This window comes from Meriones unguiculatus, chromosome 19 (genome assembly GCF_030254825.1).
Source record: "Meriones unguiculatus strain TT.TT164.6M chromosome 19, Bangor_MerUng_6.1, whole genome shotgun sequence".
In the NCBI taxonomy this organism is placed as follows: Eukaryota; Metazoa; Chordata; class Mammalia; order Rodentia; family Muridae; genus Meriones; species Meriones unguiculatus.
In genome coordinates this window covers 25,590,416-25,734,594 of record NC_083366.1, presented here as the reverse complement: position 1 = coordinate 25,734,594, position 144,179 = coordinate 25,590,416, and the positions used below count along the sequence as shown (strand labels likewise).

Below are 144,179 nucleotides of genomic sequence, written 5' to 3'. Positions count from 1 at the left end.
TCAGAGACACAGCGTGTTTTTAAGGAGCTGCTTGAAGCATCATGCCTGTTTCACATTCAGCAGGCGTCTGGGGCCATCGTGTGGTGGTATGGAAGAATGCTAGTGCCAGATGCTTCTGAGCCTATTAGGAAAAAGACAGTCACCGAGTGCACTTACCTAAAGACAAAGCACCAGTCCTACAGAAAGTGCTTCTCAAGTGTTACTACACATAAGAATTGCTCATGGAAGCGTGTTTGAAGAAGGCCTGGAGTTACGTTCTGCTCAACACCAACCTGGGACCGCTGACTGCAGACCACAGAACATGCTCTAAGTTGCAGTAAAAGAAGGCAGTAAAGAGGAAGCAAAATTCAAAAGGGTGGGTTTTAATATTTTTTGGACTAAATCTAAACAATAACTTAATGCTGTATAGTGTGCATAGACACAGTGAAAAACTCTAGCCTTGTCACCTCTGAGGCACCCTGGGAGACATCCAGCGGTGAAAAATTCAGGGGCTCTGAAATGTCCCAAAGGCTTACAGCTTATCAGAGAGATGCTGCAAAACTTAATAAAGCCCAAATTAGTTAGGCCAGGGTTTTGCCTTCTCAGCACAGCAGGCACAATGACACTCGTGCAAGACATGTGTTTGAAATTGCCGTGTTCATGTTTTCCAAATCCTAACTCATCTGGCTAGGGAGTAAAGCAAAGAGAAGGCGACTAGAGTTACAGTAGTTTCCATAATATCAAAATGGAGAGAGATGAAAGAATGACTGTAGATAAAGTACCTCACAAACACGAAGACCTGAGTTTGAGTCCCAGGTCCCTCCCAACACCAAGTGCCCTGGTCCTAACCTCAGTGCACGGCACTGCAGGAATCCGCTTTCCCAGACTCTGATATTTCCCCCACCCAGCTCTTAGCCAGGCATAAGAGTAACTCCAGTATCACCTGATCCAACAATGTCTACCTCTCAATATGAGCCAGTCTCTGATATTAGTGTCAGTGTCTGTGAGGCAGTGTATAAGGCCCATGATCTCCACAGTGGCCACTTTGTGACCCTCCAGAGTGTCAAAGTCCACAGTGGAAGAAAAGAAGGGGCCTTTCCATCAGCACTGTTAGTAAAGCATCCTTACTGGGGAGATGGGAATCCTTTGAGTATACCAAAGTTGTTGGGCTAGTGATGAGTGTTTGTGCTACTTCCTAAAAGGACCAAGAGATTGAGCTGACCCTAGTACTTGAGCCTAGACACCAGGACCTAAAGACTTATCTGGATAAGGCATTCCCACAAGCTTACCAGTTGAGGCCATCCATGATCTGATGCATCAGTTTCTAAGAGGCCTGAATTTTCTTCATAGTAATTGAATTGCTTACCAAGACCTTAAAGCTGGAGAACATTCTGGTGACTGGTGACAAGCAGTGGGACAGTTAAGCTGTCTGACTTAGACCTAGTCAGAATCTATAACTACCAGATGTCCCACACTGTGATACCATGCTCCTGAAATTCTTCCGTGAGACTCCGATGGACATGCGCAGTGTTTAGCATCTCTTTGTGAAATGACTAAGGTAACGTCATCTTGTCCTGAGTTTGTTTTGTGCCTGGCTGGTCACTTCTCAGCTTTCCACCCCCAACTTTTAACTTGGTGCTGCTTCTGGGACTGTCCATGACCTTGAACATGTTTCAAACCTATTTTGTAGTATCTGGAAGATATCAAAAGAAAGTAGATATTGCCAGGCACAGTTGTGCACGCCTGTAGTCCCAGGATGGGGGTGGCAAGGGAGACAGAGGCATGCAGATCTATGTGAGTTCGAGGCCATATACAAAACGAGTCTAAGACAGCCAAGGCTACAGACAGAAACCCTGGTCTCTAAAAAAAAACTTAAAAAGAGAAACAAACAAACAAAGAAGCAAGGACAGTATATGTTAGTAGGCAATTCTAAATCCCTCATTAATGTAGCCAACAAACACATACCTCAAGCACTAATATAATTCTGGTTTTGTCTTTTAAAACTCTGTACTCCTGAGGTTGACTTTCCATAGGCGCAAGCCCTGTTCTGGTCACTAATAAAGGACTCAACATTTTTAATTGGCTTAATCATCATGGTTGTCAGTAACTATCTAGCATAGAATCATTTCATCTGGAGGCCCAGCAAGATCATTGCCATCCATGGGACTAACTTCTGGTTTTCCTGTTAGGTACTCCCTAACAAATGTTCTGGGCACTCTTCATTTCAGTGAGCCCAGAGAGGTCTAGAAGTTCAGTCATTTTTCCAAACAAGAAAATAGAACTGAGCATCTCTTTGTGACATGATTAAGGTAATGTCATCCTGTCCTGAGTTTATTTTGTACCTGGCTGGTCACTTCTCAGCTTTCCACCCCCAACTTTGACACACCTAGAAGGTAAGTCTCTATAGCAATTCAGTTCTGATTCTGGTTAGGCCCAAAAGGGAGAGGCCCAAGGAAGTCTCCTTGAGATTAGAGAGATCCTTTTGGGGGTGAGCCCACTTCCTGGTTGAGAAGAAAAAAAGTTTTGATGGGAAATTCTTCCCCAGTCCTCCACACTAAGTTAGGACCCTAATAGTGAAGGATACAGTATCCTGATTCTGCCACTCATAACAGATACGGTTTCAGTTTTGTTTGAATGAATGATTAAATGCATAAAGAAAAAGTTTGGCTCGGGGAGTTATTTTATTTTATTTTAGCTTATGTACATTGGTGTAAGGGTATCAGATGCCTTGTAACTAGAGTAACAGACAGTTGTAAGCTGCCATGTGGGTGCTGGGAATTGAACCCAGGTCTTCTAGAAGAGCAGCCAGTGCTCTTAGCCACTGAACTATCTCTTCAGCCCTTTATTTGATTTTATGATTTTGTCCCTGGTGTTCGTTTTGTTTCATTTAGGCCAAACCAGAGTTGACTTTTATTGGCTAACTGACTGAGATTTCTCTCCACCCCCCCTTTTTTTTTCTACAAGATGGAACACTCTGTATGCCATTGTTTACTCTGAAGTGTTGTCTTTGTTTTGTCTGATTACTGAGTGGCATCCTCTGTTGTTAGATTCATCTTTTTTTTTTATTTTTTTATTTTTTACATTTTATTAACTCTGTATCCCAGCCGTGTCCCGATCCCTCATTCCCTCCCAGTCCCTCCCTCCCTCCCTCATCTCCACCGTGCCCCTTTCCAAGTCCACTGATAGGGGGGACCTCCTCCCCATTCATCTGATCCTGTTTTATCAGGTATCTTCAGGACTGGCTGCAAAGCCCTCCTCTGTGGCCTAACAGGACTGCTCCTCCCAATCTTTTTGTCTGCAAAAAACATCTCCTTTCCTATACAAGATGGGAAATTTCCAGTCATCCCAACAGGAGTCATTCCTCTAACCCCCACCCCACCCCCAGCCTTGGATTCTCACTAACTCCCACAACAGGGGGCATGTGGCATTTCTTTCATGGAGTCCATCTTCTCTTTTCTCTTCATTACCAGCGCTGCTGGTTTGGTAATGTTAATCTTCTACGTCTCTGAGACATCTAAATGTTCTCTTAATGTGGGAATCACCAACTCTGACTTATTTAGTGTATGCTCAAAAATTTCTCCTGAGAGTGTGTTTGGAGAGTATTATGGGAGTATGCACTCAAGCGAAGGCAGTGCACTTTCTGTGAGAGATGGGCTGGCCCTTTTATGAAGTGGGATCGCCATCAACTGGTTCCCTAGACCCAGCTATTGTAAAGGCGGTTTGGCTCAAGGTCACAGGGATCCCAAGGCGTTCTGATCAGTTCCTTTATAGTGATCAACGGTTGACCCTCGTTCAAAACAAATCCCTTTGGCTTAAGTGTTGTACTTCTAGAGATTACTCTCTAAAAAGCTCCCTGTCACTGGCCTCCCACTGTCTGTCTTGATCCCTTCAGAGGCTGAGGACCCTCTACTGAGCTCCCTTCCCCTGCCTACAACTTACCTACTGCAGATTCATCCTCTTCCTCCCAATCTCAGGACCCTCCATTCGATCCAACCCGCTCTGTCCACCCCCCCGCACCCTATTCACCTCACTACTTCTCCTTCTGGACCTGAACACTCTGTGACGCCCCCTCCTCCCATGGCTATCAATTAACTATGTTTCCTGATGGACATATCTGGTCTCCCCAACCTCCTGCACTTCCTTTGCTGCCCTTGACTTCCCACTGGAGAGCCCACCAAGTTCTGACCGACTCGGGCCCAACCCTCAGTCTTTCCATTGACAGAGGTATCACTCCCTCCCGGGACAAAGGGCAGTGACATAATGAAGGCCCACCATTTTCTGATATGTTCTGCTTTATACTTCAAATCTGTATAATTGGAAGACCTGGACACCCCCCCTTTATTTCCTGATAAGCCCCAAGCTGTAGCTGCCCTGAGTGAAATCTGTCTCCTTCTCACCCTTCACCCGACTGGGGATGACTGACAGCAATTCCTTCTGACCTGCTTATTTCAGAGCAAAGCAAATGTCTTGGGGCAGTGTAAGGGCTAAAATTAATCTGTAAGCCCCATCTGCCCAAGGATAAATTAATAAATTCCTGGAATTCTGGGAGTTGTAGTTCTTGGAAAATAACAAAGACACATGGGAAATATGGTGACCTTATGAATTTATCCTTAGAAAGCTGCTATAATACTTCTCTCATCACCACTCTCTGGGAACCCAGAGGTAGACATGACCAGAGTCTATTTTTCTGGTTAGTACTTAGTTAAGGCTTGCCTAAATTTGACTCAAAATTGTGGAACTGGTTTGTCTCTTGTGGATCTCCAACTCCAGTGTCAAGCCCTACAGCTACTTACTGTGGTAGCTCAGCAGTAGCAGCTGCCAAGGCACCCCCACCCCTAAAATTTCAGCACTGGAAAAGGCAAGGAAAGTTTTGTTTGTCTGCTTTGAATACTTGAATGTGGCCACTGCATGTTTGTTTCTTCAATGTGTGAGTTTTATTGTGTTGTTTCTGCTGCTACCAGACTCAGAATCTATCTCTGGGCTTTCAGGCGGCTGAAAGGTAATAGGGGTTCTAACATCATTTGGGTATAAGTAATACTACAATTGTTTAATGCTGTTCTACTTTATTGAAAAACTGGCTCTGAAATTAGGTTATGGTTCTCCTTTTCCCAGTCTCAGGCATGCTTTTAAAGTCTCTATGTCTGGAGTCAAGAGATGAGACAGGGAGAGAAGAGAACAAAGCAAAACAGCTAAAGGGATTATTGGCTTGTAAATTCATTAGGTATGGTTAAAAACCCGTAATATCTGTAACAGAAAAGTTTACTTACAACACAGGGTTGATAGTTAAAATTCTATGCGTAGATAATCTTAAAGGAACCTTGTGGCATAATCCCAATAGGGGATATGAGCAACACATGGCCTGCCGCCATCCATGTGGCTGACAGCCATTTTTTTCAGGGTATCAGAGGAAAGATGTCCTATGGCTTCACCATCTTGATTAAGGGCAACTACATGGTGTGGCCAACCAAGGAGACAATAACAGGACTCCAAGATACTTTGAATTGGGGTTGATTCTTGTATGACAATTCCTGTCCTGTCTTGAACACAAGGTTTATGAAAGATGGGATTTGAGAACAATGCTTGTTTAATGAGCTATTAAAGTTGCACCTCTATGTATTCACGAATGTATGCTACTGGTTGCCAAACTTTGTAACATAAGAATCATCCAGGTGATATTAGCTGTAGAAATACTGAACTGCTTGCCCTGTTGGAGCTTTGAGCAGATTGTTTGCCCTGTGGAGATTATGGTTGTACCCTATATCTTCTTGAAATTTAAAATGAAAAGCCAGGCATGGTGGAGCATACCTTTAATCCCAGCACTCTGGAAACAGAGGCCAGCCTGGTCTACAAATTAAGTTCAGGACAGTCAGAGAGCTCTGTTACACAGAGAAAGCCATTCTCCAAAAAAAAAAGTACTCTATTTTGATATTTCAGGAGCACACAGTTGAGAGATTTTAAACTTTTTTACAGGAAAATTTTGGAGTTTTACAGAAAATGAGAAAAAATCATTTTAAAGAAACAAGTTTTAAAAATATTTAAGTTTATAAGGCTATGGGACATTTTAAATTTGTAAGATATTTTATTATAATGTTTTTATTAATATTTGATCTTGACAAATAGATATATAAAATGCTCAAAACTAGGGCCATAGCTATGAGCACAAAACATTAAATACCAAAGAATGATTTAAGAATGTCTGTCTAACCTCCTTGTCTTTGCTAATGTTGTTAAGCTGTAGCTATTTTGGTGAACTGTCATACAAGAAAGTGTTATATTCTATAATGGTGCACTATGTGTGGACCAGGAGAATAAAGTTGCCAATCTCCCAAAGGACTGTATTCTTGAAAAGAGCTTCAATTTGGAAATTGTTAATTTTTTATTATAAACTATTAAAGGTGATAAAGCTTTAAAATGTTCAGAACTATTCTTGTAGTTATGGTAAATACTGATGTAATTAATGGAAAAAGCTTTATTTGGCCTCCTGTTTTCAAGGTATAGCCTAAAGCAAGTAACTAAAAAAAAAATCAAGAGTTGTTTAGCTCAGATGCTTAATATATCTTGTCAGAGATCTGCTGAACATGGCATTTAAGAGTTTTAAGCTTACTAAGACAAAGCTTACTATGACAACGCTTACTATGACAGGCAGACCAGCTCTTAGTAATGACTCCACCTGGACTGTAGTAATGCTAACCACTGGGCAGGACTGTCCCACTGCCTTGCCTGCTGCCAGAACTCAGCTCAAACTGGATAATCAGGACAGTGAATAGTTGATTGTCCCACTTTGCCTGGATAAAATAAAGTTTCCCCCATGTTCCTCCTCCATGGGAAAGCCTCTCTCCTTCTGGGCCTAGGAGAGGCTGCCTGATGTTGCCCTGATTGATATCTCTGCCCCCAAAATGAAGCCATGGAGACTACAGAAGCTTGGGATGATCATCGAAGTAAAGGACTGTCTCTATCATGTTAATTGAGTCATAGGTCATTTGCATTATACTTCCTGCTGTAATTAACCTTTTCAGATTTCTGATGGCATTGACTAGGCTAAATAGTTTGCCAGGTTGGTAGCAGCAGGTAAGAAGCTCCCTCCCCTAACCTGCAGATACCTTGTTAGTTCTTCTAAAACTACTAGGTCTCTTGTTAAGAAAAGGCAGACAGATTTGCCTTGCTACCAAGACTCATACTAAAGGAAAAGCAGGGGTTTGGTGTAATTTTTCACACACACACACAAAAAAAAAAAACCAAAACAAAAAACAAAAAACAGGCTTTGCAATGACTTTTCTCAATAATAACTACTATAATTAAATGGAAAGAAAAAGGTTCTAAATCCATGAAAACTCTGAGGATCCAAGAAAATGCTCTAAGATATATAAAGGTCTGAAGATATGAAAACTTAAGTAAGTTCTGATGGTAGAATAAAATAATGTAAGATATATAAAAATGAAAAATGTTTAGAGTTCTCCCCCCTTCTACACAAAGATTTCAAAGGTTCTGAGTTTTAACATTGATCAATGAAGTTCTTAGTAGTCAGTCACAAACTCAAAAATTTTTATTTCCTTTGGTTGTCTTCTAAATATAGACTTAAAGATACATCTCACTGAGCTAAGAACATGTATCTGGCTCTCAGAACAGAGGAAAATACAGTCATGCTTTTAACCCAAAACTATAGCTTTTTTCCTAGGATTCAAGCTATTTTTACAAGGTGGATTTCAGTACAGATTAATGTTAATACACTTAATACTTTTACTTCTTTTTGTAAGTTAAAAATGCATGTAATCTTCAGCGAGTCAAAGACATCATAGGACTTGGATCCACTTGTCAAAGGTCAAATGGACTCCAGATAAGTACAGCCTAAGGTTCTCCACCTATCTATTCCTAAGAATGGCATCACTGATACCCTAGTCTTGAGACTCCTCTGGTTCCCCAGTTATTAGGAACATGAGCCTGAAAGTTCCAAGTGTAAGATTTGTCTTTAAGTTCCTGATGAACTTCTGTCCCTAGTCTATATTGTCTCAGCAGACAATATGGCTGACAGACACCATTGAGGAAATCACTGCTGAGCCATCGATGTACACCAGTCCAGCCTATGTGATTTCTCCCACTCTCTTCAGCTGCATCAGCTAATCAGGTGCTTCTAACAAATGTCCCACTGCCCAACCTTTGACTTGCCTTTCAGCCTTCCTGGGCCCTGACAATAATGTCCTAGTTTCAGCTGGAAGTAGTTACAGAAGAGACTATGACATCCCTTGTCCCCTAACACGCTGAAATGCTACGTCAAAAGGAAAAGTTTTGTTATAGGAGACAAAATGGCTACCTATATTGCCTAATTGGATACCAGGAAAATGGGTCCAGATTTATCAACATGTTCATTCATTAACTGAAATTGTTCTATGTAGGATAGGGTACTTGGCCTATCTTATACAGAATAAAAAGGTATTATATGGCTTTAAGAAAAAAGCCATGGCATGGTGGATGAGAGATGTCTGCCAGACATCTCTGTATTTCTAAGTTTGATGAAGTAGCCCAGCCCACTGTGCAAGACCAGTGGACTGAAAAAAAAAAAAAAAGGTTTATGATAACTAGAGCAGACTCTAACCCAAGATTCAGATTTAGCTACTAGATGGGGACTGGGGACCATATCAAGAAACTGTTTTGTTTTGTTTTGTTTTGTTTTTTAATAAAAAAGCCATATAATACAATTGTTTTCCTATACAAACAATTTGGGATTATAATCTATCTATACTCAAAACAACAACACAAAAAGAGGACCTGAGATGAAATGACTATAAGTGGTATCCATCCATTTCCAGGCTCCTCCTAGATAGTAACTCTGATGTCAGCCATCACAGGGCCTTTGGCCCTTCTGATTCTGCTAATTACTGTTGGCTCTTGCATCACTGATGCCTCAACTAGATGATAATTCCTATCTGGGTACTGAAGCTGATGGTTATTAGATCCCAATATATATATAGGTCACAGAGTCAAAGATTTAACTCAGGATACAACTCAAGAGGGAAATGTAAGAGCCAAAATTAATCTGTGAGCCCCACCTACCCAAGGGCAAGGGAACTTTCTGGAATGCTGGGAATTGTACTTCTTGAAAAATAACAAGGCCACAAAGGAAATATGGCGGCCATAGAGTTTTGTCCTTAAAATGCCCCCATAACATATGTCTCATTGTCACTCTCTGAGAACCCAGGGATGGACCTGGGTTCATTTTTCTGGTTAAAACTTAATTAAACCTTGCTTCAAATTTGGCTCAAAATTGCAGAACTAGTTTTTCTCATGAGAATTTCAGGATTAACAGCAGAGGCAAGGAAGACTTTTTGGCCTCAGCCACTGGTATGGATGCTGAGAAGCTACTGTCTTTTAAGACAGCCTTTGTATCGAAGTACCCCTATTGGGACCCCAGTATCTTTACAAGTCCCAGGCACTTTTCACCAGTACTTTCTGACTAGAATCAGGTGTACCTTGAAAACCCACTAATTTGTCTAAAGTTATTGAAGTTCTTCAGAGCCCAGAAGAGTGTCATGAGGCAGTCTTAGCATGGTTTCTACATGCTTTCAGAATTTATACCCCTTTTGATGCACTGTGTCTGGAAAATGCTAGGGCATTAAAACTGGCTTTTGTCACTCAATAAGATCCAGAAATATACAAAAAAAGAAAAAAAGAAAGCTAGAGGGCTTTGCAGGAAAATACTCCTCAGCACATCAAAATGGTCCCCAAAGTTTATAACCAAGATACTGAAAGGCAGAGAGGCAAGCTGCCTTGGCTGCTGATTGACTGATTAAGCCATCTGCAGACAGGCAAGGATTATGTTGCCTGCTTTCCAGTCAACTCAGTCTAAGTCCCCTACTCTACTGTCCAAGGAAGAGAGTCACAAAAAAATAAAAATAAAAATAAAAAAATAAAAGATGGGGAGGAAGTGGAGATAGCTCCACTACCTTGTGGTATTTCCAGATTGCCTTTACTTCTTCTAGGTAGAAATCTTCTTCAAAAATTAGGCACCACCATTCTTTTTATTCCAAAAAAAAAAAACCTAAATTTTTTTCTGCACCTACCTACCAACTTTGCTTGACTACCCTCTGTCAGAAGACTATCTTCTAGCTCTTCCAGACCCAACAGAAACAATTCCAGACCCAGGAACCCTGCTCGAGAATTGAAATGACAGTTTACTAAGGTATGGGCTGAGGAAAGCCCTCTGTGCTTGGCAGCACACCACTCACCAGTTATGGTAAGTCTCTTGTATTGTTAAAGATGCCCATCCAGACCATTCAATCCAACCTGGGAACCAAGCACATATTAAGAAGTTTCATACAGAAAAACTGGCACATGTCAGGAATGAGGCTAACACCATCATCCTGATGATGTCACCTGTAGTCAAGGCTGACAGGATCTGAACCTGGGTCCATCATTCCCATGTCAAGCCTTTTCCAAACCAGAACAGGAAATGGACCATGTCATCTGGACTAGGTGTTAGGACCAATTAATGAATGATGATCAGGTGCACAACAGATTTTATATGAAAGAGGTTTATTAGATGGAGATGAAGAGAGAGAGAGAAAAAGGAGAGCAGGACATGATGGGGGAAAAAGAGAGCAGGTGCCCTGACCGAAGAAGGGGAGGAGAGAGACACAATGTGGTGAGTCGCTTTAAGGAGCAAGGTAACCATGCCTTCCAGGTGTGGCCACCTGGCCGGTGACACATGATGACATCATGGGTTCCTAGGCAACCCAGAAGCAGGTGCCTAAATACTAACACTAGGTCCCTTCAAGTTAAGACTCTCACCCACATAGGACTCTTGTTTGGTTATATATCCTCACTTAATATGGCCAGAATGTCTATTTATTTTACTCTCACCTCCTTCCACACTGGAAAAAATCCTAGCAAAGACTAACTGGATTAAAGGACAAAATGAACCCATGTTTAAAACTGATCTCATAAAACGTAAACCTTCCCACTATCTGTAAGACCCAGAGTTAACCTGTAAGCCCCTGGAATGTTCGGAGTAACTTCCTGGAATGTTGGGAGTTGAAGTTCTTAAAAAATAATATAGTCACATGGGAAAATACTGTGGCCTTATGATTTTATCCTAAAAGGCCCCTGCAATATGTGTCTTGTCACTGTTAGGATTTTGGAACTAAACCTGCTCCTGGTTTGCCTAGCAATTTATGATGTCATCATGTCGCTGGCCAGGTGGCCACACCTGGAAGCCATGGTTACCTTCCCCCTTAAAGGGACCAGCAGGCCATGTGGTCCCTCTCTTGGTTTCTCTTGCTCTCTCTTGGTCTCTCCTCTCTTGGTCCCTTCTCTTTTGCTCCCCTTCTCTTGGACTCTCTTGGCCCTCTCCCCTTTCTCTATCGGGGTGCCCTCTCTCTCTCTTCCCCCCTCCCTCTTTCTCTCCATCATATCCTGCTCTCCCCCTCTCTCTCTCTCTCCATATCCACCTAATAAACCTCTTTCACATAAAAGATCTGTTGTAATCGTCATATGATTTAAATCTTACCCCAACAGTCACCACGCACTGGGAATTCCAGAGAGTGATCCTAACCAAAGTCCATTCTGGTCAGTATTTAATTAAAACTTGCTTCAAATTTGGCTCAAAACTGTGGAACTTTTGAATCCTGATAGTATTTGGAGACCCCAGTGAGATAAGAAAGATCATTACACCCCAAATTCTGAAGCTAGGCTCAATTCTCAGGCTCCAGTGACCCCACCCCTGCAGTGCTCAAAAATGGAGATTCCAAGCATTTTTTTATAGAGGCATCCTTTTGGTAAGTCACAGTCCATCCAGGAAGGTGATAAAAAGATCCCCGGTAAAAGGTCATGATGCAACAAAGAGGAGAAATACTTCTGTCCATAATGGATAGGTGTAAACATGACCTCCAATCAGGGGGACTAAATGGCACCACCTTTCTGTTTGTGTTGAGGGGAACTATGAGGGATTGCTCCAAGCCTGTGACTAGTAATCCTGGGTACCCACAAATAAACAGGCCTCCTGCATTTATCTTGGGTTGTTGGATCTGCCTGGGGAATAAGATTCTGTTTAACTGGACAGGCTGTGTATGATAGGTCTGTTTACCATACAAAGCAGGCTGTGTTGACCCCTCCACTGTATTAGTCCTGTAGGTCAACTAGAGAAAAACCTCTGATTTCCACACCTGCTCTCCCTCCCCACCCTCAGGCTCCTGAGGCTGCTGGCAGGTATTTCCCAACCCCTCAGGCTATTTAATTTACTCCACTCTTAAGGAGGTCCCTGCCTCACTTTGTTTGGTTTTGTTTTAGTTTTCTGAAACAGGGTTTTTCTGTGTAGCCTTGGCTGTCCTCTAGGAGTTCTGGGATTATAGGTGTGCACCACTGTGCCCAGTTTTCACCTGACCTTTTTATTATGCTTCCTCCTTCTAGTTTGCCCCCAACCTGAGCTGGCACAAAACTGCTAAATTTCTTTAAAAGTCAGGGTTTCATAATACATTGGTTTAAGAGCAGAATTTCCAAGGGCTAAGACTTCCAGCCTATCTGCTTGTTTGTTTCCAGAAACTGCTGTTACTTGGGAGACGGTGACTGAAAATGCCTCATGTCTTCTCACTGTAAATTACCACATTTCTGGTGCGCAGCCCCACCCCCACCCCCTTCTGCCTCTCGTCACTCTTAACTCAGCTTCTTTCGTTCCTAATGAAACCTGGCTTGTCAGTACCACCACTCTCATCTCATATATGACGTCAGAACATCCACATGATGATCCAGTGTGCTGTACAGTTGTGCCTATACTTCCCCAAGTGTATTCGTCTTCAGGATAGGAAGAGACCCACCTCTTAGACCCCTCTGGGCTGCTGTACCTGTGGTACAGGCAGGCTGCCCTTCTCCTCATTCCAATTATAGAAGGAATGGAGGTGGCAGGTGTCAATCCCAAAGACAGGAGGAGAAAGACCAACAACACAAATCATTATGGTCAATTAAAGAAAGCAATTAATTAAAACAAGTTTTTAAAAAAATTGTGTACACAGGATGGCTCTCCCTTAAGGGGTGGGGAAAGAGTAGGAGAGGTCAGCATTAAAGGTAAAGAAAACAAAGCCGTTCTAGCTCTCGGGTAAAGGGTTTCCAAATGGGGTGCTTGGGGCCAATGTAGGGGGCTTATAGGAGCAGATAGTCCCTCCTGAAACAAAGATATGGTTGCAAGGTGGGTGTAACAAGGGCATCATAGCAGTGTAACGAGGTAGTCAGTCGTGGTGGTCATGTCACCCTTTGAAGCAAAGGGAGTGTTACAAGATGGGTATGAGCAAGGTTTTGAAATGACGTGATTGCCATTCCTGGAATAGGCTATACAGAGTCATTTGTAGTTTTAAATGTTTAAACCTCATTTTAAAGTTACAGGTGGAGCATAGCCCAATCCTCGAGAAAGAAAAGGTTTCATCATAAACAGGAATGAACCTAGTTTCTCTTTACTGTAAGATGGCTTTTAAGGCTAAGATGGAGGCGGGTTGTTTCTTCACTGCTGCCTTGTTTACTATGGCCCTAAACAGAGGAGAAATTGGCCTATAATAGATAAGTCATCACACAGATGCACATATTGGACACTTCAGTTCTCAAGTAGTCCTCTAAAACCAGTGAGGCTTGGAGGACTTTGGGACACTGGGAGAAGCTTGTTACATTAACCCTTTTAATTGTCTTTATCATCATGCTTATCAGTAATCATTTGCAGAGCTTTTTTTTTTTTTTTTTTCCTGAAAGCTTTTCTACTATGGAAACAGACCTACCAGCTGGGCAAAACCTTTGATCCTACCTATTGAACTGCCTCCGGAAGATGACTGGCATCGTATCTCTGCCCCACAGTGTTTCCTCAGAGGAACTCAACAGTGCACTTGGCGGTGCCAGAGACAGAGGAGCCTGGAACACAAATGCAGCTCGAAATGCTGACTTTTAACCCACAAAAGTGAATCTGCTTTCCAACCCCTGCAGCACTCTGATCTGCACAATAAGAAGGAGTGAGTAGGTAAGTGGCTACCACCCCCACCCTACTGGAAACACAGCTCTGCCATCTTGCACAGCTGTGGAGACACCTCTGGCTTTTTATAGAGACAGTTTTAAGCCTTAAATGATATCCCATCCCTCCTATTGAGGCTCAGCCTCTCGCCCTCCCATTTCTCTGCAGTGTGTATTTGGATATGGTGGCACACGTCTTTAATCCCAGCAATGTCTGAGGCAGAGGCAGGCAGATCTCTGAGTCCAAGGCCAGCCTGCTCTGCTTAGAAAGTTGCAGTACAACTGAGAAACCCTGTCTCAACAAACAAAAGAAAACAAAAACAAAACAGGGCTGGAGAGATGGCTCACTGGTTAAGAGTACTCACTGCTCTTCCAAAGGTCCTACTTAAATTCCCAGCACCCACACGGAAGCTCACACCTGTCTGATGCCATCTTCTGATGTGCAGATGTACATGCAAAGTATATATATGTATATATATATATATGTACTATATATAGTATATGTCTGTTTGTAGTATATATATATCTTTATATATATATATATATATGCAAAGGCAAACAAAAAAGTAATATGCCTTGTCTTCTCGTCCCAATCTATATTAAGGTCCTTTTTAATACAGGAAAACAAAATGAGACACAGAAAAAAAGAAAAATCCAGGTGTCTGTAATCTTAGTGCTGGATGGGCTGTAACAGGTGAATCCTCCAGGCTGGTTGGCCAGGCAGCCTCACTGATTGCTGAGTTCTGAGCAGTGAGAGACACTGTTGCAAGGAGCAAGGTGAATGAACAGCTCCTGCAGAGCAAAACCTGAGGATGTCCTCTGGCCTCTGCACAAGCATTCACACATATATATGTTCACCTGCAGACATATGAACACACACACATGAATCATTAACCCATGAGAGGCCCTGGGTTCAATCTCCAAATCTTTAATAATAATACATAGGAATGATTTTATTTGATGCACACAGAAGTAAAATGTGTTTCACCTGGCAATAATTACTAAATGTGCTATATTCAAACATGTAGTGTTCTACTGTTTTTTCCTCAAGCAATAACTACTGCTCATAGGCTGTGAAACAGAATGTGTGCACAGCATACTAACTAGGATGTGCTACCAGGCAGGCTAACTCCTCCAAGGCCACATGGAGCTTCTAGCTCTAGCTCATTTTTTTAAAGGAAAGGAAAGCAGCCTGGGGCTATTTTAAGAGCCTTTCTCCCTTCCTCCCCAGCCTGTCTGCTCTTTGGAATCTGCCCAAAGCAACGCAGACAGATACTGAGGGAGCCCCAGGGTCAGGTCATCTAGCACCACCCTCCAGCTCTACTTGTCTGACCATACAAGGAAGTCCAGGGCCTCACCAGGATGACTAAGCTACAGGTCCAGGCAAAGGGAAGTCCAGCTGCAGAAACTAGCCTATTCCTGCCAGCCATCATACCAAGATGGCTTTGATAGTGTCCTGTTAAGAACCAAGGTCTCCACTGATGAACACTTATTGTCTGAACTCTCTGAAAAGAGTGATGTTAGCTTTGAGGTTGGAAGAGCAGAAGTGGACAGGTATGATAATAGCATCTAAACTCTCCTTCCTGAAGAATTAGAGTTGGGGTCTGCACTAGCTATCCAGAGGTTGCCAACTCTAGCTTGTCTTTGCAAGTCATTCCTGACCTAGAGAAGCCCTGTCTCCCCAGTACCAGAACATCTTCATCTTTGATTTCAAACTTGAGCCTCTGGGCCGTCCTAGCTGGAAATTCACTGGTGCTTGCTGGTGGGGAACCAGCCAGAGTGTCACTTTCTCTCTGCCTGCTCTCTCCTCCTGTTCTCTCCATCTGCTGAGCTCTCTCTCTCCTCTGTGTGTGTGTGTGTGTGTGTGTGTGTGTGTGTGTCTTTCTTTCTTTCTTCTTCTCCCTCTCTCCCTCCCTTACCTTCTCCCTCCTTCTCCATAAACCTTACCTGGTTGATTCCTGGTACAATATGTTCTTCACATACATATCATCCTTTCTTAAAGCTCCCAAGAATAAGGCCCTTATTTTGAACTCTTATCCATCTCTTAGTTCACCATTTCCAGGAAACCAGCTGTAGTCCCCAGGGTCTCATTTGAACCCCTCCAAAAACACTCACATGTTACCGGGTCACCTCTGCTGTTACTGCTCCTTCATGGCAGGGACATTTAGCCTTGAGCTGACTCTAATGACTGGTACATAGAAACACACTATATCAAAGATACAAGAGGTGATCCCAAGAGGGTCAAGACCTTGGCAGCAGTTTGAAATCTTAAAATCATCCCTGTTTCCTAGGAAAATATAGACTAGAGCATGGCTGGAAGGCTGAAGTGACCAGTGGAAAATGCAAGCTACGAATGAAAACAGCTCACACTCCATGTTGATGGCCAGTTCCGGAGGGCAAGGGATACAACTAAGTTTGCCCGAGCTCTTCCTGGTATTCCTTGTGACTAGAATTAAAGGAGGGCACAGGTTCCAAAGTGGATAAATTCGAAGAGCTAAGGAGACTAGCTAGAAATAAGCAAGTAAAACCGGTGACGATTAATTGCTTTTGATTGAGAATCTCAGGAATTCATAAACATTATCTGGAACTAGGATCCTAAGGAAGAGTTCCAGAAGCAGGTTTCATAGAATGAGATTTGAGGGCCCAGCACTCAGAAAATTGAAATCATTCCCAGAATGACACCAGCATTTGGCTACAGAGGCAGGAAAACAAGCTCTCCTGTAAATGTAACTTTCCAAAATGTAACTTTCCAAATGTAAGGAGCAGACCAGGCAGATGAGTTTCCCCGTCTATAAAAGGAGCAGCCCAGGCTCTATGAGCATCTAAGGAATGGCTTCAGCCCTCAGGACCATCATCCCTGTTTCCTCAGGTGATTCCTCTCTATATTTCTTCCTCCCTTCCCCCTTCCCTTCTCTCTCTCTTCTTCTGCATGACCCTACCTGACCTCTTTCTCTCCTTCCTTCTTCTACTTTTCCTACTCTGTTCCCATTGCATCCCTGGACACTTTGGCAGGAAAAATCTCCTATGTTAAGTCCACACATCACAGTCTGGCTCTGACATGTACACACTGGTCTTGGGTTTTCAGGCTCATGCGCTGAGCCCCATTGCTGGGAAGATATGCTGTTTCATTGCTTAGTTCAAAGTTCAATCCTCAGAAGAAAAAAAAAGCTATAAATCCATTAACCAAAAAGTGGGGCATTAACAGCTTTATTATCTTATTTACACCCTTTCCTCTGTTCCTTCCTACTTCTTTCTTTCTTTCTTTCCTTTCTTCCTTCTTTCTTTCTTTCTTTCTTTCTTTCTTTCTGGTCAGGGTTTCTGGAAGCTCAAACACATGCAGAATGGCTACAGACACTCTTTTGTGAGCAAACATCCACATTCTATTTCCTCCTCTAACTTTCCCACTTGCTTCTGATTCATTTTATATATCTCCCTTATTCTTTTCAGGTTTTCTGACTTTAAAAAAAAATAAAATCTGAGAATAACATTTAAAAAAATGTTCTCCAAATTGAGTCAACATATTGAAGCCAAAGCAGAAGCAGCCTCAGCCAGGAAAGCCAAGCCCAGCAGCCCCTAGCCAGAAATGACAGGCTAACGGGGAAAGAATAAGGCCTTCTCAGAGCAGCTCTCCAGCAAGAGCACTTGAAGAATGAATGTGTCTGAGCCGGATTCCGGGGTCATGTGAGGAATTGATACAAAGGGAGAGGAGGTTCTTGCCTGGGTCAGAAACGAGTTTGAGACCCTGGGAAAGGAATGAGGGCCTGAGCCTCAGAGATGCCTGTTACAGGAGAATGTGACAGCCAGGTACCAGCAGAAGGACATCTGTGCGAGAGTGATCCACAGACGTCATTGCCAAGACCACTGTGCAGGCCACCACCTTGTTCTTGTTCCTTCTGGTTGTTGCTGGCATATGAAAATTGTCGATTGCTCTGAATATTGGCACTTACTGGATTTCATTAATTGTAACAGTGTTCATAAATCTAGTGGTGCTTCAAATTACCTTAGTGTTTCCAGGCAACTAATCAAATTTTGTCTAAAATTGTTATCTCATCAGTACTAATTGTTGCATTTCCTCAATCCTGTTTCTTGTCCACCTTATTCGGTATCAGCGAACCGGTGAAGGTTGGGTGTGAGAAAAGAGGCAGGTGATGATGCACACATCCTCACACATCATCTCAAGCCCTCTACACACAAACTCCATCATATGCACACATATGTGTGTATGTACTCACATATATGCATGTGTACACATATATACAAACGTGAGCAAATATGCATGCCTACTAGCACAAAGCGCAGAATAAAGCATATTTGTGGCCACATGAGCACACATAAAGCTTGTACACATAAAAGTAAAGGAACATACATGTAAAGACACACAGATCTACAGTATATGTACATGCCTGTGCAGAAACATGTGAATGCACAAATTCACACACACAAAGGCACACACATTAACACAAACACATCCACGTGAGTACACACACACACAGCACACACCAACATACACATAGACATACACACCAATACACGTATAGACACACACACAAGCACATGCATAATCACCGGCTCAAATACACTCACAGTCTCATTCATGCAGTCAGACAAACATATTAATGAACACACTCATATAAGGAGACAAACACACACACATATATAAATGTGCTCAATTGCACACCAAAGCCTACTCATACTTACAAATGAGCACACACATGGACCCCAATCACCTGGACAAAAACATACCTACAATTACACACATGTACACACTTATAAATGCATATAGATTCATGTATCCGAAACTGCATATATGTTCAAATGTATGTGATAAAATGCATTTGTACACATATACATGCAAAGTTATGCATGCAAATTCATATGCACACACTACATACACATTTGAGAAACAAAACAAAGCGTATGAACAGTTGCACATATGCACATTCAAATAGTCTCACAGAAATACAGTGACACTTAGATGCACACATGCATGTGCAAATTCAATCATTTGCACAAAATGCACATGCATGCGTATGTACACAATCATATACATGCACACATGAACTCAGAAAATACTCATCTATACATCAACACATTCACTTAAAGGCAGACATGTGCGCAATCACGTGAGAATAGGTGTATACAAACAGTAGTCAGTGACACATAATTATGTACATGCACACATAAGCACACAGAATTATATGGAAACTTATATGCAAAGAGTTACACATACCTGCCTATTTGTTCACACTCCCATCTCACAAGCAGACACTCATGGACAAACATGTGCATAAACATACATGCATGCACACACAAACATGAAAACGTGTGAATACACAGTCTGTCACACTATGTCCATATTCATATGTATGTACACACATATACACAAAATGTACACACATGTGCACGCATGCCCAAATACATACATGCACACATATGAGCATACTCACATTTGTTCATAGTCTCTCACACATGTACACACACTTGCACACCTGCCAAGTGGACAGTTAACACTAACCATCACGGCACCAAAACTAAACTGCAGCACAGGGTCTCATTTCTAGAACCAACCCTTACATCAGCCTTCTGCTGCACATGAGATCAGCCTTCTAAAGTTCCCTTTTCAGCTCTATCATGCAGGAAGCTTGGTTCAATGCCCAGAACCCCCAAAAGAGCTTAATGATATATACATACATAATATATATGTGTGGAAATCTATTTCTCTATATATTTATATTTATGTATTACACAAATAAAATATATACTTCACAACACACACCCACATATATGAAAATGGCATAATGAAACACACATTTTCTATGCCCTAAGTCAAATGTCTCAAAGACCTTAATGTTAGTCCTGACCTTAGGAACGACTAGAGGAGAGCAGAGAAGGTACTTGAGGACATGGTGTTAGGCAAGGGCCCCGGGAAACGACCTCATAAATACGGAAACAAAGCCAGAGACCGGCAACTGGGATTGCAGGGTACTTAAAAAGCTTCTGCACAGCAAAGATACAGTCAAGGGAAAACACAAGCTAGAGAAAGAGAAAACCCTGCCAGCTCTTTACCTGACAGAGGATCAATACATGGAACATATGAAGAATGCACAAAACTGAACACTGAAGAGGAGGCAGCCCATTGGTAAACGGGCAAATGAAATGAATGGACTGCCATCAGAAGATAATTATATTCATGTTGTCTGTGCGCATGTGGTTTCAGTGCTGACTACTCTGATTTGGACAACCCATGAAGGGTCTCATTTCTGGGAGAGTCCAATTCTCCTTCTCCCAAAGAAGAAAAAAACAAACACACAAACAAACAAGAAGCCATGGACTAAGGATGCATCGCAGCTGCTAGGGTGCTTATCTGGTATGTGTGAAGCACCACACAAACTAGTGGTGGCAAATGCCTGTAAGCCCAGCACCTAGGAGGTAGAGATGGAAAGATCTGGTGTTCAAGACTATTCTCCACCGCTCAGGATTCTTTGTCTCAAAGAAGCATGAGCGTTTTCTTCAGCTGCAAGGTTGCCTTATCTTCTGTCTCACTTAACAAGATGGTAATTATAATGATGATGACAGTGATGATGGTGATGATGAAGAACTAAGCAAAAATTAATGACATCCAAACTTTGTAAAAGAAAAGGCTCTGAAATACTACATTTTGGTGATAAAAGTAAATATAGGTCCCATCAAGATTCAGTTATTGAAAACCACTGGCACAAGATAAATACTGGTAACACAGGGAACTCTCATGTTCTAATATATGACTTAATGTATGTGTATGTGGGGGGGGGGGGCACCAGGACTCAGAATCTTTCAATTCTGTTGCTTGGTTACTAAAGAATCATCCATCAGTTAGTCCTTCAAGCTGGCTATGTGAAGTTTGGCAACCTTACCAAAGTCTAAGAGGACACTGGGCCTTGAACAGCAGCTTCAGCAGGCCTGAATGTAAGCACATGAGTTAGAAACAGAAAGACAGCAGGTGTCAAGGAGGTTGCAGAAGGGAGAAACTACCTCATCAGGAAAAGAATTCCGGAAGACTTTGGTTGAAGAAAAAAAAAAAGTCTCATTTGAGACTAGCTCGAGATGGTTTCTGTGTGTTCCGGGAGTTGACCTACAAGCACAGGCAAGAGTGTTCGAATCCCTTTCTGCAGACATTGTCAGCAGCACTTGGAAGTGGACAAGTGATGGGTTTCTGTTGTAGCCTTCTGTGAGCAATTCCAAATGACAACAGGCATCTTTTTTGATAAGTCTGTTTTCGGGGGGATCATGCAGAACTGAGTGACTTATTAAGGACTGGAAAGAACCATACAAATAGAAGAAGAGCAAGTGTTGAGGAGCTCACGCTATAGGACTGGGAGGAATTAAACTGCAATAATCAAGCACTCTGTGTTGTGTTTTGTTTTGGGATCTCCTGTAGCTCAGCTGGCCTTGAACTTACGTAGCTAAGGATGATCTTAGCTTGTAATCTTCCTGCCTGAGTGTTGGGTTACAGTTGTGCACACTACTCCCAGTTTTATTCAGTGCTGGAGAGCAAACCCAGAAATTCCTGCATGAGAGCCAGACTTTCTACCCTGACTAAGCTGTACCCACAGCTCTCATTCTGGGCTCTTTCAGCCAACCTCTTACCCATTATGAGGCTGACCAGCTGCTATACTTTCAGCGAGTGTTCACACTCTAAATGCTTTCCCAGGACACTTACTGAGCTTTGAGCTGGACTGCATCTCCAGTGGGCAGGCTATGGGCAAGAGCCTGCTTAGGAGGCTCACTGAGCACAGAAATGAAGGCTGTGCCCTGTGTGTCTCCTAAATGGAGTTCCTTCCAGAAATCTCTGAAAGCTGGAAGGTGGGAATCATAATCCCAGAGTAATAAAAATAGAATGTATCAAATAATTGTTTCATTTGAGAGAGAGAAAATGAAAGAGAGAGAGGGTGGAGGGAGAGAGAGAAAGAGAGGGAGAGATAGGGAGAGGAGAGTGAGAGGGAGAGGGAAGCTTTTAAGAGGAGGGTATTAAGAAAGCATCATGCAGCTGGGTGTGGTGGTATATGCCTTTGATCCTAGCAATCAGGGAGACAGAGGCTGATCACTGTGAGTTTGAGGCTAGTCTGGTCTACAAATCAAGTCCAGGACAGCCAAGGCTACATAGAGAAACCCTGTCTCAAAAAACAAACAAACAACAAAAAAGAAAAAGAAAAAAAAGAAGCATCACGCAATGCTGAAAAGCTGAGAAGGCAGTAGAATTTGTTAGATTGTCAAGCTTTTTTGTTTTTAGTTGTTTATAAAGTCTGTCAGGGAGACATTCCAGAGAAGTGGAAGTTGAGAAGATAGATTTTGGGACAGTTGAGTGAGACTATATGGAATAAAAATTAATGACTTCAAAATATTTCTATAATTAGGAACACAAAAATAGTATGGGAACTTGAGTAGTAAGAAAATTCAAGGAATGCTGTATATTGACTTGGTCTTCCTTTGTATATTATCTATTTTTCCCCCTCTTTCTCTTCTTTCTTCCCTCCCTTTCTCCCTCATCTTTCTGGTAACAGGATGCAAATTTTCTCTGGTATGCAAATAAGCCCAGAAACAGTCTTCCCTCTCAGCTCTGAGTGTGATTGGCAGGAAAGCAGTACACAGTGCTATATGCAGTCCCCATCCATGGCCAGGAAAGAGGGGATGATTTACCTCCCAAATTGGCCAGGTTGGCGTGGCCATCTCCTCATGACCTTAGCCTATGAGAGAGAAGTAGTTCCCAGAGAGATTATGGGTGCTACAGCAGGTAGACAGATGAAAGACAAATCAGAGGGACCTCAGAATATGTTAGTTGACAAAAGTGATACGCATTTGATTCATTGTAGCAGCAAACCAGCACTGAGGGCGAATAGCACTGAAGGAACGGCATTTGTTGTAGTAGAAAGCTTGAGAGAGAAGGCAGTGGGAAAGTTTGAGGTTGGGGATCAAGATTATCTGTACCCAAAGAGCATTCAACTGATAACTGCTAAAGCCATTCGAAACAACTAGAGCTAAAAAGGGGCCATTTTCCAAATAATGCAACTCAAGGGAAGACAGGGGCATGAAACAGAGCAAACCTTCACCCCGACTCAGGACCAAGAACCTGGGTTCTTAAACTGTTGGACAGCCTGCTTTGTCTCTGAGCCAAAAACTCACCACCACTTGTCTCATAGTCCACCAGCTCTGATGCTACAAGAGCATCCTGGCCCTCACAGAGAACTGAGATGTCCTCCCTGACGTAGGACCTCAGTTCTGTCCTAACCAGTGGCTGGGCCTTGGCTCCTTCCAGTCTTAATTTCTCCTTTCTTATCTGCCAGCCTCTGCAACAACAGTGGGCAAATGAATAGGGGCTTTCGGGTAGAGGGAGAGGTTTGTGGTTTCTCAAAGAGTCTCTGAAAGCTTACACTCAAACATGCTAAAAACACCAACTGAACCCAGGTCCACCGACACGTAACACCAACAGGTACTTACATTCCTGTAGATTGAGAGGTCTTGTAGTACAGCTTCTGTTTCGAATATTTCTATTAGCTCCCCATGAACAATGCTATTTCTATTAATAAACTAAGAAAATTTATGTGATTTTTTAAAAAAAAATTTTCACAGGGCAGTGGTGGCAAACCACTTTATTATTATTATTAAATATTTATGTATTTAGTATTTATACAGTATTCTGCCTGCATGTGAGCCAGCAGGGCACCAGATCCCATTGTAGATGGTTATGAGCCATCATGTGGTTGCTGGGAATTGAACTCGGGACCGTAAGAGCCAGTGCCTCTGAGTCATCTCTCCAGCCTGGCTTACCTGTTTTTGAAAATACTTTCTAAAATAAAAGCTTCATTAAAAAGTTTGCTCATGGATACATACATAAAACACATTTTATACAGAAAGTAAAAAAATGTAATGTGAGGTTTCCTAGTTTCTGTTTTGATAGCCAATTCTCATAGTATATGAATTCATTAAATTGAATAGACTTTGAGTCTGGTTAATTTCTCTCCTTTAATTTTTTGAGACAGAGTTTCTCTGTCTAGCTGTGGCTGTCCTGGACTGGCTTTGTAGACCAGGCTGGCCTCCAACTCACAGCTATCTGCCTGTCTCTGCCTCCCTGAGTGCTGGGAATAAAGGCTTCTGTTACCATGCCGACTGAATCTGGTTAATTTTGGTGTATAATGTTTTTATTTACTAGAAACTTTAATAATAAAGATTATGAATAAAATACAATAACTACTTTCAAGGAGAATCTGAAAGGGGAAGAGAACCAGCCAAAACAAACCATGCATGAAAGTGCCATAAGGAAACAAACTATTTTGTAAGCTAATTTAAAACATAGGAAGAAATTTAATGGATAAATCAGGATGAGTTTTGTGATGTCCTGTGCAAGGCTTGTAAAGTGATTGAATCAAGTGATTTGCAGATCCATCCTCTCCCCTGAGTACTGCTCTGCAGTGAGAACAGCTGGCACTTTTCCCAGTGATTGACAGGCATATGATACATCAGTGGCTTAGTCACCTTTTCATTGCTGTCACAAAATATCAGACAGTAGCAACTTAGGAGAGGGAAGGAGTGCTTTGGTTCAGAGTTTCATGCTTCAGTCCACCCTGTCTGTTAGAGCAGCTTCAGGGTGGTAGATGCCCATGGTGTATCAGATTGCAGAGAAAGAGACCAGAAACTGGGTTGAGCTGTTATCTTTAAAAGTCTCCCCTAAGGATCTGCTTCTGCCAGCCAAATGCCATACCCTGAAAGCTCCACAACCTTCAAAACAGAGCTACAAGCCGCAGGCTGGGTGTTCAAAACACGAGCGTATAGGGGACACTTCAGATTCAGCCGTAACAATAATCACTGTATTCTGCAAGGCGGCAGATAATGCCTCTAAAACGTATTCCTGTTACTTAAATGAATCTTGTAAGCCTCCACATCTCCCCAGTTCCCGCCAATCTCCAATACCACCATTCTATTCTCTACTTCTATTAGTTTACCATGCCAGTAATTACATTGTGGGTTTTTTGTTTGTTTTGTTTTAGTTTCTTGTATAAATGTGATCACCTAATGTTTCTTCTTATTTCACTTAGCAGATTCACAATGTTGCCACAATTGACAGAATTTCCTTCATTTTTAGGGCTGACTAGCATTCCACTGTGTGTGTGTATGAGTGTGTGTATATGTATTAGTGTGTGTCTGTGTTAGTTTTTGTGACATTTTCTCCATCCGTGAATCTTTTGAAGGATACCTGGGCTGCCGTCTGTTTTGGCTGTTGTGACTATTGCTGATACGAGCAAGAGATGAAGATGTCTCTTTAACGTGCTGATCTCATTTCCTTCTGAAGTGAACCCAGTAATGAGATCGCTGGATCACATGGGAGTTCTATTTTATTATTTGGGGAACCTCCAGACTATTTTCCATAATGACTGTACTAATTTCCATTCACATCAGCCCTGTACAACAGTTCTGTGTACAAAGGGAAAGAGCTAGTAGTTACAAGCTCATACTCGCAAGCAAAGCATTGCCACCAGACACGCTCATTTGCAGCATTTCACAACTAAGGAGAGGACACATTTAATCCTACTACAACACAAACATCACATTTTTCTTGCCTCTTAAGTGTTTATTGTATAAAATAGTGGGTTTAATTGTGACATTCTTGGGCACACATTCATAAAATTAAAACACATGGTTTTATGAATGTCCTTACTTAAATACTATTTGTGTGTATGTATGGATGTACCTTCTTAAGTGATATGTGTGTGTGTGTATGCTCCCTCTCACATATCATATTTCCCCTTGTTAAAACAGGTTATCTCTTGTTTCTGCCACTGTGCTGTGTACTCCAGGCTTGCCTGACCCTCAAGCTTTAGGTGTCTTCTCCCTTCTTAGTGCCTGAGTGCCAGAATTACAGACACATGCTGCATCGTTGAGCTTTTTGTGTGGGCCCCACGAATCATAGTTAGCTCGTCAAGCATGCACAGCTAACACTTTTACCCATGGATCCACCTTCCTAGCTCAGTCATTCTCGTATGTCCCTAGGCAGGTCTCACAGCTCAACTGGCCTCAAACTCACTATGTAGCTGAGGTTGGCCTGCATCTTCTGATCCTCCTGTCTCCACCTCCTGAGTGCACCACCATAACCTTGTTTTCACATAGGGAATGTAACTCAAGGCTTGCTGCATGCTAGACAGGCACTCCCCAGCAATTCCTTCTCCTGTCCCATCCTGCCCATCTTCCTCTTCCCAAATATTTTCCCCTCTGTTTTCAAGCCTTAAGTTAATTAAGGTCTGAAATGATCTCTTTTGTTACCAGGGAAATAGATGTAACTTACTAATAAAGCCCCCACTCTCCATTTTCTAAGTAACAACAGGAACTACAGAAATGCCCAGTAGATACTCCTGAGAGAGCAAATCCATTATATCCATTTTAACGCTGTAGTTATTGCTGCTTTCTCGTTTCACTGGGTGCCGGAAGAAAAGGTGGTCTCTGTTAATCAACCTAAGTACTATGAGTAAGGAAAGGCTCTTCTAGTGGGAACTTGACTCTGTTGTCTGCCTTTGGGACCCTTTCCCTTTGTGGGGCCTGGGAGCTGTGAGACCAGGGAGCCAGACAGGAGAAAGACTAGGATCGGGGTGTGTCCAAAACCCGTAAATATTGTCCTGAGATCCTGAGATCGCAGGGGTAGGATTGCTTTCCCCCTGCTCCAGGCCTTTCTGTCCCAGTGCACATAGCCCTGCACCACCTTGTAGATAAAGTTTGTCTCCCTATAAGGTCATATCCAGCAGCACCTGGAATTCTTCCTCATGCAAATGAGGCATCCCAGCACCCTGGCTCAGACCAATTATGTACAGTCATCCCAAATGCCCCCGTGCAACCCCCAAAGGTTTATGTAGCCTTTGTTCCCCCCTCCCCATTAAATAAGCTGTCTTACTGAAGCTGTCTCCCAAGACTGTTTTGCATCACACTCACAGTCTCCTGAGGTCTCTTTCACCACAGCAGTGTTTTCCCCTTCCCTTGCACCAGTTGTGGTTGGAGGTATCCCCTAACTGGGCTTTCTTGTCCAACCTCAGTAAGAGAAGATTGACCTAGTCTTACTGCAACTTGATATGTCAAGGCTGTTTGATATCCATGGGAGGCCTCCCCTTTTCTAAAGAGAGGAGGAAGAGGCAAGGGAGGAAGAGGAAGAAGAGGGAGAGGAGGAGTAGATGCTGGAGGGTGGCTGGGAGGAGAGGAGGGAGGGGAAACTGGTCAGGATTTAAAGTAAAGAAATTAATTAATTAAAAAAGAGAAAGGAAACGCTATTCTTCAAAAGAGCCTTTTGTACATATCACTGATTCAATGCCTTAGAGAAATTAAAATTAACAATGACAGAGTGTTTTGCAGAAATAATATATCTTGCTTTCCTTTCATTCCAGCTTCTAGATATTGTTTCAGTGCATCATCGTGGTTCTGCTTCAAATTCTTGAGAAATATCCAAACACATACCTTAAAGTTTAACAACCAAATTAAAGATACAGGAATCTGAAAAGAAATGGGATGGGAAGGCGTGGGTTGAAGAAAAAATTTTCTAGACTAGCTCATGGCTTCTTTCTTCCTAAACTTCCCCAAATCTGAAGGAAGAGGACAAGGACATGAGGAGGAAAGGCATGATGACAGGGAGTATGCCTGTGTGACTTCAGCTACAGAGGAGTCCAAAGTCTCCAGATGGATGGAAGAAAAGGAACCAGGCCAGAGAGGGAGGAGGCACAGTCTAGTTCCTAGGAAGTCTGGTCCACTGGTGGCGGGGGTAGAGCTGATTGCAAGGTGGCTGTTCTTAGCAACCATAGCGTCTTAAAACGCCTGTGTTGTTTCTCCATGTTTGATGTATTTGAACCGACTCACACCAGGTAACTCAAATGAGGTGGTGAAGAGGCGGCGGCTTTGGTCTTCTGCTGGACCCAGCCCTTTTTGTCTTCCTTCCATCCTACTTCAATTCTTTGAACCTGAAGGGATTCCCAAGTAAGGGAATATGGTGGCGTGGAAATAAAGTGGAAGATTCCAAGGATGGAAAGCAGTGTAAAAGGAAAGCCAGAAGCAACCCTGACTGTGCGGAATATCTCTGATAATTCGTAAAGAGCCACACTGCCTGTTAAATGTGGTTGTCTGAGGCACAGATAGAGCCAACTGTACATGCATCAGCCATATGTGCTCGTATCTTTCCTCAGCCATGACCACTGCAGCACTTATAGGTGGGGCACTGTTTCTCCTTCCTTCTGTAAGAGATGAATGTGCTCATTTGTTCATTCATTCATTCTATCATTCATTCAAATGTGCTCGTGGGCTGTCTGGATCCTGTAGGAGAGTCCTGGGCAGCAGTACGGAATAACAAAGTCCTTTCTGTTTACACCATGTGTAGCCCAGTGGAGAAAACCTGCCAAAATCCAAAGTAAACAGGTGCAATGAACAAGTGACTTGCTAAATGGTTCTTTGAAGGAAACAGACAGGCATCTGTGTGGAAGCCACAGTTTCTGAAAGGGCTATCTTGGGAGATTTCACAATGAAGGTGACCTTGATTAAGACCCTGAGGCAAGGAGGCAGTGTGTGGGAGGAGGGCTTTTGAGACGGGAAAGAGCAGATACAAAGCCAGGTAAGCTATTGTCTGGATGGACCTCAGGAAAGAACAGCGGTTGATGGTCCTAGAAAAGAGTAACCAGGCCAGCTAAGGTTCATTTGTGTGAAGGCTATCTCTGTTGTGTCATCCCTTAGGATGACATTTTGATTGTTTTGAGACGGCCTCTGGCTTAAAACTCACCCATTTAATTAGGCTGGCTGACCATAAAGCTGGTCTATCTCAGTCTCCCAGAGGTGGTATTACGTACAAACTTGTGTCACTATGCCCAGCTTTTTTACATGGGTGCTGGAGATAGAATTCAGGTCCTGAAGTTTGCAAAGCAAATGCCTTACACTGAGCTATTGCTTTTAACTCTAAATTACGTTTTTAATAGATGCATGTGGACATCTGTGTCGAAGATAGACAGCAGGAAGGCAGACGAAGGGTGGAACACAGGGACCAGAAAGAAAGCTGCTGCATGGGCTGGGGCAGTAACCGTTAGATAGCTCCAGGTGGTATAGTAAGGTGATGAGCAGCCCAGAAGAACGCTCCAGGAGGGTGTCCTTTTGGTCTCAGAGGCCATGACTTCACAGTGACCCCCAAGGCTTTGGCCTGCACACCTGGAATGGTGGGTACACCAGCAGGGAGATGAGGAAGCTTGAGGAGAGCTGTGTGCACAGGGTAGGGAGAGATGAGCTTAGGCATGGCTTCTGCAGGTGTGAGGAAACAGTACTTCAAAAATATGGAGAGGACTAGAGCAAGAGAAGACAGCTGTCCCAGGAGGTGTAGTCAGGAGTCAGGGGCAGCCCAGCTGGTCCTTCATAGCGTGAGAGAAGGTTTCCTTCCATTTTTGTCCAACCTTCCAAGTGAACTGTTTTTCATCTCAGCATCTCAGAATTTAGGATGCATCTGTGACTTCTGTGATCATTATCAACCTACTTGCTGAGGACCTTCTGCACCACACAGGTAGAGATAATGAATAAGTGCCACGTTTGTTCCAGCTGTCAATTTACCATAAACCTAGAGCAGCTGTTTTAACCTGTGGGTTTAAAAAAAAATGTTTTTCCTAACTATAGCAGCATTTTTTTTATTCCAGTGTATATTTTGCCATAATTCACCTAACACATTGTATTAGAACTATTAGCATATAAACAACAATTTCCAGGTTATAGATTTGTAACATCTTATGGGACTAGTGCTCTGGCTCTGAATTACAAAAAAAAAAAAAAAAAAAAAAAAAAAAAAAAGGATCAGTTTGTTCAGAACATAAAAGACATTTGGCTCTGAGGATAGTCATTGTGTTTCTTCTTTTAGATGATGGTCTGCCCCAGAAAGGCATGATTTAAGATTTCTGGAGCTTCATCGTGGGCCTTGAGCTATAGAAACCTCTGCAGACAGAGGTGCTTGGAGTTTGACATCCCCTGCCTCCAGCACATCCACACTGCGTTTGGAAGGGCAAGGGCATCTCACACACCATTTTCAAGGCACCCAGTGGTATCCTCCTCTTCCCTTTTTGGAATGATGCTCAGGAATAATCCATTATCAAGCCATTAGACCAGTTGTTCTCCAATTGAGTGCTCACCAGAATAATCTAGAGAACCTGTTAAAAATATCTATTTCCTGGCTGCTTTCCCAGAAGTTGAAAGATGGAAGAAGGGCCCTGAAGATGGTCAACGTCTTCTGTTGGTCATGGGAGTTTAGGAATTCCTCGGTATGGAAGGCAGAAATCAGACTTCATCCCTCCTTCTCTGTGCCAGAATTTTCCCCCCTCTAACTGCCTGCTGCTTAGAGAGAGTTGAAAGATACGAATCTGTGTGTCTCCATCTTTTCCAGGGCAGTCCTAATTTACATTGCTTTTACTGTCTTTGCTAAGTTTGTTACCTATTTGTCTACGTATTCAAAATGCGTCATTGGCACAGGAAGGAGGCTCAGCGCTGCCACCCCTTCTGCGAGGCTTCCAGTTTGGCCGCTTATGAGGTCTTTATTCTTGGATGACTGCTGAAGGGACCTGCGTGCCTTTGAAGATTAAGCTTCACGACAGCCCAGGTGTATCTCCAAAACAACTAAAAATCAAGCACAGATTGATATCCATATTTCAGCATTGGTAGTTTCTATTAGAACCTTCAGGGTTCTGGCGAACAAAACAAGCGCAGGGCTTCCATTGGGTGGAAGCTGGAACCTGTCGAGCCTTTCTTTTGGATTATCCAGAACTCAGGTCTGCTTGCCGGGGTTGTGTTGTCTTGCGACATCCGTCCACACCTGATCCCTTCTCTATAACTTGATCTACCTACACATCTTTCCTCCTTGACTTAGGTAGGAGTGGAGGTGAAACTAGGGGGATCCTGTGGATCCTGGACCTTGAAGAAAACCGCTGACGCGCCCTACTGTTCCGACTGTCAGGCCAGGAAAGAATCTGGCCGGAAGCCCTGCACGTGCCTCTGCTACTGCACAGACCTCTGGGCTCCCTCAACCGCCACCCTAACTGCTAGAGCAGGTGGGGTGATGGGCGCACCACGAGACATGGAGCCCACGTGGTGGGCCCGCTGGCTCTGCTCCCACTTGCGGAACCATCCCCACAGCTGCACTGCCATGCACTTATGGGCTTCCCTACCCGGCGATGATCCCTTCATCCCCAAGCTGAGATGGCACCACACACCCGACTCCATCTCAGAGTGCCCATGGTGCTGCATCACTAACGCACCGCGCGATCCCTCCCTGTCGTCCGGGCTCATCCAGCAGCAGGTTGGAGTCCTAAAGCCACAGGCCCCGCCCTTGCGTGAGCCCCGCCCACCGCCACATCCCATTGGCGCTGGGGCGCGGTGTGGGCGGCTTCTGCGGGTACAGGCGGGGCAGCGGTTCTAAGGCTAGCGCGCGTGGGCCACGTCTTTACTGTTTGCTGAGCACAGGAGCCGTCCGGCACCTCTACATCTCCTCACCATGACCGACGAGGAAGACTCCTCCTCCTCCATACCGAAGTTCCTGGAGAACATTTCTGGGGAGGGCAAATCCATCGGTGTCCTGACCAGCGGCGGGGATGCCCAAGGTGCGCGCTTACCGGCTCTCTCGCCAGTCTTCCAGGCCTGGGCGGCAAGGGAGGGCGGAGGGCGGGGGGGCGGGCTGCAGTGGAGAGTAACCGGGGTGAGAACAGAGGGAGAGATGGGGAGGAATGTTGGGTGAGATGGATCTGTGAGAAAGGATGAGGAAATGGCATGGTGAAAGTGACGAATGAGCGGCAAGGCGACCCGGTGGCCCAGGGGCAGGAAGAGCCCTAAGCTAGGAACGTTAAGGTGCGTGAGGAGGGATCACAGAGGGTGCAGCCCCATTGCGGGGTCAGGTGCTCTGGATGAGGGGCTTGGTTGTAATATCCTTCATTCGTAAGATGTATCAGTTTTCCCATTCCCAGGTTTATTCACTGAGCTAACCAATGGGGTCCTCTAGTGTCTGGGTCATATGATAGAGCCAGGCGGTCTTCCCTGAAATTAGGTACGGGGCGACTATTCGGATGCGACAGCATCCGCCCCACCCTAATCCCTGGGCAGCGTAGGAGAGCGGGGTCCCCGCAGCGCCGCCCGCCCAGTCCAGCTTCCCACGCGGCACAGGCGGCGTCCCCGCTGCTGCATTGCGGGGATGCGCAGCTGGGGGCGCGCAGGGGTTCCTCCGGGTGTGGTGTGGGCTGCCAGGCAGCGCCTTGTGTTTTCACTAGGGAGATCTTTAAGAAGGTCTCCTGTCCTCTTCTTGTGACAAAACTGAAAACTAAAATGGGTCACTAGGCCCTCCCTGCCAGCCTCCTCAGGACGGGAAAGACCAGGAAGCGGAGACTCCGGGACGTCACCAGCACTCACTCGAGCACCAGCTCCAGGCTTCCCTTTTCTCCCAATGACGGGACTGATTTCAGAGCTGAAGGGACTCGATTCCAGGACGCGTGGATTTGATAAACTAAGAGAATATCTAAAATGTAAAAACGATGGGGGTGACTGTGTCACCTCCCCCGCCTCTGGCCCTGGGTACACGTGGAGCGCTGGAGTTCGAGTTCCCAAACAGTAGGTTTTCCAAGTTCACAATTCTAGATCTACATTTCCAGACCGTTTATGCCCTCCAAGTCTTGAGGTTCCGCCAACTTCAGACAATTGCCTGAGCTGGATTTTGCTTTTGCTTTTCAGTTCTTCCCTCTGCCCTAGATGTGTCCAAATGTCATGTTTTATTTCCCCTCGTTCAAAGCCTGCACAAGAGGGGAGGCCTAGGGTAGGCGCCCGTGTCCTTGCCTTCCGCCCACCGTACGGATGACCTTCCCTTCGCCCTTGAGCGGGGCAGGGCGGGCGCCAGCGCCGCAGGTTGGGGAGCTGCTTAGGGCACCGCCCCGCCCGGCGAGGGAGCCTACGTGATGCCGGGCCCGTCGCCTCCGGTGTGCTCCACGTTTCCCTCACCGGCTCACATTAGAGCAGCATCTGAAGCGCCAAGCATCAGGCTCACAAACACCGGAAGCTTGGGCCGCCCAGTGAGGGGTCTCCAGTGCTCTCCGTCCTATTATCTTAAAGGCGCCAATGGCAACATCGCTGGCACTAGGCCCGCCTTCCTCCCGAGAAAGCAGGGTTGCAGCACTAGTATTTTAGTAAGGAGATCCTCTGTACAAATGTTCCCTCCTGGAGGGCTGGTTTCCCAGAGAGAAAGCAGTGCTACCCCGGAGGCTGGAAAAACAGCCGAGTGAAAAGTGAGATAACAGCACCGGAGTTAAATAAATGCCTGAAAATATCTATCTATTGGTGTTCAGGCAGCCAGGAATCTGCACCTCAACACCCGTGGTTTCGCAATGGAAGGGCTTCAAAAGTACTTGCATCCTTACACAGAACCCGCTAAAGCAAAGTAGGAAGCACTCTGAGTCTTATCCTGGGCAGCCAGAAAAGAAACCAGCACTACAGGAAGAGGCTTACGGCCACTAGAGCTGCAAGCTTAGGCGATAATGATTTAATTTTAGAATTAACATCCTGGGTCAGTTAAGATTACCAATATTGATGGCTTATTATTTTAATATCCCCGCCCAAAAAATGATTACTGAAATTTTTAGCCTATGTGCAACCATGTGAAATTCTAGCGGTTTTGGGAGAAACTTCCGTTTCTTTTCTGCTTATCTTGGACCTACCACAGGTGGGAACTGTGATTTTAAATCCACTTGGCCTCCCTTCAGTGGAAAAAGATACTTTGAGAACCAAGATTACATTTGAACATCGTTGGGTTAGTATATATCAGGTCCATGGAAAAAGCAGCTGTCCACCATGCCTTGTCACACCTGAGCTCTCCCTTGGGAAGCAAGACAGAGCCGAATGTGTGGGTGATCTGCCTGTTGCTTCTTACAAGTTGTGTGAAAGGTCATGTTTTGTTACGAAACTATATTGGGCCTGTTTGAGGGGTGCATTCCATTTTTTTTTTTTTAATTCTCTCGATATATGCGCAGAGGGCCTGGACTTAGCCATGCTATTCCTGAGATGGATGGTGTTTTATTTATCCTGGGATGGATAGATGGATGGATGGTTATTCTTTCACCATTTTATCTTGGCTTCATCAGTACCTGATTTTTCCTTAGAAAGGGCTTTGTTTATATTATAGACAGAGGTCCGGGTGGGTGGCAAATTCCAATCTTAAACTGACAGAATGATAGCATAATTTTATGCTGAAATGGCCATAGCTGGTACAGTACATATTTTACGCATCTTACATGCTAAAACCTTACAGTTCTTATCTCTATGCTTAATTGCATGACACAGTTCTTCATTTTGGAGATAAGTAACTTAGCAAGGCCATGGGGCTCAAACCTCGTGGTAGCATGCTTTAAATTATTCTTTATGAAATCTCATCCCCAAATTCTCTTAACTGAGCTATGTTTTTCATGGGATTTCTCTCTGTAAGACTGCGTCTGAGTTAAGTTATTGCTCAAAGTGAGTGGAGCCCAGGTTTCCTAAAATTATACATTCAGAGGATCTTTGGGCAGCTTTGTTGGCAGAGTGTATGTATATATATACATATATATATATATATATATATATATATATATACATGTGTGTGTATATACATACATACATACATACATACATATATATATTTTAAAGTAATAGCAACAGTGCAGTGGCTAAAACCGTGATGTAGCCTAACTAAATACAAAAGCAACAGAAAGCTTTCTTTTTCCAAAGGAATATATGTTGTATCATTATAAAATAAAACTGAAAATTCAGCAGTAATTTCACAGTAGTCTAGAATAAAACTCCACATTACTAGATAGGCAGGTTCACTATGACTAAGTACCCTCCTTGGGGCAATATTCCATCCCACGAAAAAATGATAGACTGTGGTTGCTGAGATGGCTCACAGGGGAAATGTGTTTGTTACCAAGCCTGGTCACCTGAGTTCACCCTGAGTCTCACATGGTGGAAGGAGAAAACTGACTCCTCCAAACTGTGCTCTGACTTCTACACATGCACTTGGTGTGTTCATAATGCACCCCCAACACGGATAAACAAACAAACAAACAAACAAACAAACTAATGTAATAACTAAGCAAATTAGATTGTGTCCTGTAGGTCTGGTGGATGGTGGCATTCAGATTAATCAGAATCCATGGCACATGCTTTGGCTAAGCTCGGTTGTCTTATTGTTCATGGAGACATTAATACAGTATTTACAAAACACCTGCTTAGATTCTGTATGAACTTTTCCAGGCTCGTGGAAATAACTACCCACTAAAGATTGCTTATAGGCTGAAATAGTCTAGGTGCCAAATTACCCCATGAGCCAGTGAAGCTTAAGATGAACTGGTTTCCAAAGTTCACTAAGTGTCAGGGCCAGAACTTATGGCTGTAGACTGGATACAGATACAATGTGCTGTCGACAGCAGAGCTCCCAGCACAGCTATGGTCACAACATCCGGCATGGCAGGCAGCAAGCACTGGGGTGTTTGTTGACTGTCTCAGACCTGTCATCACCAGTGAGAAGTGTCAGGGAGTAAATTTGTATTGTCTTATGTGAACCAAACTCTAACTCTTCAAAATTACTCCTTCAGCCTTTGAGCAATAGGTACCAACCACTAATAAATCTAAAGAAATTAGAAGTTAGAATCGGGAGGTGCCTACAGACTTGACCCAGGTGCCGAGCTGGTCTCTCTTATACATGCACTCTGTCCTCCATGTGTGTAGATTTCACATTTTCAAATGCTGTCAGATGTGGGTTGAGTATATATTTTTGAATGTAGCATGTACTAAAATATCCATGATCTTGTTTCACTATCATTACCCCTTAACCAATACAGCATAGTAACCATTTGCATGCCATTTGCACTGCACTAGCTGTGATGAATAATTCAGAGATGCTTTAAAGCGTATGGGAGGATGTGCAAGGTTGTATAAAAACTTTGTCATTTTTGCTCATTTGTTTTTTAAAGACAGGGTTTCTTTGTGTATCCCTGGCTGTCTTGGTACTTGCTGTGTAAACCAGTGTGGCCTTGAACTCACAGAGAACTATCTGCCTGCCTCTGCCTCTGTCTCCCAGTGCTGGGATTAAAAGTGTGCACCACCATTAACACGTAGCAACTTCTGTCATTTTAATAGATGGACTTCAGACTTCAGACTTGAATTGGTTTCTGACAGGGTCCTGAAAACCTTTCCCAGAGAATATCAAAGCAAATCTGCATTCATTGAACACCCAGCGGAGAGCCCTGGTTAGGCCCCTTCATTACTCATCACCGTGCTGGTAGGAGACACTAGTATATGTGAAAGGACTTTCTGATCAATAGACATGTGACTGCACACAGCTCTGTGTGTGTGTGTGTCTGTGTGTGTGTGTGTGTGTGTGTGTGCAAAGCACACAAGCACATGTTCTGACTATCCTAAAATTTTGCCTGTCTGCTCTCTGAGTGGATCTTTTCATGTTAAAATATAATTATTTGAGCAAAAGTATAGGGCAAGTCCATTATAGAGTAGGGACTTTGACAGCATTCTGCCAGGCAAGTAGTCTAAGGTTGGGTTGCTCCCCAAGGCTTGGGAGCATTCTTTTCTATAAGGGTAGGTATTTTTATGTGACATATGTATTCCTATGATTCTTGGAAGTTAGATTTTATTTTATTATTATTTTTTTCAGAATAAGTAAGTAAATAAAAACCCAGGCATGTTTTCCTCTGGTTACAGTGAACTCAAAAGCTTTTGCTCAAGAGAACTTGGACTGTTTAAGTTTTATCTATTGATTGCTGTCAAAAGCCACCAGAATTAGAGATATGAAGAATATAAGGTTGTCACGTGTTGAAGACAGACGTCAAGATACAAAACGGCATTCGCTACCACAGTCACTACATGATTGTGTTAAGCAGTGCTCAGGGATGAAGAGCAGACGGCTGTATCCTGCAAATAGCTGAGTCACTATATGAGTTACACTCTTCAACCAATTTTGACGGGTCTTTTATCTATTTGTTTCCAAGTCTGGATTCCTCCTCCCAACCTCTAGATTTGTTGTACTCTGCCACCTTGTATTTTGTTTGGAATTACAGTAATTGTACTTGTCTAGATGAATGAAACTTTAGAGCAGAGCAGTCTCCCTTGACTCAGACTTATTTATAGGCCTTGTCTTCAGTACCAGCATGTCATCAGGTTTTTTCTCATTTGCAAGGTGAAGCGGTTAGAATGTCCCATCTCTGCCTTTCTCTGTTTTCTTTCCCACCTCCATCCTCTAGCCCCTTATTATCTAACATCTTTAGGGAAAAGCAGGATACAGTCAAAGAGGAAAGACTGGATTTTCTGCCTCAAGAGGACCCATTTGCTACCTCGTCCATCCTCAGGGTGTTTATAGCATCTGAAAAATGCTGTGAAGATGCATATGCTGATAATGTGGCTGTATGAAAAGCTGGAAATGTGGAAAGGCAGACTTGGGAGTTCCCCAATATTGCCTCCATCCTCAGGTGGGTTACAGACCGGACAAGACTCAGGAATCAGTAGGGTGATTACAAACTCAGACTCCTAGGAGGCTTCCCTTATACATCAACCCAGTTGCCCTATGTTACGATTTTCTAAGCTTGACCAGCATCTTGACTGGGGGGATTCCATAACACAGTGTCCTTTATCTAAAGATGTGATCCTGTTAGAAGTTTCTGGTTAGAAACCATTGAAAAGGGTGGGTATATAATTGCCCCAAGCAGACCTTCTGTCTCACATTTTTTTTTTTTCAAATCTAGATTACTGTCATTTAGATTGTTTATGCTCTTTATCACCATTCCACCCAGGTATAGTTTATGGAATGTGTGAAATCTTAGGGAGAACCATGGAATCCTCTTAATATTACTGCTGACATCGATCAAAAGGGTAAGAAGGTTTCTGTATCAGGAGGTGGGGGGTTAAGGTACTTTTTTACAGAGGCCATTAGAACCTTCAGTGCCTGGAATGGGCCAGCAGGAAGTAACCCACAGCTGGGAACCAGAGCCCTCTGTGGGGGATGGGAGGAAGTGGTCTTGGGTGAGGTCCTAGCTAGCACAGGCCATGGGTAGACTTTGGATTTACTTTGTGTGAACTGGGAAGCCTGCGGAGGTTACTGGCTGCCTCTGACAAAGGTCATTTTGTAGAATGGAGAGGCCGAGAACTGGAATTTAGTGACTCAGAAGACGCAGGTCACAGGTGGAGGCTTACAGAGGTGGGGTGGGGCATGGGACTGACAAGATGCTACTGTGGACACTGGGCCTAGGAAGGAAAAGAAGGATTGTTGCGTAGGTGGGGGGCACAAGATAGACCAGAGCTCATCTGATGAAGTAGTAAAGACAGTATATAGAAAAGATAGGTATAAGAAGGCTGATGAGAAGATGCTCTTTTCAGTGGTGCCTAAGAGAGCAACAGATAAGTAGGGAGAAAAAAGAGAAACAAGAAGTCAGTGAAAAGTTATCCATAGGGAGTAGGTCCTATCAGCTGCTGGTATAGAACATTCTCCAGTGTTTGATAAGGACCAGTTAACGTGGCAAGCTATGTACAGTGCCTCACCTAATGACGAGTAGATTCAGGAGCATCTCTGTCCATTAAAATAATTGGTAGCCTGTATTTTATATATATAAAAGCCACATTAATGTAAGTAACAGAAAGAGGTAAAGTGAAATTGTGTGTGTGTGTGTGTTTATGTCTGTAATTCAGTATTCTACAATATTATTGCATTGGTTATTGGTGTTTTCTTTTCTACATTAAGACTGGAATCTGTATGTAGTACCATTATAGCACATTTAAATTTGGGTAAGACACCTGCGGCAGGCTACCCTGATAGACAGTATGGCCAGAGAGCCACAGTGGTGTGTTATCACCTGCATTTAAAGGATTCTACCTAAAAAACCTGGAGGCTGAGAAGGAGTGCTGTAAACTGCTCTCTGACAGTCACGATATGGATGTTGTCCATGAACTCACAGCATCAGAGCCTAACTGAACAAGACCCACACAAGGGTAGGCCCATCGGTATCCCATCACAGATGGAGATGTTGCTCATAAGACCCCAACTCCCTCAGAGGAGTTATAGGTAATAAGTGTTACAGGAGAGGAGGCCATCAGATTCCACTGACACTTCTTCAAACAAATACCCACCCGCCCATGTTTGTGCAGAGAGCTCTGACTACATTTATCAGATCACATCTATAAATATAGAAAGACTTGGGAAGACTTGGTGAGAAGGGAAGAGGATAAGACAGTATAATTGGGAGGATCTTTTATCTATATCTATATCTATCTATATATATATATATGAAATTGAAAAATAATTAACCTTTTAAAAAGAACTCTACACGCTTGTTTGGGAGCTCTGAGTATAAGCGGAGATCCAGTGACAGTGGTCTCAGTGTTTGCTGTGGATACTGGGACATCTCACACTCTGAACTCTCTGGCCTCGGGGCCTGTAGTATTTTCCAGCTGTGTGCTTGGCTTCTTCCACTCAGTTTCTCTCTCAAATGCCATTCTTAAGGGAATCTCTTGGTTAACCACTATAGTACTTCCTGAATCTTCCATGATCCCAGTCTCCTGTACCATTCTACTTGTCATTTTTCTCCTTAGCAGTTACACCTTTTCAGTGGTAGTTCTAAATGTGTTTACTCCTAATTTATTTATTCATTAAGTAATTGTGTGTTTGTGTATGTGTCTATGCATGCATGCGTGGGTTCTCTTGATTGTATAGAAACTTATGGAGGACAGGAGTGGACATAAGAGATCTTTCCCAATAACTTCTTCACTCTATTAATTATAAGATACTCTTACTTTACATGAACCTGGAGCTTACTGTTTCAGCTAGACTGGCTCACAAGCTCCCGTGCTCTGCCTTTTTTTCATGGGTTCCTCCTCCCATGAGAAAAGGGTTTGCAATTGCAAGCTGTTGTATCAACAGACCATCCTCTCAGCCCCTCATTGATATATTTACTCCCGTTGCTGGCCAAATCCAGAGTCTCTAGATAGCCCCGTACCAACTGAGCTGAATTCCCAGATCCTGTTGGTGCACATAACTGATGTGCTTATGCTACTGCTCTTTGTTCTCTCCCGGCTATACTAAGCTCCAAAGGGTCAGGCTCTCCCCCTGTTACGTCAGTGAAGTCTCCCAGCAAGCCCTGGTGAAGAGTAGACTCTCAGTCCACATATATGAGGGCTGTGTGTGATAGCTGGACAGATGAAGACATCCTTATAGACTTATCTGAACTGATGTTGACCCTTGGACCTGGGGCCAGGGTGGCTCCCAGCTTGATAACTATGAGGGAGCCAGGCTTTTCCTGGGTTCTGTCCCTCTATACACACCCTTTCCATATCAATGCCATTTAGGGACGGAGCTTAATGAGTAAACTATAGTAGCAATAGTAATATAGGGCATGTTTTATGCTCGTCTTTTAAAAAGACCTTTCTGTTTTAAGTATGTGTATGTGTGTCTGTGTGGATGAATGCCACATGGATGTGGGTTGGCAGAGACCAGAAGAGGGTGTATGATCCCTAGAGCTGGAGGTAGTTGTGGGCCATACATGGGTGCTGGGAACCATACTCGGGTCTTCTAGAAAAGTAGTGCTTGTTCTCAACCACTGTGCCATCTCTCCAGGTCCTCAGATTCATTCATTTGACACACTAGTAGCCTCCCTGAGCTACCTGACTTTTCTTTTTCCAAAAGGAATTTTTAAATAGTGAAGTCACTGTAAGTACTGCAGGGGAGAGAGAAATGTGCTGTTCAAAGAGTCAAGTAAGTAGATCAGATCACAAATACAGCGAAAGTGTGAACCCAAATTATAAAAGGATTTTATTAGACAGAGTGTTTTTTGTCGTTAATTAACCTAATTAGTTGTCATTTAATATTTGTACTACTTTACGGGACACAGAACTGTAACTAGGTACCTGGAGATCATGTATAGTGGACAAATGAGGGTAATTAGCCCTTTCATCTCAAACTGTACCTCTCCTATGACTCACACTTTAAAGTGTTATCAGAGCAGGATTTCAAAGCAAGACTTCGCCGTGGGGGAAGCTTACCTCACTGTAGCCTGTAAGTAAAGATTTACCTGAGGTTTCTTTGTGTGGCCTCTGAATGAAAGAAGCTGGCCTCAAGAGAGGAGTGAGTTTGCCTCTATTTTACCTCCGCTATCCATTAGGGAGAAGCTGTTTTGAGACTGTCTGCCCTTTCCAGCGCACCTCTGTTCCATCACACACTTCCCGCTAACTGCACCATTGTTGTCTCCATGTTTATTTAGTTGTAGTTCTATAAGAGGTTTGTACCCGTTCCTGGAGTTGTTAGAGTAGGCTGTCACCAGTCCTCAATATGTCACGTAAGCATACTAATAGAGAAAAGCTGAAAAATTAGAATTATTTAGATTGGTCACACCTGAGAAGAGAAACAAAGGCGTTCACAGACCTCCCCATTCTGCTCCAAGTCAATTTTCCAGGTCCTGAAACCTTCCAGACTTAGGTTTAAGTATGCATGATTAAGCCGTCCTGGTCTAGTGTGGTCATCCAGTCATACCTGTCGGTGACTTACCACTGTCTGTCCTGCAAGGAATTCTCTTTTTCCAGAGAGGAAATTCTCTGTATAACTGCCCTGGCTGTCCTGGAACTTGTTTTATAAACCAGGATGGTCTTGAACTCACAGAGATCTACCTGTCTCTGCTTCCCAAGTGCTGGGATAAAAGACGTGTGCCACCACCACCCAGCTACCTGCAAGGTGTTCTGACAATTTAGCAAAACTGTGTGCATTCCTTTTCTGAGAGAAAGCTCCACTGTGGCTGGCACTGAGCTCCAGCCTTTTTCCTTCTGCATGAGATTGCAGGGGAAATTCCAACTCAGGGAGGGGGAGTGGGGGGTAGAGACGTTGTTTCAACAGTCTGATAGACAAAGGCAGGGACACCAATGTCTCTAGATTATTTTCATTCCTTCCAAGATGGTTTGAAGCCTCCTGGGAGGACTGGGCTGAGATTTAGATTTCTTTCCAAACACTAAGATTCTTGCTTAGTAGGAAGATGGCGTTTCTCCCCCCCCCCCCCCCCTGCTCAAAAGCCACTCAAGAAGGTTGTTTTGATTCCCCGGACAGACTATAAAACCTAAACAAATGAGTGAATGAACACTATACTGTCACTGTTCTGAGAAAAAACAGTAGGTTGAGTGTGAGTGGAAACTCTTGAATCTGCTCTTTGTCCCAAATGATCAGGTGGCCAAAGACAAGGACAGACCTAAGCCGAATGACTAAGCACAAGATGTTCACCCAAGTGACTATAAAACCCAAATTGTAAGGATTCATGTCTACACATTGGTTTCTTTCTTTGCTCTTTGATCCCTGCCCACCTTTCCAGAGCCTTCCTGGGGTTCATCTCACTCTGCTTTTCACCTAAGAGAAACACACCTTGATGCAGCCTTCTGCTCTACTGACTGCATTCCTTCAGAATCTAAATCTCAAAAATCCCTAAAATCTCTTAACAGTTGGATAGAAATCGGGCCCTGGTAGGCCTTTTGTGACTGAAGTACAGAAACAAAGCCTTTTATGTTAAAGCACAAAGAAAGCGTAAATCGCAGCTTCCCATTTGATTCATTTTGTCAGCCCCAGCTTTCTAGGACTTTAGCCGGCTTCCATTGTAGTTTTCAGTCCTGGCTGGAGCTGCCTTTTAAGGTGGTTGAGGGAATCCCTCCCAGACTAATTTGCAAGTGAAATGAAACTGGCCAGGATTTAGGGCTGTGCCTCTAAAGGGTTCTGGAAAGACAGCTGAAAACCTGGGAGAAACGTTCTAACAGAGAAGCCCCTGAGGACTAGCCCCACTCTCAGGAGCCTGCCTGGGGCTTGGAGCAGCTGCTGGAGTGCAACCACCCTTTTTTCTGGTGAGTTAGAGGCCATCATGAAGCGGCTGTTTCTGTTCCTCCCAGAAGTGTAGCAGGATTTGGGTCCCCTTCCCTATCAGCTCTCATTTTCTTCTCCCTCTCAGTTTTCAGCAATCTCATTCCCTTCTGGCCCCTTTTTTGAACACATTTTTCAAGGCCCCAAGGTTGTCCATGCAATCATGTTTCTCTGAAAAATCTAGTTCGAATGAGATCTTAAGAGGAGCAAAGGGGTCCAGGATGTCATTTCCTAGGGCACTGTATCACCTATTTTCCAGGGATTGTACAGTTCAGGAACCTAGTGGTCGATTAGGCAATTACAGCTGTAGCAGAAAGCCCCAGAAGGACAGCCATTCTGCAGGAACTATTAAGTACTAGTTTTATCCGTGCAGCTAGAATATAAGAACCAACACTCAGCCCTCCCTTCCTTCCCATGGTGATGCCTGCATCATTGGCCATCATTGTGAATACAGAGGGGCAGGCAGTTTTGTGTGCCAGGGAGCAGGGAGCCTGGAGAAGCTGAAGGGGTGCAGGGTGTGTGGGTGTGTGTGTGGGTGGGGATGATGCTGACGGTCCCGCAGATGTCACAGGGTTTTCTCACCATCATCAAATAGCAGGAGAGTCCTCAGGGTGTGGCCAGGAGACTCTCCTCCTCCATGCCAGCTTGGGTTTCCCATGTACCTTTGCAGAGGAGGAGCTTGGCACATGTATGCATGCCTTAGCCAAAACAAATTTCTCTTGGCAGAAGACTCTTCAGACATATTGTCGAGTCCAAGAACAAGGATGAGACTGCAGGACTCGGCAGCCGAGCGCCAAGGGTTCTAAGGAAGGGGTGGGAGCTTTCATGGCTGTTGCCTTCTGTGTAATTGCGAGCTAAAAACCAACCACACGGGGTTTCTTAAGCTATTATACCAAAAGGGACTACTCAAATTGTATCTTCAGCTTCTAAAATATGATTTTAACAGAAAGCAAAAGTGAGACTGTGAGTTTACATGATAAAGTTTTTCCTAAGTGATTTGCAGAACTGAAAATGTGTGCTCATATTTGCGTGGTCCTGCACCCATTTCTGTGGAGGCCAGAGGTCTAGTGCCTTCTTTAATTTCTTTCCTGTTTTTATTTGTTTGTTTTTTTATTTTTATTTTTTTCGAGACAGGGATCTGTGTAGCCTTGGCCGTCTTGGACTTGCTCTGTAGACCGGAGTGGTTTGAATTCACAGTGATCCTCCTGCCTCTGCTTCCCTGAGTGCTGTGGTTACGGGTGTGTGCCACTGCGCTTGGCTGCTCCACCTTATTTTTTTGAGACCAGGTCTGCTACTGAATCTGGAGCACACTGACCTGGGAATAGCTAGCCCCCAAGTTCCAGCAATCCTCCTGTCTTCTTCTTGGGAATACAGGCACACTGTGGTGGTTGTCTTTATACATGGTGCCAGGGTCAGAGCTCAGGTTCTCAGGCCTCAGCAGCAAGCACTTTGTGAATAGAGCTATTACCCCAGCTCCCATTTTATCTGTGTACTTATTGAGCGGTCACTTTGTCATCTTCCGCATTGCACCACATCTGCGAGGGCTACATTGTTTTTGGGCATGGTTCTCATGCCTTGACCTTTCTGCTGGGCCTTAGACTCTGAGGCTAAGATGATGCAAAATTTTTCAGGTATTATGCCACTGGCAGGCCACTAAAGCAAGATGTTATCTCAGTGGAAAGTAGAATTGAGCTTCTGGCCTTGCATTCTAACACATTGCTCACTGCTGTTCTTATTTTAAGTGTGGAAAATGTCCCTGGTACCTCTTGAGGATGTATGGAGATTTATAGGAGGCTGGCTTGTTTTACCTTCTCTTCATTTTTATTAAAATGGCAAGATTTGTTTGTATTGCTTTTTTTTTTTGTCTTTTCAAGACAGGATTTCTCTGTGTAACCTTGACTCTCCTAGAACTCTCTCTCTAGACCACACTGCCCTGGAACTCACAGAGATCCACCTGTGCTGCCTACTGAGTGCTGGGATTAAATTAAAGGCGTTCGCCATTACTGCCCGCCTTTTTCACTGCCTTTTTTTTTTTTTTTTAAATCACATTGATTACTAGGGACAAAATAATTACTCAGCTTCTCAAGTCACAGACCCATTGCCCCTTTCACTATTAATTTCTTTGAAGTTGGCCTTCAACACCTGCCCTCTATTTTCTTTAATGATGGGCTGGAGTTGCCCAAAATTTTGAGGTGCAGAGCATACAACTGCCATTGGAGCACTCAGCAGGCTAAGGTTTTGGAATCTCTATTCAGCCTCAAGAGTCTCCAAAATGGAGAATGTACAGCAAGTTGATCAGTGATTATCTGAACTAAAAAATATTCCAGGCTCTTTTATAATGTGAACCCCACCTTTAGATGAACCCCAGTATGCTGGGTACCCTGGTTTCCAATTGCTTGTATTCACTAATCTTCGAGGCATGTGTCCCAGGTAATGAGGAAACAGAAACATAGGCAGCTGAGCGGTTTTCCCAGGTCTTGGTGAAATAGCCTCAAGCTCTCTACTGACAGCTGCTTGTGTTCTTTCCCGTACAGGTATGAATGCTGCTGTTCGTGCTGTGGTGCGCATGGGAATATATGTGAAGGCCAAAGTGTACTTCATCAAAGAGGTCAGTGCTTGCTTCCCATTTGTGCTTTCTCTAGTGGAGGAATGTGTGCTGCCCACTGGCTCAGAGCCCTGGGCTCACAGGTCTGTCTCCTGCTGCCTCCCCTGGCTGAGTACCCTGAAGTGAGGTGTGGTGGTACTGATGGTGGTGAGATAAGACGGCACAAAAGTCACGCGGGTATCAACTTCCTGGTCTTGATAACTGGGTCAATTATCCTGAAGGTGTTAACTGTGCGAGCTGATTTCAAAGACTAGTAAGAGGAAAGACAGCCTTTTTGAGTTTTCCGTCATTAATGTAAAGCCGACCACACCTTGGTACCTGCTCATGTCTTGGCTTCACAATGAATAATCTGGCTGAAATGGAATTTTATTAGTACACAAATAAAAGTGATGTCATGAGTTTGCTTGGAAGTGGATATGACTGAGAGACTCATGTTAACTTGACTCAGTCAAACACGTTTGCTCTCCTGCAGATCTTAGATTTTAATTTTTGTACCTGAATGTGTGTGTGTGTGTGCTTGTGTATGTGATACGAAACTAGAAAGGAGACTGATGAGAAGAAGCACCTAAAGAGGTAGAAAAGGTGATAAAGTGCCTGTGATTTGAGGACAGAGGGAAGATATTAGGAGGGAGGCAGCAAGATGGATAAGAGACTAAGAGGGAAAGGAGAGGAATGGACGAGGAGGAATATGAATGAAAATGCCATAATGAAGTCCATTATCTCAGATCTGTGTTCACTTAGACTAAGACTCTATACCTGAGCACACTGACCCTGCTCTTCCTCTCCTGTGTGTGCGGCTCTGGCAGCTTAGAAATTACGCACTGTGTGAGGAAGGAACCAACGTATACTGAGCCACTTTATTTCCAGAACTATAAGGAAAATCATTCTATTTAAATTTGTAAAATGTAGCGAAAGATGGAGAAGAATTGTGCTGAGGAGAAGATTCTGCGGGGTAAGAGCTTGCTACAGAACCATCAGGACCCAAATGTGAATCGACAGAAGCCTTGTAGAATCCACTGTGGTCACAGACATCTCTAAACCCATTAGTCCTACGATGAGGCCAGAGGCAGAGATAGGGGAATTGCCTTTGAAGCTGGGGTGGGGGTTAATAGCCCATCAGACTTATGTGTGAGATTCCTAAGTCACTGGTCTATTTAGATTATTCGTCATTTCTTAAAAACTCTCCCAACACTTCCAGGTCTACATTACTCTTTAAAATTATGTGTTTTGCATCTCTACCCTGATCTGTAGATGATGGCATCAATCAGTTAAAAGCCATGACCACTGGGATACCTCTGACTCAAGAAGCATTTTCTGAAAGCCCTTCCAGCCCTAGCTTTCAACCCCACTTCCTCCAAAGGTGATGACATCAGATTCAGTCTGAATGCAGCTAGCTGGGGCTTACTAAAACATCTCTCCTTTTGTGAAATGGTTGCACCTATCTATATTCCCTTACCTCATGTGTTTGCCATTTATCTGGGAAACGTTTCTTCGACCCTTGTGTTTTAATTTACTTTCCAAAATCTGTGGCTGTGTGATACTTGTTTATTAGATTTTGGCAGTTTGCAAACAATGGTTCTAACCTTCAGTGCATTCAGACTGTTTTAATATTTACTGTTTGGAGTGTGTGAAGGTCAGATTCTCCTTGTGAATTTCCATGCCTGGGCTCTGATTCTCACTGCTGCCATCCCCTTTCTCTGCTCAGTGAAGCATAAGCACAGATTAGGATCCGTGCCACATGGAGTACAAGCCCTCTTCCACCTCCTTCTTCTTCCCTGAGAGTTTGCTTTTGTGTGTCAGGGTCAATGGGAAAGGCCATTGACTTATCCACTGGGCCACTGGGCAACAGGTGTCACCCCTGTGTTGCAGCTGGACCTTTGCCTTGTTCTCTCTGCTTCTGTTTCAGAGCCTGCCTTTGAGCAGCGAGGTAACTTCTCTCCCACCTTCCCCCAGTGCTCTCTGCCTCTCTCTCATGCCTTGAGCCTTAAGAGAAAATTGCATATTCTGTCCTGAGAGTAGTTCTTAATAAGTAAATGTGCTTTTCACAAGCTCTTTGGGGTTGGAGCAGTGCCAGAAGAGGTTTTCTGTTAAAATTAGCAGTGCTTTTAAATTTGCTAGCGACGCAGAGTCTAAAGAATGCTCCCCCAGGAGCCCATGTGATTTGCACACAAGCCACAGGACTGGTGCCCTCTGCTCTGGCTTCCTGTAGCTGAGTACCTAGCGGAAAGTAGAAGAAAGTTCTGCATGAGTTCTTTGATCTTGCTGGTGGCTCTTCAGGGTGTATTTAGGTAAGGAAGGAAGTTGATTCTGTTATTTCATAGTCAAACCGAATCCTCCCCCAGTCACCATTCTTTGTGTTACTGTGCAGTTCTTTGCAGGGTTAGAAAAAGCTCAGTCCTTTCTAGAAAGAGCTGTGGTCCCCCAAGCTTACTTCAGGGTGACTTAAATCCAAGGATGTTTGCTGTTGGTTGAAGACAATTTTGATAGTCTCATTGTTAGGGGGATGATTGTTTCTGGCATCCAGGTGGCAACAACTGGATCCAGCATAACACCTTTTAAATCGGACAAGGCAGTCATCAACCTTGAAGACTCAGTTGGCCCCGTGTGTCAGTTCCGACAATGTTGAGAAGCCCAAGTTCCAGGAAGAGCCAACTCTGTTTTGAGTGTTGTTTGTTGGGAAAAGACTGGAAGCAGATGGCTGTGTGAGGATGTATGTAACCTTTGCTAGAAACTGGTAAACTCTCAGTGCTTTCTCAGACGCTTACTCTGTGTGTGTGGTTGTTGCGTCTTGTGTGTCTGTACTTTGTTTTTTTCTCATCCTGTCTTGTGACTGTCTGTCTGGGTTCTGGTGATATTTAGGTGACTCCAGACCTGTGTCTGTCTGCACATATTGATGTTCAAACATTTATATGGAGAACACCTGCGGGCCTACAACACAAGACGTTTGATCTTTCTCTTGAGGTTAACCAGATTTGTTCTCTGCACGATCGCTTCTAGAGTTCTCCACAGAAACAGAACCAACAATATATGATCCCAAGACAGGGTTTATTAGATTGGCTTGCTCACTCATACCCCCTCTCCCCCCGCTGGCTGATGAGTTGGGGGAAATGAGTAGATGATCAGTCTGAGGAGCTGAAGTGTCAGTGAGTGAGAGGACAGTGATTCTGTAGGACTTGGTACATGAATAAGGTTCTTTTCTTCAGCAGCAGTAAGCAGTACCTGAGTGTGGAGTGCCATCAATAACTATTGATGTAAAACTTAGGCCTCAGTGTTCTAGTAAATTGAAAAAAGCTGTTGGGCTATATAATTATTATTATTAGCCCTAAGATTATCACGGCGGCATTATCTAACCCGCTGTTACAAATAACAAGATACAGACACCTGTTATTTACCTTGGGCCTGGTAGATACTCCTACCTACACTGTCTGAACCATTTTACCATCCATCTCCCAGCCCCTATCCAATGCCATCCTCCTTAACCATTTTCCCATCTTCCATCCATAATCTTATACATACTTGCTTTTATTCTTCATCTGGGCCTTTTCACGCCATTATTGGAGTCTTTCCTCCTGGCTAACCCACTATCGTCCTTCCTCCTCTCTTCTGCTCCATCTGTCTTCAAAAGCTCTGGAACCTAGCCACACCTACCCCACTCTGCCCTGCCCAAGAATGAACCAACCAGATATAATGTTTTATTCAGGTTTGCACAAACAAGGATGGATATATCCAGTGGGCAGTAACCAGATCTTGAGTGCCAGTAATTAGCATTAGACCAACCACCAACACCTCTGTAAAACAGAACCCTCAAATCTGTAAACTTTTACCTCACTTGCTTGACAGCAAAGCCCTGGTGATCGGTCCGGAATAAGGCTGAATATAATCCTGGCTCAGCCTACCTGGTGTGAGGGGCTGTACCTTTCTGTACAGAAACTGACATGTACAGGGCTGGCATCTTCACTGAGCCCCTGATTACCTAGGGTCACATTTGCAGTCAGATCCACCCTGCCTTTGAAAATTCAAACCTTTAGAATCCTAATATACCCCTTCCAGGGCTTAGGTAAGGGGGATTGCGGATCCATAGCAAGCAGCCCTGGGAATAAACGGATTAGCCCTTTGATCCTGTGTCCTAATTTGACCCATGGGAGTAATATTTGTGCAGGATGTAACGGAGGCAGGAAAGCTTCAGGAGTTCAAAGTCATCCTTGATTACCTAGTGAGTTCCAGACCAGCCTGGGATAAGACCTTGGCTGAAAAAGAATGGGAGTGGAGGAGGCAAGGGAAAAAAAAAAAGCAAAAGAAAAGAGAGAAAGATGGGGAGCTGGGGAGCGGGACGAAGAGAAATGAGATTTCCTGTTTTTCTCCCTCACTGGTAGAAAATATGTGGAAGAGTTTTGCTCACTAACCCCAAAGGGGTTTTTTGCTGGCTGGCTGCAGGGCAGACAGACATGCTTGCCTTTGACTCCATTGGTTTGCGGCCAGGCATGGAACCAAGTCGTGGAGCTGAGGCATGTGACTGAACTGATGCACTCCTGGATGTTCTGAGAATCATGAGCTGACTAGTACTGAGGCTCTCTTCTTAGCCTCACTCAGCACTGTGGGGTTGGGGATAGGATAAATAATTCAGGCCTGGGCAATGGAGGCCTGCGCATTGCAGGGTGTTTAAGAGCATCCTGCTTCTACCCAGTGAATGCCAGAGGCACCTGCTCTCCAGGGTCAGGACAATCAAGATTGTTCCCAGATGGCGCTTTCCCCTGGAGGCTCAATGGCTCTAATGGTTTTAAATTCAACCTGTTTGAACTTAAAAGGTGCCCAGGATTATGCTTTCAAGCACCATTTAGTGATTCTTGCCAACATGCGTTCGTTCGTGTGTCTTCCAGGTTCTCAGCTCACCTAGAACTTTCAAGGTTAACTTTAGTACACAGTTAAAGAGATTAGTATTAATTAAGCAATGGGTTCTTCTTCCCCCTCCTTTAACACCTCCTCCTCTGTTCCTCTTCTTTCTTCTACTCCTCCCTCTATGTTTATCCTCCTGCTCCTCTTTCCCCCCTCCCTCCCTTTTTTCTTTTCTTCTGAAAGCGTGTGAAAAATGTATGAACCCGAAAGCCTGGTATTTCTGGCTAAAGCCTGGCACCTGCTTGGGCTGAGCTCTTTCTCTGGCTGCTGCTTGTCAGCCTGTGGATCTGGGTCAGGCCTGCGTGCGGTGCATGTAGAGGCCTTGGGCTCCATCCCAGGAGAGATGGGAAGGGCTGGTGGGTTAACCTAGATTTTTCCTATGTAATGAGCTGATTATTCATTATTTTCTTTGCTTCCTGTTTGTTTTAAACGCTCTTAAGCTGAGTGTTTTCCCTTAACAGCCCACAGAAGGCCATAACTCCTTAGTAGTGAGAAAACAAGATCCAGGCTGTCCTTGATTAGGTGGGTCCAACCTTGGATAGGAAAAAGTGAAGTTAACGTGCCTCCCCTCCCCCATCATGACTGAAGAAAATAAGCCTCTCGTTGCTTTTAATTGATTATATAAGTTTAATATCCTATTGTTGAATTTTTTTTAAGATTTTAAAAGAACCATTCATAGAGATCTTTGCAAAGAGATAACCCAAATGTCTTATCTTTAAATGAAGGTTTTAACAGTTTGATATTGTACATGGGTAGCCATTTATAAATGCTGTCAGCTCATCTCTCATTGTCCATACCTTGAACAAAGGCCAGGAGAATTCTTACCTGTTTAGCAGATAATCTTATTGCTATTCTAAATTTTAATTCCAAATTCTAAATGTGTTAGATGCAAAGAAATAAGGTACAGGAGAGCTGATACTGCCATGAACTCCCAGATCTACCTAAATGGTACCTTTGTCACCTTCCCTGTGGCTCCAGGGAGAGACTCAAGGGTCTCCGCTGTCCTCATCAGCTCCAGTTGACATGTCTATTTTTGGTTTACACCAGCCTGGCTTTTCATATTGAACTTGAATGATTAGCCTGTCATTTTAGCGTCTCATGTTTCAGGCCCTGAGCACTGTAGCCTGACTTAACATCCTAATAAAGGCGGTTCGAGGCTGTGGAATGTGGCACAGGTGGTAGAGTGCCTGCTTAGCATGCACAAAGCTTTGCCTGTGATCCCAGCACACAGGAGGTGGAGAGCAGGAAGAACAGGAGCCTAAGGTCGTCCTCTGAGTTTAAGGCCATTCTGGGCTGCATGCGACTCCCCAGAAGAATAAAAAAAAAAAAAAAAAGAAAGAAAGATAAAAGTCAAAGAAATGAAAAGAAAGGATTTCTGTGAACTCCTGGATTGGCACCACTTTTTCATTTCTAGTAGAGATTCCTCCCCACTTCTCCCTTTGCTAGAAAGATCTCTCTTGTACTCCTGTAGAACGCACTTCCATCTCCTGGTGTTTGAAGTGAGAAGAGCTAAGCCTGTGGCGGAAAAAGCTGTGAAACCCTTTTCTAGCCTCTGGCTTTTCTTTTTTTTTTTTTTTTAACTAAATTTTTATTTTTTTGTATTAATTATAGTTTATTCACTTTGTTATCCCAGCTGTAGCCCCCTCTCTCCTTCCCTCCCAATCCTACCCTCCCTCTCTCATCTTTTCCTATGCCCCTCTCCAAGTGCACGGAGAGGGGAGGTCCTCCTCCCCTTCCATCTGACCCTAGCTTCTCTGATCTCATCAGGACTGGCTGCATTGTCCTCCTCTGTGGCCTAGCAAGGCTGCTCCCCCATCAGGGGGAGGCCTGATGGGGGAGGCCGTCAAAGAGCCAGCCACAGAGTTCATGTCAGAGACAGTCCCTGTTCCCCTTATTAGGGAATCCACTTGGATACTGAGTTGCCATGGACTACACCTCTGCCTTTTCTTACTCTGAAGTGACACCTGCAGAAAGGTGATTTTGTGCTGTAATCTGGGTAATACTTAAGCTCTTGAAATGCAAGGACACTGCCAGCTGGTAGGATTCCTTGGCTTAAAAAGAGGCCTCAGTATCCGTGTGGACCTTTTTGAAGCATCTCTTGGTTCATTGTTGTCATGAACCACCACTCCTCCTCTGATGCTGGCTTCCACTTCCCCATCAGTGTTTCAAAATTCAAGCAATGTTATCCACCTCTTATTCAAGCACATCTCGGGGATTTTTAACAACCATTTGTGCATCTGAGCTTCCCTAATACCCAAACTAGTTAACCAAACTGAAGCTAATGGCACTGGTGTTGGAGGGTGGAGCTGTATCACATCACCACAGGTTGTCTCCTGTGGAGCTTTTCAACGGCTCACACTTCGAGGTCCAGCCCTTGGACCAGCACGCCTGTTAACCACACTGGTTAAGTTACACTGATTTACAAAAGGCCAGTTCTTACGATCAGCACCTTCCGTTTCCACTGGAACACTGGTTAGGGTATGTCTTGAGTAATGATAATAACTGCAGGGTGAGTACTTTTTTTTTTAAATGCTAGTTCTTAAAGATTTCATATACCATTTCAGACCTGATAATTCCTACAGCCATCAGTGTCATGACCAAGGTTTTAGGTAGTCTAGACACACTTAACATCCTAAATTGCAAAAGAGGATGGGCTGCCCCTACTTGTGCCATCTTCACTGTCATGATGGTGTTCATGGAGAGGCTGAGTGAGTTCCCATTGTGTATGCTGGTATCATAATCAGCCATGTAGATTCGACTGTTAGCCCAGAGCATAGCGTACCTGCCTCCTTCCTGCCGTGGCTGTTAGGTTTATAGCTTTCCTGAAATTGTGCCCTGTTAGTTTTGGCTTAAAGAACTCTAATAACGCCAGAGGACTAAATACATCAAATTAGTGTACTGTACCAGTGGTTTGCTCAGGCTCCAAGCACAGGACCATACAGTGGCCTGCCACGTTCTAATCTATTTTAGAGCTGACCCAGTCTTACCAAGGACAGTTTCTACAGCTTCTTTCTCTATAGGAATTTTCCACAAAGTAATTTTGCCACTGAGTACAATTTTAATGGATGACTTCGGAGATCTTTACTTTAGTTGAGAACCCTGGGAGAGAGGTGATCCGAGAATGCCCGCCGGGTTGGAGAAAGAAACACTATACACGTTCAGGTTCTGCATGGTCCTTTCCTGTGAGCAAAATCAAGCCAAGGTCCTGAATTTGAAAAACCACAGGTAACCTTGGCGTGTGATTCATGCCTGTAACTCTATCAGTCAGGAAGAGGAAGCAGGAGGTTTCCTGTGAATCCAAGGCTAACCTGGCCTCCAGACAAATCTGGGCTGCAGAATGAGATCTTAAGAGTGTGGGGATGAAGAGATGACACACCATTTACTTGTATGTGCATGATTTCAGGGCTGACCACATGGTTTTGCATGACCAATCTGGGGAAGACTTCTACTCTTAGCATTTCTTCTTTGCCTATGGCTTTTTATGTAGGGTGGAGGTCCAGTTTGAGTTCTTGCTTTTCTATTATTGTTCCTATTGAAATTATGTACCCACAAGAGTAATGTAGAGGCTGAGCAGGTTGCATATATACATATATCTAGGAATATATATTTATTGATATACACACAAATAAGTATGACTCTGAGAGAGAGCAGTAGGACGGAAGGGTTATAAGAAGGAAGGGAAAGGAGGAAAATGATGAAATTATAATTATTTTTTGGTTTTGGTTTTCCAAGACAGGGTTTCTCTATTTAAGATCTCTGGCTGTCCTGGAACTTGCTTTGTAGACCAGGCTGGCCTTGAACTCATAGGGCCTAAAGATATGTGCCACCACACCTGGCATGATATTATAATTTAATATATATTTAAATTAAAAAGAAGACACAGTGCTTGCTATTCTTAGAGAGGACTGTGGTTCAGTTCCCAGGACATACTTCAGTAGGCTCACTACTACTTCTAACTCCTGCTGCAGGAGACCTGGCACCCTCTTCTGGCCTCTACAGGTACCTAAAAACCCAGAAATAGAAATACAACACCATCTTTTTTGTTGTTGTTGTTAATTAAAAAAAATTTTATTGGTTACAGTTTATTCACTTTGTATCCCACCTGTAGCTCCTTCCCTCCTCCCCTACCAAGTCTACCCTCCTTTCCTCTGTTCCATCCATACCTCTCAACCAGTGCACTGATAGGGGAGGTCTTCCTCTCCTTCCTTCTGATCCCACTCTATCAGGTCTCATCAGGAGTGGCTGCATTGTTTTCCTCTGTGGCCTGGTAAGGCTGCACCCCCCTGAGGGGTTGGTGATCAAAGAGCCAGCCACTGAGTTCATGTAAGAGACAGTCCCTGTTTCCCATTACTAGGGAACCCACTTGGACACCGAACTGCCATGGGCTACATCTGTGCATGGGTTCTGGGTTATCTATATGAATGATCCTTGGTTGGGGTATCAGTCTCAGAAAAGACTCCTGTGCCCAAATTTTTTGGTTTTGTGGCTCTTCTTGTAGAGCTCTTGTCCTTTCCAGGTCTTACTATTTCCTACTTCTTTCATAAGATTCTCTGCACTCTGCCCAAAGTTTGGCTATATAGGTCTCAGCATCTGCTTTGATACCCTGCAGGGTAAAGACTTTCAGAGGGCCTCTGTGGTAGGTGCCTGACCTGTTCCCTGTTTTCTCCCTCTTCTGATGTCCATCCTCTTTGCCTTTCTGAAATAGGATTGAACATCTTATCTTACCCAGAGTCCTTGATTAGTTTCTGTAGGTATGCAGATTTTAGTATGTTTATCCTATATTATATGTCTAATATCCACTTATAAGTGAGTATATACCATGTGTGTCTTTCTGTATCTGGCTTACCTCACTCAGGATGATCTTTTCTAGTTCCCACAATTTGCCTGCAAATTTCATGATTTCCTTGTTTTTAATTGCTGAACAGTAAGTATTCCATTGTGTAAAAGTAACACAATTTCTGTATCCATTTCTCCATTGAGGGACATCTGGGTTGTTTCCAGGTTCTGGCTATTACAAATAAAGCTGCTATAAACATGGTTGAGCAAATGTCCTTGTTGTATACTTGAGCATATTTTGGATATATGCCTAGGAGTGGTGTAGCTGGATCTTGAGGTAGCACTATTCCTAATTATCTGAGAAAGCACCAGATTGATTTCCAAAGTGGTTGTATAAGTTTACATTCCCACCTGCAGTGGAGGAGGGTTCCCCTTTCTCCACATCCTCTCCAGCATGTGTTGTTACTTGAGTTTTTCATCTTAGCCATTCTGATGGGTGTAAGGAGAAATCTCAGGGTTGTTTTTGACTTGCATCTCCCTGATGACTAAGGATATTGAGCATTTCTTTAAGTGTTGCTCTGCCATCTGATATTACTCTGTTGAGAATTCTCTGTTTAGCTCTGTACCCCAGTTTTTAATTGGGTTGCTTGATTTCTTGGTGTTTAACTTATTGAGTTCTTTATATATTCTGGATATTAGCCCTCTGTCAGTTATAAGGTTGGTGAAGATCCTTTCCCAATCTGTAGGCTGTCATTTTGTTCTGACGACAGTGTCCTTTGCTTTGCAGAACCTTTTCAGTTTCATGAGGTCCCATTTATTGATTGTTACTCTTAGATCCTGTGCTGATGGTGTTCTGTTCAGGAAGTTGTCTTCTGTGCCAATGAGTTCAAGGCTCTTCCCCCCTTTTTCTTCTAACAGGTTTAGTGTGTCTGGTTTTATGTTGAGGTCTTTGACCCACTTGGACTTAAGTTTTGTGCAGAGTGGTAAGTATGAATCTATTTGCATTTTTTTCTCCATGTAGACATCCAGTTAGACCAGCACCATTTGTTGAAGATGTTATCTTTTTTCCATTGTATGGTTTTGGCATCTTTGTGAAAAATCAGGTGTCCGTTGGTATGTGGATTTATTTCTGGGTCTTCTCTTTGATTCCATTGATCCACCATTCTGTTTCTATGCCAGTACCATGCCGTTTTTTACTACTGTTGCTCTATAGTACAGCTTGAGATCAGGGATGGAGATACCTTCAGAAGATCTTTTATTGTAGAGGATTGTTTTAGCAATTCTGGGTTTCTTGTTGTTCCATATGAAGTTGAGAATTTTTCTTTCAAGGTCTGTAAAGAATTGTGTTGTTAATTTAATGAGAATTGCATTGAATCTTTAGCTTGCTTTTGGTTAGATGGCCATTTTTACTATGTTAATCCTGCCAAGCCATGAGCATGGGAGGTCTTTCCATCTTATGATATCTTCTATTTTTTTCTTCAGAGACTGGAAATTTTTTTCATACAAGTCTTTGACTTGCTTGGTTAGAGTCACACCAAGTACTTTATGTCCTTTGTGGCTATTGTGAAGGGTGTTGTTTCCTTAATTTCTTTCTTATCCCTTTTGTCTTTTGTATACAGGAGGGATACTGGGTTTTTTTTTTACTTAATTTTGTATCTAGCCACTTTGCTGAAGGTGTTTATTAGCTGTAGGAGTTCCGTGGTAGAATTTTTGGGGTCACTCATGTACACTATCATATCATCTGCAAATAGTGATACTTTGACTTCTTCTTTTCTAATTTGCATCCCTTTGGTCTCCTTTAATTGTCTTATTGCTCTAGCTAGGACTTCAAGAATTATGTTGGAGAGATATGGAGAGAGTGGGCAGCCTTGCATTGTCCCTGATTTCAGTAGGATTGATTTAAGTTTCTCTCCGTTTAGTTTGATGTTGGCTATAGGCTTGCTGTATATCGCCTTTACTATGTTTAAGGTATGTGCTTTGTATCCCTGATCTCTCCAAGACAACATCTTTAAAAAAAAGAAAGAAAGAAAACCACAGACGTAGAGAACTTTTGATGCCTATTTATTTATTTATTTATTTATTTAGTTAGTTAGTTAGTGAGCAGCTCGTTTTGAACAATGGTTTGGACTAATATAAATATATAGATATAAAACTAGATAGCCTCTCAATATGCCTGTCCTTGAGCATTTTCTGTAGCAGAAAAATGCAGGAATTCACATTGAGGTAGATACCCTACTCATGAGAAGAAACTGATCATTTGCTCATGCAACAACACTTCAGAAAGAAAAAGGCGTGATTTAATTTGAGATGGTAATTTTCCATGTGGCCCTTTAATCTTGAAAAAAAAAATGACATCACTTCAAAAACTACTACATGTTGGCTTGGTTTTAATTTGTTTATGGTGGAGTCAACGGGCAACTAAACATAGTGGCCACAAGGACTCCTGAGTATAGCAGTGCATTTCCTCAGAATCGTTTGGGAGCCACTGATGTCCAGTGTGCTGCTGCTCAGCAAAATTCCGAGCCCATGACCAGTGTTCTCATGGGGGTGAATTACCTGACCGGAGATTTGGTGGAGGGTGGGTTTCATAGAGCCAGCCAGGGTCCTTCAGCACTGATCACCCTCTGAAGTAGAGTAAACAAAGTTGGTAGTGTTTTCTTTCGTTAAAAACCTAGTGTGATTTTAAAGGGCTCAGTGGTTTGCTTTTCTTAGGTGAGTCATGAAACTGGCTTTGACGGCAGAGTACAAAATGGAATTTTAGAAAATGTTTTGGCTCCATTTAGATAAGTGTTTAGCCTGCTTCAATATATAAGAAAAATAAAAAAACAACAACCCTGATCTTACTTTCTACCTAATGAATTAAGGTAAAATTAGATCTCCTAATGTGGCAGTCTCTTTTGAGTAAAAGGCAGCTTAAAGCTGAAGGGTGCAGTTATTTTTCTGATGTGAGGTGAGCACAGTGACTTTGTGAAATGAAAAATGAGTCATTTCCTAGCAAGTCACCATGGGCATAGTGGAGTGGAAGCTTCAAAGGCAACAGTAATTGAGTCATTCTTTTTTCATTAAGAAAAAAAAATTGTTTCCTTGTAACATATGTAGACTATGCAAAATAGTTAAAATTATTATTGCCAAGTAACATGTAAAATGGGTTATAAAGCTTGTGGCACCGTTTGTTTTTCCTAAGAAGCAAAATTCTTTGTAAGAATTAAAATCAATTTTTAAAATGACAAATCAGTATTTCAGGCTGTGCCTAGCACAGAGGAAGTCCCGAATTTAAGGCTCAGCACCAAATAAAACTGGGCGTGCGGTGCAGTGCATGCCTGTAACTCTAGTACTTTAGAGACAGAGGAAGGAGCAGCAGAAGTTCAAGGTCAACCCCAGCTGTAAGTTCCAGGCCAATCTGGGCTGTGTGAGATGACCTTGCATCAACAAACAGACAAAACCCAACATTTACATTCAAAGAATAGGAGGAAAAGGAATGTTTCTGTTTGGTGTGGGGGCATAATTAAGTGGTAGAATGGCCTGTGGTAACTGAGTGAGGAGCAGTTCTGGGAGGGCAGATGCTGCTGTAGAAATACTGTGTTCATTGATCTGAATCCAGCCCTGAGACCATCCCAGGATGCTTTTGGACCTCCAGCTGGTCCTCGCCTTTAGTGGGCAAGCTGGGGACACTTTCTCTCCCGTGTCCTCTTATTTAACTTACCACTCAATGCCAGACCTTATTGCAGTTGGTCTTTGTGTGGGAACTAGGCAGGTCTTCATTGCGTGTTGTATCAAAGTCCCTCAAGGAGTGCAACTCTTGTGTCCTGTTCTTCTCAGAGAGAGTGCTCCTGAGTTATGGCTGCTGCCCTGGCTGCATCCTTCTGGCTCAGAAACATGTGGGTTTGGATGAAGGCACATTTCAGCACAGTGGGGACTAGGTAGGATCTGACACATGAACCCAGGGTGCAACGAGCCCTCCGTTCTACTTGTTCATTCCCTTCCTGGCTTTGTAGAAATGGACTTAGGGAGAGGTCTTTGTTAGTCACTTCTTGATTTCACCACGGTTTAATGCTTTTTATCCAACATTTGCATCACACGGTCTTCTAATAGTCATGTCTGGAAACTAGATTCATTGCAATCCGTGTTTCTATTTTATAATCTGTTGGTCTGTTAATGTAAAGTCCAGCCTCTTTTTAAATAGACTTTTTCCCCCCTTATCCAGGGTTACCAAGGCATGGTGGATGGAGGCGCCAATATCATAGAAGCCAAATGGGAAAGTGTCTCCAACATTCTTCAAGTGGTAGGTGTGACGCCGTTCTTTGTTTCTCTGTATTAAAGTCACTGCTTTAGTTTGAAACATCTTATGCTTGAGCTTAAGTAAGTTCTAAAATGAGTTCGCATCCCGGATACCTAATTATAAACTATAGTTAGTTTATTGTCTTAAACCAGTTATAAGGACAGAAAACACCCATTTCTTGCTGTGTTCCTTATTTTTCTTGTCTCTGTGACAAACATCTGACTGAAGGAAGCCAAGGAAGGATTTATGTGGCTTCATGGCTCAGCGGATGGAATCCTTCATGTCAGAGAGCAAGGTGGTCGAAGAGTCCATGGTGGCAGGCGCCTTGTGGCTGAGCTCCTATCAGAGGAGATTTTTGCATGGTTTGTTACACCTTGGCAGATCAGAAGTAGCACGCTGAAACCGGAAGCCATGGCTATCAGCTTCGAGGCTCTCCCCAGCAACCCACTTGGAATTTTAGCTAGTCTCAGAAAAGCCACAGCCTTCCCAAGTAACATCAGTATTTGAGGACCAAAAGTTCAAACACAGCTGCCTGGGGAGTATGCCTCACATTCAATCTACAGTATGTGTCATTTAATTATTATTACTTTACATGTGTTTGTGTGTGCCTTTGTAAGTGTAGATGCATGTGTGTGTACCTGTGCACAGAAAGGCCAGAAGATGATGTTGGCTGTCTTGGAGCTGGAGTTACAGCCATTTGTAGACTTCCCGGCTTGTTACATGGGAGCTGGATTCAGAACCTGGTCCTCTTGATTATACAGCAAGCGGTCTTAACCACTGAGTCATCTTCCAGGCCCTTTTATTAAGTCTTAAAAATATCAACATGACCTTAACTCAGGAAGTATCTTTGCAATACAAACTTGTATTCATTGTGGTACTTCGAAAAGGTTTTTTTTTTTTTTTTTTTTTTTTTTTTTTTTTTTTTTTTTTTTTTTTTTTTAAGAGCAGACAAATACAGAGGTTACTTTGGTCTGCTGGTGCTGTTTGCTTATTGGCAAATCTCTGAGCCCACTGGGTTTTTATATATCCCTTGGCACAGAGCAAAGCCAAGCCTGGGAAAGATTCTGCCTGGCAGCCCCTAGGGCTGTGGATTTAACAGGGACACTTCATCCCTGTTCTAGCTTGAAGCAGACACAGCTAATTTCTGTGTTGTGCACAAGGAAGAAGTAATTGCTACTGCAGGCAAAACAGTTGCTTGCATTGAATTTAAAAGAAATCTGTCTAGGGAACTTATGCCTCATACGTCCCTAGAACATTTTGGCTTAAGGAAGGGTCCTAATTAGCTGAGAGATAAAGAGATGATGTAGAAAGAAAAGACTTCATACAAAGCTCTTTATTTGTTGCTTGAGCTTTTAAAACCTAAGGACTAATTTCTGACTCACCTTGAGGACTTTTTAATATAAGTAAAATTGGCAAATTCACTCTGAAGGAGCAGAGGGGGTGTGTACTTTCACAAATGTCAAAGACTCTGAGACGGCACCTGGAAATTCCTTATCTTCGCTGTGTACCTGGAAAGAGAGTGAAGGACATTTTGGCACACTCATAATTAACCAAAGTAATGCTTTCAAGGCCAGCACATTCTTGACATAAACATTCCCATTCTGCTGTTGTGATTGAGAGTGGAAAATTGGAAACATATTTGTGATTGAAATATATAAGTGTATATGAGTAAATCTGTAAATGGCTCCTGCAAGCTGATTACTCATACTTTCATCCTGGGGTTTTGGCTACCTTATTTGTCCAATCCTGGTGTCCCTGTGTTTCCTTTCGACTTCCAGTTGTGACAAGTAGCGTCTTATTCTAACTAATCTTTATCAAGTGGAAGTTCGGAGAACAGGCTCGTCGATGCTGTGGGTTTTGGTACTTCCCTCCCCAGGCCTGCCTCTGTGATGTCAGACTGTGTGTTGCCCACCGCACTTTGCATTGCCAGTGTTAACCTAGGATCAGGGTTGGTAGTGAACGACCCTCAGCTTTATTAGTAAATTCTAACTAGGATTTCAATCAACAAAATGGGATTAACTTTCAAGTAAAACTGAATTTATATGGCTTTATAGTTTACAATAAGCTATATACCTACAAATAGAATGGCTTTTTAGTGAGCCTTCTGCACTGAAGCTCTGCCTGCAGCATGGGTAAACGTGGAAACTCCACTAGTCAGAATAAGTTGTCTGAGGGATGGCATCAAGCTTTAAACTGATTCATTATTTCTTTAAAGGAATCTCATTGTTGTAAAATCCTGTTCCCCCCCACACACACTTTGGTTTTGGTTTTGGTTTCGGTTTTTATTTTTATTTTTCCCAAGTGGATTTCTCTGTGCAGCCTTGTTTGCCCTGGAATTCACTCTATTAGAGCAGGTTGGCTTTGACCTCAGAGATCCGCCTGCCCCTGTCTCCCAAGTGCTGGAATTAAAGGTGTGAAATTTAATGAGTGGTGACTTGTGCCTGATGCCACCATCCCCGTGTGACTTATACTTCAGGACACAACAGAGATGGCTGGTTCGCTGAGAGGCACACACAGGTTAACTCTCACTCTTGGATACCGTCCTGACCCACCACGGGGACAACTACTCTAGCACTGTAACTTTAAGTGAAATCACCGAAATTGCACATCTTTCAGATTACTTTGGTTTAGTGACTTGACCCCTGGGAGAGCCAGGTCATAATCAGGAGGCAGGACAGGTTTGCTCTCCATGCATGGCAGATGTCCAGTGGAGTGCTGACACATCTTTCCCTGTCTGTGTACCTGGTTCAGTTCATCCCCTGTTGGGACAGCTTTGACCGAAGAAGCTGGGAGGCTGCAGTGACCCTGTGGACACTTGCTCTGTCCATTCAATTGAAGACTCACTTCCGTCTTTCACGGGCACCGAGCTAGTGTGTTTCTTCATGGATTTCCAGGGTTGCATTAAATGTAGGGCACTCAGCCTTTGACAGTACGCTGTTGGCAGAGATGAAAATGAAGAAAACGTGGAAAGTTCTATGTGCGTGGCGGATCCATGCCTGTGCTTGCTGATCCATTTGCCTTCCGATGAGTGAGCATGATCTATGTCCTTTCCAGGGGGGGACCATCATTGGCAGTGCCCGTTGCCAGGCCTTTCGATCTCGCGAAGGGCGCCTGAAAGCTGCCCGGAACTTGGTGCGCTTGTGTATCACCAACCTGTGCGTGATTGGTGGGGACGGAAGTCTCACAGGAGCCAACCTTTTCCGGGAGGAGTGGAACGGACTTCTGGAGGAACTGGCTCAGAATGGTATGTCACCGTTTTTCTTTCCGATCCTGTTACTGCCTTTCTGAGTTGGTTTCCCTGTTGGTGCATTTCAAGAGCTTGGGAAGTCATACACTGTGCCTTCTTTAAGAAAAACAAACAAACACAACAACGACAAAAAACAAAAACAAGAAGAACAAAAGTTATTTATGATCGGCATGAGCACACATACTTTTGGGCCATCTATTTTTACCCTTAGTTTAGTTTAGCGTTTGAGATGTAGTCTCACCATATAGACCAGAACTGGCCTTAAACTTAGAGCTTGCACTGGCCCTCTGAGTGCTTGGAATTAAAAGTGTGGACCATCTTCATTTTAAGCTGTAGCCGCATGGTAGCTGTTGTTTTACTTCTTATGATTTGGCACCACAGGATTTAAGCCTGTACCTCAGATAAGGGAGTAATGCCAATAAGCCCCACTATGTGCTAAGCACTACTGGCCCCATTTATCAGGAGGCCTGTGGAATGATGAGGATGACAGCAGTCATATACACCGCCGTCTTCCTAGGGGAAGCCAGGTAGCTGTGACCATCATCTGGGTGCATACCAGCCCTTAGGAACCAGCATCTGCATTTCTACTGATCCAGACGTATTCCTCCTGTCATGCTGGGAAGTCTCCAAGCCTATGCTGTCACATGAATCTAATTAAAAGGCATCGATCTGCTTGTACTCTTTTTATTTTTTCATTTTAAATCACTTCCAGTGTTACTCAGGATGTCTGAGAAGTCTATATGAGTTGTTGTGTCTGTCTCTTTAAAGCTGTTATTATTATAGTTCCAGTTCTATATCAGAGATAGCCAGAAAGAGTGTGTTTCTCAAACAGCAAGTTAATGAAAATTGGAATCTACTCAGAAAATAGAGTAGAGATGTCTTAGTACATCTTGTTCTTCTCCTGCCCGATCTAACACCAGCTCACTGGTGACCATGGGTAAGGACCTAAGAACCCCCCCCCAATACCACCACTGTTCTAATTTCATGTATGTGGAAGTAACCTGACCAGGCGTGTTTATCCTGAGGGAACTAGCTGCACACCTCCTAACTAGCTTCAAGGGCATCTTTGAGAAACCTATAGGAAGGTCATCATTCGTTTCTAAAGTACTTCTGAAAGTATGGTGTGTCCTTATTCAAAGTCATTATTGTCAGAGACATTGGGAAGAAAAACTTAAGATTTTAACTTAAACTGCAACATTTGCATCTTTTTTTTGTATCTTTTTTATATTATTTCCAATTCAATGTTCTTGCTAAATAGCAGTGCCAAGTTACATTTTGTGTAATTCCTTCTGTTTTCTCCTGGCTTCTCTTTCCCTTCAGTATGCTGATTCAGGGTGTGTATAGTTTTGGGGGGAAAATTCATTAAAAAAAAAAAAGAAAAGAAAGAAACCAGAGCTCAGGGTACTTGACTTCTGTACCACGGTCATTGCCTCTCCCACCTGTAGAGCACCAGGAGATGCGGCAGCTCGCCCTGGGTATGACGTGTGTTTCTTGTCGCCAATGCAGGTGAGATTGATAAGGACGCCGTGCAGAAGCACTCCTACCTCAACGTGGTGGGCATGGTGGGCTCCATCGACAATGACTTCTGCGGCACAGATATGACCATTGGTACAGATTCAGCCCTGCACCGGATTATTGAAGTCGTTGATGCCATCATGACCACTGCCCAGAGGTAAAAGGACTGACTGACAGACACTAATAGGTTATTTCTGCTGGCTCTGGAACATTCTGAAGATACCGTGCTAGTATTATTCTCAATGAGCTTACAGGGAAGGAAAACACACGGAAAGAAAGTAATTCAAGTCCCCCAAAGGTCTTCTTGTAGAATAATGAAAAAGAGAGCAGCTTCGTGTATTTGGCACTTAGTGAAGTGGGACATAATGTTTTCACTGTTAGGATTCTAAGCTACAGAAGAACCAGGTGGTGAGTAGACCATGAATAGTTCATCTGTAATGACCCAGACACACAGGAGGCATCACTTACCTAGAGCATTATGGAGCTCCTGAAAGCCTTTTTCATGAAAGTCACGTGAAATAATAAGTCCGACAGATGCCTTTTTAGTGAGTCAGCAGCTAAAAGCTTGGAACATTGGAAAACATGTTATTGAGGGAGGCTGGGGCTTCATGGGTCCCTTTTGTGTATATGTCTACTTCTTAGCCACCTCTGACCATTGAACTCTGACACTGGAACATCACATGACCTCTTCAGGCCTGGAAGAGCAATTGGATTTTTCCATTGCAAGGAAAGACAGTGATTATGTGTTGTTGATGGAGCTGATTGGTAGCATTCATGCTCACCTGCTTACATGGATATAGCCAGCCCATGGCTTTATTTTCCCCTCTGTAGATCAATTGGCTGTTTTTAAATTCCCAATTTCCTGGCCTCTCAAGTGCTGAGGTCACAGATATGACCCCAGCCAACCCAAGGCTTTCAGGAGAAGTATCAAACTTAACTTAGTTCAGGATAGGTGCTTTTTAGAAAAGGGAACAGGAAAGCACACTGAAAGTGTAAGAAAGCCTTAGAAACCAGTGATGGGTGTTGTAAAATTTGCAACTATAAGCAGTACTGAGGATGTGGTTTAGTTCATACGGTGCTTGCCTAGCTTTCAGGAAGTCCGGGTTGGATTTACAGTACCCCACAAGCTAGAGGTGGTGGTACATGCCTATAGTCCTGGCATCTTGGATGTGGAAGCAGGAGGATCAGGAGTTCAAGGTCATCCACCCTTGGCTACATAGAGTTCAAGGTCAGCCATGGGGCATATGAGAACATGCTCAGAAAACCCCCCTCCCTACCCCAAATACAGTTATTATTGAAACCTCATTACTCCTTAGGTATGAAATATTTGGAGTGAGGCTTGCTTGGCTTTTGGCCACTTGGTGCCAGCCATAGTAGAGAAGCAGGCTTTCTGTCTGTCTTGGCTGGCTGTGAATGTACTTTTCTTGCTGTGAGTAGTAACATGTGCCCTGTACCTCTTTTCCAGCCACCAGAGGACCTTCGTCCTGGAAGTGATGGGGAGACATTGTGGGTAGGTAACTGCAGACACCATCCTGGTAGGAATGAAACTTAGTGGCATCTCTATGGGAGCTCTGCACCATGCATTGCAACAGGTCTCAGAGCACCAAGAATCTCCTGCCCAAGGTTGCCTCTGAGCATAGGTGGGCACACTAGCCTTGCAAGCATGCTTCTGGCACCCTGTGTATTGATTACTCTTTTTCCCTCATAGGTACTTGGCCTTGGTGACTGCCTTGGCTTGTGGTGCTGACTGGTTGTTCCTTCCAGAGTCTCCACCAGAGGATGGCTGGGAGGAAAACATGTGCCTCAAACTCACAGAGGTAACTGGGACTCTGGATACATTGCTGGAGTCAGGATCCACAAGGTCCTTTGGGGTGGCCAGTTTGGATGTCTTTTTCAAACACTTGAAAACTTGTAAAATGAGGTCGTAAATGAGGTCAAGCTTGTTGCCAAGGATCTGCCTATGTAGCCTGATGTTGCCAGGGAGAAACAGCCGGAACTGTTACTGTCTTTCATCCAGTTCTGTTTCTAAGTGGCTTGTTCGTCATGACATGAGCTCATGGTTAAATGAAATGAAATCAGTGCTACAGAGACAACCCTTGTTTGCTATTCAAGACTTTCTCATCAGAAACCAGACAGACCTGTGGTATACTCTTTGTTTTCTTTTGTTTTTTCAAGACATGGTTTCCCTGTGTAGCCTTGGCTATCCTGGACTCGCTTTTTAAACCAGGCTGGCCACGAACTCATAGAGATCCATCTCATAGAGATCCATCTGTCTTTGCCTCCACAAGTGCTAGGATTACAGGTGTACACTACCAAATCCGGCTCTGTGTTGCACTCTTGTTTTAAATCCTGTTTTAAATCTCCCAAATGGGATGAGGTGTTGTGCCATTTCTTTCCATAGTGTGTGGGGATTTTAGGGTCTTTAATCTTGATTCGTGTTCCTCTCTTCCTCTGTCAAGAGTTTGTTGTAGTTGTCTTTCCCAGTATAGTTACTTACTAAGTTATACCTTCACAGGGGTATGATGGCATACCTCATACAAAAACAGTGTGGGAGGGCCCCTTTAAGATCCTGCTTAGCTTTCGGGGCAGCGATCTTAATATGTAGGTTAATTTTCTCTCCCTTATTTTTGAGGCAATCTTATCACTGATCTACAAGAAAATTATATAAGCATTGTATCACAGACCGATTTTATTTTTAGTCAGCAAGCACATAAGCAGTGTCTGGAAAAGGCTGCATGTGTGTGCGCAAGAAAATGTTGCTTTTGAGTAGCAGTCTCAAAGGAGGAATGTAATTCAAGTCAGTTTTCCTGAAACAAAAAGCCATGTGAACAGCTATTGATTAAAGCTATATCATAGTGAGAAAAAGCTTCCTTTGGAGGGTCAATACCCTAACTTGAAATAAGCTGCTGATAGTGGGGGTGGGGTGGGGATGGGGATGGCCAAAATGTAGCTGTTACCTCTGGGAGGGGGTTTCCTTTGCTTTGATCCTGACCTGGGGGACATTAGCAGTGTCCTCAGATACTAGTTAAGGTAGGTTGTCTACACCTGGCCCCATGAGATGTGAGGTGAAATTTCCATTTACCGGCACTTCTGTATGCCCCAGAAGACTATGGCTCGTGTGTCATGAGATGAAATCATAGTGGCTAAAGGATATTAGGACCGCACAGGACATCACCTCAATGGTAGCTACTTCTTTAGAAATCATGTCCAGTCCCCTCATGTCTTCTTCATCATCCTGACTTGCCTGCAGCCTGATTGCACATGACATTGTTACAGGCCACAGATCCATGGATAGTAATTCAGAGCTAGGGCCTACTGTTGGGGCTTGGCTGACAGGAAGTCAGCACAGTCAGTCTGTGGGGTCCTTCAGTGTCTACATACTCAATTTAGATCTAAAGGCGATTTCTTTACATAATCCCATAAAACAAAACAAAAAAAAAACCAAAAACAAACCTCATAAGATTCTGGACTTTGTACACTGTGCCATCAGATATGACTAGACCTGGATACATAGCTCCCCATCCCCCAAGTTTTGGCTGAGTTAGAGCAAAAATGTTTGCTATCTTTGTATCTGTTATTTATTTTTCCTGGTCACCAATATAGTACTGCAAGAAGTTTTCTCACTATTTTAGAAGATTAACTAGGTTAGGAAACATTCTCCATAATACAGGAATTATTAAACAGCTGCCCAGGGATGCCACTGCCCACAATGGGCTTAGCCCTCTTACCTCAATCAGCAATCAAGAAAGTGCCTTTGGGTGCCCTTCTTCCCGTACTGTACCTTTTTCTCTTTAGAGACAGTCTCTAATTGGCAAACCCCAGGAATCTACTTTATCTCCACTTCCCCAGCTCTGGAGTTAGAGCTTGCCAGACTTATTTTTATGTTTTCCAGACTTTTTTTCCCCCTTTATCTTAAAAAAAAAAAAAAAAGCTAAAAATGCTGGGTATGGTGGTGCACACGCCTTTAATCCCAGCATGCAGGGAGACTGAGGCCAGCCTGGTCTATAGAAGGAGTTCTAGGACAGCCAAGGCTACACAGATAAACCCTGCCTCAGAAAAACAAAACAAAACAAAACAAAAACCCAACCAACCAACAAAACAAACAGAGTCCTGGAAATCAGATTTGGGTCCTGGTGCAGATGGCAAGTATTTGACAAGCATCAAGAGCAGTTTCTCTAGGCCACAGATTCCATTGCCTTTTAGCCACTTCAGAATATGTGTTCTATGGCTAAAGCACACCTATGCAGCCATCCCATCTTTATGGGGACACTCTTTCCCGCACTCTTTCAAGCAAGGCTGAGGTGATTGCCCTTGTAGTCCTCGTGCTTCTAGGCTTTTAAAAAAGTGTTTCTTATTCTTCAAATCTTCCTTCATTACATTGTTCACGTTCTTCAAACCATGGCACATTTCATAGCTGTCATAAACAAGAACACAACATTTGGGGCTCTCATACCGCGTACCTCTGATCCATATCAGTGTATGACTTTTTGCCCTACCTTCAGTTATGGCCAGGACCTCACCCACTTATCACTGGAATTTTTAAGGGGACAGTATTTTGTCTGAGACTTTATGGAAGCAAATCTATTGAGAATGAGCTATGATACACCATGATACAGTTGCCAAATCCACTGTAGCCTTGAGTGACCACTCGAGTTCATGTAAATTAGTGTAGCAGAGGGTGAGTGCATAAGACAGTGTGTCAGAGGGTGAGTATATAAGACAGAATACCAGGGTATGAGTACCTAAGACACTGCGCCCGAGTGTGAACTGGCAAATAAAGGTAACCGTGTTCTTCTCAGACACTTTGTGTGGACCATGTGTCTGCTAAATTTCTTGTTACTGTGGTAAACATCTGTGTTTAATCAGCTGTAAAGGAGACATTTATTTTGGCTCCTGATCTTGGAGGCATTGGCCCATTATTGGTAGAGCCTGTGATGACACCGTGAGTGATGACGGCTTACAGGACAGAAGAGGAGAGGTCTATTTACCTCATAGTGGCCGGAAAGAAACAAAAAGGGAAAAGGCAGAGTGGAGATGAGAGTCATAATATACACTGCAAAAGCAGCTACCTCGCCTTCTTCCACTAGGCTCCAGCTCTACATTCTCAAAATGGTTCTGTGGGCTGGGACAAGCCCCAACACATGGGCCTTTCTTGTACTCTTTTATGATTCATTAGCCCTGACCTACCTGTTTGCTACCGATGCCTGTGTACAGTATTATCTAAAGTGATGGGGGAGAACTATTGGCCTCAAATGACTGCATTTAGGGAGGATTGGAAAGAGCTCCAGAAAACATGGTTTGGGGTAGGAAAAACAGAGAGTCCAGCCTCTGTTTGGGTAGTGTTATGGGGCTCCCAGGCCTCACTATTAATCAGCATGTCTATACATGCCACCTTAGCCCAGGGCTAACTGAGGCCATGTTTTCATATGCGCATGTGATGTCACTCAGGATACTAACTCCCTCAGCCCTCGCAAAGGCGCCTTTCACCTACTTTCAGGATTACTGAGAAACACTCCCAAGTTACACAATGATTTCTACCCGGAAAGAGGCCATTTCCACTTAGGACTTTTTTTTTTTTTTGTCATTAAAAACAGATTAAAAATTTTAGGAGTTTTAATTCTCTCTTTTCTTAGAACCGTGTCCGAAAAAAGAGGCTGAATGTTATCATTGTGTCTGAAGGAGCAATTGATACCCAAAATAGGCCAATCACCTCTCACAAAATCAAGGAGGTAAGCTTGTGTAAGTGCCTCACCTTTGTTCTGCTGCCCATGGACAAAAGAGTTGTCAGCATGACCGACAGGACTTAGATTTAGAATATGGACTCAACTTTCATAGCATGGGGAGACTGAAGCTCAAGAGCACCTGACAGCCACCATATTTTTGCACCCTGTCTCCAATGGTCCTCACGGCACCATAACTTCTCTACCAGGAGAGGAGACACAGTTGGGTTGATAAGCACATTCTCGTGTTAGAAAGGACCAGCTATTTACATAAGCTTTGCACCGAAGATAAGGTGCTGTCTTGACTACAGCATATTTTGGGGCCTTCTCTATTTGGAGTGATGGACAAGACGAATTGGATTTTCCCCTCTGCCTTCCTGCTAACCTAGAGCATCAGAAGATCATGTTCTTGCCAATAAAACTGCCTAGTTGGCTATGAGTCACTGCTCCCTCATGGCCCCGAGGAAGGGCAGGGTCAGGCAGGCTACAGCTCTACTACTCCTTTAGACTGGTACTCACCAGTCTCTACAGGACTCTGACTTGTTCACCAGGATCCTAGAATCACTGAAGAACCACAAAGCAACAGCTAGGCTCTGTAGTTTTAGTTCCAGCTGTGAGTCAGGCCTACAGGCATTATAATCTGGTTTTACACGTTTTTTTTGTTTGTTTGTTTGTTTTCTTCTCTTCTTGCTGAGTAGCCCATGCTGGACTCAAACTGACCATCCTTTTGTCTCTCCCTCCCAAATGTTAGAATTGCAGTTGTAACCACCCGACCCTGTTGTGCACATTGTCTTTTATAGTGCTGAGAAATGGAACTCAGTAGCTCATGAGCCCGACAAATAGGTGCTTTAGCATTGAGTCACACCCTCCGCCCTACAAGTCAATTTCTTTATTTTTGTTAAGTTATGGTTATCTAGTGAGCCCAGCTTATTTCTTACTGACTCTACTACCAAATCTGCACCTAAGCATTAAATCAGCAGGTGCCAGCGAAAGGTATTTAACAGTATTTACTGATAGTAAAAACAGGGCAGGGGGTTTCTTTCTCGCTGACATAGAATTACGTTGAACTCGAGCAAAAGAAGCATGCCCAGATGGATGTAGGCAGCCCTGCTGTATACAGGTGATGGAGGTGTGTAGACTCTGGGTCACCAGCCATATTGTTGGCATGGGGCTGAATTGACTGACTTATTCTCCTCCCAGTCAAGCTGTACATTGTCAAGGGAGATACTTATAAATAATACTTTATTTATTTATTTGTCTGTCTATCTATCTATCTATCTATCTATCTATCTATCTATCTATCTAATGTATATGAGTGTCCTATCTGCATGTACATCTGCATGCCAGAAGAGGGCGTCAGATCCCAGTATAGATGGTTGTGAGCCACCATGTGGTTACTAGGAATTGAACTCAGGACCTGGAAGAGGAGACAGTGCTCTTCACCACTGACTTATCTCTCCGGTCCATAAGTAATACTTTAAATACAATTACTTGAAACTCGCATTTTTGTAGAAAAGTCAGTGTTACTTTTACCTGCTTGTTAAGAGATGTGATTCTTGCTCATAACCTCTAAACTCAGGATGCTGAGGCAGGAGGATTGTAAATTCAGTGCCAACTTGGTCTGTGTATACTGTTTTCAGCAACCAAAACCAAACAGCAGAAACATCAAAAAGATTTTACTTGACAATGAGAGTGTTATTTGGAAGACTAAATTTTAGTGTTGTAGGTAACTGCTCCTGCAGGAGAAATGAAGCAAGGATCACTTTTAACCTTTACATCTGAAGAAAGAATAGAGTACCATTTGCTCAGTGCCATGACCCTGTGACCAAACCTCACATGTTATGACCACACCGAGATTTGTTCTGTCCTTTATTTTCTGATGGCCATCTTTCTCCACAGCTTGTGGTAAAGAATCTGGGATTTGATACCCGGGTGACCATTCTTGGACACGTGCAACGAGGAGGGACCCCTTCTGCGTTTGACAGGATTTTGGTAAGTGGAGATGGAAGGGACTGGACATCTTCATGAGGCTTCTTTGAAAGGCATTTAGATACTCTAGTTTATTATGGAGGCTGACCAGCAGGCTTATCCCTGGAGATGTTAGTGGCCCATGTCCTTATTTAAAGGTCCTTTGAGACTTTTTGACGTAGATTGATTTCCTGGGCTGAGGCCTCAGCTGACGTGGGAAGTCAGTATGCCTACTGATGGGGAAGACGTGGTTGCCAAGAGAGTAAAACCCAGGAGATAGGAACGTGGTATTTCAAATGTAAGCTTCCAGGAACTAACCCAGGAGGACAGCAGGCATCCTGAGTCCAAACCATAAGTTCTTAGGACTGCATGACAGTTCCCAATGGAGTTGTAACCTTATCATTGCAGAGATGAGTAGGGATAAGCAAGATGGAAGCAGGCTAGCCCCTAATTGAGTCATTGTGGAATGCAGGCAGAGAGTGAACCCTGGGGTAGTCGCTAGCTATGCACATGGTGCCTCTTAAGCATAGGATGAAGGGTTGGCTATCTCTAGTGGTTGTGATTATCATTTGCAGGCCAGCCGCATGGGGGTGGAGGCTACCCTGGCCTTGCTGGAAGCTACTCCTGAGACTCCGGCCTCCGTTGTGTCACTGAGAGGAAACCAGGCCGTGCGGCTGCCTTTGGTGGAGTGTGTGCAAACGGTGAGCTCAGGTATTGGTTGGGCCACCTATAGGAACAAGTGGGTGCTTCAGACTGTATGGTCTGCTTCAGGTTCCTTGGCCACTGGGTTAAACGGCCTTTTGGAAGGCAGAATGATAGCCAGTGGATGATGGCAGCAGGGTTCCTGCATCACAGTGCAGTGTATAAAAGCTTTTCTATCTCTTGCTTGTTTTCTGTTGCCACCCTTGAGGCACTTTCAGTGTTCACCTCTCCTACCAATGATTCTTCTCCACCAAGAACTGGGGAATTCTAAGAGTCGGTGACTGTTTTCCACCTACAGTCACAGATGGTCTGTGGAGCTCCTTTGCACCACCAGCAGCAAGACTGCAGGAAAATGGTCCTGCCAGGAATTGGTGCTATAGGTGTATGCCTTAGTTCCTCCAGTTTTACTTTGTTTTTTTTTTTGTCCCCAAGGACATTCTGATCTATGGTGGTACCTTGGAGCAGATTCCAATAATGTTGAGATAGGCCGGCTCCTTCAGGTCACGGAAGTGTCTACTGATAGATGAAAGAAAAATGGATTCTGCTTTTTAACTCAGTTTTTCAGTAGCTTCAGTGATGGTGGGGTTTGCTGCTTTCGAAACTGCTATTACTTTTCATTTTCCCCAATTCATTTTTCATGAAATGTTGCAATATTTAGGCTTTTGAATGACCCTGTTATATATGCCTTTTATCATACACACACGCACAGCATTTGCAAATCAAGAGACTTACTAGACTTACTGAAAGTAACTTTAACCTAGTTCCCAGAAGCCAATAGAGACGAGGACAGTATGTGTACATACGTGCAGTGATGTGTGCATAAAGATAGATGTTTGTGTGTGTGTTCCTATAATAGGACAAAAGAAGTATCTGAAACTATATGAAAGGTGATAGGTTTAAAAAGGTTAAATCCCTGAACCATGTGTGGCACATTTCTTTGGAGCTTATTGCTCGTCCTTTGTGTGTTTACTGTGGACAAGTGGATTACACATAACTTCCTGGATATTCAAGCCATCACATAGAGGTTTCATTAATAAACAGCCACAGAAGCCACTTGTTGAGAGCCAGCAGTTCACTGAGGCTCATCAGGATGTTCAGCCCTGAGCTCTCCTTAGTCCCTCTCTTCCTCTTAGCTACCTGTGAACTATACTTGAGATCTGCAGTCCCCAGTGAGGGGGTGAGCTACCTCTGTGTTTCTTCTTAACTGAGCTGAATTGTAGGTTAATCAGAACCTTTCCTAAACGACCCAGTGCTGTTAACTTTGCCTATGGGGAAATCATCTTTATGATTTTGTGGCCATGAGCATCAGGAGTCCCCTCCTCTTAGGGGGTGGTGGTGGTGCTTAAACCTCATGGCTGAGTCAGCTGTCAATTTGGGAGCCACTAGGAACCCATTGGTGTCAGATTGTGATGGTACAGTCAGAGTATCTAAAGCTTGATTCATTCTTTTTTTTTTTTTATTATGTGTTTTTTTTTTGTTTTTTTTTTTAAAGACCCAGGATGTACAGAAGGCAATGGATGAGGGGAGATTTAATGATGCCGTAAAACTCCGAGGGAGGTGAGTTATTGGGAATAAAACTCTGTTTATTAGGAATTTAGGTCCTTGTTTAGTCATTGAGACTTTAGTCTCCTTATAAAAATGTATAAGAGTCAGGGCTGAACAGGTGGCTCAGCAGTTAAGAGCATGACCCAAAGCTAGGCACAGTGGTGCACGCCTGTAATCCTAGCACTTGGAGAGGTAGAGGCAGACAGATCTCTGTAAGTTTAAAGCTACCCTGGTCTACAAAGTGAGTCCAGGACAGCCAGGACTACACAGAAAAACCCTGTGTCCAAAAAACTGACCCCCTTTCCCCCTCAAAAAGAGCAAAGAGCACAACACATGTCTTAGCTCATAATTGCCCGTAACTCTTACTCCAGGGCAGTCGGATGCCCTCTTATGGCCTTAACAGGCAGTGCACTCACATGTACAAACCCATACACAATTAAAACTGTTGTTTTTCTTTAGGAATTTTGAGGGAAACCTGAAGGTTTACAAGCGTCTTGCCATAAAGTTGCCCGATAACCAGATCTCCAAGGTAGGTAGGCAGCTTCTATCAATGACCCAGTCTTCTGAGTGGCCTAGGTACCCTTCTATCCTACAACCCTCCTTAGTGCAGATCCTTGGAAATCTATCTTCACCTCTCTATTGTGACCTTAATCATGAGATAGTCACCTCCTACAAAATGTGGCATGGTATGGCCCCTTATTAGTGTGTAGCAAATGGGAGCTTACACTTGTCTGATGACTTGGCAATGTCCTGTTTTGTTTTCAGAGCAATTGCAATGTGGCTATCATCAATGTAGGGGCACCTGCCGCCGGAATGAATGCAGCTGTGCGTTCTGCTGTTCGAGTTGGCATTGCAGATGGTCACAGGATGTTTGCAGTCTTTGATGGTTTTGATGGCTTCGCCAAAGGCCAAGTGAGTCTCCCAGAAGTCCCTGGGGGAGTTACAATGTCATTGTATGTGGGAAGGCCAGACTTCCCCACAGCACCTACTAATCCAGGATTCTCTGGTAGTGTGACTATACCAATTACTGATCTGAGGATTACCTTCTGCTTCACAGTCCTGCCCTATGTTAGGTTCTAAGTTTTTACAGAAAGCTGAGGGTGTTAATGTATTTTTAGATTTTCTCAAAAGACCCTAAGGCATAATGATACAATGATTCTCACCTCACAGCCTGTTGCATTAAGTTTGGACAACTGGGCAAAGTGCATGGTTTATAACACTCACCAGAACCAAAACCTTAATAAAAATAATTGTTGGCTGGCTTCCAACCCCAGCACTGGCAGAACAGCAGCAGTCAGCCAACAAAGGTCTGGAGCATTTACTGTTTTCCTTTAGTTGCATGTGATTTACATATATCAATCCTTTTGCCCTTAGACTATTGGTATGGACTTACTACAGTTTCTCTCAGGCAAGAAGTGAGGATTAGAATGTTGACTAACTTGCTACAGTTTTCGTGATGTGGGATTTGAAATAGGGTGGTGAGGTATGTCTGCACTAACGCAGAGCCGCTGCAGTTGTTTCTACGTCTAGTCCATTCCTTAGAGAGTGTGTAACCCTGTGAAATTGGAGTGAGCAAAGTAGACAACACCCTGCCTCTGCAGAGCTTATGTTTCGGGGGAAATGACAGCAAGAGTAGACTAGTAAGCCATATTGCTTATTTATAAGATAGTTCAAAAAGCTAGAACACTGCTGACAAGAGGACAAAATCCGCAGTGGCTTTGCATAAGTTTCGTGAAACAGCTACTCGGGGGAACCTGATCTCCCGTTAATGGGTAAGTAGGGACCAAGGACATCGGTTCATTCCAGGCAGAGGAAAATATGGTAGGAAGACCCTGAGGTGGGTTCTGCCCTTGTTTCAGGAGCATAGTGGGTCAGGCTGTGGAGTGAGAGGAAGGAAGAAGGTGAGAATAAAGCAGGAGTCAGGTTATCTGTAGCCAGTCCTAGGAGTTTGATTTTCTGGCCAAGTAATGTGGGGAGGCCTTTAAGGAGAGGGGCTAATGAGGGACCTGGGGCATCTTCTCTGGTCCTTTCTGATGTCTAGAAGAGGCAGACCAGGTGCGGAACATTTTACAGTCACTTCAGGAAGAAGCATCAATGGTGAATGTAGAGACAGAGATGCTTTCAAGGAACTGGCTGCATTTTGAAGCACGAACAAAACAGTTTGCATACTATGTGTGCGCAGATAAGACAAAAGCATAGCACATTGTATTTCAGTTGACCCTATGAAAGGGCTAGAAATAGAATTTATAGGGTCAGGGAAATGTAGCTTGTGCTGGTTCTCCAGGAACTCTGAGGACTGGAGATTTGAAGTTGGGAGGTGTCTGAAACTTACCTAAAGATCCCATGAGAATACATTAATGGTGAGAAGTTCACCAAAAATCACATAACTGGAAGCTTGTAGACCTGGAATTCTGGCCCAGTATGTTCTGTTCTGTACCTAACATGGGACTCGCCCCCAGTTGATTAAACTTCATCTGGTCAGCCACCCCTTATTTGCTTTTCTTTGTTTATTCTCTTTGCTTTCTGTGATAAATTATTTTAACCTTTACCAATTTAAAAAACGTGGTATTTAGTTTTTTCCTTTACTAGTGACATATTCTGGCCAGCTAAGAGTTTCCACCTAGGACACATACCTAGGGTTAGTGTGTGGAGGCCCCTATAGGCAGGAAAGAAATAGTTTTAACTGAGGCTCAGTGCCTTGTTTAACCTTACAAGGACATGTCATGTCTTGGCTGAGTCAGCACTGTGGTGAGGAAACAGACCTGAAGCCTTACCCATGTCCCTGAGAATACTGAACCTTGAGCTGTTTTCAGAGCTTCTAATTCAGCCCTTTCTTCCTCACTTCACTCTTGTGTTTGAACATTAGATCAAAGAAATGGACTGGATAGATGTCGGAGGTTGGACTGGACAAGGAGGTTCCATTCTTGGGACGAAACGGTAATTTTTAAATTTTTAACTCTTCCACGAGTTCTTTTTATTTTCTTTACATTTTATGTGTATGGGTGTTTTGCCTGTGTGTATGTCTGTGCCCCACAAGAAAGGGCACTGGATTACCTGGAATTGGAATTAAAGATGGCTGTGAGCTGCCATGTGGATTCTGAGAACCAAAACTTGGTCCTCTGCAAGAGCAGCAAGTGCTCCTAACTGATGGGCCATCCAGCAGTTATTAACAAAGAAGGAAGAGGCACGTCCTAGAGAGAGTAGCTAGATGTAGACACCTCTCCTATTTTTTCTGTAATGAGTTCCTAATGAAGAAGGGGCACCTATCTGCCATTTCCCCATTATGTTTTAGGGAGCTGAGAGTTAATCTCAGTGCTAGGAAAGGGAAGGCAGATTGAGATGCCAGCTTGTGTGGGTATACGCTCACCTCTTGGTCCGTGTGTCTTCAGCACTCTACCTGGGAAGTACTTGGAGAAGATTGCTGAAAAGATGCACTCCTATAATATCAATGCCCTCCTTATCATCGGTGGATTTGAGGTACATACATTATTGTCTTCTCCCTCCCTGCTTGTTGGCTTTGGAGGTGGGATTGGTAGCCCCATATTTGTTTCACATCATACCCGATCTTACTGGACATACCTCAGGAAATGGGACTTTAATGTTCAACCCAGTTACCTGTAATTTGGAATAGCAGGGCAGTGCGATGTAGCACAAGATGAGCCCAAGTCTGATAATGCAAACTAATGGAGACAGCACAAGCTTGACCATTCTGCTGAGACTCAGTTTTATATTTTCTGATTTGTTACCAATCTGTAGCTACAATTCCATATTTGGCATTGATCTAGAAAGGAAGGTGGTTTTATATAGTTCATTTCTCTCTTCAGATTTTTTTTTTAAATCATATATTGGACTGTAGTCCTTATTTATATGCTATTCACTGAGGATGAGTCTCACAGAAATCTTGATTCATTTAAAGAAATATAAGAACTTCACATAACGAGACTCATTTATAATAAGACAGTCAGTCTTAAAACTATATGCTAATAATGCTTCTCCCCTTTGTGCCTGGGAAGCTGCTTGTTCTTGCCTGTGCTCTTAATTTACCTGTGTTGGTTCTTTTAATGATGCCCGGTCTCCTCTCTGTGTAGTTGTGCACTCCCTGAGACTTCCAGCCACCCGTTGCCCCTGGCCCGACCCCCCATTCCTGGCCCCACAGTCACACAGACTTATCTGACAGGCCTACCTGGGACTCCTAGAGCTGGCAGCTGCCCGGCAGAAACACGAGGCGTTCTGTGTCCCTATGGTTATGGTTCCTGCTACTGTCTCCAACAATGTGCCGGGTTCCGATTTCAGCATCGGGGCAGACACGGCTCTGAACACTATCACAGATGTAAGTGCGCGTGTGCCAGCAAAACAGGTGCAGCTGATGCTAATCCAAGACCTGGATCCTTTTATCTACCAGTGCGCTAGAAATAGCCTTTTACCAATTGGATACCTAAATATTTTTGTTTGTTTCAGGAAACAAAAGTTCCTTTTGGATTCTGAAAACCCTTTATATAGTTCACAGCCACCCCAGTTTTTCCCATGGGTTCTCCTATACAGCTGCTGCATGACTTGACGCCATTTCGAAGACCTGTAGAGTGACAGCCCATCCTAGCTCATGCAGTACTAGATGACTGTGTTTTCTGATTTGATACTCAACTAAATTTTTAAGTTTTTAAGTTTTGGCTGGATGTAATTTTCTTTCAGCCTGTAGCCTCTTATTGCACTTCAACCCTGTGTCCAGCAGTCTCTCCTTGATGCTTAAAGGTAGAAATGGAACTAAATATCTCATAATGTTATTACCTGAACCAACTGGTCACTAGATTTTTGGCTATGGTTGTTACTGTTATTTTCCCCTGCCTTTTATAAATTGGTAATCTTAAATTGTGTTAAATATTGATACTTTCTTTTTTTTTTCCAAAAAGACAGTAACAAAATATATTCATACATTAGTCTTACATTTGTTGTAAATTATACTTGTTAATTCCTAAGAAATCACTGAATCAGAGTTCTAAAAATTTTCAGTAACTCAAGTTGTGCTCCCTGGGAGACCTAATTCTGCTACATATTTTTGTAGGATTTTGTTTTTTCTTAAGCTCTTGGCACCAAACTCATTTCTAGTACTGGTAAATAAAAGCCCTAAAGCTTTTACAATAAAATGCAGAGTGGTAAGTAACGCTTTGTGCTGCTTTCTTGCTTTTCTGAATGTCAGGACTGTTCTTCAGTCTGTGTCCTGAAGCCATGTGTCTGGCTTCTCCTAGAAGCAGTGTCTGTTTTGTTTATTTCCAATCACTAACTTCCCCCTTCTATGTTGCATGTGTTCTCTGGTGACTATTGGTATTGCTTTTGCTATTGTGGTTGATGAACTCAGGCCGCTGATGCATCTGTCTGTCTTTGTGAATGGAAAAAAGGGGTATGTGTTACAAAATGGATTGGGATCCAGGGCTTTGTGCATTTCAGATGCTCAATTACAGTCTACAGTTTGCATGGCAGGAATCTATAGGGAAACAATTAGAGCATCTTTTTTTCACAAGCTCTTGTCATCTACGTAGAAGCCCGCTTGCAGATGTACCTGACCAGTAGTCTATGGCCACGTGTGCCCCAGAACAGCCATGGATGTGGCCTACCTAAAAATGTCATAGACTCAATCAAAATATTATGAGACTTAGTTTAGCAAATTATCTTTTGGAAACTGTAGTCCGTGGCTCTTGAGGGTGAACTTTGTAGGTGATGACCGTGTCCTGTCGTTGAGAGGTTGTACACTGCTGCGTACTGTCATTTCGGCTTAGTGGGAGCCTCTGCAGATACCAGGCAAGGTGCATATTTATCTCCTTGTAGATATTCAGTGTGCACTGTCAGTTATGAAGGAAAGATTCTCTGTTTTTATTGTAATGTCACTATAATTATTCTTTATGATTCTTAGCTCCCATGCTAGTAATTGTTTTGTCCCAGATTTGAATATTTAATATACACATATTTTTGAAAATATGAAACTCAAAAGTAGAGACGAGGAAAAAGTGAACCACTCTCTTTTACTTCCCTTAAAGGGATTTTGTGATTTTTTTTTTTATTCTTTCTTATTGATTTATTCGAATTTCTCAAAGCCAGCAGTAGTATGTGAGAACAAAACTGAATGGTAGGTAGGTGGCCATTCCTGAAGGCTGGAGGCTCAGTAATGTGTGGTAAGTAGATGTGTATGTGTGCTTTTTGTTGCTCTTGCTTCTGAGGCTCCAGGGAGCTGGGTTGTCTAGGTTCTGTGATCTCAAGGTGGGTGCCTGAAGCTGGGCCAGCTGACAATGAAAGTTGCTCTTGCTCTGGAGCCGACAGCTGAGTGAAGATGAAAGTACAACCCACAGTACCTTTGTGTGTCCTAATGGGAAAAGGATTAGAATATGAAAAGGCGTGAAGGCAAAATGAAAGTTAATTCTAAGAGTTTGAAGTTGGACATGAGTTAGGGTGGGCTGGCCCCAAGAATGAAAGGAGTTTGACACTGCGTCTAGGAAGAGAGGACACGAGGAAACTCCACCAAGCTCCAGTTGCCTCTCGCTGCTGTAGATCTTTCTACATGAGAAGCCCCTGTGGAGAGCTGGCAGGGAGTTGAGAGCAGTGGCCTAACTTTACTGTGTAACTTGAAACAGGCATCCTAAAGAACAGGTCACCAGCAAGTCACTTGTTTCTCTACAGTCATATCTGTTTCTAGAGGACAATAGCCTCTTCCTGAGCCCTGGATCAGACCTAAGCTTACAATCCATGGCAGTCTCCCAGAACCAGCTGTTTCCTTAGGTTTGGAGAGTGAGGCAGTTCTCAGCTTTGGGTGGGCAGCTGCAATGGTGAAGGACATTGTGCGTCATCAGAGAGGAGTCCCTAACGTGTAGTAAGTGGAGGTCAGGAGTGCTGTTCATTGCTTTATAATGTTGGGGACAGTCCCCACCACAGGGAAATTTCGGTCTCCGAATGTCTACTAGCTTGAGGTGAGAAGACCTGAGCTTCTCCAGTTTGATTAGATGACCTCATTCATTGTCTTCACTAATTGTTTCCTCCTCGTCAGCAATTATAGCCAGGTATATGGGCATCTGTTGGATGGGTCTTGTACCTGTGAGGTCATGGATGAATTCTCTGGGCTGCATCTTGGAAAGCAGACACTTCACAAGTCTGGTGTTGGAGGGAGGCTTTTCAGAGGGACTTGTTTTTATTCCTTACCTTTGGTGTCAAGCTTTGTTCTAATCAGAAAACACAACCAAGGCAAGCTAACTGTGAGCTGGCACTGAATGTCATGAAAGTGATGTAACCATAGCTCTGAAGATAGCCCTGAATTGTGAATACTAGGATATAGAAAATTGACTTTAGGTACCATCTTTTTTTTTTTTCTCCTTTCAGTGTGTGCAGTCAAAATGTCTAAGGTGGCTTTATTGGTGTTTTGAAAATTGTTGTTGCTTCCTACAGGATCTAGAAGCAAGACTTTCTGGATGGTTTCTTTCAAGTTTGCTACTTTTCTTGGGTAGGGTTCCCCATCCAGAGCTTCCCTTTTAGCCTATTAGAGAGGAACAGAAACAAGAGTAATGTTGTCAGACTGAAGGTAGGGTACTAACCCTTTTCATTCCTCACCTGTTCTCCTCATACATCCCTGACGCTCTCCAGCCCACAGGGAAGACTCTGGTCTGTCGGTCATGTGGCCCACATGCCTCTTACTTCCAGCAGGAGGCTCTCAAAGACACAGCTTCTTTCTTTACAATTTGTTCCTAATAAATACCTAGCAAAAATTGTCCTCAGCAAATGCCAACACTTTTCTAGAAAGTTCTGAGGAGCCTAGCAAACATGCAGGGCACTGATTAGTGGTTGTACCTACAATGGCTTTGACATAAGGTGCCATTTTGAATGTAATCAATTGTAACAACCACAGCCTGAGCCACAAATGGCTGAAGTACATGGAGAGTGGCCATGTTGACTCAGAGTCAACTGTGGGTGGAGGTGGAGGGCTGGTTGTGTTGGGAACGAGGAAAATCCTGTCACTGGCCAGTACGGCCTCCCCTGTCTGACTTCTTGACTGACCACCCCAAGGACTAATATACCACAGGTCTGTGACCCATTGTCCAGAATCCTTGGAGCACACAAGTTTTAAATCTCAGGATGATCTGGTTGCAGAAAGATGGCATAGAACATGCAACATTCATCACAGCTGCCTTGTGGGGAGGCAGAGTCCCATGCCGTATTCTAACAATCATTTTGCAGCAACCTGTACCGATGATTATGCTAAGAGAGATAAATAAGATTTATGGGCCATACTTCCCATCCAGAGTGGTCTAAAAATACACCCACCTTACTCTGTTGAGAGCTGCCTGGATTTAGGAACTGTGGGTGAGTAGACCTGTGCCCACTGCTAACCTGGCTTTAATACCTGAGGCAGGTGTTTGAAACCTCTGTATACCAGCTAGTCGCCTTTACAGCAGAGTCAGACATTTCTAGTTATCATTTTGAAGCAGTTCCTAAGGTTCCAAATGATTTATCTTGCTTCATGTAAGCACTGCCAAAGGCCCAGGAAGGATGCTTCCTTCAGGAGGGAGATAGTTATTTCTAACGGGGAGCAGAGGGATACATGGAAGCCCGTGTGGGTCCTGGGATGGACCTGCAGGTAACGTAAAGTGCATGTCTCTTTTCCTGTCAGCCCTTGGTGCAGTGACCCTACTCTGCATTGGTGATACCAGTCATTTGATGTCATCCTTGCAGCCATGTGCTCCTCTCCACTCTCCACCTCAACCCAGAGAAGTGTTGGGATTGGTTTTGCGCTTAAATGCCCCAACCTCACTTTTCCCCCCACCTCCTCCGTAATGCCGAGAAAGGAGCAGCTGTTCCATCTAATGACTAACCCATGATGCACCTCTGTCCCCTCGGCCTGCTGCCTGCTTTGCTGCCTGCTTTGCACCACCTTGACTCTGCTGCTTGTATCCTCTTCCTGCGGGACAAGAAGGACAAGGCTGAGGGATGTACGGTAGCCCGTGAATAATTGAGGCGTGCGTGCTCTGCACCTGCTCAGATGCCAACCCAGGCCTTTCATGGGCTCCGAGGACCCATGTGGACCAACTTCCTGCTGGTTACTTGGTTCCCTCCCTGTCACATCCCTGGAGTTACTGCCTGTGCTAAGTGACTTGGCAAGGGATGCACTGGTACTCCTCTAATTGCCATGGCCCTGCTGCTACAGGCTTTTAATAGCGCCATGATTCTGGGTGATGCACGAAACAGCCACGAGGAGTTTTGCATCCCAATATGCGTTTTGCCTACCACTGTTAGCAACAATGTCCCTGGCACAGAAGTAAGTCTCGGTTCTGATACTGGCCTGAATGTCGTTGTTGAGGTAAGAAACCTGCTTCTATTCTAATTTTGCTTTGCTTGTCTTAACTATATTTTTTTTGTTCCCTAAGCCTACCTACCTGTCAGCTCAAGCTCTCAACTTGCTCCGAGAAAGGAGCAGCTGTTCCATCTAATGACTAACCCATGATGCACCTCTGTCCCCTCTGACAGAGAAAACCCGAGCTTCTCCAGGTCACTTCTGACCTTAATTAGAAATTGAAAAAGACATCCTTTCATATTTTTTTGGAAGGATTAAGCCCCAAAGCATATCTTTACCATTTGGCCATACTTTTAACAATAAATAGGATAGTATTTCCTAGTTTCTCATGGTGAGAGCCTGGTCTCTATTAAAACACTCTGTGCAGGCCTCTCTATAATATTTCTGTACCATCTGAATAGGAGAGCTGTTAAGGTCAGCTGCTTCTGTCCAAAGTTCCATTGTTATGTTAGAGTTGTGATGTTGGAGAAGGGGAGGTTAGAGAACAAGTCTCAAGAATGAGATCTGGATCTAAGAACTGGATCTAAGTAAGTAATCCTAAGAGTTCCCAGAGTGTGGTTCAGACAGTGGAAGCCCGAGGCCATTGCTTGGAAAGCCTTCCTGGTGAGATGAGAGGCACTCTGGAGACACAGTCACTTTCTCAGAGGATGGTGGCTCTACCTGCTACCTACTGTGTGGGGAGATGGACCTGCAGGTGCTAGGTGTGGTACTGTCGCTATCTGCATTGTAACACAGGTAATGAAATGAACGAACTCTAGTGCTACTGAGGCAGGAGGATGCCCACTAGCTTCAAAGTCTTTTGCTGCAGGTAGTGGTTATAAAACAGCAGAAAGAAGGATGGTCAAGCATGTAGCTTGACTTTTCACCATGCTCATTTTTTTTTCCACCCCAACCCAGCGGCAGCAAGCTGACCTCTTAGGATGTTCACATGCATGTTGGTGCTAGCGCAGTGTGGCTCTCAACCTCTGGGTTGGGACCCCCAGCGGTCCCATATCAGATATCCTGCAGATCAGATGTTTACATTACCATTCATAACAGTAGCAAAATTACAGTTACAAAGGTAGCAAGGAAATAATATATGTCTGGGGGTCACCACAACACAAGGAACTGTATTAAAGGGTTGCAGAATAGAAAGGTTGAGAACCACTGCTTTAGAGTTGGCAATGAATTACAGCTGTTGGAGGGATTCCTTATATCCCAAGTTCTTTCTTCTAAGTTAAATTACTTGGGAGGAAAAAGAGGGAGTGAGACTAAGCATCTGAGTTTTCCACTAAGATCACAGCTGGGACCCTAGGTGTCTCCCTTGTAACCTGTGTGTTGGTATAGCTCATAAGCAATGTGGAAGCTCCCCCAGGCCCCTACTTATCAACCCCCGGCCCAAGTTTCTTGGCATGTTAAATAGAATCACAAACAAGCCTGTCAATTGAAGCCTAGTCACTAAGTGCCTTAGGGCCCAGAGCTTTCCCTCTAATATCTGTGAACAGGTGTTGTCATACCTAGATGTCCTAAATGACCCCACATGCTTTAGCCTTCTGGCTTAGACACCGGCCGGAACCACTTTGACTTCACTGAGAGATAAATGAGGATCAGCCAGTTCTCTGCCAGTACATAGTAAGACAGTAAGCAGTGCCCTGCCTGCTGCCCAGCTCCTTCCCTATGTGGCCACCTGAATTCTTCAGTGAGTAGTCTGAACAAATATCAATTATCAGGCCAAAGGAAGAGTAGGTAGGGATCCTTTTACCTTGTAAGACATGACTGCTCCCATATTAAATTCTATGAAGTCTATTAATATCTCTTTTTAAAAATGTAGCTCCATCTTGACCTCTGCCTCATTGTCTCACCTTTCATTTAAGTGTGTGTAACAGAGCAGCCATGGTGTTTGGACTATAGCTTGACATTTTTCACTAGGACTCCTCCCAGAGGCCCCCACCCACCTAGAGAGGGAATCCTCAGTCTGTGTCCTCGGAGCTCGATGAACTTGCAAATGAGGCATTTGTAGAATAAGAGGCAAGACCTGTAAATGGATCCTGCTCTCCATCAGAAGTCAGGGAAGCCTTTCAGTGTGCCACTGGCACATGGTAGGTAGGTGGGCATATTGGTACATTGGCCCTTTCTGTGTCAGTACTACTTCTAGTAATTGAGTGAGACATGGCTAGGATAGCTTACAATTTTTAGAAGAAGCTAACTGAAGTCTTCAGATGCAATCTGGGTGACGAGAGTACTCAGGCATGTAAGAAAGCTTTGAGCAAAGCATATCATTTCAAACCCATGCTGCTGTTTTTCTAGCCAGGGCTAAACAGAAAGCCTGGGCTTTGGTTCCAGGTCAGGTATAGTCTAGTTAGATTATGTCTCATTTGGATCAGGGCTTAGAGATCTGTATTAACAGGCTTTGTGCCTAAAGTCTCCTTAGTAATAGTCTTGAATCATAAAGTAACTACAGCATGGTTCTTTGGATTGGTGGGTAATAGAATGGACACTTGGGAAAGACCGAAGTGGAAAAATAACCAGTGTGGTTTTGCTCCCTTCTGGGACCTGGGCACTTGCCTAAGCAGTGACTTCCTTTCAGCACTTGAGTGTCATAAACAGATGTTCAGTACAACATTTGATCTCTCTTCCTTTGTTACATCTCTGTTTCTAGAGAATTCAAGGCCTCACACCCACAAAGTACATATTCAATGCTTTCAGGCAGGAGGATCTACTAAAGACATTACAGACTGCAAGGTTTTTCATAAAACCTGTTTGTTCATAAGTGTGATCTATTAAATATAATAGTGAATCATATAAAAAATGTTCAAATGGTGCAAAGACTCACTTTCTGTTTCCCCTAAAGATCTGTGACTGTTGCAATCTCTCTTCATATTACTCTCCTCTTAGCTCCTGACTGTGGATGGGTAGGCCAAGTAGCTCATGTACTTCTATTCAGTTAAGCATCTATGGTGTTGGAGGCACAGCCAGCTGTGATGGATATTGCAGTGGCTTTAGCCCAGCATAGGGTTTCTGTCCTCCAGGGAATTGCATCCAGAGAGGAAATACCCAAATCTAAAAAGCACACTTTGCAGGAAGACATCCTGGAGTGAAGAGAGGACTCTAGCAGAGGGACTGTCCAGTCCTGGAGGTCACACAGTATCTTCCTGAGGAAATGACTTTTCTAACTGGGTCACAGGTTGCAGATAAGCGAGCAGGAAAGAGCTCAAGTGAGTTCCCTATAGTGGTTGTAGTAGATGGCTGCACGCCGGTTGTGTTAACATAGCAGCCATCTGCCCACAGCTGTGAGGGACAGAAGGCAGGGAACGGAAATACCTTTGGGGACTTCTGTATACAGTTCTTACCATGCCCGGAGCCCACTGTGTGCAAAGGTCCTGTGGAGGCTCACAGGTCAGTATATCTCTGAGCTAGAACAACAGCTGGAGCTGGGAGCTGGACAGGGTGCTGAGGATAGGCAGGCCTCAGCATCCAGCAGAAAGGTTTGATGCATACTTAAAAGCCGTGCCCAAGGGCTTTGAAGAGGGCAAGAGCACCATCAAGTTTGGATTGCAATATATGGGTCTCTTTTTCCTGGGAAGAGAACAGATGGCTGAGAACGAGGTGGGAAGCTTTCAGTGATTTCTGAGAAAATGAATGGCACCGAACACTGCCGCAGTGTGAAGCAGTGGGCAGTTTTTCAGTTGTCCTCTGTCCTGAACCTGGTTCCTTATGGAGAGTGGTTGGCTTTGCATTTCCATATGAAACTTGGTGCCAGTACCTGCAAGATGTCTCTGGATGCCTTTATCCAAGAAGCTGTTCTCTTTAGACAGAGGAACCCTTATGAATAAAACCTCCAACATCTCAAAAAGGTTTTCACAACAAAACATTAGAAAAGTAAAGACAGCAAATAGGAAACCGGGTAACCAACAGTTCCATAGAAATAGAAATTCACAACAGCTAAAGATTGACTTGCAAAAAAAAAAGAATCCTTTCAGCAAGGATGTAGTCAAACAGCAAAGCAAGTAAGCTGAGGGTGACTAGTCTCCAGGGTAATGGCCCAGCCAGGCCCCCTCACGCGTGATCACAGAGATTCTGAGAAGCTGCATGTAAGCAGCTGTGTGTACCACTCCTCTCTGAGGCCAGTGCTTGCTCCTGTGCTCTGGGATGTGGTGGAGGTACCTGCTGCAGCTTGTGGGGTGGGGGGTGGGGTGGGAGGAGCATGCCCTGGGCTAGTGCACTGGCACTAGCCAAGGTCCTGGACTCAAATGACGGATCTCCTTGTCTGTGGCCAGACGTGTGACCGAATTAAACAGTCAGCCAGTGGAACCAAGCGCCGGGTGTTCATCATTGAGACCATGGGCGGATACTGTGGTTACCTGTCCAGCATGGGGGGACTTGCAGCAGGAGCTGATGCTGCCTACATCTTTGAGGAGTCATTTGACATCAGAGACCTGCAGGTATGTCCGTGGATGCTCGACATGCATGCTTGGCTCCCAGCCGTGCTGAGGAAAGAACTTTATTTACCATATATACTACCTCCCCATTGGTTTTCTGAAGGCCGGAGATGGTGCTGGACAAGACTGCAAGATGTTTGCTTTTCAGTTGTCATCTCCAAATCCAGGTGCTTGGACGGAAGTTTTAGGTGCTCTTTGGATGGGTGACCATGACTAGGTAGGATTGAGGGTCACACACACACACACACACACACACACACACGCACACAAATTATGTATAATTAATCATTAATTCATTTATTTTTACTTTATACATGTGAGTATTTTGTGAGTATGTATGTATGTGCACATCTTCAGGGGCCAGAAGAGGGTGCCAGATCCTTTTGAACTGCCATTAAGGATGGCTGTGAGCCACCGTATGGGCACTGAGAACAGAAGCTGGGTCCTCTGCAAGAGTAGCAAGTGCTCTAAGGGGTCTTAACACACACACTTCCTCTCTGTGTTTATGTATGCGTATGTATTTTTAAATGATTCAGTCTTTTGAGAAATATGATAATGCTTTCCCAGTATTTGGCATAAGTCATCTAAAGATATTTATTTAATGGGACCTGGTGTTTTAAACTGCATCCCTTAGGCCTTTTGAAATACTGCCACTGACCCAGCTTTGTCTCCTGTTGTTATGATAAAACACCCAGGCAAGAGCAACTTGAGGGAGAAAGTGTTTGTTTTCCCCCTAGTTTCAGGTTATGCCCTTATTACATGGAAGTCAGAGGAACAGGGACTGGAAGCTGGTCACGTGCAGTCACGAGCAGAGAGAATGAATGCATGCGTGCTAGTGCTCAGCTTATTTTCTCTTTTGTATAGAGTTTAGAATGCCCTTCTTAGGAAATGGTGCCACCCACAATGAGTGGGTCTGCCCACCTCAACTGATATAATCAAGACAGTCCCCCACAGGCGTGCCCATAGAGCCAGCCTAATCTACAGAGACTCTTGTAGGTGATTATGGATTGGGCCAGGTTGACAATGAAAACTAACCATCACACTCATGAACATTAAATAGATGTACTCGGTAGCCTAGCCCCACGTCTTACACATGCCATGTTTATCTGATTTACTACTGATAGCACCGGATTTCCCACTGTCCACTAACTCCTGTGTAATGTGATACCCTGGAAAACATTTAAAGGCAGCTCAGTGTGTTTATACCTGGTGCTACATTGTAGTCTACATGGCATTACAGTAGGTACCAAATGAGTACACTGTCTAACCGACTAACAAAACAATCTTTTCTAGTCCAACGTGGAGCACTTGAGAAACAAAATGAAGACGAGCATCCAGAGGGGCCTTGTTCTCAGGTAGTAGAAAGTGTTTCAGTTCTTCCCTTTGGGTGTGGGTTCTTGGACAGAAACTGCCCTGTGCATCTTCTGATTCTCTGAATGCTAGAGAAACACAGGCACAGCTCTGAGTTGTTAAAAAGAACCAGGCCTTCATTTAAATAAAAGACAACCTCTTACATTTTATTTCTGCTCTATAGTCTATTGTTATTTTCAAGACATCTGCCACTCATTTACTTAAGGCCTTCATGAGGAACGGGAAATACACAGAGTCAGGGTAGGGGCAGAGGTGAAGAAGGCTGACAGGCAAATGACTGGGCGCCCTGAAACCTTGAGCAGGCTGGTTGAGTGGAGCTCTTCTCTAGAAAATCCTCAGCCCCTCTTCACAGCCCTGAGTAAACTTGACTCCTTCACATTCATTTCAGAAATGAAAGCTGCAATGTCAATTTCACCACTGACTTCATTTACCAGCTCTACTCAGAGGAGGGCAAAGGAGTGTTTGACTGCAGGAAAAACGTGCTGGGCCACATGCAGCAGGTAGGTTGAGGCCTTCCCTGATCACTGAGTCTCCAGGAGCCCCCCCTTAGAATGGGGCCCTTCTGTGGGAAGTGAGCATAAGCAAATTCTGAAATTCTTTAAGAATTTAAGTCACACCAAATACCGTCTTCTTTAGGATTCTGTGTCACCTGTGACATCGGGGCTTATGGAAAGTACTTCGTTGCTTTTCTTATTGCCATGATCAAATAGCTGACAAAAAGCAACTTGATGGAGGGAGGACTTTTGTTGACCTATAGTTTAAGGAGATAGGGCCAATCATGGCAGGAAAGGCATAAGGGCAGGAGTGGGAGGCAAAGAGCAATCATGAGGTTGAGCTGGGTGCTGGGCCAAGAGACATCAAGTGAGCTTCCTCAGTGACATACTTCTTCCGGTTAATCTATCTCAAGCTCAATTGCGAGTTGAGGGTATGGGGGAAACATTCCACACTCAAGCCACAGTAGGATTTTTAGTGGGAAAACCATCAGCTTTCACAGAGGCAAGAAAGAAAACTGGTCATTGGAAATACTCTGATTACTTTATTGAATTACATATCAGCGTTTAATAAGATTTAAGGTGGAGTATCAGACCAGTAGTATTTATTTGACACTTTTACCAGATTAAGATCATTTGGAAAGTTAGAAATGCTTCACCACCTCTACAATATGGGAACTTTCATTGCCTTCATTGTTTTTTTTTCTTTTCTTTCTTTCTTCCTTCCTTTCTTTTTCTTTCTTTCTTTCTTTCTTTCTTTCTTTCTCTCTCTCTTTCTTTCTTTTTTCCTTCCTTCCTTCTTTCGTTCTCTCTTTCTTCTTTTCTTTCTTTCCTCCCTCCCATTTCTGACAAGTGAGCGTGCCCACATGGCAAGGCTGGAGGTCAGCTTAGTCCCATTGTTTATTTGTTGGCCTGTGTGCAGCTTTTAAATCTTCATCCATCTTGCTTCTCTCTCTAGTGTGTCTTTTGCTCATGTATGTATATGCACCTTTTAAATTTTTTGGTATGTCAAAGTGGAGGCCCAAGATTGACCTCAGGAACTACCCACAATTGCTCTCCCACATCATTCAGTGAGGAAGAGTCTCAGTCATGCTCAGAGCTCCCTAGAGCCCACTAGTAAAATAGCAGCATCAAGATGCCCTTTTTGGGGAACTTTCAAACTGGGAGCCACTAACTTGTTTCCCAAGGGTTCATGAATTCCTGAAGTTAATATGGGTAGGGATATGTAGACTTCCATTTTTTTGAGTCCGCAGACTTTCATCAGAGAAGTTGTGATTCATCCCTGATCCCTGAAGTGGGCTGGAAAGGTGGCTCAGTGGATAAATAGCGCTTCCTCTGTAAGAACAAGGACCAGCATTTGAATCATTATTTGGAATCATAATAAGCCAGGCATGGCTGCCCATTTCTGGAACCCCAAAACTGGGGTGTGAGATAAACATCCTAAAAACCAACTGCCCAGGCAGCCTAGCCTAAATAGGGGAGCTTCCGGTTATGAGAGACCCTGTCTCAAGACAATTGGTTTGGAAAGCCAATGATGTACACACCTGATGTGTTGCTCTGTCTTCTGCATGTGTATATATAGGTGAGCACATGTATCCACTCACATGCCTGTACCACAAAGACAGACACTGAGACACACAGACACACACAGTTGCTTACTCCTTTAATTGAGAACACTACAGGGTTGCGTAGCAGGCTGAGGTTAGGCTCTTGGACTTGTGGACCCATTTCCTTCCTCTCCTAGATATGCAAAACCAAACCATATTTGTAGATTAGCAGTTCTGAATACCACACGGGTCTTGTTAAGCCATGGTATTTTCCATCGGCTTCTTTTTCTAAAAAGCAGGAGAAATTGCTGTGTGACTTACATTTTATATAACTTGCCCACCACAGGGTGGAGCGCCTTCTCCATTCGACAGAAACTTTGGAACCAAAATTTCTGCAAGAGCTATGGAGTGGATCACGGATAAACTGAAGCAGTCCCAGGGCACAGGTAGGAAGCAGTGGGAAGTGGATGAGGTATGTGATGCCTCGGCTGGCTCACTGGGAACCCTGTATTATAAAAGATATGGTATTTTTCCTTTCTTAAATCTACCTGTGGGATGTCTGGCATACCGTATTAGCTCTCCTTGTCTTTGAGTACCGAATACCACTTAGGACTTCCCAAGATTATAACTAAACGTAACTAATAAAAAAAGCAAATGTTTTATTTCTGCAGTCAGCAATGAGTGAAAAATTGTTTGGTAGCATTCTTGTTAGCCAGAAGATTGCTTGGCCCATACTGCTCATCATTAGCAAGACTATAAAATGTAATTTTTATTTCTCTCTTGGGTGTCATGAAACATGTTTCAGGTCCCTTTACTCTATCTATCACTGCTTTGATTCACAGGCAACTTTACACAGGGCGGGGCATAATGACTTCCATATTATCTTCTCTCTTCTATAGGTAACCTTGGGATTTTATGATAACCATTTCCTTGATTTCTTTTAGAGTGTCACTAACAAGGGAATGCATCTTGAAAGGTGTAGCTTAGCTCAGTTTTCTAGGTTGTATGAAGGAAGAGCAGTGGTAGACTGCTGTACTTTTGTACTTTTGGTCTTGTTCACATATTGATGAACACACAAGATAGAAAAGCTCATGAAAACCAAGTAATCCTTCATGTGTATCCAAGCTGCTGACTCAATATGCTCTAGTGTCTGGGGTCTAGTTCCCCTCCCACCCCCCACCCCCACCTAACACCTATCCCAGACGGATACGCAGCAGAGGCTCTAAGTCTGTCTGCAGGCCTGTGGTCACTCACAGGCATACTGGTTTCCTTTATGTCCACCCGGCGCATGACTGTCACCCAGACTTGGGGCAGGCCATTTGTTACAGTGATGGAAAGCATCTGCCAGCTGTTTCCCCACAGGTAATTTTCCTTGTTAGACAGCAGGGTCAAGTTTGAATAATGAAGGGGCGCTGTAGTAGCCCCTGACAGTCTGTGTAAGATGGAAGTTTAGCTTTCACTATGTTTGGCAGACCCTTCCCATGAAACCACCTGTCAAGACTTGCAGTTTTCTCTGTGTAAAGGCTTGACTGCTAAATGGATTTCATTTACACTTAATGAAACTACACCCTTTATTTTTCCTTTAACATAGTTTAAAATTATTTACATTTCAAAACAGCTGCATCAAACTTTTTGTACTATTCCCTTTTGAGGCCTGCATTTCTAAATTTCTTTCCCTCTTTATATTGGCTATTTAGGCCAGACTTTGGCACTTTCTCACTACCTCATATCAGTTGCACTAGGTGTGTTTTTCATCAGGATATAACTATACAATGTCCCCCATGGGGGTTACAAAAGTGGCGTTCCACAACATGAATATAAATAGTTCCCACTGACTTCTAGTATTTTCAAAGTCCTGACTGACTTTTTTTTCTCTTGATAATTTTTCTACATCATTTCATGCTCTTGTATTCTTTCTTTCTGCGTATATTTTCTTTCCCTGTTTGTTCATGAACAATAATTATTAAAGTGAAATCTTTCTGCAATTTAAGTATATTTTATTACACTATTTAGTGAAATTCTTTTCTTATTACACTAATAGTGAAATTCTTGACCTGTACTATACAAGATTCTTGTTTCTAGGAACTTTTCCCATTGGTGTCTGCTATACTGTAGGTGTAGTATACTAATGTATGGATGGCAGGTAAAATGGGCTCCTCTTTGTGTGATAGAAGGAAGGCCCTGGAACAGGCTAGGCCTCTTTGTACCTCATCCTGGAGCACCCTTGAGGATGCCTAAGGAGACGCTGTGGTGGCAGTCTGGGAAGGACCCTGGTCACAGTTGGAGGTCCCCTCAAGAGATGGGACAACTGTTTCTCAGGTGTAATCCTCACCCCCATTGGGCTTTGCACAGACCTGACACTCCTTAGGCTTCCAAGGACTTGTCGGTCTTTCCTCAGTCCACAGATTTGGTCTCTGAAGGTTTCTGTCCATTCACTGTCCTGTCCTTTCTACAAAGTTTAATCTGTTCATTCAATATTCTGAGTACTTCTTAAGTTTGTTTTTTTAACTTTCATAGGAAAAAAGTTTGTTAATGATGATTCCATTTGTGTCCTGGGAATAAACAAAAGAGAACTCATGTTTCAACCAGTGGCAGAACTGAAGAAAGTAACTGATTTTGAGTAAGTCAATGACATGCTAACCTAAATCTCATCTCTAGAAGGCATGAGAAAAATAGGAGCTTTGAGGACAGATCACCAATGCTACCCTGGATACTCTAGAGAATTCACGTATTATAAGCACTGTTGTAAGCAACATACGGGCTTTTCTGAAGCTAGTTAAACACACACACACACAAACACAAAGAGAAAGAGAAAGAGAGCACACCATTGGGCAGGTAATAGTTTCATCTAACCTGTGTAAAAATCCTGTGGTGGGACAGGCCTGCAACCCTAGCACTATGAGGCTGATTCAGGGAACTCCTAAAACCAAGGTCAGACTGGATAAATGGTGAGAATTTGCTTCCAAACACAAAATATATAAAGGACTGAGGGCACAGCTTTGTGGTAGAGCACTTACCTAGCCCAGGTTCAATTTCCATTGACACACAAGCATGTACATACATACATGCATACACACACACACAGGGTATGGTGGTGTTTGCCTGTCATTTTAGCATTCTCTTGACAAGTTGAAGGATTACAAGTTTAAAAGCCACCATGAGCTATATAAGGCCTTGTCTTGACATGAAAGTTGCCTTATCATTCCTGAAATTTATCCAGGTGACTGCAGCACACAGTCCATCTTTCTGGGGAGGCTATTCAAATAGCTCCTAGTGGCCTATAGCAGTTGGAAGTTGTCTGCTAGCACAAATGTAATACTAGATGGCTGACTTGTCTTCCTGACAGGCACCGGATCCCCCAGGAGCAGTGGTGGTTGAAACTGCGGCCTCTCATGAAGATCTTGGCCAAGTACAAGACAAGCTATGACGTGTCCGATGCAGGCAAGCTGGAGCCTTTGCGGAGCCAACAGGGTCCCTTCCAAGGAGAACCAGCAAACATCTGATCCAGCATGCCATCACCTGACCTACACACTTATCTAGGGAAGCGTGTAAGGTTCCCCAGGGACCATTTTGTAACATAGTTATTTATCAGCACTTTATGCAAGTATCGTTGACCAATATTGTCAGCAGTGATAATCAGAGAGCACCACTTGCCATAAGCACTGACCCATCAGACCCCGAGGCATGAAACCCAGCCTCACACGCTTGATCCAGTGTCAGTTTTCTACTGTACGGGTTACTGTCTTTGCTCTACCATGTGTGTATGTTGTGGAATTAAACATTTGGTTACAACTCCCATGGTACTCGTTTATTGTATCGACCTCAGGATGATTTTTCCATGCCACCAAAGGTTTCCTCAGCAGTTTTGTGGAGAGAGGTTAGCAACGTCTCCTTCAGTACTCCGGAGGCAGGTATATAGAAAGAGGCTGTGCAAATACAAAGTCAGAAGAGAAGGGAAAGAAGGCACTATGATAGACACCAGCTCTGTGCCATTTAGTAAGCATGATGCTCCTTTGCCGCTGTCCTGAAGATCCCGAAGAAGGGGGTGGTGGATCAGAGTATTTGAATTTGGTCCTCACACTGAAAAAGCAAGGTGTAGTGACATACACTAGCAGGGTCAGGCAGATCCCTGGGGTGCTGGCCAGTCACCCTAGCCTGCTTAAGTGAACTAGCCAGTGCAAGAACCTGTCTCGTAAAACAAAACATGGTGGGTGATGCCTGATGAATGCTGGCAAATTAACTTTCTCTTTCACCCCAACCCACATGTACAGGCACACTGGTCTGGGTCCTGAGCATGGTGCTTATCTGGCCTTGACCTTGATAATCATACAGACAGAAAAGATTAACTCTAGGTTTGTGATTTTAATTATTTTGGGGTAGCCTGGAATTTGCTTTGTAGCCCAGACCAGCTTTGAGCTCACAAAGATCTTCCTGTTTTCTGCCTCCCAAGTGCTATGACTAAGATGCCCATCACTATTCTAAGATAGGTTTATGGTCTTTTAAAATGAGATCACATATAGAATATTAAAACGGTAAAGTATGAACCTGTAGTCATATTCTCAATTTCAGCCCTAGTTTTATACCAAGGGGGTTTAGGAAGGACAATCTGACAGCTTCTTTAAAAGCAGTCAGGGTGCTGGGTGGAACTTGGGTTTCCACCCTCGTGAAGGGGTCCCTTGAAATAGTGCCCCCAACATACACACCCCATACTGATGAGTCATTTGAGAGCAAAGCATCCTGTGCTTCTTGTGCCTACTGTAGGATTCTCATTTCTACTTACAGGCGTCCTCATATCTACACAGCTAATGAGAACATTTTTACAGAGTAAAGGGATGATTAAATGTCAGCTGTGTTTGAGGATAAAGTAAAAGGAACGCCCTCAGTAAAGACAGGGCAAAGGCTTGAGGTAGCTCTGGAGGCAGATGCTCCCTGGGCTGCCCTGTGCAACTTAAATCTGCACTCTCCTGGCCTGCAGTGTGATCACACATGCACCTCTACATTTGTTCTTGCACTCACTCTAAAAAAAACTATCCTCACTCTTTATGTGGATGAATGTTTTACCTGCACGCATGCCTGTGCACCAAATGCATGCTGTGCCCATAGAAGCCAAAAGAGGCGTCGGAACCCTCGAAACGAGTTACAGATGGCTGGGAGCTGCTATTCGGATGCTAGGCACACAACCCTGGTCTCCTGCAGGAGCAGTAAGTGCTCTCAGCTGCTGAGCCATTTCTCTAAATGAAGGCCTAAACATTTTCATTTTAAAGTAGTAAAATACTCTTCATAATAAAGACTAACGTTCAGGTAGGTCAGAGCTGACTTCTATTAAAAAAAAAAATGTTCTAGGCTTGGTAACATTTCAGAATTTTAATTTGTTCACCTTTGTCATTTAATGCATGGTTAGTTTAATAAATTTCTCCACAGTCACAGTATTTCCTTAAGAGCTTTTGTACAACTTGCCAATTAACACTTTTGTCAGATTTTTAATAAGACATAATTATGATTTTTGGAACAAGGAAACCAGTAATGCTTATGATCGTACACATTAAAGTTAGCTCAGAGGCTTGGTGTTTTAGAGCCTCTGATATCTTACATGCAGAAATAATGTGAGACTCATTATTTTATGATCCACGATGGGTCTTTGGCAATTTTTGAGTTCTCTGGTCCGAGTATAGCCAGGCCGTGTGTGCTCTTCCCGATGCCGAGGTATCTGCAAGGGAGATGGCACATTGGATTGTTTCCTATTTGAAGGGTCAGCAGGCAGCCTTCACCTTCCTGAGTTTCCCTTCCTCCAACTGAACACAGGAAGCCAGGGCCCATATACTCACTTATGGCTCACAGAGGTCAGTTTGTCGTGGCTGACAGCAAAGAGCTGTTCCCGGTATGCCTGCTTTATCTCATCGGAGAGGCCATATAAGAAGTGGTCCATTCCTAAAAGTTAAAGCACAGGTAGGGCTGGGGAGATGCTTGCACAGGGAGGGGCCTCTGTGCATAAAGCATAGTGAGGACACTCATGTCACTTTATGGTATACTCTTCAACCAAAAATACTTGATGGGCAAGAGGGGATCGAATTTGACCTCCACTTCTGCACAATCGAACAGAACTTAATATAGACTCCCTTTTTCAGAGTATACAGGAAGAGTCTGTATAGGTCACATAGTGGTAACAGTACCCCAAACAAAAGCCACACAAATAATGCCATGTCAGAATGCCTGCCTTCACCCTAACTGGCAGTCAGATCCCTTGGAGCTAGAGTTACAGTTGGGTGTTAGTGGCCAGATTCAGGTGCTGAGGGCCACACTCAGATCCACGGGAGTAATTGCCACCCTTAATTGCTGAGCCATCCAGCGCCACTCACCTGGCTTTTTGAGACGAGGTCCTCCTCACTGGCCTGGAGTTCACCAAGTAGGGTATGCTCACTGACCCTAAGCCCCTGTTCTGCCTGTTCTCAACTTCCTAGTGCTGGGATGAATAAGCATCTACCACCATGCCTGGCTTTTCACAGGGATTCAACTCAGGTTGGAAATTCCTGCTTAGTGACAGAACCTAACTAATGCAGCTATCTCCGCAGTCCACCACATGCCATTTGGAAGGTCAAAGTTCAGGCCCTCACGTAACGTAGGACAGATAGATGTGAGAAACGGAAACAACATAGTTGCTGCTGTACTTCGTTCATTTGAGTCCAGAGACATGTGACTCAAAAGACTGAGACTGTGCCTGGAGAAACCCTGAATCCAGTTTCCCAGATCTCTTTAAAATACCTTTATCCGATGGAGCAACGGGCGAATCCACAGCAGAGAACACAGAAAGCTTGGCTTCGTCAATGTCCTGCTGTGTGAACTTTCCAGATTTGGCCCAGTCTACAGCCTTCCCAAAAGACTGGAGTGTTTCTATGGAGTTTGGGTCCCTGGGAAACCAAAAAGAGGCAATAATGAAACATATCTATCTATCTATCTATCTATCAATCACAGGGGGAAACAGTCTATGGTAATCAGGTTGATTTAACAGTTCTCTATTTTTTTTTTCCTGATCATCTACACTCAACACAACCCAGTGACAGAGCAATGTAAATCTGATGGAAGAAGCCCTCATAACACACTCCCTCTTTATCTAATACCACAGTTCACCTGCTGACCTCATTGCTAGACTGACTCCAACTGGAGAGGAAGTCACATGGACAGAGGAGTGTCAGGAATACCAAGACGTTACAGAAGAGCCATGGAAAAGATATACATTAAACTAGCCCTTACTTCCCTACGACAGATACAGAATCATCTAGAAGTTCGCTGGAGGTGGGGAGGTTTCTGGAGTCTTCTCTTATGTCTAATACGAAGCTCCTCTTAATGCTTTAGGTTCGCCATCAAGGAACAAATTTGTCAGTGGGACCCTCCCTGTTTAAAGAGCAGTCCCATGGTACAGTCAGGACAGGGAGAATGACAGCAGTGGTGAGCCTCCTTGCTCTTAGCATGTTGGCGTACAAGACTTCAGGCAGTAGTGGCTCAGAAACTAAGCATTTGTAGAAAATGGCAACAGTCTCACCTATGAAAGCCCAACAGAACCATATCCTGATTAGGTGCCCACACAGAAGTTAAGTTCAGAAAGCACTCTGGTTGCACCCTATGAAAACAGGCTGGTTATGAAGCTAGAATTTTGTCTAATGTAGACAATACAACAACACAACCCTTACACTACTGTGCCTGATCCTTGCAACAAGAAAGATAGAGCCTGGTCTGGCTAGTTGCTCTAGATGGGAACCAAATAGGCGGCATACGTAACCTTTGTTTGTACTAACATTCACAGAGAATGACAGAGTTGTGAGTGAGCAGAGCCAGTGGCTGGAATGTGGGTGCTGTCATATGGGAAACACGGTAACCCAGACACTCACCTGTAAGAGTAGAGCGTGAAAATCCCGCTGTGGCTGAGCTTAGCACCTCCACCATAAGCACCTCCCTTTTCTCTAATTTCTGTATGCAAGAATTTAGCTGTCATTAAGCGGGCAAGGATCTTAAGGCTGAAATGAAGGGAGCAAAAACAACAACAACAAAAAAACAAACACAAAAAAAAAAAACAAATTAGAGAGAGCATGGCCCATAGGAAGGATAACATAAAATCCAATGCCAAGAAATGGGGTGAATAACAGAAAGAAAATACAGTACAGATTGGCGGTGAGGTCATGAATAGTTGGTCTTCTCCCAAGCACTCTGACTTCCCTGTCACCCAGGGCCTTCCTAAGCTTCTGAGGCAGCAGCTGAGCAGAGGCCAACCATTCCTCAGAGGAACCTGGAACTGCCCCTTGGTACTTGAGCCTCTTGCTTTCAGAGATGCATCCATCTGGATTGCTGCCACCACAGGGCTTCAGGACAGCCTGTCTTTCTCCCTGAGGGTCTGCCCCTCTGCTGGAACCCTGGGGTACACTATCTGCCACTCTGAAAAGTTTCCCCACAGCACTCAGATCCTGTGTGCCATCCCATCTGTGACAGCTGATAGTGACTGTCAACCAGACAGGGTGCGTCTGTGAAGGCGTGTCTACACTGAGTTTACTGACGTGAATGCGGGCAGCACTGTCCCCTGGGCAGCACTGTCCCCTGGGCAGCACTGTCCCCTGGGCAGCACTGTCCCCTGGGCAGCACTGTCCCCTGGGCAGCACTGTCCCCTGGGCAGCACTGTCCCCTGGGCAGCACTGTCCCCTGGGCAGCACTGTCCCCTGGGCTGGGGCCCTGGGCTGTATCATAGGAGAGTGTGAGCTGAGCCCGTGACCACTGCTCCCTGCCTCCTGGCTGTGGACACCGTATGAGTGCTTTCACCGCCCTGCCATGGCTTCCTCATCCTGATAGACTGTTGCTTCCCGCTGTGAACTAAAATCACCCCCCTTCGGTAGCTGTTTTTGTAAGGTGTTCTGTCATAGCATGGACAAAAGGGATTAATACAATATAGTGCTTTTTCTCCTTGGTAGCTTCAACACCCTTGCTGATATTCTTCAGAGTGATTGGTGGATGAGTGAGTGAGTAAGTGAATGAGTGTGTGTGTGTCTGTCTATCTCAAATGCAAGTTCATTCTACATTTATCAGACAGTTTTAACACTTAATTACAGCCCAGCGGTGGCGGCACACACCTTTAATCCCAGCACTAAGGGGGCAGAGGCAGGTGGGACGCTGTGAGTTTGAGGCCAGCCTGTCTACAGAGAGAGTTCCAGGACAACCAGGGACTACACGGAGAAACCATGTTTTGAAAAAAACAAAAATCAAACAACAACAACAAAACACCCCTTAATCACACAATTGTTAAATACAGATTTGTTCTCTTTGAAGGACATTTGCACTTAGGGGCATAAGTATCTATGCTGCTGCATAAAGGGCTGCTTAGGGATATAAACAGTTCACAAAAATAACTGCACACAATATTGAGCATTTCATCATAAAGGTGTTGTTTATAAACTACAGGGTAGGGTATGATTTGTTCTACATATGAGCTCTTGCTGGCTGGTACAGTCACAGCATGCAGATGACAACGTAACAGAGTCCACTGTGCAAAGCTGGTGCAGAAACTTTCTGCATTAAAAGCACCCCCCACCCTGCTATCACACACACATGCAGACCTGTGTGTGTATGTGTGTTTGTGTGTGTGTGTGTGTGTGCATAGGCCATAAATCAATGGTATCTTCTCTGTATAATAAATCGTACTAAACTGACTGTGTGTAGAGGGTAGGTTCCCTTGTCTCAGACTCGAGTGTTTGTGTCCTCTAAGACCTAGTGTCCTAGGGAAGTCTGGGCCCCTGGCCCTGTGACAAGGAGAAAAGAGAATAGCCCAAAGGATATTAAAAATGTCAAACATGGCGTCCTGAGAATAGCTGGAAGGCAAGCCATTCCCAGAAGCTGGAAGACTCACCCAGGAGGAACACACTGCCAAGACTTTGAATCTGGACCCTGGCTGGACACTGCACTGCATATCCAGTCACTTCTGCTGGCTACTGTGAGTGCAGGGTGTGGTGTTCTGTTGTCAACTGCTCGCTTTCTGTTCTTTTCTCTAAGTGCTGTATGCTGTTTAGTAAACTCATTCATTTGAAAGTGAAAGCTCAGCTATCATGGCCATTCTTCTGGCAGAATGTTCTTTATTTCTGGAGACAAGGTTTCCCACTGACTGGTTTGGCTACACTGATGGGTCAAATGAGCTCCAGAAGTCTGTCTGTTTCTGCTCCTGTGGCACAGGGCTTACAGATGTCACTGGCTTTTCTGTGGGTCCTGGGGATCTCAACTGGGGTCCTCCACTGCATGGTAAGCACTTCTGACAGGGCCATCTTCCTAGCCAGCCCCCTTTCTACCTTCTATCACCCTGGACAAACAGTTTTCCTGAAGTCCAGATGTGAGAGAGGGCATGCACTGCCCCTCTCCTCCTACCTGGCATGATCTGGATTGGCATAGGGGACAGTTCTGACACACTCGCCAACGTAGTTCACAGGGAAGGGCAGCACGAAGTGTGTCTTCATCTGGCAGGCTTTGAAGGTGGGGTCCTAAGGGGCAGAAGCCTATGGGTCAGACCAGGATGCACAGCCAAATGTGGCCCACGGGGAGTAAATCCAGTCAGCACCATCCCAGAATCTCATTCTCCACGGGGGTTACTAGTGAGGGAGGCACTGCCAAGAACTGACATGGCAGAATTTCATGTAATCACACTTAGAAACTAGCAAGAAATACTCCACATTTGACAAGATGCATTAAGATGAAATTGCTATTAGATTAAAAGCACTTAAGATTGTGGCTGATTTTCCAGGAACACATTATACTACCATACTCTACAAAGATCCAGATCAAGCAGCACAATTGTGGAAACCGATACGTAGACAGGATGAATGCCACTGCTTAACTAGAGGCAGCTGCTGTGATGTCAGCACCATAAGCTACATTCAAAGGAGGGAAAACTGAGAAGTGGTGGGGCCATTTGGCAGCCTGAGTACGACACACATTCTGGGCTGTCTCAAGAGAAAAGGCTCAGAGTGGTAATTACACAAGACAGTGACTCGCCAAGCCTAAGGCTGCAGGTCAGCCCCGGAAAGGCCCACTAGAATGCTCATAATCAGAGGGTGGTCAGGCACACAGCAAGATGCCTGACACCCGTGGCCACTTACTGTTATCAGCTTTCTGATGATCTGGGACCCATTAACGTGTGCACCTCCACTGGGACCACAGTGTGTAGGTTTCTGAAAATAGAGTCCAAGAATGAAGAGAAACTTCCTTGAAATATTTAAGATGGTAAAGACATTAAAGAGTTCCCAAAGTTCCTTACAAGGGTTAGCCAAGGCAGACAGGCTTGTAAAATTTTAAGGAAATTTTTTCAAATAATCAATGAAGAAAACCTCTGTACAAACGTAATGTATTTTAATCATCCCCTGACCTGGTACTTTCTAGTTATAAGACTGTGTCTTTCAGGGCCAGTGAAATGACTCAATAGGCCTGGACCCACACAAGGTGGAAAGAGACACCGACTCCCACAAATCGTCCTCTGACCTTCACATATACACTGTGGCGCACCTTTGCTCGCACGCACACACACACACACACACACACACAAGTGTAACAGCAGCAACAAGAACAACGACCAAACTATCTCTCTATCTTCGAAAGAACTACGTCAAGGTGACATGAACAGGCTCTAAACAAAGGAGCCAAAAGATCAGCAGGTCACCTCCGTGTGGCCCCTCTCCACAGTGTGAAGAGGGTGAGGAGGGTGGTGAAGAGGCCATGGACAGGGAAAGCAAATGACAAATGGAAGAAGGGACATCTGAATCACAGTAGAAAAGACACTAACATAATTCCTGTGAGGTCTGCAAAGTGTCAGCCTTCTTCAGTGACAAGTGAGACTTCCAGAGGCTCAGACTCAAAACCCAAAACCCAAACAAACCTTTACAAACCAATTGAGCTGGTAAGATTATTGCTGACCCGATGATACAATCCATGGCATAAAGAGTCACAGTGAAAAGGCTTTTTACAAGCTTGTGTGTAATGTGTGATGCAAAGCCTCACAAACTGCAAAAGAGAAATTAATTGGATCCGTGTTTCTGGCTCTTTTTTATGTACCACATCCCAGGCCAAACTCTTGCTCTTCCCTGTCAGGAGAATGTTCACTGCTATGCATGAACAAAATTACATGGTGTAGGGTCCAAGACCAAACGAACAGGGTCTGAATTCACCTAAGTAGGCTGATGCGGGCAAGTCATTTAACCCTACCTACGCCCGTCTCTCCAACTGTAACCAAAACGATATTAATTCTTGTATCTATCATGCCACTGAGAATCAGGTGATGTACATCAAGGTCAGAACTGCTCCTGGATTCCGTTACCTCAACAATATGTGGGCGGACAGGTTTCCGTTCCTTTTTGCTACGGCCAACATTTCGAAGGAAGTTTTCCACCTCTTTCTCAGCCTGAGGCATCTGCTGAGGGGTGGCATTCACTGAGCACCTGCAGAGAAGAATCGTGTACATGCAAAATCATCTAACTAAAACAAAAACACCCCCCACTATTTTACTAACTTATAACATTTTTGTATGACACAAAAATGTGAAGTGATTTACATTGTTTTTACTATAAAGTACTCAAAAGTGTTCAAAAGAGATAGTATCCAGATGTGGGAACCACACAGCCATCTCATTCCCTACAGCAGCTTTAACATCAGTGTGGTCAATGTGACACACACGTCACTACCTCACAGCTGTTAACGCAAAGATTTTCTGAAGGGCAAAAAGCAGATTGAGAACATTAACGCTCCCACTAATGCCTTCAGGTCTGGAACAAACTTAAAAAACAAAACCAAAAAAACTGTGACCATCCACAAAAGAATTCAATAATCTGAAACTATAAACTTGTTGATAAAGAATTAAAAACAAAACTTATCTACGTGTGTGCATATCTACATGTACTATGTACAGCACCATACTATGTCGTGGTACTTGGTATGTGTGCAGGTACCGTGGAGGCCAGGAGAAGACATTGTTTTTTCTGGAGCTGGAGTTACAGGCAGTTGTGAGTTGTTCAGTGTGTACTGGGAACTGAACTCCAGTCCGCTGCAAGAGCAGCAAATGCTCTTACCTGCTGAGCCATTTCTCCAGCTCCATGAAACAGAAAATTAAGGCGCAAAGCATTTTAAGACAGCCTCTTACAAAGCACCTCCAAGCTGGAGAGAATCACAAAAATTGTCTATTGCATAAAATCCTGCAGTGTGCATATTTCCTTCTTTGGGGATTAAATTCACAGTGGTAATTATCACATACTAACTATATATGGGCTCTATATTCACTGTTTGTATATATTATCAATTTATTGCATCTAAGAAACTTGAGGGGCTGGAGAGATGGCTCAGAGGTTAAGAACACTGGCTGCTCTTCCAAAGGTCCTGAGTTCAATTCCAGCAACCACATGGTGGCTTACAACCATCTATAGTGAGATCTGGTGCACAGACAGAATGATGTATAAAGAATAAATAAAATCTTAAAAAAAAAAAAAAAGAAACGAAACTTGAGTGTTGGCTAGGGTAGGCTAGGGTGTGAGAGTGAACACAGGAGGAAGCAAGCCTCGGGTATAGGTGAGTGCTAGGGTGTAAAATGAACACTGGGGAAGTTAGCCTTGGGTATAAGGGTGAGTGCTGGACCATGATGGCCTGGGGAATTATCATGAATGCTGGATTAAGAAAAGCCTGGGGTATTAAGGTAAGAATGGAATCCTGCTCGCCTGGGGTAAAAGGGAAGGAAGTGGAAGCCAGGCCCACACAACACTGAAGACTGGAGCACTGACCGTCAGGCCCCATTCTTGCCAGCTAGCAGGCCTGTAGCATCCGTTAGTGACTCTCAAGAACTGACTGGAGAAAGGTACCAGGAATCTATGTAAAATAGTAGCTTTGATTATTCATTTTCTTGGTGATGATCAGTGAATATTAAATCAGTATTAGTGGTACCAAAACACTGCATATAAACTACTAATAATTCATTTTTCTTTATGCTCAAGCCTGAGGACATAAAGCTAACTTAGTGTGAACTGACATGGGCTGACTGGTTTTATTTCAACTCAGCACAAGCTAGAGTCATCTGAAAGGAGGGAAGGGCATTTTCTTGGAAAATGGTAGTTCCATCCCTGGGTTGGTGGTCCAAGGTTCTATTAGAAAGCAGGCTGAGCAAGCCAGGATGAGCAAGCCAGTAAGTAGCTTCCTCTTTGTGGCCTCTGCCTTAGTTCCTGCTTCCAGGTTCCCACCTGGTTTGAGTCCCTGATTTGGCTTCCCTCAGGGGACTGTGACTCGGGATATGTAAGACAAATAAAGCCTTTCTTCCCCAAGTTGCTCTTGGTCATGGTTTCATCACAGCAGCAGAAACCCTAACTAGGATACTGGTCTTGAGCAATATAACCGTTAGTAGGTCTCACCGATTCCTTATTTATGAAACATTTACTTTTGGAAGCAAGTAACTTGGTACCCTAAGTCTACTTTGTAGTTCTAGATTTAAATTAGTTGCTTTCTTTTCTACTTCATACAACTTTTATTATTTTAAATCAAAAAGCTATTCTTTTCATTCCTACAAAATATTAATTTGAAGTCTAGAAGCAGTTATAAATTAAACACCTACACCAACATAATTTCTGTTTTGAAGATAAGTTCAGGTAATTACGTCTTCAAATGAAAAATACCTAGAGATGACACTTCACGAAATGGGGAGAATCCTAAGATCTGTTGGGAAACAATTGCTACCCACCTCATGTTATCACAGGTTAGCAGATATTTCTTGATCCGGGGTAGTTTTCTCAGGATGGGCTTGATGTCTGTCATCTCTGCAACTCTTTTCATCAACTGCACCTGAACCAAAGGAGGCAGACACTGAGTCAGACCACACCGACAGCCAATACGATGCACAGTTCAAATGGATTTTAGGGGACAGCTGTGGCGCTTGGGATGAGAAAAAACTCAAAACTCATGGAGTTAAACACTTAGACCCTAGAAGGTCACAGTGCTGTTTGGAAAGACTACAGACCCCCGAGGAAGTAGAGCCTTGCTGGAGGGGGCAGGTCACTGGTGGCAGACTTTGAGGGTTTCTCGCCTCACCCCACTTCCTCTTCTCTCTGCTTCCTGAGTAGGGAGGGAAATGTGGTCTCTGCCTCCTGCTGCCATGCCTTTCCCACCATGATAGACTCTATCCAGTTGGACCCATGAGCTATGATAGATCTCTTCTTCCTTAAATTGACTTTGGTTATGGTATTTTTATTACACTAGCAGGAAAACAACTAATGCGAGAGTATGACTTGTGATTCTCTAGAATTTGGCAGAATTATAGAAAAGTATGTTTGCAGAGCACAACCATTATTTTGGCACCTTGTAATTTCTACTTTAGTAGTAATTTTATAGTTTCAAGTTGTCTATTTCTTGGACGGGTCTGGGAAGCAAACACCCCTAATACAGACCCTGACTGACCACTGGATGTACCTGGTTTTGTGTGCACACATGTGTTAATTGCCAGTGTGGGTGGTGCTGAAGGAGTGTCTAGTACAAAGAGGAAAGTGAGTTCAAACACACACTGTCCTGCGTGAAGTCTGGGAATTACACAGCAGAATTAAGTTAAAAAGTTAACCTTCTGGTTTCAGTGTGTGGGTGTGCATGCATGTGTATGTTTGTGGACATGTGTGCAAACGCGTGTGTGTGTGTGTGTGTGTGTGTAGGCCAGAGGACTTCAGCTGTCATTCCTCAGGAGCCGCCCACCGTTTTTATTAGATGCTGTCTCCTACTGGCCTGGGATTCTCCAAGCAGGCTGGGTTGACCGGCCAGCAATGCCCAGGGATCTACGTGTCTCTGCCTTCTTGGCACTGGGATCATAAGCATAGGCTGCCAAGCCTGGCTGTTAGAAGGTTAGCTTTTTGAGATAAAGCCACTTATTACCAGATAACATTACCAACCCTAGGAAGCCTTGATCATCCAGAACAAGCAGCTGGTCGTGCCAGTGCCCACCTGATCCATGCCACCAAAGGTCTCCTGCAAGTCCCCCGCAGGTGTGAGTGTCTTGCTCGCTCTGAGAGCTGCGTAGAGATGGCCTGAGTCTGGAATCCCGTTGGAGAGCTCCTGAGCAGTCATTTTCACTAACACTTTGAAGTGCTCTTCTTCTTCAAAGCATGGGCTAAAAAACCAGAATGAAGTCTTCAGAATGACTCAGCACCATTCTGATACCACGGCCAAGTAATTATAGAGTAACCCAGTATCTTTCAAAAGTTCTATATGCTTAAAAATTAATTACAAGTAAAACCAGACTAGATTTGGACAGTGAAGCAAATCTCTTGGGAAAGCATTTCAGAGTTAGATAAGTCAAAGCCCCACTTTTTAATACATGGTGAAAATAAAGTTACTTGTTAAATATTTCACTCCACAGGTGCATCATGTCTGGCAGGTTCCGTTCTAGGCAGAGGGATGAAAATAGCACACCCTTTATCAGCAAAGAAAAATATAAAAGATGAAGTTAATTATGGTACCATTAAGGATAAAGACACCATGGAAACAAGCTGCTGTCTATAGCCATGACTGAGAGTCAACGGTTACCTGCTCATAGGTATCCAGCTCAGAGTCATCAGGGAGCACATTGGGGGAAACAGTCATGCCTCCTGTCTTCAGCTCAATCTGCTGGGCTAGCTCTCTGTAGTTAAGGATGCCACAACCCAGCCTGAGGAGCAAAGGAGTACACCTGAGTTATCAGAGCTCACCTATGTAACACCTGAGTTACCGTCTGTGCCCATCATTTTCAAAAACTCCACAGGTTACCTGTGCTAATTCACAGCCACAACTCTCCATATCTCTTGTACACTGCACAGTTCCCGAACGCATGTTGGCACTGACACACTCCACAGCTCATGTGCCCTATCACTGAGGAACAAACCCATGACTCCATTTGGAAGTCATGTCCAGTGTCCAGGACACTAGCTAGACCCATTAGCAGCTAGTGTCTGTTGCTAAAGGTAACAGACTGAACGTGCTTTTCCAGCCCTTAGATTGTATATGTTTCATGAGAGCTCTCTTCCTCCCAAATATTTTCACACATAATTCACTTGCTCAAATATGTGGTGATGGTGTGGGAGGGATCTAAGAAATATAGACATATTTGTGTACTGATATGTCTAGAAGAAACACTATCAGTCTGAGCCCAGAGGACTCCTGAAAACTGGTTTAAACACTGGGAGCTATTAAAATGGTTGAGAATGGGAGCAGAACTTTATAAAGGTCAAAAACATTTTCCAATGCAATGCAATCCTTAGCCAGGGACATCAAGGGCTGCAGGGCCATCTCTCCAGCCTTGGCTTCCCTTCATTGTCCTGTAACAGGAGAGGAAAGCTGCAGCTGTTACTCCTCAGCTTGCCACTTACAAGAAAAACTCCATGCACAATTCCGAACCTATCCATCCTCTGGCCTGTGGGGGAGAACCATCACTGCAAAGCTAGCTCAGGAGAGAAACAGTGACGAGGCTGTCCCTCTGGAAAGACAACCCGCGAGCTAGCCCTTACACTGAACTGTTCTTACTTCCTGACAAAGTATATTCTCCTTTCTTCAAGAGCTTTGGTGATCCGACTGTACAGATGCCTTTGTAAGCATTATCCGCTTCTAGAGATTCACATTTTGACATAATATATTTATAATAAAAAATATGACCATAAGAAAGCAAACAGCTTGTACATACTGTGGCAATACTAAGTTTTAAAAACAAAATGATTTCCTGGAGGGGACTACCATCAGACCATGAAAATGACACAGACACATAAAGGACACACGGACAAACACACACACACTGTCAAGAGTATGTTGAACAACAGAGATGTGCCTCTACTGAGCTCTACAACTCACTTGGTCAGCACACTGCAGAAAAGAGGCACATAGGGCCTCAACTCCTCCGGGAGGGTGTTTAAACTGGAAAAGGCTCGGAAGTACACCACGCCATTGGTGGGCTGGGGGCAGTACTGCACAGGGATGTCTCCAGCTGGAAAACAGAAGCCATCCTTTTGGTTTAATTAATAAAATCTGACTGGGTTTGCTGTTGTTTTTCCAACAGGGTCTCATGTAGCCAATGCTGCCCATTCAAACTAGACGTTTTAGCAAAGGATGACCTTGAACTCTTGATTTCTCCCGCTGGGATTACAGGTAGGGGCCCTCACACCTAGTCTGTGTGGTACTGGGGCTGGAACCCAGGACTCTGTGCATGCTATGCAAGCTCTCTACCTACTGAGCTCCAGCTCCAGCCCATGACAATTCTTAGCATATAAGGAACCACTCCACTGCTTTTCAAGGAAGAAGGCTTGAGACTACAGCTACCCGTTTCTCCACTGCTCTTTCATTACAGCATAAAATGGCAACGCCACAGCGTATGGTAGCTCCTCCCTGCTGAAGCACTGTGGTGGAAGAATAAGCACGTTACTCTAATTTCACAACTGACTGCAGCAGCATCTCCGTGTCAGTTTCACCTGCATCTGAGCCCAATATTGAGAACTTTCTTTCCTCAACACGGTTAAGTCCATGTTGATGAACATTCCCACAGTATCTGACTCCATTATTGCCTCTGCTCTATACACTGCTGGTCTCCTCCAGTGAATGCCTCCACCCTTCGGGGGCAGTGTAATGTCTGTCCTCCACAAACCCTCAATGTCCTCAGGACCCCACAGCCGTAGGGTATCGCCCCATCTCTGAGGGTAGGTTTTCTAGATTCTGTTTTGTATATTCCCACCCAGGACAGGGCCTTGCACTGAAAGAGGAGTGAACACATTTGTAGATGACTGATTTACTGAGGGAGTTGGGGTGATTACTCAGTGGTTTAAGTGCCCTTTTCACAACCACGAGGACCTGAGCTGGAATCTCCAGCCATCCATGGTAAATGCCTCCTGGGCATACCTGTAACTTTTGCCTTGAAGGTTGGAGATGGGATTCCCCAGAAGATGCTGTCTAACAAGACCAGTCATATTGGTCAACTCAGGATTTGACTGAGAGACCTTGCCTCAGTAAATGAGTTACAAGATGGGTGGAGATTGAGTCCCGGTATCAAATTCCACATGCACAATGTCTCACATGTTCACACAACCACATACATGCACACTTACATACACACATCCAAAATGGAAAAAAATGTAAATAAAAAACTGTAAATTAAAAGAATAAAACATTAACCCCGATTTCTCAAAGCTCTCTCTCTCAGCTGTGTGTCCAAACCTCTACAAATTAATCAGACATGACAAGTGAGATGATCACTGTTAAAATGTGCAAGGCAAGTTAGAGCTGCCTCACAGGAAACAGTGTTCCTCCCTGGGGTTGTCAGCAAGTGCTTGCCTCGCATACTGAGACTCTCAGTTCCCAAATCAAATCAAATCAAATCAAATCCCATCCCACCCTCCACAGAGCAATAACCTCTGGTTGGATAAATTAAAAAAAAACTCTCCATGGCCACTCACAATTTCATGTGCTGGCATCTTCCAGGAAACTGCCACTACAGAGATAACTGTCTCTCATGCCAGCAGCCACAAGCAAAGCAGAAACAAACAACTCTGAGATCTCATAAGCAGTGAGACAGGAGCCCCTTTCCTTTCTCTAACTCCCCAGTACCTAAATCTGGAAGCGTTTATCCCCCCAACACCCTATCCTATGATGACAGGCAAACTAAAGATCTGCAGTGAGGTAAGGGCAGGAAGGACTCCTGAAAAAGCCACTCTGAAATCAACCACAAGGTAACTCAGATTCTCACCTGATTCCAGAAGCAGTGAATTCCCCTGACACCCTCAAATCTACTCCCAGGCCGACACAACACTTTTTACTGAACAGAGAAGTCTATTTATCATGGAAGTCAAAAAAATTATCCAGGGCTGGGAACTCAGTTGGTGAAAACAAGGACCTGAGTCAGAACAGTCAGAAGTAGAGGCACACTCTGGTAATCCCAGGGCTGGGAGATGGAGACACATTGCTCTCTAGCTCACCATCCTGGATGACCTACAAAACCCTAACTCCCAATGAGTGACACTGTGTCTTGAAAACATACATGCACGCACGCACACACTCATGCACATAATCTGTACACACAATGCACACACATGCATATATACATGCACATAGAAATGAAACAACAATAATTTGCTAGGCATACAAACAGCAGGGCTATATAAACTGGTTACTAACATATAAAACATCACCCTGCCTGTTAACAAACTGCTCTTTACCACAGTCAAAGAACCCAGGGACCCATGAGAATAACTTGATGGTGACCTGCGAGGGCGATGTCAAACTTGGTGAAAGGCATGACGGGTTCAATGTCAGAGACTTTTAATGCTGGGAGACAGGAGGCGTCTTGAGGTTTACTTTGCTGAGTCCGTAATTCTAAACCTAAAGTGGAAAAAAAGAGAAATGAGAAAAAGGGACAAAAAGTAAAAGCAAAGACCAAACAAATCTGACTGAAAGTGTTAGGGTTTTATGCCCTTGACCTGTTCTTCTTCATTATCTAAGATCCAAAATGAGCCACTGAGGCCACAAGCAGAGAGGATTTGATCATCAAAGTGTATAAGGAACCTGCCATGCATGTCTAGGCAAACCAACATCACGGCAACATTCTGCAATTACCCTGACACCCCAATTGCTCCTTCCTTGTGTGCACTCATAGTCAGTATCTGAAACACTCAGTTATTTTTCTTTTTCTTTTCCTCAAATCAAAAGGTCCCTCATGGCAAGGACTTTAGTCTTTCATGCCAGTCAGATACCAAAGACACTGACAATTAAACTTAATAAACCTTTTCGAATTGTGGGCATCTTCTGATTGGACGTCAAGCCACAGAGGTTCCAAATACTGAAGCACAGGCTTTAAAACCCACCATGAGAAACAACTGTTAAAGGCGCCAGCATTGTGCTGCTCTAAAGGAGCTCAGTAGATAATCTGTACAGAGAAAAACTCCTATAACCCAAGCATCGTCATTAATGGTGCTGTGCTACTGCTCAACTTTAACTTTCAATTTGACACAACCTAGAAACAGCTGGAAAGTCTCAATGAGGACATAAGTATACCAGGTTGGACTTGGGTGTGTCTGTGAGGGGTTCTCTTGAGTAAAACTGAAGAATGTGTAAGAATGAAGAAAGCGGCTGAGCCCAAGTAGGCTGGCAGTGAGTATGCATGTATTCTCGGCACGACGCTCTCGACTCTCGATGTGCTGTCAGAGCTGTTTCATGTGCCTGCCACCTTCACTTCCCTCCTACAATGGCCCATAACCTGGAACTGTGAACTGATATAAGGAAATGAACTAGTGTCAATTTTCTGATATGGTTAAATGTCATGGTTGAAACTCATCATGACATATCTTTAGTCTGTAGCTGTATAGAGGGTAGAGGACATGCGGGCATTAGGACAGATACATGGCCTTTTAAACAAGGAAAACTGGCCTACTGTCAAGTATTCTTGTGTGGTGGTGGTGGTGGTGGTGAAGACGGGCACAACAGCCTTCAATTGAGAATTACTCATGTAACTAACAATGCTTCCAGGCCTGCAGGCATAGGCCTGGAATCCCATGCACCTAGAGGTTAGGAGATTGAGAGGTCAAGGCCAGTGTGGAGACCTCATCTCAGAATAAAAGGTGAAAGGCTGGAGGCCAAGCTGAGTGGTAGCACTCGCCTAGCTCACACAGCACCCTGAGTTCATGCCCTGGGAACATCAAGCCAAATAACAAGTAGGATCCATCACATCAAATCAAGTAAGTCACCCCATATCCGTCTGACCTTTCTTATAGATCTGCTGCTTGTCCGTCTGGGATAGAGAATTCACCTTTTGCTCTAGCTTTTCTGTCTCCATCTGTGTTTGTTTCTCATAATACTTGTCATCTGGTTTCATGGATAAAGTCAGCTTGTGATGATTGTTCTATGGGAACCATGGCAACAACCACCCAGATTAAAACATGGTTAGGTAAAATTCAGTCAGAACAAATTAAAACATCTGAGAGTAGCCTGCACTTGGGCTTACACAGGGGCCTCATAAAATGCTCACAAGTACACCTGCTCTATGGTCAGTCAGGACATGAGCCACAGGTGCTTTTACAACAGTCAGACCTATTGTAACCACTGTCTTTCCCAAAATGTGCATCTTGGTTTTAAAGGAAACCTGTACTTGCTAATGTTATGAATTAAAAGATAAGAAAACTTAAAATTAATTTGTATCTAGCACTATACATTCCTGAAAGTCTAGAACTACAATTTCCGTTTGTTTTGAGACAGTGTTTCAGGTAGCCCAGGCTGGTCTTCAACTTACTACGTAGCCAAGGTGACCTCTGGCTCCTGATCCTCCTGCCTCTGCCTCCCAAATGCTGGGATTAAAAGCCACCATGTACACCTCTGGAACAAAACTTATAATTCGTCGGTTTACAAATTATGTGGACAAAATAGATGTTGACCAAATATAAAAGAAAAATGTCAGGCGTTCCGAACATGCTTCTGTTATTTACTTCAACAGTTAAGCACGTGTACAAGATGTTCAACTGTAATCCTACCAAGGGAGGCATGTGGGCTAGATTACAGCAAGAACTCACAAGAGCTAGAGGTGGTATGTTAGCCTATAATCCCAGCACTCCAGAGGCAAAGGCAGGAAGGCCGAGTGTTCAAAGCTAGCTTTGGTGGGTATGCCGGACACAAGTCAATCAAAATGTGTATAAACAGGACACAGGGAAACCATAGGGGTAAGGATCACGTTCCTTGTCCCAAACAATGGCAATTATTACAAGAAAGATATCCTTCAAAACAGGTAACCGTGAGACCCTCAGTAATTAAGAAGAGTACAATGAAAGACACAGCTAAGCACAATAGTCAATAATTTCAGATTTTTCATTATTTTGAAACCTAACTACCAAGTTATAGACAAAAAGATTCTCCAATTTTCTTACCTTAAAATACTGCTTTACTTTTTCTTGTAAAAATTTTGGATTTTCCTTAAGGCACTGTCTAAATTTAGTCAATTGATTTCCCATCTTCAGGAGCTCCACGGGGTCCCCATCATGATTCCAGCAAGAAGCTATATACTAGGACAAAGAGTTTTAAATACACAATGCAGTGTTAGTATCTTGGAAAAGTAGGTTGCCCCAGTGGACATCAAAGGAGTGAGAGTCTATTATGGTAGCAGTGTCTCCTTTTTTTAAGATTTATTTATTCATTATATTTTTACAATGTTCTGATTACATGTACACCTGAATGCCAGAAGAGGGCACCAGATCTCATTACAGATGGATGTGAGCTACCATGTGGGTACTTGGAATTGAACTCAGGACCTTGTAGAAGAACAGCCAGTTCTTAAGAGATGGCTCTTAACCTCTGAGCCATCTCTCCAGCCCCACCAGTATCTACTTAAAAACATCATGGGTGTAAGGGCTTGGGATACAGCTCAGTTTATACAGCACTTGTCTGGTATGTTCAAGGCCCTGTGTTCAAGACCCCATTTCCCTAGTCCCAAGACATAACTGTTTATAACATAATTTAAGTCATTATTTGATTACAGAAAAACCAATTAACTCTACTTTGTTTATTATACATTTTATCTATGTAAATAAATCTATTTCATATGCAAACATAATATTCCCAGCTAGTTAGGAAAATTTGCTTTGCAACTACACCCATCTGTGTTTGATCTCCAGAACCTGCATTAAAAAAAAATAGAAAAAAAAGAAAAAAGCTAAGCATGGTGATACATGCTGAGAAGGCAGACAGGTGGAGGTCCCTGTGGCTCACTGTCCAGCCAGCCATGCCTACTTGTTGGGAGGCCAGTGAGAGATGCTGTCTTGGACAGTAGCTAAAGAGCAACATCTGATATTGCCCTGTGGTTTCCACATACACATCCAGATACACATACACTTTCATACACACATGCTTGCACACTTACATATATACCCCCAGGTATATAAAAGAAAACTATCAGCCAATTAAACAGATTAATCAAAAAAAAAAAAAAAAAAAAAAAAGGGCCAGCAAGATGGCTCGGTGGTAGAGAGAGCTCTTGCAGGGACCATGTTCAATTCCTGGGATCCAACACCCTCTCCTGGCCTCAGAGAGCTCCTGGATGCACAGTGTACATAAATTTCTCATCGGCACTCACTCACTCACATATTTAATAAAATATTTAAAAAGAAAGAAAAATGAACCTAAATCATAAGAATATTTGTATTTGATTTCAGATAGTAGAAGTTTGAAGGCAACTAAAAATCAGTTATCAGTGCTAATCAGTACGTTCAGTGCCGTCAAGAACCACAGCTGTGGTGAGCATCAAGGTGTACATGTCTGTAACCCTGGCATCCAGGGCGCTGGGGCAGAACTGAGCTTGGGGCCAGCGACAGCTACATGGTAGGACCTTGCCTAAAGTAAAATTTAAAGAAAAAACAAAAACAAAACAACAACAAAAAATAACAGAAAGAACCAATGTTAATAAACCAAAATCAAACAAAAGGGAAAGCAGTGGTGCCAACAAGATCACATACTGATGTCAGGGCAAGGCCAAAGCTGGTAGACTGATGCTTCATTTGGATTTCGATTTTATGGAGCAAGGCTTCAATTCGATCATCTTCAAACCCTTTCCTAGAAAAAAACAAAAAACAAGACACTAATTAACAAGTGAGATGCTAAGAAGAAAATAGGGAAGAAAAAATAAGAATAATATGCATGTGTGAAAATGTCACATCTCCCATTAATCTGTATTCCAAAGGAAAAAATCTGGAATAAAAATTAAATACATCAATAATTACACTGAACCAACACATTATATTACAACGAGAGGAGGCAGTGGAGATGGCTCAGTCTCCATCCCACAGAACACTCATGAAGGAAAGATGGAAGCAGGACATCACGACACATGCACATACTCAATAACTTCTTCAATTGTCCTGTCCACAAGCTCTCTGACTGTCTTGACATCCTTCTCTGCAATCCCCTGGAGGCCGACGCTGAAGTAAGCCTCTTTCGTGTAGCCATTATATCTAGAATACAAAGACAGGCAATGCATCAGAAGCCAAGCACTTTCATCTGTGATGTACTTTTCTGACATATCAGGACTAAAGACTTTTAACTCTCGATCACCACACTAGAGAATACAGTAAAGCAGTATGTTCTCTGACTCTTGCTTTTCATAGGTAGCTAGTCAAATGTACATCATAGCCTTTTAAATATTTCTAAAAGTCAGTACCACTTAAGTTTTTGTGTTATGGTCAAATGATTTAGAAATACTGACCTGGTGCATTTTACAACACCTTAATATTAAAAGGAATATTTAATGATATAAATTTTAAAACACAAAATAAGTATTGATACAAAATACCAATATATCCAGGCCTTGGAACACAGGCCCATAATCCCAGTTACCCCAGACACTGAAGCAGGAACACTGAAAACACAAGGCCAATGCAGGCAAATCTGCCAATCAATCAAACTAAGAGACCAATCAATCATTCAAATTAACCAAATCAATCATATCAATTTAAATCAAACCAATTAAAGCATCAATCAGTCAACTCCATCAAATCCTACTCATACCGTTAAGTCAAACCAAACAAGTCACTTAAATCCAACCAAAGAAATACAACGTACCCAACATCAGGAGAAAAGTCTGTGCCAAGTCCAGATTCAATCAAAGCTTTGTAGAAGGGGGAGTTGGGCCCAGCAATCAGGAGGGAAGACAGAAGGTTCAATGTGAAGGCTTCAAAGGTGTCAGTGATACTTCATGGGGGTGGGATGATAAGGGAATATTAAAACATGCTGATCGCTATACATATATAAATTTTTTATTCTCCTTTTAATACATTACAGTTTCCCCTCCCTCCATTCCCCACTCTCTTCCCACTGCCCCTCTTCTCCCCCAGATCCTGTCCTGGTAATGATGGCATGTTTTCTTTTTTAAAAAGATGTGTGTGTGTAGTTTTTAAAGAACTGTTTGGATTTTAATTGTGATACAGAAGTTGTAGTAACAAACACTCAGTTGTGTGCAGACATTATTTCTACTCTGATGAATAAGTTCAGTAAAGGTCACATACGAAACTTAAGAAAAAAATACAAAAGCATGTGTATACACATATTCCTGTGTTTGCAGTTGTGTACACAGCCACAGCATCGTTCCGTGGATGCCATCTGCCTATGTTTGCTCACATAGGTTCTCTTACTTTTCCTAGATGTTTCTGATTTTGCTTGGCTGGCTGGAAAGTGAGCATGTGGGCCTGCCTCTCTTCACCCCTTCGTCAATCCAAGCACAGAAATTACAAGTTTGTGTCACCATATCCAGCTTTAAAGCTCTGGGATAGAACTCGGGTCCTCCTGCTTGTGGAGGAACCAACCACTTTATGGACCGGGTCATTTCTCTAGCACTGAGAGTTTTTGAAGTCATTCACAACTATTATTAAATCAGCACCTACATCTTCAACCAAGCCTAATTTCTGCTAGAAATTCTAGAAGTTTTACTTTAACTTAATAATTATATGGGATAGGATGGGGGTTCAGAATCAGGAAATTAATTTAGTTACACTTGAGATGCTATCATAAGATAGTCTACCATGTCTTTTGACATACTGTAGGTTCAGCAACATGACCACGTCAGCACCATAAGAGAATGTTGGTTTATGAGTGGCAGCTGGAGCTCGGGTAGGGTAGAAGAGCCCTGTCTTTCCTGTCTTAGGTGGTCTTCAGGGCATGAGTTTGATGCTCTCTTCAGTAAATCTCTAGAGTTAAATAGTATTGTTTGTGGCATATTCTCCTGAGGATAGCTTTCACTTTTACCTGAAGTGGACCAGTGACCTCCCAAACTCCAAAAGCTAAAGTATTGAAAGCAGTCTCTTTTCTGAAAACATTCACTGTTAGTGAAAACTAGTCTATACTGAGAAGGGCAGGGAATGTGGGTCAGAGGGCACGGAATTTGCCTACATGCATGAAAACCTTCGTTTTCCCAGCACTGCATTACAAAGAAGGAGTTGTGGCATATCCTTATAACCACAGCATTTGAGAGGTAGAGGGAGGAGGAGCTGAAGTTCAAGGTCATCCTTGGCTACATGGACAGTTCTAAACCAGATTGAACTGCAGATATCGTGTGTGAATGTGTGTGTGTGTACACAATAAGAAAATTAATTTTCTCCGACTGGCTGGCAAAATTGATATTCCCCACCCCATTTCTGAGGTTATTAAAATCTTGACATTTTTTTTTCTAGTCTTAAAACTTGCTTGATCCTTGAATCCTCCCACCTGTCCCTTAAATTACTTCTGACTGTTGGATTATCTGGCCTTCTCATCAGTGTACTTTCTCACTGTCTGCCAGCACAAATTTTACAACACACACTTACTCTGGTAATAGGAAGCTGACGCTGACAGTCGTTTGTTTAGCGGCATCCGTAGCTAGTGAATCCGGGCCACATGTTATATGGAATTCCCTCTGCAGAATGATGTGGTACTTTAGACAGGCACAGAGCATGGTCTTAAACAACCATAGATTATCTGGACATGTCAAATAGTTGGCAGTAAATCAGCTTTTAACAACTAACCATTCCCTCAGTCTTAAAAAGCTTGTAAACACTTCACAGCTCAGGACAACTTCTCAAAATATTAATAGTACTACTCAGTCCAAGCTTCTGTTTCAATACATTTGACAGGCAGGATAAAAACACTGGTGGAAACTGCAGGGGCCACTCACAGGCTTGTCCCAGCGCTGCTGGGCTGGCACCGCTGTGCTCGGCTCCATTTTCTGAAATTTACTCAGGGCTTCTTCGTGAATTTGTTTCAGGTGCTGTTCCAGCTGAAAATTCCCATAAGTGAAGAACCTAAAGTCCAGGGAACAAAGACAGCAACACCTTATTGGCTTGAAAGAGGCAGGAATCAACTTCGAGGGCTTTTGCATGAGACAGAGTGTACAAGATATGTATCAGCTCATCTCCTCATGACTGTGAACTGCATATAGGAATATTTTTTTTGTTTTGATTCAATCTAACTATACACAGCAAACAGGAGGACTTGGTTAAATGCAACAAAAATTGTTTAGTTTTATTTTGAACCTGTGATAAAGGCATTGCAAAAACCAAACGAGTTCCAATGAGATGCAATGTGAAAAAGAATGTATCTAAGATTGACAGACCTAAAATAAGGAATTTCATAAAATTAGACTTCAGGCTACAATTACTACATTACATGTTTTTAATATAAAGCACTTAAGTAACCCACGAGAAAAAAAGGCTACAAATGCTGAGGTGATCTTTCTTTTCCTTCAAAGAAAAGAATTTAAAGTTCAATTTAAAGTTCAATTAGCCTGGTATGGTGGCACATGTCTTTAATACCAGCATTTAGGAGGCAGAAGCAGGTGGACATCTGTAAGTTCAAAGCCACCAGATCAGTATAGTGAATTTCAGGCCAGCAAGAGCTACATAGTCCAAAAGCAAAAACAAACAAACAAACACACACAATAACAACTAACCAACCAAATCAACAAAACAAAACAAACAAGCAAAAAAACAAAACAAAACAAAACAAACCTAACAACAACAAAAAATAAAGTTCGATTCTGCAAAACACAACAGAAGGCTCCCTGAGTATGGTGAACATCAGTCCCAGCCTCCCGCAGAGAAGTGAGTCTACAGATTGCTTTTAGGCAATAAGCACTGCCAACTGAGAGTTATGGCTGTAGACGTTTACAATGATTTCCCTGTAGGACCCACAGGTGAACGTCACTATCTTACCCAGAGCTACGGATCTGTTCAGCAAACATTTCTTCATTAAATGAGAAGCCACATCACTTAATGTAAGAATGCAAGCAAGTCAACTATTGATCTACCATCAAACCGCTACACCCAACACTACCTGGCATTGCTGGGGTGATAGTGAGTAGCATGGAACTCTTTCAGCTGCTCCCATGTGAGCTCTGGGATGCACAGTGGATCCCCCCCAGAGACCACGGAGTACGTGTGGTCAGGAAGAAGCTTGTTCTGGAGGTGCTGGGAGAATATCCTCTCATTGTCTGTCTTGAAATTGAAAAGTAATAATAAGTTAATGAAAGTACTTGTAAATCAAATGCCTTCCAACAGCCGCACAAGTGCTGTTTAACTTCTCGCTCAGTTAATATGTGGATGGGACCTAAGGTCTGGCTCTCTTGTGTCATGAATGTTTTGGTTTATGATATGTAAACATGTTTTTTTGTCTACACCTGTTAAGTGTCTTATGTGGAACGTGGTCTTTGCCAGGTGGAATTAGTTGAATTCTGAGGACTTTGAGGGGTATAAATGTGACAGCGCAGAGGAAAAAGGTACAGCTGCTTGGCAGAGGACTGCTTGCTGCTGGTTTGTTCTGCCTCTGCATTTGCTGTTTGCTGATTTGCTGTTTACCTGGACTTCCGGATGACTGATATTGGTATTGCCCCCAAAAGAATCCTATGACCCAACCCAGCAGGAAGTAGCAGAGAGAAACCCGCCCTTTGTCCTCACTAACCTTCTTTCCCTCCTACCCAGTGTTGGGGGTTGGAAGGGAGGTAGAAGTGTTTAATAACCCTAAATAAAGGAGGATTCTTAAAAAATCAAGGTCAGCACTCTTGGATGCTCAGTTTGTTTTTCAACAACTGTGCAGCTGAAGTCAGAGAGGGAAGGTTAACAGTGGGATAAGAACGGGTGTACAAGAATTCTTTGGTGCGCTACCTATGTAGACACTACTATCATGGAGTGTCAAGAACAAAATGATACTAAATGGAGTAGAAAGGAATACAAAATTATTACTCAAAGAGGCCACAAGAATCAGAGCATCCTGGAATATACAAACCACCCCACATACTTCAGAAGGAATAGGACAGGCAAGGGCAGGCCTTCACATTCTCGGTCATGTATAATGAAACCAGGCCCTTCTGAGGGGTTTTGGTTCTGCTGACAGTACTGACTCCAGGTAATTTAAGCAGCTAGGTGAGAATGGTAAATAACGGATCTCCTATCACCCAAGCACATACAGGTTTCAAAACTTTACAGAGGCAGGCTGAGGAGATGGCTCAGTGGTTAAAGCACAGCATAATGATCTGAGTTCAAATCCCCAGTTCACATATAAAGCAGGACACATTAGCAACCCTCTGCAAACTCAGCACTCCCACAGCAAGATCAAGATGGGAGCTAGAAAAAGGACAGTTTCCAGAGAGGTTCAGGATTCCCTCATGTGAAAAACAGGAGAACCCACCTCCAACAAGGTGGAAGGCAAGCACCAACACATTAGGTTGTTTTCTGATCTCCACATTCACGATGACATGTTATATGCTACATAAAATGTTTAAATGTACATACTACATACAAATACATACGTGTTCTTTTAAAGATAATTTTAATGCAACAGAAATGAGGAAGGACACTTACAAATGCCCCTTTCATCTCATTAAAAACGATTCCTTTAAAGATCAAGGGTGTCTGAGGGTCACTTGGATTCTCATGTTCTAGTCGCCACCCTTCCTGCCTAAAGAAACGATAAACAGGTAAGTAAAAAATGGTACAGAGCAGACAACTACAGCCTGAGTCATATAACTAATCATTACATACCAGAAGTCTAGTTCCCTCAAGCATGGGAAGAATGTTGCATCCAAATACACTGAGAGAAGGTTCTGGAAATCTTTGGGATTTTGAGTGGAAAACGGATACATCGTGTAATCGCTAGCTGGGGAGAAAGAGAGTAAGATTTTAAAATATACGAAATGCCTGTGGAAACTCATTACCCTGAAGTCTCACTTCTTGATGTGCTTCAGTGTTTATTTCCCACGGGACAGAAGGCAGGAGGCCTGCATGCAGTACTTCTACTCAGCCCATCACCCTGAGCCTCAACCTATCCCAGATCCCCAAGACTTCTGTGAACAGTCACCTTCCCTATGTTTTGATTTGATCCACTGCTTGACTTAGTTGCTCCACCAGTTTAGCTGATAAGACTAATTTAATTTAAGTTGGATATTAATCACAACACTGTAGATGCTGTCGGGACACCCCAGATGTGCTCTGAACTTTATCAGAGACACTACCACACCACTGTTCTAACACCCTGGTTTTCACTGACTTCCTTATTATTTGTGTGTGTACACGGAGGCCAGGGGTTGGTGCCGATCCTTTCATCAATTACTCCCCGCCTTTTATTTTGACACAGGGCATTGCACTGAACCCGGAGCTCACCAGCTGAGCTATACTGACTGGCTAGAAAGTGGAAAGATCCTCCAGCCTCCACCTCTGATGCACTGGGAACCAGTGCACCTGGCTTTCTCGTGGACGCTAGTGTTCTGAACATGAGTCCTCACGCTTGCATGGCAAACACTTTATCAACTGAGCCATCTCCACAGCTCCTGGTACTCCCATTTCTATAATCTAACCAAGGTGTTGTTCTTCTAAAACAGCTGAGCTTCTTAAGTCTTTCACATAGTCCAAGGACTGACAACTGACCTCGGCCCTCGGCACATAAGTTACAGTTGTGTAGCTGGGTCTTCTTCTAGTTTTGGTTGTGAGCCTAGTCTTGAATGGCTGAGCCATGCCTCCAGCCCTAGCTTGCTCTTCTTGTGGGACTCCTAACAGTGGGGGAGCAGGAGATGGCTCTGACTCTGTTGCTTTTGGGACCCTTTAGCTAACAGGTTGCCTTGTCTAGCCATAACTGAAGAGGAGGTGCTTGCTCTTACTTCAGCTTTATCTGACATTCTATGGCTGGTTGATATCCATTGAGGCCAGCCCTTCTCTGAAGAGAAACCGAGGTGGGGAGAGTGGTTAGGGCACAGGGACTTGGAGGAGATGCAAAAGGGGAAGCTGTGGTCAGGATGTAAAGTAAGTGAAATCTTTCAACAGTTACTGCACTAAGTCTTCTTTTGTTGTTGGAAAATAGCTTAATTTGCCCACTGGTGTCTGACAGAGCAAACATGGCTTTGACTCCGGATGTCCCTCTTACCCGTGAAGGCATTCATAAACGTGGACAGGGACCTGTTGAGCATCTTGAAGAAAGGATCCCTGCATGGGTACTTCTGAGAACCACAGAGGACGGTATGCTCGAGAACATGAGGGACTCCAGTGCTGTCCATCGGGGTGGTGCGGAACTGTACGCTGAGGGAAAGGAAAGGTGACAAACGGGTGACAAGGGGCTAGCCTAACATCCAGCGACAGGATTACGGAACCCGTGGCCACCCTGCACAGGAAAACCAATCATTGTCACATCGCAATCTTTTGATAAAATGCTTTCTGACTATCATGTATGAGTCACTGAGTCATACTGTAAAATTTCAACATATCTAGATATAGGATCTTTAGGTAAATTCATGTAAGTTTCCTTTTGGAGAGGAGGGGGAGAAGTGGAACAGATTCTCACTCTATAGTGAGAGTCTGGCCTAGAACTTACTATGCAGCCTGGCCCCACATAGACCTGCAACAGCCCTTCTCCTCTCTCAATAGTACTAGGTTGACCAGCGAGCTGCCAGGCCAGCAAGGCTCACTTTTTCCTGTCATTTTGGGATCTACAGTAGATGTGTTACACAGAGTCATTCAAGAGCACACTCTTAAAAGGACCGCATACCTGAATAAGTTGTTCTTGTCTTCCCTCGCCAGGTGCAGGTGTTGGGCTCCTGTGTCATCATGGCTGAGCTTTACCGCTGTCAGGAACAGTTCAGGAACAGGAGTGACCTGAGGAGAGAAAGAAAGCGTGGGCAGACGTATGCAGCACGGTTCATTCAACACACCGGGAGAATCAGCTTCTTTTTGTGTGCGCATGCGTGCGTGCGTGCAGGTCTGCGAACATCCTCTGGTGTTCCTTAGGAGTAGTCCACCTTGTTTTTTGATACAAGTTCTCTCACTGGCTGGAACTTGCTGAGTAAGCTAGTTTGACAGGCCAGTGAGCATCAGGGATCAACCTATCCCTACCTCTTCCATTTGGGGATTACAGGTGCATGACATTCCTGGTTTTTGTGTGCTTTTTGTTGTTTTGTTTCAACATGGGCTCTGGGGATCCAACTTAGGTCCTCTTGCAAGTCTCTCACCAACTAAGTTACCTCCTCCGGCCAAGAACTGGCTGTTCTGTCTTAAAACTAGATGCCAGGAAGCCAGCCTCTGGCAGGGACAGACCATCCTATCCAAATCCCTGTTCTCACAGACAAGAAAATTAAGACCCCACTGCAGGCTGATGAGGATGCATGCTACTTGGGGTCTAATTTATTCTACCAATCATCTTTTAAGCATGTTGCATTCAAGCTGCTAGGGACACATTGCCATCCATCCCCTCATTTAGAGATGACGAAAGCTGAGGCTCAGAGTTAATGACCAATGAGCCAAGATCCCCCTGATGTCCATGTTCTTTCTAATGAACTATGTCATAAATGCCTACAATAAAAATGAACCATCCCCACTCCCCAGGCAGGGAGCAGCAAAAGAGAGAGACAGAGGAATGACCTCTTACTTGAATAAGTCTCTAGAGTCCGGATATAAGCTAAAGGGTTCTGGGGGCTGGGGAGACAGATTATTCAGTAAAGAGCTTGCTATGCAAGCATGAGGACCTAAGTTCAATTCCCAGAACCCATAAAAAGCTGCATGCAAGAGCATGTCTGTAATCCCAGCACCAAGGGGGCAGAGACTCCTGCAGTTCACTGGCCAGCAGCCCATCTAACAAAGTCAGTAAACTCTAAGTTCAGTGAGAGATCCTGCCTCAGGGCTGTGGATGTAACTCAGTGGGCGGAGGGTCTGCCACGCATGAAGCCAAGAGTTCTTGCCTTGGCACCATATTAAACAAGAGTATGGTAGCACACACATGTAATCCCAGCTTCTCGGAGATGGAGATGGGAAGATAATAGAAGTTGAAGGTTGTCCTTGACTACACTACATACACATTTGAGGCCAGTGAGGCCTCCATGAAAACCTGCCTCAAAAAAAAAAAGGCGAAGTGTGATTGAGAACAATTCCCTTGAGGAAGACCTCTACTCACACACTCACACTCACACACACATATACAGAGAGTCAGAGACAGAGAATATACTATTGCACATTCACATCAGCTGGTCCTCTTTCCTTCAATCACAGACCATCCACACTATAAATGTACCAGCATCGTTCTCTATTCCCAGAGGCCATGAACGTGACTTTCCCGCTTCTCTACAGGAAGTTCCTGGCAGAGCTACAATTAGAACCAAGTCTCTTGGGTCTAACTCAGGGGCCCAGAGGGCTCTTGATGCTTGTCTAATTACAGCTGGTTTAATATTTCTGCATTTACTTAGATAGGTGACCAGTGTACTCAAAAGCAGGAGATAACCTGCCTGACAAGGGCTGTCAGGGCCATAGTTTTCAAACAACCATTTAAGTGTCTTTTAGTTTGAAACATAAGGAAGAGAACACACCATTCTGAACAGGACTTTCTTCAACTTGGGCAACTTGTGCCACAAGCCTAAGTTCCTTTCAGCGAGTTCATGATACTCTCACCTCATTTTTTTTTTTTTTTTGTGACTCACCACTCTGGAACTACCGCTCCAATGTCACAGACCTTGCTGATTACTACATGCTTATCAAATTCTGCCTTTTGGTGCAGCTGCACAAGGCTTTTTAGCTTATCGGCCTTCTTCTTGTATTTGTTAGAGCATCAAGCACGGTACAAAGCCTGTCACCAAAAATTCAAAGCATTGATATTTCTTTTGTGTGTGAGTGTGTGTAAGATGAGGAATATATATATATATATATATATATATATATACACACACATACATGTAGGACAGGGACTCCCAGGCTGGCCATAGACTTGCAAACTATCTAAAAATAACCCTGATCTTACAAGCATATATGACCAAACAAGGTTTCATACAGTGCTAGGGATTAAACCCAGGACTTCCTGAATACTAGGCAGCATTCTACCTACTGAGCTACATCGCCAGCTTAAATTTTTCCAATAATTACATTAAATTAAAACAAGGCAATGGAAAAGTTTTAACCTAAAAGTAAAAAATAAAGACAAGAAAAAGAGCCAGCAAAACCTATTTTTAACGTAAACCAAGTAAATACTGGTCTACGATCTCTTCTTTATAATTCCAAGACAACATAGCTAAGATGGGTTCTATGTAAATTCAGAGGCAACTCGACCTGATGGCAGAATGTGAGTGAGCAGATATGGAGAAGAGCAAACAGCACCTGTACTGATCAGAGTAAAGGATTGGGCTTGGCTGCCGAAACATCAGTGTCTTTTACTACAAAGGCCTGAGTAGGGGGTAGATCATTTTCTAATATCTACAATGACTGACGCTGTGAAGGGTACAATTAAGGCCCCAGCATCATTTCATTGTAAGCCATCTGGAGCACCAGCCATGAGTCAGGAGGCTTACGAGGTCCTGGGACAAAAACTGCAGTCTCTACTCTGAGAGATCTCCTCTGCCAGCAGAAGCTGAATGCATTCCCGACCTTGATTCATGAAGAACGTGGCAAGTCAGATGTGTGGGTACCTGGTTTACAGTGAACCCGTGGATCTTGTCCCCCACTTTATACTGTAGCACTCGCTCGCAGGCTTGATCACTCTTCTCCCTCCATACTTTGCGGTGTACCCTGCTGGGTTTACAGAGAGTTCTAAAAGTTAGTGAATTTCCTGAAAAGTTGTTTGGCTAAATACCTTAGCAATATATGCATATCGAATAGGATAAAGATAACCAAATAAAAGGAATTTGTATCATGTATCTTCTATGATCTCAGAAATTTCAAAAAAAACCCTAGTTTCCAGTTATGGTCTATTTTAACCTAGAACAGAAGCAAAAGCAGAAGGACTTTTAAAAAGACAGTACCCGGGTATCAAGTCAGCAGGTAAACTTACTGTAGGAATGTACACAGATACTAAAAAGAAAAAAGCAAATAAAAATAATTTTCAGTCTCAGGGAATGACTATCCAAAACAGATAAAGAGTTGCAGTCTTGTCTAGTACTGGCAGTATCATTTAAAAGAATTATTTTCTCAAACTATATGTTCTATGAAGTTTTCTATACTAAGATCTCAGAAATGTCCCTTTTAAAGGTTATAAGGGCAGAGGAGGGAAAATGCTCCAATTCAGTCACTGGCAGCATCAGGGCAATATGCTGAAATCAACTGGTTTTCCTCACAGACATAAAATTCTAGATTATAGATGGATGTTAAATTGTTGCTCATCAGAACAGGGTATGCATGACAAACACTGAGAGAATGCTAGGATATTTCACTCAATTTACATTCTGGTGACTACATACACAAATAAAACTGCTGCTATCAAGTTCAAACACTTCATAAAGCCCACGCCCCCACGTTTCTTCACTTAGATTAACTTAGAGCTTGGCTGCACTGTTTGGATGGGGTTTAGGGCTGCACCCCACTAACAGGGGTTTGGATCAGCATGAAAGCCAAGAGCTCTTTAAAAGCACCTTTATTTTCCCGTAAATCCAGTCCCTACAAAATGTTTGACTCCAGGAGGCACAACTTCACGAAAACAGCAGCTTGTCATGGAGCCCTCAAGGACTGCCTTGTAACAAAAATGAGATGGGTACAAATCTACTAATGAGAGCCATAAACTGCCTCTTTTATTACACAGTTAAAATCCACATCAAAGCCCGTCTTTACTTCAAACAGCCTTGGTAACCCACACTCAAGACCACCCACTCTCTATGGGATCACTAAAGGATCAAGAAGGGAAAGTGGGTCAGGACAGTGCCCTGGACCTGGCTCCCCTTCAGAACACCGGTGTCATCCCAACTCTGGTAGTTTCTTGGGGAGAGTGTGCTGTGCCACACACCGGAGATGGAAGGACTGCTTTACGGTCCTTTACGGCCCTGCAGGGTTCCACTGACAGAAGTAGGACGATACTTGGTCCTGCGAACCCAGAAGAGGTTTTCTAGGTACAGGAGGTCACCAGCAAGAAGTTCTGGGTGCAAGAGCCCAGAGAGGGCTGTCACCGTCTCCGGAGATGGCGGAGACCCCGCGGTCGTTAGTACCGGTCCCGCCCGCACCCGTCCGCTCTTCCCATCCCCGACGCCTCACCCGCAGCTCGAACGCTGTACAGCGCGCAGTCCCCGCCGACCGCAGAAGCGCCACATGGCATGTGACCAGCGTGGTGGCCGAGTGGGGCCTGCCTTTAGCCTGACGCACGACGCGGGGCGGGGAGAGGTCCGGACGCTCTCATTGGACAGGTAGAATGCAGACGCCGTCTCCAATAGGCTGGAGGGAGGGTCCTCCTGCCGTGGGGCGGAGCGAGGTGTGGGGCGGGCCGCAGAGGAGGACTGCTGGGCCGGAGAGGAGGCCGCGAGCGGAGAGCGGGGTGTGGGCACGGAGGGCGTGGCAAATGTAGGGGGCTTTGCTGGAAGGGACTAATCCAGAGGAGTAAGAATAATTTGCTGATGAAGGACAGTGAGGGTCAGCGCGTTGTGGGGAAGGAACACAGCGTAGGCAAGCGTGGGGCGGAGCGTGGGCTGGCGCTGGGCACTCCGGCGGGTGAGGGCCTCTGTAGAGGTGGGGGCGGGACTTGTGCAGGTAAGGGGTGGAGCTTTCCTAATGAGGAGCCCGTCCTGGACAGGTAAGGGGAGGGTCAAGTGCAGGTGAGTGGTGGGATGCCTCTTTGCAGGTAGATTCAGATAAGGGGTGAGGCATATGGTGGTAGAGAGCAGGTCCGGTGTTAGCAGGTGAGCGGGCGCAGCATGGTACCGGACTGTCTGGAGCGAGGTGGTGTGAACCCTAGAGCTTCTTTGGCCAACCCAAGTGAAACTCTGAACCTGCTTTGCCCACCTGTACTACTAGAGTGACAGGGTCAGAAAGGTCCAGCTGGGTACCCGTTCAGTGTCTCAGCCTCTTGGGGTAAAGGCTCAAGGATGCAATGGCCGGTACCCAGGTCCCCAGCTTCGTGATGTCACCGTTAGTAATGCTCTCCTCACAGATATTCCCCAGCATTTCCTGGACAGCTCGGAGCTCCAGCAGGGCCCCGTGGTCCACTGCATCAGCTTTTCCTGTTTCTCTGCTCATTTCGAGTTTAGAAAGAAGACACGGGTGTGTCTTAGGGTGTGCAAAACCCCAACAGGCTCTTCTTAGAAACCAGGAGACCTGAGGAGGTCCGTGCTTGAGTGCGCTAGGCCTTCTCCTGTGAATTGGAAGGGACATTTGGGATTCACTACACCGAAGGAGTGTTTGGATGCTACTAGGAAAATCTCAGGACACTTCAGACCCCAGTTTCTCAAGATATGCTTCTAACCTTCAGGCCTCTTCTTGGCCCTTGGCCCATTTATGCAAACAGACGTCTTTCCTTTCCTTAAGCTACCCTTATAAAGATAAAATGCTAATAGATAGGTTGGATCTGTTTAAACACTTAAAGGCTCCAGCTTAAACATGGAAGGTAATATGCTGTGTTTAAAAGCTATAGGACACCTAATCAAAATTCTCTATAGTGTAGTCCAGGTTGCAGCTAAAATACCTTCACCTTCTTGTCGATGAACTCAAATGAACCTCGACAAAGGTGAGGATAGGAAGCCACAGGTGCCTACACATGCACTGTATCCCTCTCTTCTATGGAGGAGTGAAGTGATGCATCTTAATGAGGCTTCACATGGACTCTATGATCTTGAGGGAGACAGCTGGGTATTATTAACCCTGTTTTGAATGCTCAGAAATCAGAGGCTCCGGAGTATTATAGTGTTTACCTCTCTCTCTAAGGAATAGATACTATATAAATCCAGTAATTACCCTTTACTAGTATGTTCCCACAGGATAGAACCTCACTGAGGATAACCTAGATACATGGTCAGAATTGATACTTATCCCGAATAGCATTTGATACAACATTAAGACTGGTGTGTAAGATAAACTATTATTAATAAAAACAAAAGCTTTTCAGATTCATGAGGTCCCATTTATTGATTGTTGCTCTTAGAGCCTGTGCTGTTGGTGTTCTGTTCAGGAAGTTGTCTCCTGTGCCAATGAGTTCTAGGCTGTTCCCCACTTTTTTTTCTAACCGATTTAGAGTATCTGGTTTTATGTTGAGGTCTTTGATCCACTTGGACTTTAGTTTTGTGCAGGGTGAAAAAAGTGGATCTATTTTCATTATTCTGCATGTAGACATCCAGTTGGACCAGCACCATTTGTTGAAGATGCTGTCTTTTTTTCCATTGAATAGATTTGGCTGCTTTGTCAAAAATCAAGTATACATAGGTGTGTGGGTTTGTTTCTGTGTCTTCTATTCGGTTCCATTGATCCTCCTTTCTGTTTTTATGCCAATACCATGCAGTTTTTATTACTATTGCTCTGTAGTACAGCTTGAGATCGGGGATGGAGATACCTCCAGATGATCTGTTGTACAGGATCGTTTTGAAGATTCTGGGTTTTTTGTTTGTCCATATGAAGCCAAGAATCTTTTTTTTCAAGGTCTGTAAAGAATTGAGTTGGTATTTTGATGGGAATTGCATTGAGTCTGTAGATTGCTTTTGGCAGGATGGCCATTTTCACAATGTTAATCCTACCAATCCATGAGCAGGGGAGATCTTTCCACCTTCTGATATCTTCAATTTCTTTCTTCAGAGACTTGAAGTTTTTCTCAAAACAGGTCTTTCACTTGCTTGGTTTGTGTCACCCCAAGGTACTTTATGTGGTTAGTGGCTATTGTGAAGGGTGTTGTTTCCCTTATTTCTTTTTTGTCTCTTTTGTCTTTGGTATACAGGAGGGCTTCTGATTTTTTTTTTTTTTGAGTTGATTAACCAGAACCTGGAAACAACCCAGATGTCCATCAACGGAAGAATGGATACAGAAATTGTGGTATTTTTACACAATGGAATACTACTCAGCAATCAAAAATGAGGAAATCATGAAATTTGCAGGCAAATGGTAGGATCTAGAAAAGATCATGCTGAGTGAAGTATCCCAGAAGGAGAAAGACAAACATGGTATATACTTGCTTATATAGACCTACAAGATATGATAAACATAATGAAGTCTATACAACTAAAGAAGATAAACAAGAAAGCAGACACAGGGTAAGATGATCAATCCTCACTTAGAAAGACAAATGAGATGTGCATTGGACGAATGACAGGAGTCTACCGAGAAGGCATCTGAAAGACCCTACCGAGCAGCGTTTCAAAACAGATACTATGACTTATAACCAAACCTTCGGCAGAAGGGGAGTTAGTATGACGGGGAAAGGATAGGAGCCCCACAAGGACCAAATATATCTGGGCACAGGGTTTTTTTTTTTTTTTTTTTTCTGAAACTGTTTCTCCAAGGACCATGTATGGATATAACCTAGAACCTTTACTCGGATGAAGCTCGTGATAGCTCAATAACCAATTGGTTTCCCATAGTAAGGGGAACAGGGACTATCTCTGACAGGAACTCAATGACTGGCTCTTTGACCTCCCCATCCACCAAGGGAGGAGCAGTCCTGCTAGGCCACAGAGGAGTACTTTGCAGCCAGCCCTGAAGATAGCTGATAAAACAGGGCTAGACGAAAGGGGAGGAGGTCCTCCCCAATCTGTGGACTTGGAAAGGGGCGGGGAGAAGCTGAGGGAGAGAGGGTGGGATTGGGAGGGAATAGATACAGCTGGGATACAGAGTTAATAAAATGTAACTAATAATAATAAACAATAAAAAAAGAAAAAAGTTAAACAACAACAAAAAAAGTACTGTGTGTAAAATAGAGGTGATTCTGGCTTCATCCTGAAATACTTGTAATTCTGAATACCCATTAACAGTGGAATTATAAAAAATAATTGTGGCATCGTGAAAAAAATTAATAAAAACAATTGCAATGTAGAAATGAAAATGGTGAATTGCAATTTTTGAAAATATTTATTTATTTATTTAATTTCATGTGCATTTATGTTTTGCCTCCCTGTATGTTTGTGTGAGGGTATGGAGTCCCCTGGAGCTGGAAGTATAGACAGTGTGAGATGCCCTGTGGTTGTAGGATCCTCCAGAAAAGCAACCAGTGCTCTTCACTGCTGAGACATTACTAATAAATATTTTTAAGAATTTATCCACTTAAAATAATATAGCAAATATTGTCATATATATATATATTCCAGTCCCACAATTTTCTCTATTGCAAAAGGCAGGTTCTATATCACAGTGCAAATCATTGTTTTACTAAGGTTAGCAAGTAAGTTGTTTTTAGCATTATAGGTTGCAACCTAGGGGTATAATCAAGTAAATATTGGGGTTCTAAAAGTTCATTTGTGATTCCACAAGTTTATTTGTACTTCGAGTCCTGACCCCAAATACATCACTGTAAGAAAAGGCTTTTGACAGATAATCAAGCCCCCAAAGAAGGAATTAGGTGTAGGCTCTACTCTTCTATGGTATGTTTGTGTGTTAAACACACACACACACATAGATAGTAGACAGGCAGACACAAGAAAACATAGTGTGAGGTTAAGATGAAGACAACAATTAGAATAATGATTCTATAAGCCTATAAGCTAAGGAATGTCAAGTATTACCAGCAAGCCATCAGAAGCTAGGACAGACCCAGGGATTCTGACATGGCCTCAGAAGTTAACACACTGCAGACATCTTGACTCTAGCCTCGTCCTTTGCAGGGCATTTGGTGGTTCTGGAATATCGTTAACGTCTCTGATGAAGAGAACAGTGGCTTACTGTAAATGCAGGGCCATTGTAGAGGGGTCTCACCACACATTGGGTCTGGTCTGACCTTTGGTAGTAAATGCCAAAAATAGGCCCTCTCATCTTTGATTTGGATTTGACTTGTAAGCTTTTGTTGGAGAAGACTCAGAAGTTTGGTCAGTTTTACAGAAGGAGTAGTAGATTTTAGTTTAACTTTTGTGGGGGTAACATTTAAGCAGAGTTTAAATAAAAGCCAACAGATTTTTGAATAAATCCTGATTTTAGCAAGGCACAGCTTTTCAAGTAGATAAGAATTTAACAAACCCAGAAGAAAATGTACATAATTACCTTGAAAATAAAAAAAAAAACCTAGAACCTTTGTTCTTTAGATCTTTTCCTATAAATATTACCATGAGCAGGTAAATACTATAGAAAAACCTTATTGTTTTCAACAAAAGACAGATCTTAGTTTTACATCAGTGACCTGGATTTTGATCTTAGGAATTTTAATAATGTTTACCCATGGTACATGGAACATCTTTTGAGTTTTATCTTTTATAAACCTTTTGTGACCTTTTATCATGCATTTAAGCTGGGTTTGCCTTTCTTTTTTTATTATTATTTTGACAAAAAAATCCAACTACTTTACCTCATTAAACTTTCTTTAATATATAAAATTGTTTCTTATCTGAAATATTCTTTCTTTTTTTTTAATCTTCCTTACAAAAAGTATGTACTCATAGTTACCTGTTTTTTTACACACACCCCTCCCCCACTACTGGTTCCCTTTTCTTTTCTTTCTTTCTTTCTTTCTTTCTTTCTTTCTTTCTTTCTTTCTTTCTTCCTTCCTTCCTTCCTTCCTTTCTTTCATTTTTTCTTTTTGTAATATTGTGAGACTGAATGATACAGCAAAGAAACTTGTAATGTTGATTACAACACTGACTTCAATTTCCAGTTTTATTTTCTTTCCATTAACTATGATCCACAAAGAAATCTAAATTAAGAGCAGTCCAGCATAGTATCACATACCTATTATCTCAGAACTTAAAAGGTGGAGGCAGGAGGATCAAAATTTTAGGACGGTCTCAACTACATGGTGAATTTGAGGCCATCTTGGGCTACATGAGACCCTGTTCCTGAACCCACTCCCATATAAAATTAATTTGAACTAGGGCCAGTTATGCATACATTCCCACGTAAGCCCAGATATTGTGAGTTTGAAGTCATCCTGATAAACTTAATGAGAGCCTTTCTAAATAAAAGAAGAAAAAATAAAGATGAATTCAAAGATGTTTGGTTCATTATAGTTTCTTTCTGTTTCTAAATACTTTTCATGATATCTACTCTTTGTATGTAGTTTATGTGTGAACATAATTCATGTGTGTGTGTTCATTTGTGTACTTATTTGTGGAAGCCAAAGGTTGATGCTATGTGTCTTTCTTATTTGTTATCTACTTTGTTTTTAAGACAGTCTCTCACAGAACCTGGAGCTCACTGATTTGGCTAGCCTAAATGGCCAGTAATCTCCAGGCATCGTCCTGACTCTGCTTCCACAGGTCAGTGTGTCTTGTTCTAGTTAAGGACCCATCAATGCTAATTTTATTTTTAAAATACCAGATCATCAGACTTAATTCCATCTAAAACATCCCAGTGCTTGTCCCCTACCTTTTCCCTCTCTCCCTTCCTCTTCCTAGCCTCTTTTTGTTCCTCCTCAGCCCCCTTCTTCTTTTCATTTTCCTCCTCCCCTCTCCAGTACTGGAATGAAACCCAGGACCCAGGCCATGCTGAACAAACATGCTGCTACTGAGCTACATTCTGAGTCCCACTATAACATGGTAGCTTGCCCTTGCTATATAATAGTATGTTCTTGGGATTAGGATACTAACACATTTGGGCACTATTCTCTCTACTACAGCACTTCAAGGCTAAAATGAGATCTCTTTCTTGTTAAACACCGAAAGAGCCTTTAAAAGCTAAGTATAGAATTGAGTCACGGTGTTGCATGCTTGTAATTCCCACTCTCAGGAGGTTTGTTACTGCAGCAAAAGTACTACCTTGCTGATTGGTTGTTATTTAAAAAAGAAACAGTTAGTATTCCAAAAAAAGGTTCATCTTTTGGGAGCCAGGGAGATGTCTTAGCTGAATTTGATCCCCATAAGATAAAAAGCCCCATAACATGCTGAGCATCTTTAATCCTGGAACTCTTATGGTGAGGTGGTCCATGAAGAGAAGAGACTATTCAGGAATCTTGTTAACCAGCTGGCCTGGAGTATACAGCATGGCAAAAACAAGATCTCCCTGATTCAACAAGGTGAGAGGAAAAAACTTGGAAAAAGTTGCCCTGTCACCTTCATTATCACACTGTGGCAAATACATACCCCTCCCCCTCTCTTACACACACACAGATTAAGAAAAAAAAAAAAAACCATAGTCCTTTATTACCAAATGACACTTTTTTACAGGTTTCCCTCCAAACTTCCTTGTCCAGTTTTATTTAATGTTCAGACTAGACATGCAACTTGTTGGTATTTTCAGAGAACAATCTTTGTATTCTAGTTTATTCACATGAAGGTGAAATTTTGATGTGCTAGAGACAAAGAGAAAAATGAATAGGACAAATTAATTTTAGACACCAATTTTTGGAGCTTTGAGACCTGAGACCTGTCTGTAATAAAAAGAGAAACTGTGTACATGTAAGGATACAGTAAAAAAGGAATACCTCTGACGGCTTTTATGCACTGATTTATGCGTTATTGTTTGGAGAGGGAGACAGGTGGTAGTTAGTAAAAAGTCTTTTTAGCACAAACCAGCCACAGGCAATATTATTTTTACAGAACATGAAACCCAATGGGAGAAAAAGCTGTTTTTGTTACTTCTCAGATGGGTCTTTTATTGACTCAGAAAACACATCATTGAAATAGGTTCATCCCAACACTGTTATCATTAAAGTCATTGCTTACTTGATAATAATGAAATGACCTGTGGAGGAAACAATAAGAATGTTTTTGGCTTTGAGCCCAGTAGTTTAGTGCCAAAGATTAAGGCCAAGGACACATTTTTGTTTTGTTTTGTTTTTCAGAGAGGCTTTCTCTGTGTGTAGTGCTGGCTGTCCTGGAACTTACTCTGTAGCCCAGGCTGGCCTCCTTATCCCTCCACATCTTGTCCGAAGTAAGATGAAGAATAATCCTGTTTTAGCATCAAGGTCTTCAAGGATAAGTGAGTGTGGTCAAAGATGAATCCAAGTTCAAAGAGAAGAGGGAGACACGAACTGGATGGCTCCTGGGTGATTTCTACAGACACCTTTTGTGTATTCATTCATCAACCCTCCTTCCATCCCCAAAGCAAGCATGTGGTACCCAAGTAGACGACGAGATTTTAAAAGATATGCCTGGAGTTCAGGATGTTTTGGCCTATAAACAGACCTCTAAATTTGTATCTTTTCAAATGTATTGCTAGAGAAATGAAATGTTTATCTTTGTTTTGATGGGGTAATTTGAATACCTGAGTTCTTAGGAAGTTTTAAAGAGGTACACAGAAGCCCAGTATTTAAAGAAATAAATATGAATGAATCTGGATGTACTTTCTTGGTTAATACTATAATTAATTGGTTTGCTTCAACTAATTGGTGATCTAATTAATTGCTTCATAAAGGCAATGTTCTTCTAAATTAATTCCAACAGAGTTCATTTGCTGTATGGTAGATATTGAGCTGCTCAATAGGCATACACTGGATTTAGAGATAAATGCACTTAATTTGAACATCAGATTCAGTTGCTTGCTCATGATCCATCATTATGTGAGATGAAACTGAGTTTCAAAATTTTTGATTTTTCTTCTTTCAGCAGACCTTCCCTCTACTGATATGAAATATAAATGTGAAAATTTCATCAAAGGAACCCTCCACACTATCCAGGAAGCCTCCTAGGTATGAGACTGTATTTGTATCACATATTTGTATATATGTAGAGATGACACATGTCTGTACTATGCAAGACTTACAACAAAGAAACCTAAAAGAGAAATTGGGGTGCTGAAACTAAGACTTATGAATTGAGAAAAAAATGAGTAAACCAGGTACAGAAGTAACATTTTCCAGATATAGAAACATTGTATTTTAACATAACCTTGTGTTCTTTCTTAGTCTTTGCGTTTCAGTTTTATGTTTATTGGCGTTTGTCTGCATGCATGCATGTGTGCCATGTGAATACGGTGTCCACAGAGACAAAAGTAGGGTGTCATAGTCCCCAGAACTGGAGTGACAGACAGCGGGGGCTGCCATGTAGGTGCTGGGAACTGAACCTGGGTCCTCTGCAAGAACAGCAAATGCTCTTAACCACTGAGCCATCTCTCTGGGTCCCATCAGCTTCTTTAAATCTAAGATAAAATGTGAAGGTCTATATACTTGAGATTACTTTATTTCCTCCATTTTTATAAATGAATTTATTTTCTTTTTCTAGTAATTACTATATTTTAAAAAACAACACTCCACTCGAACTAGAAATTAAAACAAGCAAAGAACAAAGCATAATCTTGGGCCTGTTCATTCACCAACTTCCTGTCCATCCTCCAAAGCAAAGATGTGGTGCTCAGATAGAGGATTGGATGTCATTCCCAACTCAGATGTCTGAGTTCAGGGAGTTTTGATTCCCAAGCTCTAAGTTGTATCTTTTCAGATATATTTCTAGAGAAATGAATGCTTATCTTGGTTTTGAGGTGGTATCTTAAATAGTTGAGTCATTAGAAAATGGTCACATTTTTAAACAGACTTTTTCTGCAATGACAGACACTTCTTCAAGTGGTCTCTCAACCATCTTAAAGGGATTCTCACCTGGGAAATTCTCTTGGTTCTACTGAAAGACAACAGTTATATGTTTTATCTACACAGTGTGAGCTGAGATGATCAAAGATAGACTTATAGGAGAGTACCAGAAAGGACAGAAGGACCTGGAGAGAACAGGAACTCCACAAGAAGACCAACAGAGCCAACTAACCTGGACCCAGGCAGCCTGTGGAGACTGAAGCACCAATCAAGGACCATGCATGGACTGGACCTAGGTCCCTACACATATGCTTCCAATGGGCAGCTTGGTCTTCGTGTGGTTTCCCTAGTAAGGGGGGGAGGGGCTGTCTCTGATGAGGACTGTTGACTGCTTTTTGATCACTTTACCCTGGTGGGGCTGCCTTACCAGGCCATAGGGAATAGGATGCAGCTGGTCCTGATGCAACTTGATGTGCTAGAGTGGTTTGGTGTGGAGTGGAGCTTCCTTTTTTTTGAGGGGAGGGGAAATGGCAGGAAGAGGGAGGGAAGGTGGGACTGGGAGGTAAAGTGAATAAATAAATTAATTAATTAAAAAAATTAAGAGATCTGAGGTGCTGCAGGAATAGTCATGGGTCCTAGACTTGATGGCAATTTGAGCTTAACACTCATAATTGAGATAAAGCTTAGCAAGCAGGTATGGAAACAGAATGATTAAGTGTAAGTACAGAGCCGCTAAAGGTTTGGTGATTGGCTCCGGGGGTTGAGAAATGGGAAGTCCTGAAATGCAACATTTACAGTTTGATGTAAGGGGTCTCACTATGAATGACTCCCATGACCAGCATGAAATTAGAGAAGGCAGTTACTAGCAAGTTGCTTTCAAGCAGACATAGCACAGCCTTGATAGTCATCCAACCCATTCCCCCCATTTGTGGCAACTTTAGACAAGGAACTAACACAACACAGTAATGGTTTTCATACAGAATTGCACCGTGCAGAGAGAAGGACTCATAAGCAAGTCTATGGGAGTCGGTAGACTGTACTCTCAGCCTTTCTCCAAAGGCTGCTGGAATGTCCACCAGTTCCCCAATGATATAAGGGGAAGTTAATTCCAGAAATGCACCTTGATCGCTTTTTTGCACATATAAAACCAAATCATTTAGCTAATTCTTGAAATTATTCACACGTAATGTTTCAAAAGAAAATATTCAACAAGGTGATAATACTGTGTTGAGTTTTCAAATCTCCAAGGCCATCCTCATGTTGGAGAATTCACTGAAAGACCTCACAGAAGTCACTGAAAATGACTGTTGCAGAGTGACAGATTATTGCAGATGAAGGGTAGAGATAGGAAGAGATTGAGAGAGGAGAGGGTGGAGAATCCCATGGAAAGCACCTCCAATCGGCCCCTCTCAGTAATCAAGGACAACCCTAACTGTTCCCAGAGATGATGTATGATAAGACATGTTGAGTCCAGCCAGACAGAAAAGCTTCTAGATCATTGTGTCCAGAGATTTTTTTTTTAAGTGGTATCTGGTCACTTATATATGGTTGACTGCCTACCTGGATGAACTTTATTTCCCCAGATGTTTAAGTCCATTTGTGTTGAGCAAGGGCTATAAAGTTATTTCTTACTAAGACTGTGAAGTCAATGACCAAGGCATCAGCAGGTTCAGTGTCTGAGGAGAGCTGGTCTCTGCTTTCACAATGGACTCATTGCCCTATTTTGTTGCCCTATTCTACAGGGAAAACAATATTATTTCCTCATAAGACAGAAGGAATGGAAGAAAGAGAACCAGCTCCCTTTAACTTCAGATCCACTTGTGAGGGTTATAACTCCCCCTCCTATCGCTTTCAGGGATGTGATTCAACATGGATTTAGTAGAAGACCAACACCTGTTTGAAACAAAGCCCCATGGCATAATATAAAACTAGACTATACTACCCAAACACTTTTGCCACTCAGGACTTTCAAATATCTGAAAGGAGATCTTCCAGCATCTGTTCAAGCAAGAGTTCCTTTGGGACAAGGTGAACTATTTACTTCATGTTCTTTAAAGTTTTATTGTCATTCTTTTTTAAACTTGAAATTTTTTAAAATTTTATTACTTTATTATTTTATTACTTTGTATGGGTATGTTGCCTGCCTGTATCTCTGTACTCTGTATATGTGCCTGATGCCTACATTGGATCCCGTGTAACTAGACTTACAGAATTGTGAGACTTACTCAATTATGTTAATTGAGATAGAAAAACCCACCTCCTATGGGTGGCACCATTCCCTGTCAGTGACCTTGGATGTATAAAATGGAGAAAGGAACTGTGTCCTAGAAGTGTATGTATCCGTGCTTTCTTCTTATGACTGTGGACGTAATGTGGTCAGTGCTTCTAGCTCCTGCTGTCTTGAGTTCCCTGCCGCGATAGACTGTACCTCGACTTGTAAGCTAACATAAACCCTTCCTTTCTTAAGTTTCTTTTGTCAGAGTATTTTATCATTTTAATGAATTCTATTTAACAAAGCTTAATTTAGCACTTCCATAAAGGTGTATCACAGAGTGTGTTTCTTTAAATTATTGCACATATCAGATGAATCAATTGCCAAATATCCACAGCCCATCACCAGAATATAGCCACCATTCATCCAGTCTCTTCAGAGGAGGCCAGAGTTAGTCAACAGCAACATCTAAGACCATGGGCCACCTAGAGTTTGTTCTTAGGCTTGTCTGGAATCTGTGATTTGACCTGATGCCATAGGTTCTGCATGTGATTCAACATGGATTTAGTAGAAGACCAACACCTGTTTGAAACAAAGCCCCATGGCATAATATAAAACTAGACTATACTACCCAAACACTTTTGCCACTCAGGACTTTCAAATATCTGAAAGGAGATCTTCCAGCATCTGTTCAAGCAAGAGTTCCTCAGATCAATTATTAGCTAGCCCATCACAAGCCCACTCCAGTCATTTACAGTGAAAATCAAAGAAAGACTAAGCAAGTGAAATGAGCAAGTGTGTCAGACTACAGAGTAGGTGAGTCCCCTTAATAGAGAAGCCGCAGTCTTTCTTTATGCCCACCCACCTACAGCTGCCTTGGATACTGAATACAGCTGATTTCCATAAAGTCTTGCCCTCCTATAGTTTTTAATATTCTAAGGTTCATTGTCCCACACACATGCTCACAATGACCCCTTCCCACTTGACCTTCCCAAGTGACCCTCCAATCACTATAATCTACTCCGTCTACTCTAGAAACTAGACCGACTCTTGGGGTTAGACCTGAATCATGGCTGACACACAGAGCTTACACCATCCTCATTTTGAATGAAAAGTGTTGAAGGATTTTCAAAATAAAGTTAGTTAACTCATCATTCCCTCTATGAAATCTTGTAATTTTAAAAATAACAAAATGACTTAATATTTTTTAAGGATGTAAATGGTAGGTCTACGTTAATTTTAATCACATGTTAGATAATTCTTATGTTCAGGATGTTATTTTATTTCCCAAAGATCCTAAACATGAGAGTCTATTTTATCTTTTTTTGAAGAGATTTTTTAATAATGAATATTTATACCTATAAGTTATTGTTGTTACATAGCAAAGTATATAGAAATCAAGTATAGGAGATGAACACTAATAAGTATGGAAACAATTTAATAAAATTGTTAGTAAAGGAAAGTAAAAAAAGTCTGGCCCGTAAATAAAATCCATCTGTTTTCTTGTTTCACAAATAAACTGTTCCTTCTCAGATTTTTTTGGCAGGTATTTTTGCTTGTGTCACTTGAACATCAATAAAGTGTTGCTATACAAGGCCATGAGCAAAACTGCAACTTTAAATTAAAGTTAGAAGGCAGCTGTAGAGTGTACTCCAGTAAGCCCGGGCGACAAGGTCAGCTCCATGCTCTTCTAATGCTGAGCTCTGTTGCTTTGCAAAGTTATTTAACTGTGCTGGGCTTCATGTTACTTTTGCATAAAACAAAGGGGGCCCAAACAGAAATCTTATCCTTGCTTAAATTCTGTTATTCTGTGGGTTCGTTCTGTTGTAGTGAATAGGACAGTTAATACCGTCACCTTGGCAGGACCTAGCATCACCTAGGAGACAAACCTCTGGGCACATCTGTGAGGGGGGTTGTAGATTGGACTGATGGAGCTGGGACGGCATACCTTAAGTATGGCTGGCATCATCCCACGGGCTGAACAACAAGAAGAAAGTTAGCTGAGTACTAGTATGTATCTCTCACTGCTTCTTACATGGAGATGAAGTGTGAGCAGCTTTCTCACTCTCCTCATGTTCTTCCTCAAACTGAATCGAAACAAACCCTTCCCTCTTTAAGTTCCTCTTGTCAGGCATGCTTTCAAAGCAAGGAGAAGTGTGACTAACACAAACACCAGCTCACCAACAAGAATTTATTTGAAACCTGTGCACATCAGCATAGAATAAATCCTGTGTATCATTCCACACTCCTGCACTGTTTTCCCATCTTGCTCCCAGGCTGTTACTTTCTCTCCTGCTCTGCTGTAAATCTAGTTAACGTATGGAGAAATGGACTTCACAAAACAAGGGGATGTTTTTATGTTTGTAAACCTGAGAATGATGGCTCTGTTCCTACAAACCATGGCCTTCCCCTCTTTAATCTGAGATTTCCTTTCCCTCTCTGTATTGTCTCTGTGGCTTTACATATATTAAGCAAGAACTCTACCACTAGGCTCTACCCCCACTTTTTTTTCTTTATTAATTAAAAAATTAAGAATTCAAAACCTAGACAGAGTCTTATTGCATTGCCTAGACTATCTCCACTTGTGATTCTACAATCTGAATTTTCCAAATATCTGGGGTTATAGGTCTGTGCCATCAGGTCTAACAAGAATTACTCTCTTGTTTACCATTTTATTTATGATTTTTACATGTGTATATCATGTTAAAATATATATATTTCTTATTTTAGTTGATTTTACCCTTATAAAATGATATTATATGTGAGGTAAGTTTGGGGACCCTGCTTCTCTATAGCTGAGCTGTGTTCACATGGCTGGATGTTAAACTCTTAATCATATTATCGATGAGTTAGATGAATTTGAATTAAACAATTTTTGCAATTTGTGAAAGACAGAAACAGAAATTTGACTAATCCCACTAAAAATCTCGACAGTGCTAAGATAGGCTCTGGCTTTAGTGTATCACCATAATAACAGGATATGAGAGGAGTTTCTGCATAATCATTTCCTTGATGAGTTTGCAGAATCATCTTTTGTGGCTTTTATTTAGAAAGCAAAGCATATATTATATTCTTGGGAAGGGAGCAAGTAGGGGGACACCGTTGCATGGAGCCCAAGCTAGCTGCAAACTCACCATGTAGCCAGGAATAGCCTCAAACTCATCCTCCTGCCTCAAGCATTGTGGCCGCTGGAATTACAGGCATGTGCTACCATGCCAAGCTTAATTTTCAGTCTATTTATTTATGTATTTATTTGCTGATAGAATAATCTCCTCTAAACTAATCTGTTTTCCAAATCCTTCATATTTTCACATCGATATAAAACGATGTGGCCACTAGATGGCCATCTTTGCCTTCTTACCGTTTCCTTGGCAAAGATTCTCCTTTTGAGTAAATACATCCTTTACAAGGCTTATTTATTTTTACTAAAATTGCTTTCATGACAGGGATTCAAACTTACAACCACTTCATACAGCTGGGTTGGCATTTTAAGAGGCATAAGCGAAGCAAAGCAAATGTCACTGTAAATAAATGGAAAGTGAAAGGGAGTTTTTAAACAGTGAGTTTCTGCCATGTGGCATTACTTGATCTTGCACATTATGTAAATAAATGAACAGCGCTCATGTTTCTGGCAGGAAAGTCCCAGACAAGGAATCTGGAGTGGACATGGCTTGGTTTTGCCTGACGACATCCATTAGGACCCCTCACTGTTTGCTCTGTGCCATCTCCTTTCTCTCTCTCTCTCTCTCCCCCCTCCCCTGCCATCCACACTCTCTAGTCATGCCATTTATCTGGGACTGCATTTTATCTCCTTAGCAACAATCACTGGTTAGGTAAGCTAACAAATCTCTCAAGCTACACCAGTAGAGACTCATTTCCAGAATGCTTTTGGTGAGTAACCTATAGTAATTGCAATTCCTTATTTTTTTTTTCCTACCACCCAGAGACAGTTGCTGGCCAATATGTTTACACTTCCCCATTTTTCTTTATGTTTTCCAATATTACATTTACGTTTTATGGGGGTGGGAAGTGCACTTTACACTGATTGTGTGTGGAGGTCACTGGATGATCTGCAGTTTTTTATTCTCATCTTCCATCATGCACATCTCAGGGTTCAAAACTCAGGCCATCAGGCTTGGAAGCAAGTGCCGCTGGGCTATCTGGGTGGTCTCTTTCCATATTTTTTATATGGATATAGATATGTATAAAGATATGTATATGTATATCTGTGTATAAAGGTATGGAAAAACGACATTTTGATCAAACTTGCATTTTCCTCACGTTACACTTCTGCTAGCGTTTCTGTTTTATATTTCTTCTGCATAATTATTTTTGTTTTTCTGTGAGGCAGAGTTTCATGTACCCCTGGATGGCCTCAGACTCACTGTGTAGCCGAGGATTACCTTAAACACATTATCCTCCTGC

At 43.3% G+C, this 144,179-nt stretch overlaps 2 protein-coding genes, 1 long non-coding RNA gene and 1 pseudogene across 7 annotated transcripts; 3 read left to right on the top strand and 1 right to left on the bottom strand.

The window, feature by feature from the left end:
• Nucleotides 1–933: 933 nt before the first annotated feature.
• LOC110560911 (cyclin-dependent kinase 4-like) lies at nucleotides 934–1,473 on the top strand (annotated as a pseudogene).
• Nucleotides 1,474–31,359: 29,886 nt separating this feature from the next.
• Nucleotides 31,360–95,060, top strand: Pfkp (phosphofructokinase, platelet). Of its 4 annotated transcripts, XM_060372543.1 has the most exons (23): nucleotides 31,360–31,568; nucleotides 45,397–45,470; nucleotides 59,341–59,418; nucleotides 62,470–62,659; nucleotides 64,169–64,334; nucleotides 65,643–65,687; nucleotides 65,886–65,994; nucleotides 69,811–69,906; nucleotides 71,797–71,889; nucleotides 72,441–72,566; nucleotides 74,060–74,124; nucleotides 74,572–74,641; nucleotides 74,878–75,024; nucleotides 76,979–77,049; nucleotides 77,502–77,589; nucleotides 78,290–78,442; nucleotides 83,291–83,443; nucleotides 87,694–87,858; nucleotides 89,149–89,210; nucleotides 89,615–89,726; nucleotides 91,611–91,710; nucleotides 93,782–93,884; nucleotides 94,611–95,060. In XM_060372543.1, exons 1-23 carry the CDS (start codon nucleotides 31,463–31,465, stop codon nucleotides 94,765–94,767), a joined length of 2,529 nt encoding a protein of 842 aa, XP_060228526.1. In that variant the 5' UTR covers nucleotides 31,360–31,462; the 3' UTR covers nucleotides 94,768–95,060. The 4 variants fall into 4 exon arrangements, with proteins under 4 accessions (XP_060228526.1, XP_021512748.1, XP_060228525.1 ...); XM_021657073.2 differs by lacking the exon at nucleotides 83,291–83,443 and having other exon boundaries at nucleotides 31,362–31,568; XM_060372542.1 differs by lacking the exons at nucleotides 31,360–31,568; nucleotides 83,291–83,443 and adding an exon at nucleotides 31,791–31,812.
• Nucleotides 95,061–96,613: 1,553 nt separating this feature from the next.
• On the bottom strand, nucleotides 96,614–128,348 carry Pitrm1 (pitrilysin metallopeptidase 1). 2 transcript variants are annotated; one of them, XM_021657069.2, is made up of 27 exons: nucleotides 128,224–128,348; nucleotides 126,672–126,774; nucleotides 123,776–123,882; nucleotides 123,158–123,309; nucleotides 121,783–121,897; nucleotides 121,603–121,699; nucleotides 120,080–120,240; nucleotides 118,923–119,049; nucleotides 118,576–118,664; nucleotides 116,840–116,968; nucleotides 116,119–116,232; nucleotides 115,738–115,834; nucleotides 114,157–114,291; nucleotides 113,003–113,141; nucleotides 111,509–111,625; nucleotides 109,112–109,244; nucleotides 107,819–107,939; nucleotides 107,629–107,705; nucleotides 107,237–107,402; nucleotides 105,993–106,093; nucleotides 103,596–103,716; nucleotides 102,385–102,456; nucleotides 101,657–101,769; nucleotides 99,148–99,273; nucleotides 98,024–98,169; nucleotides 97,090–97,192; nucleotides 96,614–96,971 (listed from the first exon to the last, which is right to left on the bottom strand). In XM_021657069.2, the coding sequence occupies exons 1-27, from the start codon at nucleotides 128,277–128,279 to the stop codon at nucleotides 96,878–96,880; spliced, it is 3,111 nt and encodes a 1,036-aa protein (XP_021512744.1). In that variant the 5' UTR covers nucleotides 128,280–128,348; the 3' UTR covers nucleotides 96,614–96,877. The 2 variants fall into 2 exon arrangements, with proteins under 2 accessions (XP_021512744.1, XP_021512746.1); XM_021657071.2 differs by having other exon boundaries at nucleotides 126,672–126,771; nucleotides 128,224–128,341.
• A 111-nt stretch (nucleotides 128,349–128,459) lies between these two features.
• LOC132649202 (uncharacterized) lies at nucleotides 128,460–139,988 on the top strand. Its single transcript, XR_009587650.1, has 5 exons — nucleotides 128,460–128,755; nucleotides 134,251–134,339; nucleotides 135,863–136,066; nucleotides 136,626–136,708; nucleotides 137,669–139,988. It is a non-coding gene; the product is annotated as an uncharacterized LOC132649202 (long non-coding RNA).
• The last annotated feature ends 4,191 nt before the right edge of the window (nucleotides 139,989–144,179 follow it).

Coding starts and splice junctions, on each gene's coding strand:
- Pfkp (XM_060372543.1), top strand. CDS start 31,463: ATGACCGACGAGGAAGACTCCTCCTCCTCCATACCGAAGTTCCTGGAG. Junction 71,890..72,440: donor CTGCGTTTGACAGGATTTTG/GTAAGTGGAGAT, acceptor TATCATTTGCAG/GCCAGCCGCATGGGGGTGGA. Junction 91,711..93,781: donor GAAGCAGTCCCAGGGCACAG/GTAGGAAGCAGT, acceptor TAACTTTCATAG/GAAAAAAGTTTGTTAATGAT.
- Pitrm1 (XM_021657069.2), bottom strand. CDS start 128,279: ATGTGGCGCTTCTGCGGTCGGCGGGGACTGCGCGCTGTACAGCGTTCG. Junction 107,706..107,818: donor AGCTGGATACCTATGAGCAG/GTAACCGTTGAC, acceptor TTGCTGATAAAG/GGTGTGCTATTTTCATCCCT. Junction 99,274..101,656: donor GCCAATCCAGATCATGCCAG/GTAGGAGGAGAG, acceptor CCTTCATTTCAG/CCTTAAGATCCTTGCCCGCT.